At 43.1% G+C, this 144,179-nt stretch overlaps 1 protein-coding gene and 1 pseudogene across 5 annotated transcripts; one reads left to right on the top strand and one right to left on the bottom strand.

Annotated features, from left to right (window-relative positions):
• The first annotated feature begins 8,137 nt into the window (after positions 1 to 8,137).
• LOC122725718 (membrane cofactor protein-like) lies at positions 8,138 to 63,725 on the top strand. 5 transcript variants are annotated; one of them, XM_043962967.1, is made up of 14 exons: positions 8,138 to 8,543; positions 10,010 to 10,198; positions 25,447 to 25,638; positions 30,292 to 30,391; positions 32,031 to 32,116; positions 34,331 to 34,525; positions 40,909 to 41,091; positions 44,708 to 44,755; positions 46,575 to 46,622; positions 51,062 to 51,100; positions 52,591 to 52,626; positions 55,400 to 55,457; positions 55,639 to 55,692; positions 61,810 to 63,725. In XM_043962967.1, the coding sequence occupies exons 1-14, from the start codon at positions 8,312 to 8,314 to the stop codon at positions 61,895 to 61,897; spliced, it is 1,548 nt and encodes a 515-aa protein (XP_043818902.1). In that variant the 5' UTR covers positions 8,138 to 8,311; the 3' UTR covers positions 61,898 to 63,725. The 5 variants fall into 5 exon arrangements, with proteins under 5 accessions (XP_043818902.1, XP_043818904.1, XP_043818903.1 ...); XM_043962969.1 differs by lacking the exon at positions 55,639 to 55,692; XM_043962968.1 differs by lacking the exon at positions 46,575 to 46,622.
• Positions 13,705 to 16,123, bottom strand: LOC122725717 (annotated as a pseudogene).
• Positions 63,726 to 144,179: the final 80,454 nt, after the last annotated feature.

Raw genomic sequence — 144,179 nt, forward strand, 5'->3', positions numbered from 1 at the left:
TAATAAATGTATAGCATTTAGCACAGTGCCTGGCACCACCATATACTATATAAATGTCAGTTATCATTATCACCACCACCACCATCATCACCATCACCGAGGAGCAGAAACAATCCCTACTCCTGAGGAGCCTGCAATCTAGCCCTAGAAGACAAGTGTATATATACAAAAGAGACACTAAGCCTTTTTTGTGAAGACACTAACTTCAAGGAAGATTAGCAGGGTGCCTGAGCTCAATCATGAAAGAAACTAAGGAATGCAGAGACAGAGGTAAGGAAGGAGCACATTTCAGGAAGGGACACTATTATCCTTATCATCACCACTTCCTTCTGGACAGCCTTTAGAGCCATATTTATCTCCCAACATCTTTCGGTTTTTCTTCTGAATCTGGGATTCTCAGTTTTCTTATAAATTATTGGAATGCAGTCCTTGTGAGTGTACTTCTCATTTATTAAAGTTGCTTTCAACCTATTCCTGTTAAGCTTCAAAGCAAATACCACACAACCACACCCATAGCCATACCCACACCCACACCCACACCCACCTGGTCCTATTTTAGAAGATTCAGTGCCAGATTTACCCACCAGCTAAAGAAGGCATTACAAAGAGCCTTAAAAGTATCAAGAATTCACAAAATTTCACATTTTATATAATTCATTAAACGATTTAATCACATAGCAAATGATGATATAGTTAACATAACAAGAAGGTTTAATGGCATACATTAAAATTTTCCAGAAGAAAAGAAATATGCTAAATATATTTCAGTCATTGAATTGTGCTGGCCAGGCTAAAACTGATTGCTGCCCATATGTAACACACACACACACACACACACACACACACACACACACACACTCTCTTTCTCTCTCTCTCTGTTTTACAACAAATATATACACTTGCACTCTTTTCTGAATTTACCAAATAGTGGGCAGAAGTCAGATCATTTTTGAGTCCTAAGTACCAAAGAACTACAAGCCGTCCCTGCTCTTCTGTTATTCAGAACGCTTATCAACTACACAAAGCACTGTGCTAGGCACTGGAGGATTTATTTTTCTTTTTGGACTGGACCTATGAATTTCACTGGTAAAAGACATTCCCTTTACTAATGTGTATCTGCACTTCCTCTGCTACATGCAGTCTTAGAGTTGCCTGGGGCACTGATGTTGCTAGATCTGGTTGAGGGTCACACAGCCTGCATGTGTCAGAAGTGGGACCTGAACCCAGCTTTTTCTGATCCTGAGACTAGGTCTCCATTTACTATGCCCTTCATCTTCCATGCTCACAACCTAGGTGCCACCCTCAAAGCTTCACCCCTATCCAATGTGCTGCCAAGTCCTACGAACCCTATCTTTGTCATGTCTCCTGGCTCCGTCCCTTCCCCCCTCCCAGGTTCAGGCTCTTATCAACTCACTGGACTACTGTGATACCTTTGGTGGCTCTGCCTGCCTCGAGTCTCTCCCCACTCCACTTAGCAGCCAACAAGATCTTCCTAATGTGTAGATATGGCCGTGCCACCCTTTCCCCTCCACTTAAACTCTAATAGCTCCTACTCCCTCCAGGATCAAACATACAATTCTTGTTTAGCCTTTCAAACTCTTCATGGCGTGGCCCCTTCTGACCTACTGAGTCTTCTGCTTTGACTCTTTTTTCCTGTTCTCTACAACTCAGTGATGCTGGCTTCTTACTGTTCCTGCACTTCCTGCCTCTGTCCATTTCCATTTTTCAGTCTACCCCCTCCTCCCATGTAGGTTCATTCATCACTAGAGCAGCCTCCTAACAGACTCTGTACATTACTTGTTGTTCAGTCATTCTTTCATGTCCATATCTTTGTGACCCCATGGACCTTATCCCACCCATACTGTCCATGGAATTTTCCTGGCAAAGAGTCTAGAGTGGGGGCGGCTAGGTGGCGCAGTGGATAAAGCACCGGCCCTGGATTCAGGAGGACCTGAGTTCAAATCCGACCTCAGACACTTGACACTTACTAGCTGTGTGACCCTGGGCAAGTCACTTAACCCCAATTGCCCCACCAAAAAACCAAAAAAAAAAAAAAAAAACCAAAGAGCCTAGAGTGGTTTGTCATTTCCTTCTCCACTGGAGTAGAGGTTAAGTGACTTACCCAGGGTCACCAAGTTAGTAAGTGCCTGAGGCCAGATTTGAACTTCACTCCAGGCCCGGCACTCTCTCCACTGAGCTGTCTGGCTGCCTCCTTACAGCTTCCAAATGAATTTTTCAAAAGCACTGCTTTCCTCATGTCACATTCTATTTGTCACTCCCCTAGTTAAATAGGTCCCTCATCTAAAGACTAAAGCCTGAATACCCAAGTCTGGTATAGAAAGCCATCAATTACTTCATTTCAAAGTTATTTTCCATACCTCAAACCTTACGTCCAAGCCAGGCTGTTTTTCTTAGTCTATCACAAACACACCTTATTCTTTTCCATTATCCTCCCCTGTAGTCACTCTTCCTATGAGCCAGACTGTTTCCTGATGACACTCTGCACAGCCCTTCTTGCATCTGGCTGGGTCATTCCCTGTGCCAGGAACACACTCCCTCCATATCTCTCCTAATGACCTTTCATCCTTTAAGGCCCAGCTCAGGTTTGGCCTGATCCAGGCAACCATTCTTTATTTTTCCTGTATGAAAAAGAGCTGTCCTAAAATTACTCACAGTAGTTTTTAGATGCTTCCTTCTGCCTTAAAGAATTAGTTAGAGATAACTCATGGTTGGTACAGTTTCCGCATTCTAATCCCTATCTAGGTAGGCCTTACTGCTTCTCAGTCCCCATCTTTCTGTAACCTCTTCTTCCATGGTGGCCCCTCTATCCCTCACTTGATCATTAACAAACTTCTCCTAATCTTAGATGTGTCCTTCAAGCCCTCACCCAAAGCCTGCCTTCTGCAGGAGGCCATGGCTGGTGGCCTTCCTCCCTCCAAACCCACCTCAGATTCCTTTAAATGTATCTTGTGTGGGGCGGTGCAGTGGATAGAGCACCAGCCCTGGATTCAGGAGGACCTAAATTCAAATCTGGCCTCAGACACTTAACAATTACTAGCTGTGTGACCCTAGGCAAGTCACTTAACCCCAATTGCCTCACCAAAAAAAAAAAAAATGTGTCTTGTGTGGACCAAATGGTTCACGCATTGTCTCCCCTTTTAGAATGCATGTTCCACGAGGACAGGAATTGGTTTTACTTTTATTTTTTTACTTCCATTAGGGTGCCTGTGGAACATCGTAAGAACTTAATAGATGCTTGCTGACTGACTACTGTGGGGAAAAAAATCCCCTCTTTGTGACCATACACAATCAACGAGATAAGTCAATGTAAAATATGTGCAAAATAAAATTAGTTTATCGCCTGCATATGTCACAAAGTGTAGCCAGACACCGAAAGGCTGAGTGACTTGCCCACAGATAGTCACACCCATTATGCGTCAGTCTCCAAGTCTAAGGGACAGCCCTCTCTATCCATTATGTCATGCCACCTCCTTTCTTTGTCTGTGAAATAGGAGAATACATGTCATGCCTGCCTAATGGTGGGAACAAATGAGATGACACGTGTAGGCACAACTATTAAGGAGAGGCAGTGTGTTACACCGAAATGAGGATAAAAATACTTGTAGTACCTCCCTCACAGGGTAGTGGTGAGAATCAAAGATCATGATGCTGTATACCTTGCCATAAATGCACCACCCGATTTTGAATACTTCCAATCAAGAATTCAGTAATTCCAAATTCCTCTTCTTTGACCATAATCTATTAGCTCTCTACCTCTCCCTCTGCCTTTCCTTACCAAACCCCACTCATCCTCCATATTGTGACCTCCAATCCTTCAACCCTTCAGTTCTCTGCACTCGGCACTCTCTCCCCTTTCCCCTGTCCTTTGTCCTTTCCTCTTGACCCTTGGTGAACCAGTTCAACTCTATGTCCTCTTGAGTCCCCAGCACCTTTACATCACCAAATGTACCCAGCCAAGCCTCAGCCTTGGATCACCTTCACCCTTTACTTTCTTCACTCCCACATACCTGCTGCTGAATGAAGGTGAAGAAAATCACAAAACTGCTCCGGCTGGATCCACTACAAATTGACGTTACACAACCTCACTAGGTAGGCCTTCCTGGCTGCTAAGTAATCCCACCATACCTTCCTTATCAGCTCACTCTCCACAGTGGCTCTTCCAAAGCTATTCATCCTTTCCCAGACTTTCCATGGTTCTCCCTCTGCCCGGCTTCTCTCAGCTGAGAACCTTGCCTCATATTTTATAGGGGAAAAAATTGAAGCCATTCACGCTGAACTCCTTGCTCATATCACTCAGATGCTTTCTGCAACTATTTTCTCCTTCACCCGCCTCACCAAGGCCCACCCTTCCACCTGCACAAAGGATCCTATTCCATCCTGTCTCCTGTCATCCCTCTCTCTCACTTATCTCGATGTCGGCTGGCTTCTTCCCTACTGCATACAAATGGGCCTGTCTCCCCCAAAACAAACCCTCATTTGATTCTTCCATTCCCACTATCATCCTATAACTCATCCGCCTTTCATGGCTAAATTCCTTGAGAAGGCTGTCTAAAATAGGAGGCTTGGGGCAGAGCCAAGATGGCCGAGGAAAGACATTAAACGCACAGAGCTCCTGATACAATCACCCCAAAAACAGCAATAAAAGAACCCCTGGAGCAGAAAAACACACAAAAATACAGGATGAGATTATTCTCCAGCTACAGATAGATTTCAGGGGGCCGTGCTGGACCACGAGAGTAAAATCTAACCCCACGATCGTGCTGACAGACACACCAGACATGCCGCTGGAGGAATTTACCCCAGAGCCTCTGATTCAGCTATAGTACCAGCGTCTTCTAGAAGTGAGTGTGTGGTCGGGTGAGAGGGTTGATTGGCTGGAGGGGGCGGGGAACTGCAGAGGTACCAGCTGGGACTAGGGGAAGAATTCAGCTGTCCCACCCCAGTGGGGAACCAGGAAGAAATCTTAAGCGGCAGGAGGCCCAGGTGGGGGAGGAGCACAGGCTTGTCGAAGCTAAGAACCACACCACAGAAAGCTTTGCTGGTTGATTATTTAGTAAGTAGGCTTGAGGTTATCTCCGGACCAGAGAACAGGCCAGGTGAGAGCAAAACCTGCCCTCCTTCAAACCAAAACACCTGGGACCCTCTGAAGCTGGGAACAGGAGTGGAGCCAAGAAGCAGCCACTGCCCACCCCAGTGGAGAGTTTAAAATCAAGTAAAAGATGAGCAAGCAAAGAAAGTTCAGAACTATAGAAAGCTTCTTCAGCAACAAGGAAGATCAAGGTGCAGCCTCAGATGAGGAAATCAAGCGCAGGGCCCCTACATCCAAGGCTTCCAAGAAAAATATGAACTGGTCTCAGGCCATGGAAACTCTCAAAAGGGACTTTGAAGAGAAAGTAGGAGAGATAGAAGGAAGAAGTAGAGAAAGGGAGGAAGGAATGGAAAGAGAAAGGAGAGAGATGCAGGAGAGTCATGAGAAAAAAGTCAACAGTTTGAAAAGCCAAATGGAAAAGGAGATTAAAAAACTGTCTGCTGAAAATAATTGCCTAAGAATTAGGATTGAACAAATGGAAGCTAGAGACCTTATGAGAAACCAAGACACAGTAAAGCAAATTCAACTGAATGAAAAAATAGAGGGCAATGTAAAATATCTCCATGGAAAAACAGCTGACCTGGAAAATAAATCCAGGAGAGATAATTTGAAAATCATTGGACTACCTGAAAACCATGACTAAAACAAGAGCTTAGACACCATCCTCCAAGAGATTGTGAGGGAAAATTGCCCTGATATTCTAGAAGCAGAAGCTAAAATAGAAATTGAAAGAATCTACCAATCACCTCCTGAAAGAGATCCCAAAAGGAAAACCTCCAGGAATATTATAGCCAAATTCCAGAACTCCCAGGTCAAGGAGAAAATATTGCAAGCTGTTACAATAGGTGGCTCATCTTCCTCTCTCTCTCTCTCTTTCTTTCTTTCTCTCTCTCTCTCTCTCTCTCTCTCTCACACACACACACACACACACACACACACAAATCTCTCTCTCTCTCTCTCTCTCTCTTTTTGGTGAAACATTTGGGGTTAAGTGATTTTCCCAGGGTCACACAGCTAAGTGTCAAGTATCTAAAGCCACATTTAAACTCGGGTCCTCCTGACTCCAGGGCCGGTGATCTATCCACTGCACCACCTTGCTGCCCCTTCTCTCTCTCTCTTCTTAACCTTATATAATCTGGTTTCTGACCTCATCATTCTACCAAAACTGTTTCCTCCAAAGTTACCAGTGATCTCTTAATTGCCAAATCCAATGGCCTTTTCTCAATCCCCATTCTTCTTCATCGCTTTGCATTCTTTTACACTATGGAACACCCTTTTTTCCTTTATACCTTCTTTAGGGTCTAGGGACATCACTTTCTCTTGGTTCTCCTATTTATCATTTTGGTCCTTCTGATTCTTCTTTGCTAGATCCTTATGCAGGTCACACCCTCTAAATGTAGGTGTCCCATATGGTTTTGTCCTGGGTGTCTTCTCTCTCTGTACTACTTCACTTGGTGATCTCATCAGCTCACGTGGATTCTATTATCATTTCCGTACAGATGTCTTTCAAATTTACTTATCTAGCCCTAGCCTCTCTGTTGACCTCCACTCTTGCATCTCCAACTGCCTATTGGCTATCTCAAACTGGATATCTTGAAGACACCATGAAGTTAACATGTCCAAAACTAAACTCATTTCTCTTTTCCCCTAAACCCTTCCCCTCCCCCTGTCCAAACTTTCCTATTACTATTAAGGGCAGCACCATCCTCCCAGGCTAGCAAGTTCCCTGTTATCGCCTACTCACCACTGCTCCTCATCTTTCATGTCTAATCTGTTGCCATGGCCTCTATTTCGTCTTTGCAACATATCTACAATATGCCGACACTACCACCACAGACCCTCATCACCTCAAGCTCGGATATTGTCATGGCTTTGCAGGCAGGTCTACTTGGCTCACAACTCTCTCCACTCCAATCCATCCATTCAGCTGCCAAAGATATTGTTCTGAAGCACAGGTGACCTACCTGGTACTTCCAGGTTACCTGCTCCTTACTAAACACCAGAGGGTAAAGCCTCCAGAATCAAATACGGAATTCTCTGGCAAAGTCCTTTCCATCCTAACTCCTCTTCCACTTACCCCATGCCTCTCTAATCTTCTTCCATCCAGTTAGCCTTCTTGCTGTTCCCCAAACAAGACCCTCCATCTCTGCGTTCCAGGTATTTTTTCTGGCTCCTCCTTATCTCTGCCTCTTGGCTTCCTTCAAGTCCCAACTATATTCCCTATATTCTCCAGGGAACCTTTTCCAAACCCTATTATTTTGGGTGCCTTCCCTCAGTTAATTAAATTGTGAGCTCCTTGAGAGCCTTTTTTGGGGCATCCCCAGAGCTTAGCATATAGTAGGTACTTAATAAATGCTTACTGGCTCTGTGACTATAATTAAATGCCACTTTTAATGATCTTAAAATCCACCCAAGGGATAAAGAACGCAGGTGCTCATCTGTTTTCCTGAGAGACATACACAATTCCACCATAGGTCAGGCCCTTGTTAATTCTAATTTCCCTGTTGTTGCTTTTTCTCCTTTGGGCCAAAGGACATGGGCAGGAGTGGGCAGGAAGCCGCAGGCTGCGGTGACCCAGCCCTTCGGGAAACTCTCCGTAGCCTGGGGACTGTTTGCCCGAGGGTGAAGTGAGGTGGGTTGGGTTGGGGGCAAGAGACGGGAAAATGGAAACAGAAGGGCGGCGAGGGGAGGAAGACTTTGGAGGTTGCCAGAAACAACAAGGCGAAAGCTCGAGGTCCCGCGGCGCCCTGCACGAGCGCGGCCTCCCACCCCGCGCACGAAGCGTCCGCGCGTGGGCGCCTCGGGAGCGCCTGAGAGGCGCCGGTTTCTGCTCCGTCAATTTCAGGCGGGCGGGGCGGGGTAGGGCGGAGGCGTTTTTTAAGAAGCACCCTGAAAAAAACAAAAATAAAAAATAAAAAAATAATAATAATAAAAAGAAGCACCCCGGCCGCTTCAGAGGTTAGCGGAAGTGCCTCTCACCATGCTTCCCGCCCATTTCCGGTCGCCTCTCTTCCTCCCCTCCCCCTCGCTACAGTCCCACTAGGGCGGAGCGGCGCTTACGGTCAATGCTAGGGCGGGGCAGCCTCCTCCAGGAAGCGCGCCCCTCCCCCGCCTCCTCACTAGTACCTGCCCGAGCTCATCGCAGACTTCCCCAGAGCGGGTCCCACCCACAGCCGGCGCCTGGCCCCAGAGTTAACGGTGATGGCCCGGGGAGAGCAGCCGCCGCCGCCGCCGCCGCTCTGGCCTCCGCGCGCGCGCCTCCCACGAGTACCGGTCCGGGGAGCCGGAGTCCGGCGCAGGGCGCGCGCCGCCGCCGCTCTGGCCTCCTTTTGCGGGGTTCTCCGCGAGAAGCGCGCCGCAACCGCGGGGGCGTGGCTCCCTGCCCTGGGACTCCTCGGGGTGCTGCCGCTGCTCGGACTGCCGCTGGTCAGCGGTGAGGAGGGGCCTACGTGGGCAAGGGAGGAAAGGGCTGAGGGATGCGGAGGGACGACCGCGTTCCGCCCCCTTCACCGCACTCGCCGCTTAGCCCCTGGGGGGTGGGGGTAGGGCCTGGCCGCGCTCCCCTCCACCTGTGAATCCCTGGGAGATCCGCGAGCTTTTCTCGTGAATCCCGGTTGGGGGAAGCGCCTCTTAATATCGCTTTCCATGACGTTCACTATTATGCTGTTGATTTATGGGAAAAGGTAGCCGAGCGTTTATTGAACGCCCGCGAGGGAGGAGCGAGCTTGGGCACCCGCGTAGAGGTGCAAAAGAGGGGGACCGGGCTTCTGGGAGGCGCCGACATTATCAGAGGGGAAATCGATTTCAAAACTCCCTCCGCCCCAGTTCTTGTCTTCATTTTCTTTGGCGGGTGGGAGAATCCTTAGAATAACCCAAATAGTCTCACGGACTATCATATATTTATATGGGAGCTAGACACCCACAGGAGGCAGTGGCCAAGAATGCTCGGGTGGGCTGGCCTTAAATTGTCTGAGAAAGTTGGGTTACGGTGACCCATGTCGGGGCTAGGGTTAGGGTCAGCTGTAGGTTAGCGCTAATTCTCCCTGAAGGGTTTTTGAGCAAACAATTGTATTGTGAGAGCAGGGAACACCTACCCATTGGTCTGGGCAATGCATGACTCCTAAATTGGGAGAAAAGCTACTCAAATCCTAATATTGACATAGAATTATTATTATTTTAAAATAAGTTCTAACTTCATTAGTCCCGTGAATCAAAAAAGAAGGGATGAAAAAAAAAGATATTCATAATGGACAACCGTTGTGCATATATCCTTCCTTTCTAAAACTGTTGGGAAATAATCATTTCACCGATGAGTCAGGGTTCTACTCGGGATCTACATTTGTTTTATAGCGATAATTCATATTTGGGCAGAGCAGTTGAAAAGCCAAATCTCGCAGCTATTTCTATTGACTTAAGACTAGAAAAGTAACTTAGAGATTGGTGAATGAGGTTTTGTAATCAAATCTTTGATGAACATCTTGCCTCTCCAAAACATAAGCATTCATGTTAGTTCTTGTGCTGTAATATGACCCAGATCATCTCAAGCCTTGTTTCCTGAAGATAAATGCCAAGGGTGAAAAGAGAAACCTGGTGTCGTGGTCGAAAAGAAGGGGAAGGGAATTGGCATTTATAGTGTCTACTGTGTGCTGTGCTAAGCACTTTGCAAATATTTTCACTTGATGCTTCACAATAACCCTGCTGTTACATAATGCTCATTTTCCAGTTGAGGAAACTGAGGCAAACAAGTGACTTGCCCAGAGTCATACAGCTAGTAAAGTTTCTGAGGCTGGATTTGAAAACAATATTCTTAGAAAGATAATTGATTTTTTAAAAATGAATAACTGTCTCCCTTCATACTGGAATTGTGTATGGTTTGTAATATTTTATCACTTCTTTTAGGTGATTGTGGTACTCTACCATCAATACCTCATGCTCATCCAGAAGAAAACTATGATGCTGATAAAACCTTTGGTGTTGGAACCACCATAGTTTATAGATGTGATACTGATTATGTTAAACTACCTGGAAAATCAGATTCAGTTACTTGCCAGGGTGTGGAATGGTCAAAAATCTCAGAATTTTGTGATCGTAAGTTGTTAATTTATGTTTCTTTTTAAGGTAAATAATTTGCTAGTTAAAAACTAAGTACTGGGGGCAGCTAGGTGGCACAGTGGATAAAGTACTGTCCCTGGACTCTGGAGAACCTGAGTTCAAATGTGACCTCAGACACTCTACACTTACTACCAGTGTGACCCTGGATGAGTCACTTAACCCTCATTGCCCCTCAAAAAAACAAAACAAAAAATAGAGTTGTTAGATGGCCTTGTAGATTGGAGTCTGAGTCTATATTCAGCCTCAGAGGGTTACTGGTCATGTGGCTTTGGGCAAGTTAGGTAAACTTTCTGCGCCACGTTTTCCTCATCTGTAAAATGGAAGGTCCTTCCAGCTCTAAATCTATAGTCCTGTGAATTTTAACACTATAAATATGTGTAATAGCTTATTCCTTTTCCTTCTATCTCCTGTTCTTTGCTCAATTCTCAATCCTTGTTATATTTCCTTTATTTGAAAGCTATGAAGTGGTACTTTGTGGTTTGTGGTTTGGTTTTTTTTTTTGTTTTTTGTTGGGTTTTTTTGGTTTGGGGGAGGTTTTTTGCAGGGCAATGAGGATTAAGTGACTTGCCCAGGGTCACACAGCTCATAAGTGTCAAGTGTCTGAGGTCATATTTGAACTCAGGTCCTTCTGAATCCAGGGCCAGTGCTTTATCCACTGCGCCACCTAGCTGCCCCCATAGTGGTACTTTAAATTGTTTTTGTTTGCATTTCTTTGATCTGTATTAAGGTTGAATTTTTTTCAGGTTATTACTAACAGTGTGCTTTCATTTCCATAGGCTTTTTTTTTTTTTCACTGCATCCTGGACCATCACCAGTCATCTTTTTTTTTTCCTTTTTTTTTTCTTTTTAATGTATAAGGTATTTTATTTTTTCCGTTACATGTAAAGATAGTTCTCAACTTTTGTTTATACAAGCTTTACAATTTCAGATTTTTCTCCCTCCCTCCCCCCTCCCCTAGACAGCAGGTAATCTGATATAGGTTATATCTATATATCTCTATACATATAGATATAGATATACACACACATATATATACACATAATAACATTAATCCTATTTCTGCATTAATCCTGTTACAAGAGAAAAAATCAGAGCAGTGATGCAAAACCTCAAAATAGAAAAAAAACAAACAGCACCCAAAACAAAAGAAATAATATGGTTCAATCAGCATCTATACTCCACAGTTCTTTCTTTCTTTTGTTTTTCTTGGATTTGGAGATCCATAGGCTTTTGACTATGCGAAGTGAACTGAGTATTGCCCTTTACCATTTGTACTGGTTCCTTATTTTAGATGTTAAATTGTCGTATAATTTTTGATAATGCAGTATTCCTAATCTATTGGGGTTTTTTATGTGCCTTTCACATAGGAAGCACTTGATTGTTCCATTGAATTATTGGATTTTTTGTTTATAGTTTTTCCATGCAGTTGAATCATTTTGTCTTCCTGATAATCTCATTTATTTAATAATTTTATATATACCTTTCAGAACTGAAATAAAACATTCCCTTTTTAATTTTTAATGATTATTTTTAAATGTTTACATCTGTAATACAGATGCAATTTTTTATGCTATGAATTGAGACTTAAGTTTTGTTTTTGTCATATTGCTGTCGGGTATTTCCAAAAAATACTTGTTAAATAATCTTTAACCTAGTTTTTATTTTCCACAAATTCTACCAAACATACACACACATATTGTATGTGTGTATGTGTATGTGTGTATATATAGATATATGTAGATATATATATACACATACATAAATATATTTGAATGTGTGTGTTTCTGTTTCTGTGATCTTGATCCCATTCCATTAGGTTTTTTCCCAAAAGAATGAAGTAATTTTGATAACCATCTCCACTCAATTAAAGATTTTATAGGAAGACAGACAAGAGTGAACAGGATGAAGAGGGTATATAGATATGTTACAATTTCCATTGTTTGAGGGAGCACTCACACTCAGTAAGATGTTTTCTTACTCATACCTCACTTAAAATCACTTAGTATGGGGCAGCTAGGTGGCACAGTGGATAAAGCACTCGCCCTGGATTCAGAAGGACCTGAGTTCAAATCCAGCTTCAGACGCTTGACACTTACTAACTGTGTGACCTGGGCAAGTCACTTAACCCTCATTGCCCTGCCCCCCCCCCAATCACTTAGTAAGCAGCCTTCATGAGATTTAAATAGCAAATAACCAAAAAGTAAGCAAACAGAAAAAAATAGATGTCATGAAACCTCTATAGCCCTAGTTTATGTACTTTAGAATTGACCCTTTCCTCACAGGATATTCCATTTTACCCAGTTCTAAATTTGTTAATTATCTGATTTCAAAGATTTCAAAGCACATGCTGGGTTGGAAGCCGCAAGTTACAGAATTACAGAATCTGAATTGGAAGAAAATTTAAAGACCGTATAACCCAAACCATCCTTAAATAAGAATTTCTTCTACGTTGTAGAAGAAGTAATAATACAGCTTTAGTTTAAAGACCTGTATTGGGGCAGGAGTAGAATGACCCATTACATCCTGAGGTATCCCGTTTCACTTTTGATAGTTCTGATTATTAGGAAGTTTTTCCATATATCAAACCCCAATCTGCCTAACTTCTGTCCTGTTGTCCCTAGTTTTGTCTTCCAAAACCAAGGATAACAAGCCTAAGCTCTTTAAAAACATGAAGACAGTGTTTCTGTCTCCTCTAAATCTTGACATTGTCAAACTAAAAATTCTTGGTTCTTTCCACTTGTTCTAATATGACCTAATTTCAGTGCCCTTTACAATCCTGATCCCCCTTCCCTGTATATTTCCCCTCAGTTTCCTCTATGGTTCTTTCTACTTCTAGGTCTACATTCCAGTGATCCTTCCTAAAAGGTGGCACCCTGAACTGTACATGTTTATTCAGGTGTGGTCTGGCAGTGAATTATTTGATGGCCATTCTATACTATTGATTCATTGAACTGTCAGTCTGCTAAAATCTCCAGTCTTTTTCAAACAATCTTTTACTCTAAGCTTCCCTTTTCAATCATGTACTACAGAAGTATGTTTTTTAAAACCAAGTGTGGGAATTGAAATTTAACCGGGGTAAATTTAATCTTATTAAGTTGAGTCCAAAAGTTTAATCATTCAAGATCTTTTTGGATCCTGACTGTCCTTCCACTGTGTAAGTTATTCCTCTTGTAAACTTCATGTCATCTGCGCCTTAGATAAGCATTGTGGGGGTTTTTTGGGGTTTTTTTGTTTTGTTTTTATGGTGCCAATTTTAAATAGATTTTATTCTCCAGTACAAGAATTGCATTTCCACTTGTTTACAGTACTGATAAAGTGCAATGTTGTTCACTTCTCTCCCTCCACACACATTCAAGTATTTAGAATGCCCAGATTTTTGCAGTAGCTTAAATGTTAACTTTTAAACGGCTACTGCCTTGGCTACAAATTCGAGTCCTTCAATTTTTGGAAAGCTGTGTGGAATGCTCTTTCTTCTGATGAGTTTAGTCAACCTCTTCAATGATGGGTCCAGAAGAGGCACCTCCAGATGGGGCTGCTCCACCCCCTGGGAATCCACCAGGCATGGCACTCTGGTACAGCTTAGTGTTAAGGGCTAAAATTCTAGCTATTCTGTCTAAAATATCTAATGAGTGGTCGCCAATAAATTATAAGCTTTAGCAAGAGTTAGGCTTTTAAGCATTTATTAAGGAGAATAAGAATTTGGTAAAGAGAGAGAGAAAGGCCTAGATTCCTATCTATTAAAGGGAGAGCACATTTCTAGCTCCCTTCTCCGCTAGAGTCCCCAGGAAAGAGCGCCAGACAGAGCGCTAGTCTCTTCCTTCTTCCTCCCACTACCCAACATCACTTCCTGATGCCAAAGAAAAGACTCCTGGTCTTGCCCTCAAAGACCTTCGCTTCATGGGCGGAACTCTTCTGCAGTAAGTCTCCAGCAGGTGGCGCCATTCCAATCGTTACATTAGTCATGATGAGGTTGCAGACCTTCTCCAATTCTTTCTGCTGATGCTCAAATTCTTCCTTCTCAGCAGTCTGGTTCTTATCCAGCCGGTTGATTATTTCATTACATTTGTCAAGGATCTTCTGTTTGTCTTCATCACCAATCTTGCCTTGCACTTTCTCATCTTCTATGGTAGCCTTCATGTTGAAAATTTTTGGAAGAAACCTTGTCAGCTTCTCATCCTCAGCCTCTTGGACCATCCGTTCAGTGTCTTCTTTGCTCAGACGACCTTTGTCATTGGTGATGGTGATCTTGTTTTCCTTGCCTGTGCCCTTATCCACAGCAGAAACGTTGAGGATGCCATTTGCATTGATGTCAAATGTTACTTCAATCTGAGGGACACCCCTGGGTGCTGGGGGGATTCCTGTGAGCTCAAACTTACCAGGCAGGTTGCTATCCTTGGTCATCGCTCTCTCGCCTTCATACAGCTGAATAAGCACACCAGGCTGGTTGTAGGAATAGGTAGTAAAGGTCCATGTCTGCTTGGTGGAGAGGGTGACATTATGTTTGATCAGAACTGTCCTAACTCCACCAGCCGTCTCAATTCCAAGGGAAAGAGGAGTGACATCCAACAGCAGCCAGTCCTGCACATTCTCAGATTTATCTCCAGACAAAATGGCAGCCTGGACAGCTGTACCACAGGCAACAGCCTCATCAGGGTTGATTTTCTTGTTCAGCTCCTTGCCATTGAAGAAGTCTTGCAGAAGATTCTGGATTTGGGGGATTCTAGTGGAACCACCCACCAGGATGATGTCATGAATCTGTGACTTACCTAGTTTGGCATCTCTTACGGCCTTTTCCACAGGGTCCAGTGTGCCTCGGGAGAGATCAGTGTTCATCTCTTCAAAACGGGCTCGGTGATTGAGGTATAGAAGTTGATGCCTTGATAGAGGGAATCAGTCTCAATACTGGCCTGGGTACTGGAAGAGAGGGTACGCTTTGCACGTTCACAAGCAGTGCGCAGATGTCTTGTTCTCACTGATGTCCTTCTTATGCTTGCGCTTGAACTCGGCAATGAAATAGTTGACCATGCAGTTGTCACAGTCCTCCCTACCCAAGTGGGTGTCCCCAGCTGTGGACTTGACCTCAAAGATGCCATCTTCCGTGGTAAGAATGGAGACATCAAAAGTACCACCTCCAGGGCAGCTAGGTGACACAGAGGATAAAGCACTGGCCCTGGATTCAGGAGGACCTGAGTTCAAATCCAACCTCAGGCACTTAACACTTATTAGCTGTGTGACCCTGGGCAAGTCACTTAACCCCAATTGCCTCGCCAAAAAAAAAAAAAAAGGTACCACCTCTAAGGTTAAAGATCAGCACATTTCTCTTGGCACCGACCTTTTTGTCCAAGCCATAAGCAATAGCAGCAGCAGCAGTTGGCTCATTGATGATTCTGAGCACCTTTAGACCAGAGATGGTTCTAGCATCTTTGGTGACCTGACGTTGGGAATCGTTGAAATAGGCTGGTACTGTGACCACAGCATTTGTGACAGTCTTCCCAAGGTAAGCTTCTGCAATTTCTTTCACCTTAGTCAAGACCATAGAAGATACTTCTTCAGGATAGAAACTTTTGGTCTCTCCCCTTTGTACTCCACTTGGAGGCCTGCCCACATCATTCAGCACGGTGAAAGGCCAATGCTTCATGTCTGACTGTACAACTACCTCATCAAATCTTCGACCAATCAGACGTTTGGCATCAAAAAACGTGTTGGTGGGATTCATTGCAACTTGATTCTTTGCCATGTCACTGATTAAACGTTCTGTGTCAGTGAAGTCCATGTAGCTTGGGGTGGTCCTGTTTCCTTGGTCATTAGCAATGATCTCCACTTTCCCATGTTGGAAAACTCCCACACAGGAGTAAGTGGTGCCGAGATCAATGCCAACTGTGGGTCCGTTCGACATGGCTGCTGGGGAGTTGGGGGTTGTAGCTGACCGCTGTAGAGGAAAAAGGGCTCCTGCTGTGCTAAGTAGACCCAGATAAGCATTATGTTGATTAAAATGTTAAGCTAGATCGAAGGACAGATCCTTGGAATATTTTACTAGAAACTTCCCACCCCGCCAAGTTGACATCAAGCAGTTAATGACTATTCTCTGGGTCTGGGAGTAAGAAAGTTCAGAATCAACAGAATCTATTTACCATTTCTTCATCTCTTTGCCCATAGGAATAACACGAGAGACTTTTTTCAAGTGCTTGTTAAAAATCTAGGTAAAAGAGGACAGCTAGGTGGCACAGTGGATAAAGCACCAGGTGTTCAAATCCGGCTTCAGACACTTAACACGTACTAGCTGTGTGACCCTGGGAAAGTCACTTAACCCTCATTGCCCCACAAAACAAACAAACAAACAAACAAAAAAAAACTTAGGTAAATTTATATGTATAATATTTGCTTTATCTACCAAGCATGGCACTGAGTTCTTTGGCCTACTCTTCTCCTCAGTGCCTGGGCTAATTCCTTCTTAAATCCACAGTTGATTCTCTTCTCTGCCACTTCCACTGATTCTCTGTTCAGTGCTGGATTCAGTGTCTCCTATTAGACCAGTAGACAAGATGCTATGGACAGTGGGGCTGAGAAATATAATCCACCTCAACCTCTTGTTCTGTGCTCTGGTAGGATGCTGGGGTCATAGTCCACCAATCTGCTTTCTCACTTGGCTTTTTCCATCTCTCTCAGCTCCCTACATGAAACAGAGTAACCCTGTTAAAAAAGAAAATAAGGTTAGTATAGCATAATTTATTTTTTATGAAGCCAGATGGACTCCTCCTGATGACCAAATCCTTTTCTAGGTATTCACTAACTATTCCGAACTTCTGCCAGGAAGTAAAGTCAAACTTGCTGATCTTTAGCTTGCACATGACTCCTTGCATTCTAGGGGGGAGGGCAGTAAGGGTTAAGTGACTTGCCCAAGGTCACACAGCTAGTAAGTGTCAAGTGTCTGAGGCCAGATCTGAACTCAGGTCCTCCTGAATGCAGGGCCAGTGTTTTATCCTCTGCACCACATAGCTGCCCCTAACTCCTTGCATTTTTAAAAATTGAGGCATTTGCCCTTTTCTAGTACTTTGACATTTCTTCTGTTTCCTCCAATATTTCATTGATCACAGTGCCTCTTCAACATTATCTAACAGTACTTTACTTTGAGATACAGGTTTTGTACATATTTTTAAAAACAAAGTTTTATCAGGTTGCTTTTTGTTTTGCACATCTCTACAGAAAAGTGACTACACCGTTCCTTCTTAAATCCTACTTTGACCACTAAAACTCTTCGTTACAACAAAGAAAACATTTGAATAAAACTCCATCTGACAGTACCATATTCCATCTATATTATACTCTATCTCTTCAGAGGAAAGTGGTGTTTCATTATGTTTTCCAGAATTGATATTCATGACTATGCATCAGTTTCACTGCCTTTTAGTGTTGTTGAACATATCTCTTTAAAAAGTTCAGATTAGTGAATGGTTAGATTCCATGTGTAGCCACTTGGTTCTTTAGACAACTCCCTCTTTTGTTTCCCCCAACAACTGAATGATTTCTTGGTCTTTAGAATTTCTTTTTGAGTTTCTCATTCTTTCTGGGTTAACTTCTTTGTAGACTTTTTAGAACATAGAATGCTACCTTTCCTTTCTCTGAAGGAGAAATCTGTTCTCCTAACATCTAGGGGGGAGTGTGCCAGACTTCTTGCTGTCTTTGTCCATCATGAATTCTAAAGATGAATACCATGTTCCTTGCACTTTTATTTCCATGGTTCTGTAGAAGAGCTGTTCCCTTTGGTGGTTTCTGTATTACTTTTGAAGAGTGCAATCATCATTCAGACAGTTTTGATAAAGGAGAGTGGCTTTTGGAGACAGTGGCACTTGATACCTTACAGATGGCTTAGGGTACAGATTAAAAAGCTGGTACAGACTCAGAAAAATTAGTCTGGGGATGTTTAGCATCAGAACAAAGAGTCTTACACACATTTCAGTTGTCTTGAAAGGGTGTGTACGGAGTTGAACCGTAACCAATTGATATCCTCCTCAAGCTTGTTAATGTAACGTTTTAAAGGAAACACAAAGACTTGTTTAAACCATATTACACCTTTACAAAATCTTCAGTTTGCACTGATGAAATTGGAAGGGCAGCTTGCAATTGGCTGGCAAAAAGTTGGTCACATTCCTGATGTCCTTTCAAAAGCTAAAACTTGCCAGTCCTGGAGATAGCCCCACTTACCTACTCCCTTTTCTTTGGTGTCTTGCAGCAGTGGAACATTTTTTATGTAGGGAGCAGAGAGAGAGAGAGAGAAAGCCAAGTCAAAAAGCAGCTTGGTGAAGCATGACCCTGCCAGCTCTCTACTAGAGCATACAGCAAGGGATTAAGGTGGATTGTATTCCACAGCCCCACTGTCCATAGTGTCTTGTCCACTGGGCCAATAGGAGATACTGAATCCAGCATGGAACAGAGAACCAGTGGAAGTGGTATCACCCCTGGCAGCAGAGAAGAGAGCCAACTGTAGATTCAAGAAGGAATTTACTCAGGCACTGAGGAGAGAAAGCAGATTAAAGGAACCTATCTGAACTATCTGCTCAACAGAGATGCTGCTTTTAGATGGTGCAACCTGAAGACACTATAAGAGAAAGGACTTTGAGGCCCTGCAGTACTGGAGGCTTTAGTTACAAAGGCCACATATCTTTACTGCACATATACTTCACTAACAGTATACTCTTGGTTTATCCTCACTCTTAGCTGATGTTTTGTGTATCTGGGGGAGAATGCACCCCAAGTTTGATATGTGGGGAGGTAGAACTGTTGTATAGCTACTTTCTTACTATCCTATCTTAGTAAATGCCTTTTCCTTGAGCTCCCTGTGTCTGTGGGCTAACTATTTAAAGATAAGTGCATTGTTTGGAGCTCATGAGCTACAATTTTAGGAGTGTGAACCCACCAAGTTCCTATGAACCCTAGAGGTAATGGTTTTCTCCTTTTGGAACTCAACACACATCCTTCAAATGCTGGATTTAGAGGAAAGTTCTACCAGAGAGGGCTCTGCATAGTATTATAACTCTGAATGGTAGTTGTTATTAATGGTGACACCAGGTCACACACACAAAAAAAAAAAAGATTGAATTTTATTCAGCACATTCTTTCCAAAGTATTTCAGCATATTCTTTAGGGGAAAAAAAACACAAGAAAGATGAAACAACAATAACAACAACAAAAAACCCCCAAAGTGAAAATAGTATGCTTTATTCTGCATTCAGACTTCATAGTTCTTTTTCTGAATGTGGAGAGCATTTTCCATCATTAGTCTTTTGGCATTGTCTTGGATCATTGTATTGTTGAGAAGACCTAAGTATTACAGTTGATCATCACACAATGTTGTTGATACTGATGCAGTGTACAATGTTCTCTTGGTTCTGCTTATTTCAGTCAGCATCAATTCATATGTCTTTCTAGGTTTTTCTGAAATCTGCCTGCTTATCATTTCTTACAAGCACATATGAGCATTACACTCATATAGCACAACTTGTTCAGCCATTCCCCATTTGATTGGCATTCCCTCAATTTCCAATTCTTTGCCACCACAAAAAGAGCTGCTTTAAATATTTTTGTACACATGGGTCCTTTTCCCCTTTTTGTGATCCCTTTGGGACATACACCTATAAGTGGTATTGCTAGGTCAAAGAGTACAGCATATTCTTTTAAGGAGACAAGAAATGTGTAATACAATTTAGATTTTTAATCAGAATACTTTTCGAGAAATTAAACAATTCTGGTGTTTTATAGGGTGACCTTCAGTTACCCAGGATGCTTATTCATGTGGAATAGCCCATTCCCTGGAAGTGCCAAATAAATGGAAATGATGCTGTTTTAAAAATGTGTTTCAGTACATTATCAGTTTAAAGTGTGCATTATTTTCAATTCAGTATTTCTTGAACAACTACTTCATGCTACTTCATTACTTCATGCTCACATTTCTTGGCTAACCTACTGTGTAAAGTATTATGCATAGGTGGCATAAGAGAATGTAGAAGATAAGTCCCTTGCCCTCCAGGACATTAGTCTTTTTTTTTTTTTTGACTGGGCAATGGGGGTTAAGTGACTTGCCCAGGGTCACACAGCTAGTTAAGTGTCAAGTGTCTGAGGCCAGATTTGAACTCAGGTCCTCCTGAATCCAGGGCCGGTGCTTTATCCACTGCGTCACCTAGCTTCCCCCTAGTACATTAGTCTTTATGAGAGGACCTAACAGCACTTGAAGTAATAATTAAAGAACATTTACAGTGCCATTTATCAACTCCATTAAAATTAGTACAAAGTATCATAATCCATCCAGTAGAGACCTGGACCTCCAGAGGAACTCTTCCCTTTTCCCTTGGTTAATCTACTCACCTTTGATCTGCTTTTGAGCCATCCTGATTACTTAATGAGTGACTAAAAACTCAGTCCCTTTGTATCTGCCTGGCTCCAGACCACTGTTTGACCTCTCATCTAGCCATCCATAAAGAAACTAAGGCCTGTTCAGCTCAAGCTTTTTTTCAAATGCTCTTCCCCTGTGAGAATACTCTCACTTCCCCATGACCCTCCTCCTTGTTCTCTTGTTCTAAGAAAAGTGGTCAGATTGGTGATACCATTGCTACTAGAGTGAATATAACAACCATTTGCCCTATAGAATTCCTCCCAGTTACTGTGACTTCCTTCTGCAGACTAAAACTCCCTTCCCTGGCTCCAGCTTCCTTTATGTGTATGATATTTCCCATTAGAAATAAACTTCTTTCAACTTTATTAATTTCTCCTTTAATTTTCAGGATCTCTAGTTTAGTGTCTAATTGGGGATTTCTAATTTGTTCTTTTTCTAGCTTTTTAAGTTGCATGCCCAATTCATTAATCTCCTCTTTCTCTTTCTTATTCATGTAAGCAGTTAGAGCTATAAATTTTCCCCTAAGCACTGCTTTGGCTGCATCCCATAGATGTTGGTATGTTGTCTCATTATTGTCATTCTCTTGGAGATAGTTATTGATTGTTTCTATGATTTGTTGTTTGACCCATTCATTCTTTAGAATGAAATTATTTAGTTTCCATTTGATTTTCAGTCTACTTTTCCATGGCTCTTTCTTACATGTCATTTTTATTGCATCATAATCTGAGAAGGATGCATTTACTATTTCTGCCTTTCTACATTTGACTATGATGTTTTTGTGCCCTAATACATGGTCAGTTTTTGAAAATGTGCCATGTACTGCTGAGAAGAAGGTATATTCATTTCTTACCCATTCAGTTTTCTCCAGACATCTATCATGTCTAACTTTTCTAGTAATCTATTCACCTCTCACTAATTTCTTATTTATTTTTCAGCTAGATTTCTCTAATTCTGAGAGTGGGAGATTCAGATCCCCCACTAGTATAGTATTACTGTCTAATTTCTCTTATAACTCATTTAACTTCTCCTCTAAGAATTTGGATGCTATACCACTTGGCGCATAGATATTTAATATTGATATTGCTTCGTTATCTATAGTGCCTTTTAGCAAGATGTAGTTTCCTTTCTTATCTCTTTTAATGAGATCTGATTTTCCCTGTGCTTTGTCTGAGATAAGGATTGCTCCCCTGTTTTTTGTTTTTTTACTTTAGCTGAAGCATAATATATTCTGCTCCAGCCTTTTACCTTTACTCTCTGTGTATCTCTCTGCTTCAAATGTGTTTCTTGTAAACAGCATATTGTAGGATTCTGGCTTTTAATCCACTCTGCAATTCGCTTCCATTTTATAGCAGAGTTCATCCCATTCACATTCACAGTTATTATTACTGTCTATTCCCCTCCATTCTATTTACCCTCTTTGTACTTCCCCCCGCTTCTTTCACCCTATTCTTCCTCACCAACGTTTTGCTTCTTACCCCTGCCTCCCGCAATCTGCCCTCCCTTTTTATCACCCCCTCCCTTTTCTTTACCCCTTTCTCTCTTGCTTTCGCCCTCCCTTGTACCAGTCCCCCCTTCCCCTTCCCCTTTTATTTCCCTAAAGAATAAGGTAAGTTTCTTTATCCAAATGAACATATATGTTATTCCCTCTTTGAATCAAATCTAATGAGAGTAGTGTTGAAACAATGTTCACCCCTCCCTTTTTTCCCTCTATTGTAATAGGTTTTTTTTTCACCTCTTCATATGATGTAATTTACCCCATTCCACCTCCCCTTTCCTCTTCTCCCTATAAGCTCCCTTTTAACCCCTTAATTTCCTTTATGTCATCACATCAAAGACAATTTATATTTATATCCTCTGTGTATAATCCCTCTGTCTGCCCAAATACATTTACAAATCTCAAGAGTTAAAAGTATTATTTTCCCATGTAGGGATGTAAACAGTTTAACCTAATTGAGTAACTTTTTTTCCCTGTTTACCTTTTTAAACTTCTCTTGAGTCTTGTATGTTAAGATCGAATTTTCTATTCAGTTCTGGTCTTTTCCTCAGGAAACCTTGAAAGTCCCCAGTGTCATTGAATGTCCATCTTTTCCCCTGAAAGAGAATGCTCAGTTTTGCTGGGTAATAGATTCTTGGTTGCAGTCCAAGCTCCTTTGCCTTCCAGAATATCATATTCCAAGCCTTGCAATCCTTTAATGTTGAAGCTGCAATATTTTGCACCCACACATAAATGATCAGCATTTCTATACATGACCAACAAGTCCAGCAGCAAGAGATAGAAAGAGAAATTCCATTTAAAGTAACGGTAGATAATATAAAATACTTGGGAGTCTACTTGCCAAGATAAACCCAGAAACTCTATGAACACAATTACCAAACACTTTTCACACAAATCAAATCAGATCTAAATAATTGGAAAGATATCAATTGCTCATGGATAGGCAGAGCTAATATAGTAAAAATGACAATTCTACCTAAACTAATTATTCAGGGTCATACCAATCAGACTACCTAAAAACTATTTTATAGAGCTAGAAAAAATAATAACAAAATTCATCTGGAAAAAAAACAAAAAGTCAAGAATATCCAGGGAAATAATGAAAAAAAATGCACAGGAAGGTAGGTTAGCTGTACCAAACCTGGAGCTATACTATAAAGCGGCAGTCATCAAAACTATCTGGTACTGGCTAAGAAATAGAGTGGTAGATCAATGGAATAGGCTAGGCTCAGGAAATGCAGTAGTAAATGACACTAGTAATGTAGTGTTTGATAAACCCAAAGACTCCAGCTTCTGGGATAGGAACTCAGTATTTGACAAAAACTGCTGGGAAAACTGGAAGATAGTATGGCAGAAATTAGGCATAGACCAACATCTTATACCTTATACTAAAATAAGGTCAAAATGGATACATGATTTAGACATAAGAGGTGATACCATAGGTAAATTAGGAGAGAAAGGAATAGTCTACCTTTCAGATCTTTGTAAAGGAGAACAGTTTATGACCAAACAAGAGATAGAGAGTATTATGAAATGCAAAATGGATGGTTTTGATTATATTAAATTAAAAAGTTTTTGTACAAACAGAAGCAATGCATCCAAAATTAGAAGGGAGGCAGAAAGCTGGGAAACAATTTTTATGGCCAGTACTTCTGATAAAGGCCTCATTTCTAAAATATATAGGGAACTAAATCAAATTTATAAGAATCCAAGTCATTTGGGGCAGCAAGGTGGCGCAATGGATAGAGCACCGGCCCTGGAGTCAGGAGTACCTGAGTTCAAATTTAACCTCAGACACTTTACACACTTACTAGCTGTGTGGCCCTGGACAAGTCACTTAACCCCAATTGCCTCACTAAAAAAAAAAAAAAAAGAATCCAAGTCATTCCCCAATTGAGGAATGGTCAAAGGATATGAGCAGGCAGTTTTCTGATAAAGAAATCAAGGCTATCTATTCCCATATGGAAAAATGCTCTAAATCCCTATTGATTAGAGAGATGCAAATTAAAATAACTCTGAGGTACCACCCAACACCTATCAGATTGGCTAAAATGACAAAAAAGGAAAATAATAAATGTTAGAGAAGCTGTGGGAAAATTGGAACACTAATGCATTGTTGGTGGAGCTGTGAACTGATCCAACCATTCTGGAGAGCAATTTGGAATTATGCCCAAAAGGCTATAAAGGTGTGCACACCCTTTGACCGTGCGATACCACTTTGGGGTCTTTTTCCCAAAGAGATCATGGAAAAGGGAAAAGGACCCACATGTACAAAAATATTTATAGCTGCTGTTTATGTGGTGGCAAGGTGCCCATCAATTGGGGAATGACTGGACAAGTTGTAGTATTTGAATGTAATGGAATACTATTGTGCTGTAAGAAACGATGAGCAGGAGGAGTTCAGAGAAACCTGGAGGGTCTTGCATGGGCTGATGATTAGTGAGATGAGCAGAACCAGAAGAACATTGTGCACAGTATCATCAACATTGTGTGTTGATCTACTGTGATGGTCTAGATTCTTCTCACCAATGCAATGGTACAGAAGAGTTCCAGGGAACTCGTGATGAAAGAGGATCTCCAAATCCAGGAAAAAAAAAAAAGAACTGTGGCATATAGAGGCTGATTGAACCATACTATTTCTTTTGTTTTTGGTGCTGTTGTTTTTCTATTTTGAGGTTTTTTTCTCATTGTTCTGATTGTTCTCTTACAGCATGACTAATGCAGAAATATGTTTAATGTTGTGTGTGTGTGTGTGTGTGTGTGTGTGTGTGTGTGTGTGTGTGTGTATAAACCTATATAGGATTGCCTGCTATCTAGGGTAGGGGGGAGGGAGGGAGAAAAATCTGAAATTGGAAAGCTTATATAAACAAAAGTTGAGAACTATCTTTACATGTAACTGGAAAAAATAAAATACTTTTATCAGAAAAAAAGAAAAAGAAATAAACTTCTTTTGTAATTATGTCCCCACTGCCTAGCATATGTGTCTGTTGCATAGTAGGTGCTTAATAAGGCCCTTTTCATTCATTTGATTATCAAGGGCTTCCTGAAAGAAATTAGTTTTAAATGTAGTGAGAGTGATAACAGTTAAAAAAAACACAAAGTAATATCTTCTCTCTGGCATGTACTGTTGAACTATACAAAGATTGTAGAGAAATTTTTGGTATGTGGTATACCAAGACATATTGTGGTGTTTTTTTCTCTGTAAGCTTTTTGAAGAAAACATTTTGATCAGCTATTCAGAATATTTTTTAATTTGCTGGTCTTTTTAACCTTTTGAGTTTTTATGTACCTTTTTGATAACTGTTTCCTTTTTTCTTGTGCTTTTCCCTCATTCATTCACAGGTAGTTGTGAAGCCCCACAACGGTTCTCTACCATGCAGCTGCATTCCGATTTCATAAGTAAAAATTACTTTCCTATTAACAGCTCTGTGACTTTCGTATGTCGGCCAGGACATACTCCCAGTAAATTAGGTCGGATCATCAGTATTTGTCAAGAGAATGGAACGTGGTCGCCTGTCTCAGGGTCTTGTAAAAGTGAGTAATCCTACCAGTACATTGTATCTTAGTCATTATTTTTGGAATTTTCCATTCATTTATGTTGAACTACTGAAAACATATTCTTTCCTATGATGCATTTTTCATACTTAATTGTAGGCAGCCATGTACTTTTAAAATATCCATTGTTTCCAGAGAATCTTTGTACTATTGATTTTTTTCAGTAATAATTTTCATCGATGCCTTTTTTTACATCAGTTATTTCAGAATGTCTTCCCTCCAAATCCTCCACCCCTTGTACTCAGTGATCCATCCCTATGACAAAGAAAAACATTTATTCCAGCACGTTGAATACACCTAACTGTTTGCAATATTTTGCACCCACAGTTTCCTACTTCCTTACAAGAAAAAGGAAATTCCATTTCCTCATCTCCTTTGGTGTATATCTAATGATTAAAATTACTTAACAGTTGACTTATTTTAGTGCACTTTTCTTTTGTTATTTAGTTGTGTATATTTTCCTGTTCAGTTTATGTCATTCTGCATTACTTCATAGAAGTTTTCCCATGTGTCTCTGGTCATCGAATTCTTATGTTTCAAAAATTATATTTTTCAAAAGAATTGCAAACTTGGGAGGGCGGGCAGCTACGTGGTGCAGTGGATTGAACACCGGCTCTAGAAACAGGAGGACCTGAGTTCAAATCTGTCCTCAGATACTTGACACTTACTAGCTGTGTGACCCTGGGCAAGTCACTTAACCCTCATTGCACTGCAAAAAAAAAAAAAAAAAAGGAATTGCAAACTTAACCATATGAAAGACCTTGCCAAAACATTAAAAAGAAATGCAAATTGGTGCAACTCTAAGGGCTGTGTGATGAGACAGGTACCTTAGTAACATTCTGAAGAACGATTCAGAATTAATTAAAGTCTAAATCTTTGAGCCAGAGACGCTACAACTAGGAAAAGAACAAAACTCAGCCATTGACTAATCAGTGGGAACTCACATTGTTTCTAATTTTTTTGCTACCACAAATTTACTATGAATATTTTCAAGTTGGAGCAAAATAAGGTACTTGGTCATTCAGTATTTCTCTCTAGCAGGCAGCTGTTCAATGAGGTTAGGCATTAAGGGACCTCAACTTGATTCAGCTGAGCAAAGCTCCTCTGTCTGAGATGCCCAGCATCAACCAAGCATCAGAGCTCCCTGAAGTGTCATGAACAGCCTGAGCTTTTAGTTCCGTAAGTTAATCAAGTCTTGGATGAGGTTTCAGTACTTCATAAGGTGCAAAACTTTCCTAAGTGGGAGATGAGTTAGGCATATATCTCATATATCATATACCACAATGAGCCCAAAATACATGTGCAACCTGGATATTAAAGATTAGACCATAAAAAAAAATTAGAAAAGAATTAGATAAGGTACCTTTTGAAGCTGTGTCTAGAGGGAGAATTCTTTAGCCAAACAGGGCAAAAAGAGATGATCACAAAAGATAAAATAAGTAATTTTAGTTTACGTGAAATTGAAAAAATTTTGCATAATCAGTGCAATTAAGAAAAGAAGGGAAGCTTTTGATTGAGGAAAAATCTTTTTATATCATAAGGTCTGATATCCAAAAAAGGAACTCACACAAATGTTAAAGCCATTTTCTAATAGATCAGCGGTTAAAAGATAGGAACATAAAGTTCTCAAAAGAATCTCAAACTGTTAACCATTTCAAAACAACTCAGATTTCACTTCATACTCAGCAAATTGGCAAAGATGAATAAAGATGGACACAGTCATTATTGGAAGGACTGTAACCAGATAATTGTGTTGCTTAGGCATCTACCCTGAGGCAGTGGGTGGCTCAATAGATAAAGCACTGGACCTGAAGTTAGTTGGGAAGACCTGAATTCAAATCCTACCTCAGACACTTCCTAGCTGTGTGACTCCGGGTGAGTCACTTAACCTCTGTTTGCTTGACAAAAATGGATCCATTGGAAAAGGAAATGGCAAACCACTCTAGTATCTTTGCCAAGAACACCCCAAATGGGGTCGTTAAGGGTCAGACACAACTGAAACGACTGAACAAGGCCATCTATCCAAAAGTGGTAAAAGAAATATAGCTCTTATTCATCAAAATAGTCATAAAATACCCTTTTGTGATAAAAAAGTTTTATGGTGATTAGGGAGTGAATAAACAAAATGTGGTATGTAGATGCAATGGAATATTATTGTACTGTTAAAAAACAATATGAAGAGTTCAATGAGGTATGGAAAGATTTATATGAATCTATGTAGAGTGAAATAGGTACAGCCAGGAAAATAATATCTAGTACTATGGCAGTGTAAAGGGAAAAGCTAAAAAATGAGACTGAATGCCATGTAATTATGATGACTAAAATTAGCCCCAGATGGCAAATGAGAAAATGTACACTCTCCTTTTCTTACAGAGATAAGGAACTCTGGGTGTGAAAAACTATGCATACTATCAGAAAAGGTTAGAGTTGGTTAGTTTAATTAAATTTTTTCCCTCTTAACATTTGTTATAAAGGTTGGCTCCATGGTTAAAGGAAGGGTGAGGGATTTATTTGAAATTGAAGGTTGTATAAAAATTACTCAAAAGTTAAAGTTTTTATAATAAAACTATATTCCATTAAAAAAGAACACTTTATATCTTTTTACCTTATTTGGGGAGGAATAGCTCTTGGTCTTATATGTTTTATGTTCATTCCTTATATATCTTGGTTAATAGATTTTTATCAGAGATATTTGATGCAGACCTTTTTTGAAATTGAGAGTTTTCATTTCTGTCCTAAGTATTGATTTTGTTTGTGCAAAATCTTTTTGGTTTTATGCAGGCAATACCATCTGTATTCTCTGTTGACTGCTTTGTTCAGTAAGAATTCTGCCAGCAGCCAGCCCCCTTCCCTTCTCTATTTTGTTATGACATGGGCTTTCATATTTGGTTTGCACATCCATTGGGAGTTAACTTTGGTATATAGTGTAAGACTATTGTAAATAATCTGTTTTCTGCCATAATACTTTTCAGTTTTCCCTGTGTTTCTTATTTAAATTTTTTAAAAATTTTATTTAATTTTAATTTTTTTCCAATTACATGTAAAGACTTTTTGAATTCCAAATTTTTCTCCCACCTTTCCTTCCCTACCACCTCCTGAAGCCAGCAAGCAATCTGATATAGGTTATACATTATAATCATGTTAAACTTTAGTCATGTAAGAAAAGAATCAGAACAAAAAGAAAAAAAACACAAGAAAGAATAAACAACAACAAAAGTGGAAATAGTATGCTTCAATCTGCATTCAGACTCCATAGTTCTTTTTCTGAACGTGGAGAGCATTTTCCACCATAAGTTTTTGGCATTGTCTTGGATCATTGTATTGCTGAGAAGAGCTAAGTCTGTCACAGTTGATCATCACACAATGTTGTTAATACTGTGTACAATGTTCTCTCGGTTCTGCTCATTTCACTCAGCATCAGTTCATGTAAGTTCTTCCAGGTTTCTCTGAAATCTGCCTGCTCATTGTTTCTTACCGCACAATAGTATTCCATTACATTCATGTACCACAACTTGTTTCTTCTAGCCATTCTCCAATTGATGGGCATCCCCTTAATTTCCAATTCTTTGCCATTTCTCTCCATTTCTTGATGGATTTTTTTCTTTGTAATTATAAACCTCATATATGACCTGTAATAAGATCTATAAGAGATGAATCAATAAAAAATTCTGGTGAACTGAGGATTTGGTTTGTATTTGGGCACAGAACTCATGTTTGTTTTTCAGTCTTTGACTCTTGCTAGAAAACAATCAAGGAGCACATAAACTCCTTAAGAGCAGGGGCTGGTGAGTTTTTGTCTCTATATTCTCAGCACCTAGCACATAGTAGGCATTTAATCGATGTTTGTTGGTTGGTTAGTTGGTGCTCTATTCAGTGCACTCAGCAAGTGGTATCATTAATATTCTTCAGTTAATTTGTTTGGGCCAGAAAGCCTGAAGATATTTTCTTCCCGCCCCCTTTATTTTTTTTCTTGACTAGGTAAAAAGAGGCCTTTCTTTGCCTCCTGTCTTACCTAGCCTTAATCACTGAATGGGTATTGCCTCAGGCAAACTGAGACCTGTGAAAGGCCTTAGCTTAACAGGCCAAGGTTTCCTACTGCATTTGACCATCTCCAGTCTTCCTTTGCCACTGGACCCAGATGGTTCTAAGGAGAGAGTAAGGCTGATGACTTTGCACAGCCTTCCCTCATTAAATCGAATTCAGTTCAAGTCATGACATCACCAACCTGATGTCATGGGTCCTCTTTGGGGAAAGGAAGGACAAACAACAACAATCTTAATTTGAGGTACTGAATTTGGCGGTAACAAACCTGTAATTGAACCATGTCTCGGACGCTTAGTAGGTGGGTAAGCACAGACAAATTACCTAGCCTTTTTGGACCACAGTTTCCTAATCTTTAAAATAGAGATAATACCTGTTGTACCTTCCTGATTGAATTACTCTGAGGCTCAGATTAGGTGTTTTATAGATATCTTGTTAGGTAAGATATATCTATAAGACACCTAATTTAAGCTATATCAATATCTATATCACTATATGGCTATCAATATCCTATCTATATTCATATGTATGTACCACTTTTAAAACTTTACAGTGCTATGTAAATAAATGTTAACTTTTTTTTTAAACCAGGAAAATCATGCCCAAATCCAGAAGCATTACCGAATGGTCAGATTGAAGTGCCAGAGGATATTCTGTTTGGTTCACAAATTGAATATTTTTGTGATGAAGGGTAAGTTGTTTCTTAAGGAAGTGGAGTGTGAGTTAACTCATTTAGTTTAACAATCATTAGTCTTGTTTAACTCAAGCACCAACCCAAGAAGTATGCCTGAAGGTGTTTACAAAGAAGTTTGCTACTTTTTTTTAGAAAACACACTCTTCACATTACTGAAGGAGACTGATAGGGTGAGACCTCCACAATGCTCACCTTCCTCCTTTTTCTCTGCTGGAAATGCCCACAATGAGCCATGAGCAGGGAGTTCTGTGAGTGGCTTAAAGCCTGAGTGGTCATCATTTGTTTGATTGTGATCCACCAGAATATTAGACTGCTTCAGGGTAGTGGCACTATGGTCCTGTGAATGCTAAATGTACAAGAACTGCTTGTTTTCTTTTGTTGGCATTTTTTTGTTTGTTTGTTTTTTGGCCAGGCAGTTGGGGTTAAGTGACTTGCCCAGGGTCACACAGCTAGTAAGTGTTAAGTGTCTGAGGTCGGATTTGAACTCAGGTCCTCCTGACTCCAGGGCCAGTGCTCTATCCACTGCACCACCTCGCTGCCCCTGCTTGTTTTCTTTTAAGGATAGTTCCAAAGCAAACGTTGGAAAGAATTGAGTACTAATTGTAGTACAATTAATTGTAATTCAGTACATTTTATTCAACAAATAATTATTAAAAGTCTACTATGAGGGAGCAGCTTGGTGGTACACTGGATAAAGCACTGGCCCTGGATTCAGGAGGACCAGAGTTCAAATCCTGCCTCAGACACTTGACACTTATTAGCTGTGTGACCTTGGGCAAGTTACTTAACCCTCATTGCCCCACCAAAAAAAGAAAAGCTTACTATGCACATCTCATACAAGACTTTGGAGATAAAAAGATGAAAGTGGATTCCTCATGGAACTTAATTTTTTCCCTACATTAGTAATATGGGAAATTAATGGGAGTATGAAAATAGATAATACTATAAAGGTATTTTTATTAACTGTCCTTCTTCTAGATACCTTTTACCTAATCTGAGTTAATAGATACTTTTCACACAGTAGCTATTAAATAAATATATGCTGTAGTGTATATATACTCATATAAGATGTGGTCCCTATCCTCAAGTAGCTGACGATCTATTTGGAGGTACGTTACAGGCATATAAAAAAGTTAATTATCTGAATAAGATTGGTATGATAGTAATATATAAAATAAACATTTATGCCAATAGGCACTACAATTTCTAGAGATTGCTCTTGGTTGAGATTGCAAGGAAAGATTTCGTAAATGAGATGACTAGCCCTGGAATAATGTGTAAAATTAGGTAGGCAGATAGAATGGGGAAATGTATTCAAATTGGAGTAAATAATATAAGCTAAGCACAGGCATTTTAAAAATAAGGTATGGAGACACTGAGAAAAAACTGTCTAGGAAGGTCAGATTCATGTCGAGTGTGTTTACTTTTTGCTTTTTAAGGATTGGGTATTGGGGCACAATAGGTAGCTTTATTTGATCAAATCCCAGCAATTTCAGTTGCCACTTTGATGATGTATTTCTTGAACTTTTATCAAAGCTTTGATGTAACTGTAGTTTTAGCAAGATGGAGGGATGTACCAACCTCCTAGCTTATCCTAGAAGTCATATTGTCCTATAACATTTCCTCTTATCTTCAGCTATGAATTAATAGGTGACGCTAAAAGAATGTGTGAGGTTCATGAAAATAAAGTTCTGTGGAGTGGTGAAGTTCCATTTTGCAAAAGTAAGTAAATGATGGATTTATATGTTTAAAGATTTTTGAGATGTGTATTTGTAAATTGTATGGCTTTCCTGTTTTAATCTATTATTCAAAATGTAAATTGAAATGTTATTCATCTTCAAATGGTCTTGACATAGCATGGTAGTGCAGTAATCCCCAATTTATGAATTGGTTTTGTTTCTAACATTCATTTATGAACAGGGTTCTCATTCAGCTCACCAAAACATATTTAATCATTGTGTTAGTGACTTATACTAATAAAACCAGCCTGAATTCTAGGTCTTAAAAGTTCACAGGAAAGGGAGTATCATTTCTTGGGGAAAAGACAAGGCCAAAGCAAACTATAGAAATAGACCACTTAAAAAAATTTTTAAAGGGGCAGCTAGATGGCGCACTGGGTAGAGCACTGGCCCTGGATTCAGGAGGACCTGAGTTCAAATCCATCCTCAGACACTTGACACTTAATAGCTGTGTGACCCTGGGTAAGTCACTTAACCTTCGTTGCCCCGCAAAACAAAAACAATTTTAAAAAAAGGAAAGAAATAGACCACTTTTCCTTTGTACATCTTCCCATCTCCTAGAGCCCTTCATTCTGCCCAGAGACGCTGATACTCTGTATTCAGGCCCACCATCCAAAATATTCCCTACTCTCAAATTACCTACTTGCTCTTCTCCCCCATTTCTGCACTTAGGTATCCTATTCCTTTTCATGTTGCCATCTCAGCTAGGAACAACAGTTGGAACTAATTTACACTATTTCGGTTCAATAATGCAAATATTTATTACGTGCTAGCAGTGTAAAACATACTATCCTAAGCACCAGGGATATCAAGGGAAAGAATAATTCTGTCCTCAGAAACCTTTGAATTGGGGTAGCATTTAAGAGGAAGGTGGGATGTGACTTTAAATAACCATAAGATGTGTTGAAGAGTGAGATAGCACTAACAGCTAGTGGAATCAGGAGAGATTTGTGTACTAACAACATTAAATCTCTTAATTGGTGAGATTTCAGGAATTTTTGACATAGTGAAATGAGAAAATGTTTAAAAAGATCTTTTTGAACAGGGATATGAGGATTCTAGCCAGGCTTTGTTCCCTTCAGTTTATTCATGTCTTTAGACAGCAAATATTTATTAAATATCTGTTATGTGCAAAATCAGAAGCACTGAAATAAAGATAAAACTACCTTCTAGGATTTTACGTTGTATGTTTGATAGCACATGAACCCAGAAAAGTAAATATAATTTGAAGAAGGGGAGGGTAAACTAACAACTCTGGGATCAGGAAAGGATTCCCAAAGGTGGTAGCACCTGAGCTGAACCTTAAAGGAATAGAAAGAATCTAAGGGGTGTTTATGTATTGGGATAGGGAGGGGTGTGATGAGTGAGAGCTGAGGAGGGGATTTCACGCACAAGAGATAGATTATTCAGAAGCACACCAAGGTTGGGCAACAGATAAAAGGCAAGGAGGATCAGACCTAGATTATTGGCCATATGAGTGCAGAAGAGAACGAATGTCAGAGAAGTGGAAGCAAAATCGTTAAGACTTTGCAGAGTCATTGGATACAAGGGGAGGAGGTTGGGAGAAGGATGAGTTAAAGGTAAATTACAGGCTTGCTAACCTGGGTAATTGGGAGGATGCTTGTGCCCACCACAAGAATAGGGAAGCTTCATAACTCCTTTTCTTCCTCTTTCTGGAGCCACACTCTTCAAAGACTTGCCTCCCCTTCCCCCCCCCCCCATTTCACTAAGCCTGTATAGTTTTGTGTTTCTTGGAAAGTACATTCACTCTGCATAGCTGTATGTAAATAAAGTATCCTAATGCCTAACAAACATGACTGTAGGCCTTCTCTCCCATATTCTCTTCTGTTAGCTAGATCCTTTTTCATCTTTTACTTATGCAGCAAAATGGTGCTTATAATGCTCCCACCATCTCCCTCTTTGCTCCTGCCAAGCAGATTCCGGTAATGATGATAAAACAGGCTTGATGTCCTAGGGGGTCCATGGGCAGGGGCTGCTCTTGGCCTTTTCTTTCTCTCAGCCTACCCCTTCACCTCCTTCACATAAGCGCTTCAAGGCTAATCCTGACTGGGCCAGTACAACCTTAAGTTGAGTTTCAACTAAATGGTTATGGTTTTCTGCCCTCTGGACAGAATGTTCTGGTTCAGCAAGTGAATAAAAGAAAATTCTTACATATCCTTTTTTTCTTTCCCATAAGTGATTACTTGTGGACCGCCTCCAGAGATCCCAAATGGAAAGCACAGTGGTGCCCACAAGGATATCTTTAACTATGCTGAGACGGTGACTTACAGCTGTGATTCAAGTGGTCGAGATGGATTTTCACTCATTGGAGAAGCCACCATTTTTTGTAAACAAAATAAAGAATGGAGTAATTCGCCCCCTCAATGTAAAGGTGATTGATGGATTTCTTTAGAGTTTTTTTTTCCTTCTTGAGCTAGAAAAAGTTAAAGACTCCTTTGAAAATAATCATAATGGGTTTAGCAGTATGTATGGGTAGAAATGATGCCCATGTGTCATAGTTCTTTTTAAATCTTCCTTTAACTTAACTCAGTATTGCAGGTACAGAGTTAAAAACTGATTCTTTTTTTTTTTTGGAAATGTTATATCTTCCTCAGGTTGGAGATGATTTGTGAAATGTGTGTTTTGGGGGGGGGGGTCTATAACAAAATCGTGTAGATATTCAAGGTATTTGATTAGGATTCTGTTTTGAGAAAGTCTGTACCAATATTTTTGCATAAAAATTCAATACTAATTGTGAGAATATTATCACTACAAACAGAATGAAAATGTTCACTTACTATCCCTACATAGCAGGTTTACATTTGTGTTATTTGTCATCATTGTATATGGTGAGTGAAGTTTGCTGATTCAGCTTTAAAGAAATTTATTCATTACCCAAAGAACCAGAGCTAGTATTAAGATACATGTCTAGGGGGCAGCTAGGTGGTACAGTGGATAATGCCTTGGATTCAGGAGGGCCTGAGTTCAAATCCGGCCTCAGACACTTGATACTTCCTAGCTGTGTGACCCTGGACAAGTCATTTAACTCTTATTTCCCGGGGTGGGGGGGGGGGTTAGAGATACTTGTCTACTCTTTGGTGGTAGGTGCCAAAGTCACTTAGATCAGGCTAAGAGGTTTAAGCTCTAGACATGGTTAAGTTTAAGAAAGGAACATCCTTTTCTAAAAACATTTTTAAAATTACTTTAAATGTAATGATTTTTAAAGAGCCAAAATTAAACAATACTATTAGCAAGTTCTAAGGTAATGATGTTACATATAAAGTAAGCTTTTATTAGCTAATAATAATATAAAATTTCTAAGGAAAATAACATCCAATGTGCCTTTAGGTCCCTTTTTTTTATTGTTACAAGACATCATTTTCATCTGATTTCAGTTTTATTTCTAGACAGTATAAATAACTCTTTGCTAACCTTCCCTGAATCCTTAAAGTCATACCCTATCTATTACTTATCTTTAACTATGAGAAAGGTGTAACATCAAAAGCCTTTGTAGGTTTTTACAAGTGTAAACTTGTAAAAGTTGACTTGACAAAATTGTTTTATGTTTAGGAGCTAATCCATCCCCCCTAGCCCCATTCCTTTTTTTTGGGGGGGGGGAGTAAGGCAATTGGGGTTAAGTGACTTGCCCAGGGTCACACAGCTAGTAAGTGTCAAGTGTCTGAGGCCAGATTTGAACTCAAGTCTTCCTGAATCCAGGGCTGGTGCTCTATCCACTGTGCCACGTAGCTGCCCCACCATGCCTTTTTTAAAAAAACATACTGACATTAACAAGTATGTTACTTTTTTTAAAATAGTCTTTTTTTAAATGTACTTTATTCTCCCACCATGGAGTTGCAAACTGGTCCAATTCTGAACAGCAATTTGGAATTATGACCAAAGGGCTATAAATCTGCGCTTACCCTTTGACCCAGAAATGGCACTACTAAGCCTGTTTCCCAAAGGGTTCAAATAAAAAAGGAAAAGGACATATAGGTACAAAAATATTTATAGCAGCTCTTTTTGTGGTGACAAAGAATTGGAAATCAAAAGGATGCCCATCCATTGAGGAATGACTGAACAAGTTGTGATATAATTGTGATGAAGTACTATTGTGCTATAAGGAGTGATGAGCAAGAAGGTTTCAGAAAACCTGGGAAGAAGATATATGAACTGATACAAAATGAAGTAAGCAGAACCAGAAGACCATTGTACATAGTAACAGCACTATTGTACAATAATCAACTGTGAATGACTTAGCTGTTCTGATCAGTATAGTAATCCCAGATAATTACAAAGGACTTGTGATGAAAAATGCTATCCACCTCCAGAGAGAGAACTGGAGTCTGATGCAAATTGAAGCATAATTTTTTCACTTTAAAATTTTTTCTTTGTTCTTTTCTCTTTTCTTTTTTGCAACATGGCTGATATGGAAATGCGTTTTACATAATTCCACTTGTATAACAGATATCACATTTCTTGCCCTCTCAATGGGTGGGGGAGGTTTAGGAGGAAGGAAGAAAATTTGGACCTCAAAATTTTTTTTAATTTTAAAAATAATAAATTTATTTTTAAAAAAAACCTATTTCCCCACCATACATACAGGCAGAAAATTAGTAGGCTTGAGTTCCCACTGTGACCTGATCCATAACTTTATTCCCTCCCTTCCCAAACTTGCATGAGATGTATTGTGAGAGTTTATGGGCAAGTCTCTTGAGTGAGCGGACTAGGTTAGAGGACTGGTTAGGCATCAGGGTAGGTGTAGTGCTTCCTCTCATGGAATATATTAAAAACAGTATTGTTAGATCAGGATAACTGGGGAATTTGGAAGATAATTACAACCAGTGCAGATGTTTATTTTTGTGGTAGGAACAAGAGTGGAGTGCAGAATATCGTTTGTGGTAGAGTAGAGACCTTTTTTTTCACCTACAGCCTCTTGCCCAGCATATCTAGTCTCCAACAGTCTTCATGTCAGACCATTGACTCAGAGATATTCCCTCTTGTCCCAATGATAAAAGAGCTAGGGACATTATGGTAACTAGAATTGAGATTTTTTTTTTTTGCACTTCTGTGTGTGATTTAATTTTTAAATCTTTCCCATCCAGTTCTACTATCAGATAATTATTTTGGAAAATATTACACAGTACCGTGATGTAGAATTGAATCTGTTTCACAAGATTGCCCTATACATCTAGTAAAAAAAATCACCCTTTTCCCAAAACTACTATACTTTGTAGTTGAGAAGGTAGTATACATTATGCTCTTCATTTGTGAGGAGCCAAATTCATTTGGCTCACCTTGGCTTCTAAAAAGCAGTAAATTATAGTATACAGGTAATTAATGCTCTAATCTTTAAAAGACTTTTCAAAAACTAGTTTTCCACTCCATCTTCAATCCTAGGTTCTAGAATTTAGAGCTAAAAGCAACCTTATCACCTGGTTTAGCCCTTAATTTTTACAGATAAGGAAACCAAAAGCCAGGAGTGAAGTGATGATAATCAAATTCTTAATTCATTGCTCCTTCTTACTCTGCTATCTCCTTGGCAGTGAAGATATATTTGGGAAATTGCCTGTGGAACCTCACAACTGAAGTACATGTTCTCTATCCTCAAGCAGCCTGACATGGAAGAAAGAACACCTGATTTTGAGCTCAAGAACCTTTATTTAAATTCCGGGTGACCTTGGGCAAGCTTCTTGCCCTCTGAAGATGGCTCTTCTCTGGTTCTTTATCTGTAAAGCAGTCTTTAATTAATTGCTCTCCAAAGGTTCCTTCTAGCTGGAAATCCTCTGATCCTGGTATTTCCTTAGGATGCAGGATATGCTTACATTTTATATGAAAACCCCTTCATGGCCCATGTGCATGTTTCTCAGAAAAATTTATTTTTATTTGACCTTTATTACTTTTCTCTTTTTTAAAAGAAATCTATCAAATTTTTCCTTTTCGGGGCAGCTAGATGGCACAGTGGATAGAGCACCAGCCCTGGAGTCAGGAGTACCTGCATTCAAATCCAGCCTCAGACACTTAATACTTACTAGCTGTGTGACCCTGGGCAAGTCACTTAACCCCAATTGCCTCACAAAAAAAAAAAATTTCCTTTTCTTTTTAGCAAGTGGCTCCTTTTGCAGATGATTTTCCTCAGTCTCCCCCAGGATTCTTTACATTTTACGAACTGCCTTTGATTCAAGATCTTTCAAAAAGCAATTTGTAGGGGCAGCTAGGTGGCACAATGGATAGAGCACCCGCTCTGGATTCAGGAGGACCTGGGTTCAAATCTGGACTTTGACCCTTGACACTTACTAGCTGTGTGATCCTGGGCAAGTCACTTAACCCCAATTGCCTCACCAAAAAAAAGGCAATTTGTAGTTTCTTTCACAGACTACTCCATTTTGACACTTAAAATATAGAGAAAAATTAAAGTTTTAAAACAAATTCCATGATTTCATTAGAAAATTTTATTCTTTTAATTACTGATAGGGATTTATCATAAATTATGTAAATGGTTTTATTGATGCATCAACTCACCATGAGAAAAAAAATTTCATGAGCCAACCTAAATCCAACTTGGTATACATTTTACTGAACACTTAAGATAAATGAATAGGAAAAGTTAACTATAAGATGGCATTTACCTGGGGCAGCTAGATGGCGCAGTGGTTAAGCACCGGCCCTGGATTCAGGAGTACCTGAGTTCAAATCTGGCCTCAGACACTTGACACTTACTAGCTGTGTGACCCTGGGCAAGTCACTTAACCCCCATTGCCTGAAAAAAAAAAAAGATGGCATTTACCCTTGCCAATCAAACTATCAAAGAATTCTTTTTATAGAGCTAGAAAAAAATAGCAAAATTCATCTGGAAGAATAAAAGGTCAAAAATACCAAGGGAATCAATGGAGAAAAAAGTAAAGGAAGAGAACTTAATAGCACCAGATGTCAAATTATACTACAAAACAGTAATCATCAAAATAATATAGTACTGGATGAGAAATAGACATAAAAAACACATGAGTAAATAATCACAGTAACCTAGTGTTTGATAAACCCCAACATCCAAGCTATTGCGTCAAGAACTTGCTATCTGACAAAAAAAACTTGAAGGCAGTCCAGAAACTAGGCATAGACCATCATCTTACACCATATGCCAAGACAAGCTCAAAATGGTAAATGATTTAGATATAAAAGGCAAGATAAGAAAATTACTTGTCAGATCTGTGGATAAGGGAAGAGTTTGTGATCAAACAAGAGATGGAGAGGATCGTGGGAAGTAAAATGGATAATTTCATCAAAAGATTTTTTTGCACAAATAAAACCAATGTAGCTAAAATTAGAATGGCAGGAAACCCTGTGGGGGCGGGGGGATTGGGGAGGTGTACTGCAAGTTTCTCTGGCAAAGGTTTCATTTCTCAAATATATAGGAAACTAAAGAGCCATTCCCCAATTGACAATAGATCAACAGATGTGATCAGACAACTTTCAAAAGAAGAAATCAACACTTTTGATAGTTATTTGGAAAAAAAAATGTTCTAAATTGCTCCTGATTAGAGAAATGCAAATTAAAACTGTGAACCCATCAGATTGACTAACATGACAGAAAAGAAAGGAAATGACATGCTGGAGTGGATGTGGAAAAATAGGGACACTAATGCACTGTTGGTGGAGTTAATGTACTGATCCAGCCATTCTGGAAAACAAGTTGGAACTATAAAGCTTTTTGGGCTATAAAGCTGTATATTTACTTTAACCTAACAATACTGCCACTATGTCTATATCCTAAAGAGGTAAAAGGAAAAGACCCATATGTTAAAAAATATTTATAGTAGCTCTTTTTGTGTTGGCAAAGAACTGGAAATTGAAAGGACGCCCATCAATTGAGGAATGGATGAAGAAGTTGTGGCATGTGATTGTGATGGAATACTTTTGTGCTATAAGAATTGACAAACAGGATGGTTTCAGAAAAATCTTGGAAAATTTAAATGAACCCTTGCCAAAGGAAATGAGCAGAACATTTTATGCAGTAACAGCAAAGTTGTAACGAGAATGAACTGTGAATGACTTTGCTGTTCTAATCAGCTTGATGTTCCATGACAATATCAAAGGATTCATGATGTTAAATGTTCTCTATCTCCAGAAAGAGAATGGTTGAACTCTGAGTGCAGATTGAAGCATATGTTTTTTCACTTTACTTTTTGTTTGTTTTTCTTTTGCAACATGGCTAAGATGGAAATATGTTTTGGATGACTTCACCTGTATAATTAGTTTTCTATTTCTTGCCTTCCCAATGGGTGAGGGAGGGGCTAGGAAGGAAGGAGAGCATTCAGAACTGAAAATACAATTTTTTTTTAAAAGATGACATTTGCTCCTGAAATGATAATTTATTACATGATGGAATTCAAGACCTTGAAGGTAGCCATGGATGTCACATAATCTAAACCCTTATTTTACAGATGAGAAAACCAGGCCCCACTGAGGGGATGGCATATGTCCAAGCCCACATAAGTCTTAAAAGTGAAGGCATTTGATCCTTAGTAGCCTTAGTGATCCAGTGATTATTTTACTGGACCTTGAGTTCTTTGAAATGTGATATATCTGAAATCAAAATGTCATTTACTTTATATTTTAATTATGTTCATCATTTATTTCAATGGGTATTTTTTGTTGTTGTGAATAGTTTCCTATTTCTGCGTTTTGTGTCCTGGAGGTACCATTACACACACCAGCTACTAATCGACCCCTCCTTCTTCAAAGCAAACTTTTCCAAAACTTTCCCATTTTCTTTTGTAGAAGTCATATGTAAAACTCCACAAGTTGACAATGCAGTCCAGATATCAGGATTTGGATCCATTCATACTTATAAGGACACAATTGCTTTCAGTTGTAAAGATGGTTATACCTTACAGAATAACGACAAAATTACCTGTGAAGCCGATAATAATTGGAGCCCTGAACTTCCGGTTTGCAAGAAAGGTACAGAAATTTGTCTTTCGCTTCTTTCACTTTGCTACTTCTAGTATGAGTAACAATGCATTGTGATTCTAAGGAAGTCATTTCATGTGTGCACCTTGTACTGATTTGCTGTGGTGTATATATTCACCAGTGTATCCTGCTCGAATTGTCAATATTTTTCAAGACTCACCTCAATTGGGGCTTATTATTTGAGGACCTTTTCTCATTTTCTTCATTTTAGTGTTCACCTTCACTTCCTCAAGAATAAGACTTGCCATTTCCATTTGCATTTATATATTTTGTGCTTATTTTGTGCATGGAAACAGATGCTTCATACATAGTTTAGACTTGAACCTAGACTTTTCTGGCTTTCAGACCAGATCTCTATCGACCACAGTGATTCTTGGGCCTTACCTGTCTCATAAACCCTATTTTTTCTGTGCCCTACTGCTCACTCCCATATTCCTATCCACCTCCCTTATTCTGCCCACCACTTCAGTGTCCCGTACAAGATATACCCACTCCTTCCACTCTGCTTTCGGAGTGCCAGCAGCTCTGTAGGAACAAAATTTGCTTTCATCTTAAACCTGTTTTTTCTTTCACATTCCTTCCATATTCTTTCATTTTACTGAACCCTGGTTCCCTTCTGGTGACACAGGGAACCTGTCCACCCTTTCCAGCACTGATTGTACCTTCACTCTCCCTCTCAGTGGTCATGGTTGGGAGACTTGAGATTCCCCTTGCTCCTTCTGGCCTCTTCTATGCCATCCCTTTATTTGCCACCATCACTTAAGTAACCTCTCCTCACTCCATATCTTCTACCTAATTAAGATTCTGATAGCTGTTTTCTACCACCTTCTAGAACATTCTTATTCTTTCCTCCCTAAGTTCAGTCCTGGGCTCACATTCTTTGCACCTCGCAGCTCCTGCCCTCATTCTAGGGGACTTCAGCATACCTCTTGATACACCTTCAAATGCCCTCCTCACCACTTTCTTCAACTTACTCTTTTCCCATGACCTGATTCTCTGCCCCACCTCAACTACATACAGAGATAGTCATAGCCTTGATCTTTTTTTTTTTTCTGGTGAGGCAATTGGGGTTAAGTGACTTGCTCAGGGTCACATAGCTAGTAAGTGTCAAGAATCTGAGACCAGATTTGAACTCAGGTCCTCCTGACTCCAGGGCCAGTGCTCTATCCACTGCGCCACCTAGCTGCCCTTCACTCCTAAGAGCAGGCAGTGTTTGGGAATGCCTTCTTGAACCCCAATCAGTTGTCATTTCACCTCTCCCTCTTCCTGCAGCCCCAAACTTTGTTCTTTGTTCACACCATGACTTCCAGTCCCTCCACCTCTTGGTTCTTTCCTAGGACATCACCCAAGTGTTGTCTTGCCTCCTGTGCCCGACTTGACCCATTGAGGAACTAATGCCTTGCTATACTGTCCTCTCGAGGCCCTCGCCTCTTTTCCCCTTTGTAGTCTTTCTCTGACAAGCCTCAGCTTTGGATTACTCCTATCATTTGTTGTCTTGTGCTCCTGAATGAAGCTGGAGAAAAATCACAAAAGCATGCTAACTGGGTCCACTACAGATTTATGTTACATTATCTCAACGGGGCCCTCACTACTGTAATGTATTCTTTTTATACCTCCCTAATCAGTTCACATCCTGCTCATCACAGCAGCTTTTTCAGACCTTTTCATCCCTCCTCAGACTTGCATTACTTTCCCTTCTCTCACTCTCTAATCTGAGAACATTGCCTCTTATTTTACTGAAAATAACTGAAGCCATTTGCCAAGAGCGCCTTCATCCCTTATGCTTCATCTTTTATCACTCAGATGTAATCTGCTGCCATCTCATCCTTCACTCCTGTCTCCCATAAAGAGTTGGTTCTTTTCCTTGCCAAGACTAGCCCTTTTCCATGCAGAAACGATCCCATTCCATCCCTTTGTGGCGATTGGCCCTTCTGCCATTCCAGCTCATTCAGTAATTTTCAATTTCGCCCTGTCTTATGGTTGTTACCCTAATGTCTTGAAACATTCTCCTGTCTCCCCCTTCCTCCAAAATCTTTATCTGATTTGTTCATCCTTTATCCCATATATTTTCTCCCTTTTGTGGTTAACTACCTGGCACGGCCATCAACAATTGGTGTCATTTTCACTTCCTTTCCTCTCATTTCTGACCTACTCACTCACCTGAAACTGCTCTGTAAAGTTACCCATGATCTCTTACTTGACAGATCTAATAGTCCTTTCTCAGACCTCACCCTTTTTGACTTATCTTTCAGCCTTTTTATGATGTTTCTTTTCTCTAGGTTTCCATGACATCAGTCTCTCCTGACTTTCTTCCTGTCTGTCTGTCTACTCAGTCTCCTTTGCTGTCTGTGTCTTCATCCAGAGCATGCTTACGAACTGTGGATGTTTCTCAAAGTTCTGTTCTGGGTCCTCTTCTCCCTCTGCTCATTCATTTGGTCATCTTGTCTCATCAGATCCTATGAATGCAATTGTCTTTTTTCTGATGATTTCCAAATTCAGTTATCCAGCTTTAACCTCTCTCCTGACCTTCAGTTTCTCATCTCCAACTGCCTATTGGACATTTTGAAATGGACATTGCATAGATATCTTAAGCCCCACATGTCCAAAACTGCACTCATCTTTCCACCCCAAACCTCCCTTCTTCCTAGCTTTCCTATCACTGTCAAAGGCACCACCAAGTTCACCAAGCTTGCAATCTAAGTATCATCCTTGACTCCTTACTTATTTCTTATTCCCTCATGTGCAATATGTTACCAAGTTGTGTCAGTTATATCTTTACAACATCTCGTATATGATACAGTAATTCCTCTAACACTGTGACTACCCTAGTACCCCCATTACCTTATGCCTAGACTTGCAGTAGCCTCCTGGTTGGTCTCCCTGCCTCAAACCTCTATCCACTTTAGTCCATCCTCCAATCAGTTGTCAAATTGATCTTCCTAAAATGCAGGTGTAAGCATATTGTTCTCCCCCTCCCCTTCTAACCATTAACTAATTAATGGCTCCCTGTCGCCTGCAGGAGCCAATATAAAATCCTCTGATGTTCAAAACACTCCATAACCTGGGCGTCTTCTATTTTTCTGGGTTTCTTAAATGTACTTCCCTTTGTGATCCAGTGATACCTCCTTGCTGTTCCTTGCACAAGACAAGGCATTTTTACTGACTGTCCCCTGTACCTGACGTGTCTTCATCTCCTGGCCTCCCTGGCTTCTGTAAAGGCTGAGCCAAAATTCTGTCTACAAGAAGACTTTCTTTCCCTAAATGCTAGTCTCTTCCCTCTGTTGATTATCTAATTTGTTTTAAGTTTGTATGTGTATATCTTTTTTTGTACGTCTCTCCCATTCAACTGTGAGCAGAGTCCCCGAGGGCAGGGTCTTGTCTTTTTATCTGCCTTTTTTGCCTTTCATTGTCTTCTCAGCTTTTAACACAGTGCCTGGCCCATAGCACATGCTTATTAAGTAGTTGTTGACTGAGTGACAATAAAGAGAAGTTATAGGAATTTTTATTTAAGGAAATGAAAAGGCAAAACTGTAACTTTGTATTAAGAGCAGTGATTCTTAAACTTTTTGACATAATCTAGTTTCTTTTTTTTTTTTTTAATTTCTAGTACCTGTTCCTTCTCCCAGTGAAGAACCACCTGTCTCAAGTAGTCCAGGTTCGGTGATTCCTCGTGTAGTATATATTGTTAAAAAATCTTATTGTTCTTTGGGTTATCATTCATCCACAATCTTCATTGAACCCTAAATTCAGTGGTGATACAAATGAAATAATATGTGCAGTGCAAAGGGAAGGGAAACAGGTTGTGGTTCAGTTCCTCCCCTATGTCTATTTCTAGTGGTATTTCATGACTCTTGCTAGCTAATCTTCAGTAAGGTAACACAGCAGTGCCTTAGGGTTTTTTTCATTTTTCAGAGTTCAGTGCATTTGTTGTATTCTGAATTTTTAGAGGTGCTTTGACCAATGCAATATTCCTAGCACTCACCTGATACTCTGTCCTGATCTTGTTTAGAATCTTCACATGCCCTCCTGTTGCTCGGAGAATGAATGGAGGTAGCGGTCCACCTCTGCAGATGGCACCTAGATCTTTCATTAGTCATAAAATCATAGCAGGAAGGGACCTTAGAGGCCATTTAGTTCAATCCCCTCATCTCACAGATGAGGAAAATGAGGCCCAAGGAAGGTATTATCGCACAGGGAATGGGGATTAAACTCCCATTGAAGGCAAAAGCTTCACAAAATCTTACAAAATAAATATATAAAATTTTCAAATCCCCTTTCTCTCCCCCCATTCTCCCCCCTCCCCGACCAGCAGCACTCATTAAAATACTTAGGTAGGGGGCAGCCCTGGATTCAGGAGGACATGAGTTCAAATCCAGCCCCAGACACTTGATACTTACGCTGTGTGATCCTGGGCAAGTCACTTAACCCTAATTGCCGGCTCCCCCCCCCCAAAATACTTAGGTAGCATTTATAAGTCCTGTAAGTGCTGTCCCATTCCCAGCATTCATTGTGTCAAGAGGAAACAGGCATTGTTTTTCACCTCTTCCAGATTTATTTCTTCCTTGTTGGAAGCCTTTGATTTGTAGTTACAGTGGAAAGTATATGGTAATTGACAAAGTGGGAGAAATGTTGTTTTCTAGAAGTAAATTAAAAAGGACTTCAGTTGTCAGCAGTTTTGATCAGGCCTTCTAGCCTCTGTCCAAAGGGAAATGTATTTCTAGTTTTGAGGATCAAATGTGATAACACATCAGTATTTTGCAAGCCTTTAAAAAGGTTATATAAGTGTTAGTTCCTGTCAACAGTGATAAAGATATGCCTTGAATTTTCTCATAAGAAAGAGTTCTAAAATATCTGGGCTAGGAATTAATCGTATGTACTGGTAAGTACCATAATTGAAAGAATCTTTGGTCTAGGATTCCCATATAATATGGGCATGGTAATACCCAAATAGGATATGGGTACAGATTCTGTGGATTTCTGTGGGATATAATATAATAAAAGGGATCACCTAAAAAAAAGGATAGCCTACATTTTATGAAGATTAATTTTTTTATTGACGGTCACTTTTACTTTGGCAACTCATCTTTTCTCTTGTGTCCATTGTGAATAGATGTTTAGTAATGTGTTTTACCCTATCTTATAACCCAGTGGGTATTTAATTTTATTTTTACAGTTTTTCATAGGAGTTGAGCACCCATTTACTTTATAGAAGTTTGTAAAGTTTCCGTAGTAATGAGTAGAGTTTACAGCTTATTAAATAGAAAAGAATATTAATTGGTTAATAATAATCCAAGTTTATCAGGCAAAGAGAAATTGGAGTTTTTGTTTCTAAAGATTACAAATACAAAACTTTAGCATTATACCAATGAAGCTAGAGCGATGGTTTCTGAGGTGTTTGTTTCTGCGTTGTTTTTTTGTTTTGTTTTGTTCTGTTTTTTAAATTCAATCAGCCTTTCTGTTTGGGGTTTTTCTAGGAACTACTATTACTTTCCAACCAGAGCCACCTGTCTCAAGTCAACCAGGTTCAGTAATATCTCATTCAGCGTTTTTTATACAAATTTGAGTTGTTTGTAATGCTGTTTACCCACCATCTTGTATGTCCCCAAGCATTAGGATGCTATCAATGATACTAGGCATCAGTAAAGAGGGAGGTGGAAAAGCATGTGGACTTCTGTGTCTCCCTTTGATGACTGCCTGAGTGGCTCTTTCTGGCTATTCTCTGGAGAAGTGACAGCTGCCGTGCTGATCTCGGGCTTTCCATTCTTCAGGGTGCATGTAATTTGGTGTATTTTCTCACTTAACAAACACTCATTAAATACCTACTGTGATCAAAGTTCTGTACAAGGTTAAAACAGTTCTGAGGTGACCTGGGAAATTCCCCATTTCCCTGTTTTAAGTGAACCACAGAATAGACTTAATTTTTTAATTAATATCTGTTGTCTTTATATCCCTGACCCACATTTCCCAATGAATCCCTTCCAGAGAGGAGTCCTCTAAAAGGGGGTAGGGGGAAACAGTTCAGCCAAACTAACCTGTACATTGCTTCTTCCATACCATTGTACAGAAGAAGTTACTTTCTCACATCTCTGCACTGGGACATGCTCAGTCACTGTAATATCTCAGCATTTATAGCATCATAGATTTTGAATTGGAAGGGACTCAGAAGTCATCTATCCGTCCCATACACCAAAGGAAAGCCCACTATAACATACCTAGCAATTGCTTGTCCAGCCTCTGCTGGAAGACCTACCAAGAGGGGGAGCCCATCTACCTCTAGTCAGGGCATTCCTCTTTTGTTTTTTGTTTGGTTGTTTGGTTTTTTGCAGGGCAATGGGGGTTAAGTGACTTGCCCAGGGTCACACAGCTAGTAAGTGTCAAGTGTCTAAGGCTGGATTTGAACTCAGATCCTCCTGAATCCAGGGCCGGTGCTTTATCCACTGTGCCACCTAGCCACCCAGGGCATTCCCCTTTTGGACAGCTCTGATCATTAGGAAGCTTCCATGACAGCAAGTCTGACTTGGCCTCTTGACAGTGTAGAGCTCTTTGCTTATTGGGCTTCCCAGTGGGATCAAAATAGAACAGGTCTGATCTATCTCACAAAGGTAGCCTTTGAAGGGATCAGTGACAGACAACACATCCCTCTGGATTCTTCTCTTTCCCAGGCTAACTGTCACCAGGTTCTTCATCTCAAGGCCCTTCATCACTCTGGATGCCCTCTTGGATCCTCTAGCTTGTCAGTGTCCTTCATAAAATGTGGTACCCAGTATTCCTGATACAGTCTAATGAATGGCAGAGTGCAGTGGAACTGTCACCTCCAAATCCTGAAAGCCCTGCTTTTCTTAGTGCAGCCTAAGATCACATTAGCTTTTTTGTCTGCTCCATCATACCATCAATTCATTAAGCTTGTACTCCAATGAAAGCTTCAGATGTTTTCAGAATAACTGTTATCTATCTATGGCTTACCAGTATTATATTTATGTAGTGGATTTTTTTTACCTGAGTGCAAAATTTTGCATTTATCCTATTTGAAATTCCTCCTACTAGATTTAGCTCAGCATTATAGCCTATCAACATTTTTTTTGAATCCTGATTCTCATTCTTTTTTTTTGGTATCTCTCAGATTTCTGTCATCTACAAGTTTGAGCATACCATCTCTGCCTCCATCCAAGGCAGTAATTGAAGTGTTAAAAAGTATAGATGCCTGGAGTATGCCACTGGAGACATCCCGTTATACTGACATTGAAACAACAGTTACCCTCTGAATTCAGTCACTTCAGAATCTGTCTGACTGTATTATTTAATGCATATCTTTCCATCTTCTCCACGAGAATAGTATGAGATATTTTTCAAGTTCTGTTAAAATATGGTAAACTCTATTCACAGCATTCCTCTCAAGTGTACTAGCTTAGTAATCCTATCAAAAAGGAAAATGAGATTGGTTTAATTAAGACCTGTTCTTGATGAAGCTGTGCCTGGCTCCTTCATTACTTCCTTCTTTAGATGTTTACCAACCATCTCTTAATGATCTGTTGTAGTATTATCCCAGAAATCAAAGTCAAGCTGTAGTTCACAGACTCTTATCTTCCCTCTTGTGAAGAATTGGGACAATATTTACCCTTCTTCAATATTGTGGTTTCTCCCATTTTCCATATCTTTCAAGTTTCACTGACAGTGACCTGACATTCACATATCTGCCAGTTCTTTCTGGACTCAAGAATATAGGCTATCTGGGTCAAGTAACTTGAATTCATTGAGGTCACTTTCTAGTTCCTTAACTTGATGATTAACTCTCTGGTAGTGATTTTTGTTCTCTCATTTCCAATGTGATAGTCATCCTCTTTTTTTTTTTTTTTTTTTTTTTTTTGCGGGGATGGGGGGGGTGGGCAATGGGGCTAAGTGATTTGCCCAGGGTCACACAGCTAGTAAGTGTCAAGTGTCTGAGGCCAGATTTGAACTCAGGTCCTCCTGAATCCAGGGCCGGTGCTCTATCCACTGCGCCACCTAGCTGGCCCTAATAGTCATCCTCTTTTTGTTGAAAAAATAGAAAACCAAATAAGGATTGGGCATCTTGCCTTCTCTTTGTTGACAGTTTTCATTACCCCATTACACCAAGGAAAGGTCCTCTCCCTCTCCCTCTTTCTCTTTTTCTCTTTCTTTGGTTCTGGGAAGGCAGTTGGGATTAAGTGACTTGCCCATGGTCATACAGCTAGTAAGTGTCCGAGGCTGGATTTGAACTCAGGTTGTCCACTGAGCCACTTAGCTGCCTCAAAGGTCCTATTCTTTGATCCTCTTTTTGTCTCCCTAAATACCAAAGCAAAAGGGGAAAAACTACAAGAACTAGGAAAACATAGAAACAAAAGGTTTAATTGAGGAATGGCTGGACTTTGAATAGAGTAAATGATTATTGTTTATCACTAATAAATAATAAAAGGGACATTTTCAGAAAAAACTGAGAAGACTAGTATGAGCTGATACAGAGCAAAATTAGTAGAATCAGGACATTTTATGCAATAACCACAAAACTATGAGGAAAAACAATTTTGTAAGACTTAAGAGCTCTGATCAATATAATAACCAGTTGTGACTCCAGCAGCAAGTCTGCTATCTACTTTCTAAAAAGAAAGGTGATAGACTCAACTTTTAGATGAAGACATATTTTTTTTAAGTTTTATTTATATCGGAAACAGTTACAGATTTTTCCCAGGTTATGAGAGATCTCTTGTAAGAAAACCGTTAAGTAAGCCTAATAATATAAAGGCCTCATCAGAAAGTACATGCAGCATTTCATATATGTAGTATGCCTCTCACTTCTCTGTTTTAAAAAATTAACAGAAAATCTTTTTTTTTTCTTCTTCCCATGCCCCAATCATTCAAAAAGAAACATGTCATAACAAATGTACACAACCAAGCAAAACAAATTTTCTCTATGGCTTTTTATGAATATCTGTCTCATTCTGCACCCTAAATCAGTCACCTCTCTATAATTGATAGCACGGTGTGTTTTTCAGTTAGTCCTCTGGAGTAGTGAATGGTTAATGTAGGGATCATAGGCAGCTTTCAGAGTGTTTTGGATTTTGACACTGCTGTTATTGTATAAATTGTTCTTCTGGTTCTGCTTAATTTTGGGTTCTGCATCAATTAACATAGTCATTTCCATGTATTGACATATATTTTTAACATGGTCAGTGAGTGGATTGCTGTTTTGCTTTACTATGATTGTTAAAAGTTTGTTTTTTTTATTTTTCTTTACCCAGCTTGGAGGGGATTTAAATGGGAGAAGTATACTAGTGATTGTGTTGCCAAAAAAGAAAAAAAGGGTCATTGAGTCATTTTTTTAAATGCACAGAGATCAATATTAACCGAGTTATTTAAATTCTTTTAAAATACTCCTTAAAGGAATAACTGTATCTATGAAGGAATTAAGTATTCTTTGGAATTATTGACCCCCATATGTATTTTGTAATTGAGACTTTTCCCTTTTATATTTCCCTTCTGGATCTTATTTATCACTATATGGAAATTCTATTAATTTCTGTGAATTTATTTGTAACTTTATACTTGACTGAAACAATCAATTGTTATAGTTTATTTATTGATTCTTAAGCAAATCATGTCATCAGAGAATAGGGATAGTTTAGTTAACTCTGCCTCTAATATCTTTTTTTTTTCCTTACTGCTGTTGTTAATATTTCTGGAACTGTGTCAAATCACAGAGATTTTATTCCTATATTTATTTATTGGGAAAGCTTCTAGCATTTTCCACTGCATCTAATGTCAGCATTGACTTATAAAATTTCAATGATTAAAACAAAACTTTAACAGCTGATAAAATCTTTATAAAGGAAAATAGAAATTGCAAGAGTTTTCCTTTTAAGAGATCAAAGATAAAACAATAGTGATAAGAATTTCTGTAATTGTTTCAATTTTTGACAAAATATACTTTCTTTTTTGTCTTTTCCAGGGCCTTCTCTTCCTCCCAGTAAGGAACCGGCAGGCCCAGGTTCAGTAACTCCTCGTATAATATTAATAATGCAGACAGGCAAAGTTACTAGCTATAGCCCAAAATATTCTGTCAAGAAGAGGAAAATGTTAAAGGCTAGAATCTTCTTTTATTCTTCCTCTGTTTTCATTTCTGTGTAGTGGTTCTTGGTGGTTATTCCTTGGTAAAGTGTTGCTTCTATTGCAAGAGTTCTTAACCTTTTTTGTGTTATGGTCACTTGTGGCTTCCCACAGTGTCTGGCCCATAATCAATGTTTAATAAATCCTTTTTATTGACTGATTGGTAGGCAAGTGAAGTCTGTGGACCTTAGAAAAATACATTTGCTTTAAGTAAGATACATAGAGTTACAAAGGAAACTAGCTATTGAGATACAGTTAACAAAATATTTTTTTAAAAGTTCACAGACACCAGGTTAAAAACACTCCTTTACTTGGGTGAGGTGCACTGTAAGCCTAGAGCTTTTCTGAAAGAGACTGGACCTTTAGTTACTTTTAACTTGAAGTGATTTTCCATCATCCAAGCAGTACCTCTGATACTGATGTCATCCCTTATTTAATGTATGCACAGAGTTCTTTTTTGTGCTATTTTAGAAATAGTGGACAAGAAAAAATAATGGGAAAATTCACAAAACTAAGTTATGTGATTCTTGACTAATGGCACTCTGGTTTTTCAGGGACTTATTTTCCCTTCTGTCACACTCTTTGGTTTCATTCTCTCCAGATCTCGGTTTAAAGTCCTAATAATTCTTCATGTAAAGGTCATTCCCTCATCTTTAGTTAGTGAAGGAGAAAGATGTTAGATTTAAATGTGATTCTGGCCTTCCTTCTCGGGGTGCAGTAAAATTTGAGCCTTGTAATGGTATATGGTTACCTGAGGCACAATCTACTCATTTGTGCTTTTGTAAGTTGAATTGTATATAAACGATCTTGAATTTTTACGGGGCCATGTTTAGATTCCCAAGTGTGATGGCAGTGCACATGCTCTGCCATTTTGTGAGCATTTTTAGAATCTGCGGGATAAGGACTTTGCCTGGTTCTAGATGTTAGGCAAACATTGTATTTAAGTGAACTTCAGTAAACAATTTCATGGCCACATACTATGAAGTTCTTAAACTTAATTATAATTGGGACACATTTTTTATTTCTATCAAAAACCAAGCCTGAACCAGATAATGGAGGAAATCATAGAAATGGGCATTGCAGTAACATAGCAAAGCATTCATTTATTTTTCTTCTACTTTAATCGTCATGATTAACATTTACTAAGCACCTACAAAAAACTAGGTTGCTGCTGTTTTCTGTATCACATGCTCTGCCATAAGCTTGAAAGTTCATTAAAAGAGTTCAGTGAGTTCAGTGAACTAGGAGCTTTAGGAGTAGTTCTAAACGCTAATTATAACTTGATTAACCATTTTTAGTGTTCTAGCTCATATGGTAACAGAGATGAAAAATGCACAGTATTTCATACTGACTTATTTTACTTTTTCTTAGCTCCTGGCATCATTGCATTGATAGCTATTGCTTCAGGTAAGTAGTACAAAATCTTAATGATCTTGTTTTAAAGTGAAGCCTGCATGGTGTAATGTAAAAAAGAATTACTTGTTTCATTTTGTTACTGTTCACAGTTATCATATGGTCTTGTAGATTAATGGTCTCTAAACATTTTTATTAGATTTATATATCTGTGAATATTGAGTTTGTATTCCCCAATGTAGTTATGCTTATTTATATGTTAATGTTATACACATTATAAGCTACACACAAAGTTGAAATTAAGTATCAAATTAAAAATGGAATAATATTTTAAACATTTTATTTTAAAAGTCATTAATGATTTTTAAAAGCTTTGCTTTCTTTAAAATTATTAGCATAAAAATGCTAGTGAGAACAGTGTTATTAATGATTTAAAGATATGGCTCTGAGTTCAGCTTATTTTCATCCTTTATTTTAATGGATATCATAGCTGAAAAAGATACTGCCCAAAGGCATGTCAAATTGTCAAGGTAGCAGTTATTTATCAAGTACTTCCTATGTGCCAGACCCTCAGCTAAGCACTTGGAATACAAATACAAGCAAAAAGAAAGACAGTCCTGCCCTTGAAGAGGTTACATTCTAACAGGTGAAGATAGTACCTAAAAGAAAGCTGAAAAGAGGCAGTAAGGCACATGGTGGAGAAAGAAGTTAAGAGTGAAATGAAGGAGTGACCCTGACAGGTCTGGGCACTTTGCTCAAAATGGAAGTAATTGGAGAAACTGACCAATCAAAGGAAGGTACCACAGTGCTCTGCTAGGATGAAAAGGCTGCTGAGGGCTGAGTGCCCTTCCACTATGCGAAGGCTGGGGAAAAAAGTCTAGAACCTGATATATAGATGCAGATGAAAGAAATGCATATTGACTAGCTTGCTGAATTGTGCTACTTCTTTGTTCTCATCCACCAAATATCCAGAGGTTTATGATGATTAAAAATATGACACAGTGGTTGTGTCAGACCAAAGACCCAAAATGGTGATGGGGGCACAACTTATGTACCCTTCTAACTGTAACTGGACCATCACATAGCAATCAAACCTAATTGGTCAACAGCAATAAAATCCACTTGGTTGACATGATTGAAAGTGTGCTATATTAAAATAAAGTCTTGGGATACTTGATTTAGGTTACTCAAATCTTGGTCAGAAAGATATCAGAGAAAAAATGTAGACCCCACCCAAGCTTACAATAGTTTCCACCTAGCTGTGATTTGGTGCAGGATAAATTTTGTTAGTAAAGTCCTTCAGAAAAAAACTAAAGGACTTAGAAGGGGCAGCAGGCACTGAACCTTCCCAAGAGTTCAGTTATTAATAATTATTTCTCACAGTTTTTTGTTGACATTCATTTTACATCTTCTTTGATGTCAGTTATTCTTGCAAACTAAATAAAAGGTTTTGCATTTTTATTCCACTTTTATAAGATTTTTAAACAGGATAGAAAATTCTCTTTCCAGGTCATGTCCATATTTGAGAATTTTTTGTGATACATATTGTTTTAAGAAAAAAGAAACTGAGGTTTATGCTTTTAAAAATTGTGATGGCTTGGGGGCAGCTAGATGGCGCAGTGGATAAAACACTGGTCCTGGATTCAGGAGGAACTGAGTTCAAATCTGGCTTCAGATATTTGACACTTACTAGCTGTGTGACCTGGGGCAAGTCACTTAACCCTCATTGACCTGTGAAAAAGAAAAAAAAACAAAAAATTGTGATGGCTTAAAATATTATTTTAAAAATTTTTTTAAATTGTGATAGCTTCATACTATCGCTAGCTAATATCTTGAAGTTCAGCATACACTTAGGATGAAGTAGATTAATAACGATAGGATAATAACTTAAGATTTCAAATAATTTTAGTCTCAGTTTTTTAATTGACTATCCCATTTCATCACATCATTATGTTTAGCTTCCCTTGTGGCTTATGAAGTTTGTGGCAGGAATAAAAGTGTAACTTCTGGAATAGAAGTATAACTTGTGCTATTGTTTGCCTGAGCTCACGTTATTATTCGATCTACGGTTCCTTTGAAAAAATCTTTTAAAAATACTTGCCCATTTTGTGAAGATTAGTTGGTTAAAGCTAGATAACATAATCCATAAATCCTCTTAATTGGGCATTTTCTCAACAATATGCATCATAGTAAGTGAATAAAGAGGTGTGACACCACACCTCTGAGTGGTGGAATTTTCACTCTTCTTCAGGACACCTTGTGTTCCTTGATGCATAACAATGACATACAGATTTACTTGAGGACACTAGTGTCAATCTATAAATTTCTTACTTATTTTTAGGTAAAAAAATTTTGAAAAAAGTTCTAATATTTTCTTCCTGTACTTCTAATGGGTCATATTAAATACACTCCACTTTGGAAACCACCAACCTAGAGTGAAATAAACAAATCTTTAACACTAAATTACATGATCCTACTTTGTCATAGTGATCTTGAAGGACTCTGTACTTATAACCATTCAGTCTTTTAAAAAGTAATTTCCCCCTAACGTTGAATTAAGTGTAAGTTTCCCTTCAATATTCTCTGATAGCCTTATAAATTCTGCTAGAAATCTATTCTTACTAATTTTTAGAATGCCTGACAGGCCAAGAGTAATTTATACACTGAGGAAAAACTGGATGAATAATGTATTACCTAGTAACTGGTGTGAATTTCTAGTATATGTGCGTATCCATATGTTCACAATGCCCAGGTCTATTATTAAATCACTTAAGAAGCTTGCTGTTTTTCAACATTCCATGATGTTTGAATGGTTTTATTTTTATAGTTGCTGTGGTTGTGGGCATCATCGTCGCTGGTTTTCAACATTTCAAAAAGAAAAAAGGGTAAGTCAAAGCATCTTTTAAAATGAACCATTTTTTTACAGTTCCATCCAGAATTTTTTCTTTTTCATTGTCTTGGACAAGGAGTAATTTTTCTTTTTCCAGTATATTAATGTCAATGATAGACTTAGCAATTTTGCTTTAAGAGCCAGCTCAAACTTATTTTAAATGGGTTTTTTTATAGTTACTGTGCTTATGATCAACATCATCAATTATCGCCAGTCCAACAAGAAAAAGGGTGAGTCAAAGCATCTTTTCAAATGGACCGTTTTTTATAATTCCATCCAGAATTTTTTCTTTTGCTTTGACTAGGATTTTTTCCAGTATATTAATGTTAATAATAGACTTAGCGAATTTGCTTTGTTTTTAAGAGCTAGCTCAAACTATTTTATCAGGGAAAAGGCACAGGTAAAATTGGGGGGGCAGCAAGGTGGCACAGTGGATAAAGCACTGGCACTGGATTCAGGAGAACCTGAGTTCAAATCCAGCCTCAGACACTTGACACTTACTAGCTGTGTGACTCTGGGCAAGTCACTTAACCCTCATTGCCCCGCAAAATAAAACCCAAACAAACAAAACAACAACAAAAGAGGCAAAATGTTTGGCTTTCAAAGGAAGAAAAACAAAGGGAAAGGAAAAAGGTAATTTACTCTCATAAGATGGTGGCTTCCAAACTCAAATCAAAGTGCCAATTTAGGATCTACTGAAGGGTGCTGAAAGAGCCCCTCCCAAAGTACTCAGCTTAGTTTGTATGATCAGAGCCACAAATGGAACCAGTAGGAGCATGAGTGGCCAGTGCCCCTGTGCTGGTGCAAGTGGGCCACCAGCTGGAGCAGAATCATTGATGCTTCAGAAGTCTTTTTATTGAGAGGAGGGAGTACATAAAGCTACAAATCTATATTACTCTCATTTTGCTTTCTTTTAACTATATGATGAATTCAGCACATTATTTTCAAAGCCACTCTCTTTGTTTCCTGTTGACTCTCCTGTTTTCTTATGTGCATTTTTAAAAAATACTTAAATGACCCTTTTTTTCCTCCCCATTTTGGTAACCTAAATGCGAGTTCCTCTCTCCTTTCCCGTACTGAATTTAAAAAAAGAAAACAAAACAAATTGGCCATATCTGAGGATGCATGTCTTAATCTGCAACTTGACTTTAACACCTTGTACCATTTAACCATTAGTCCTCTGGAATCATGGTTGCTCATATTAGTCTGAGTTCTTAAGTATTAGTTATTTTTTGTTATTATTATCTAAATTGTTCTCTGGGTTCTGCTCACTTCACTCTGAAGTCTAAGATATCTTCCTGAATCAAACCCCTTTGTCTTTTGTTACAGGGTAGTACTATTCCATTATATCTATATACCAGAATTTGTTTTAACTATTCCCAAACAGTTGGGTCCCCGCTTAGTTTCTAGTTGTTTGTTGCTACAGAAAGAGCTGTTAATAAACATTTCTGTACATATGGGTCCTTTCCCTCTTTCTTTGATCTCTTTGAAGGTATGGGCCTAGAATTTCTATTTCTAGGTCAAAGGGGCCACAGTTAGTGATCTTTTGAATATAGTTACAAATGGCTAGATTAATTCACAGTTTGGTGGCTTAGAAATCTTAGGAGCTCCTAGGGGTGGCAGGTTGATGTAGTCTTGCCTGTAACAAGTGGTACCATCTAGTGTCATAAATATTGTACTTTTTTCAGATTATCATGATAGTAAACTGTGAATATACATAAGCAGAAAGAACAGTGTACAATTCTAAAGTTTTGTGTATAACTGAATTGAAAAAAAGAGATACCACAATGAAATAAATATCCCAGTGTCATAGCAAGTTAGTGCCCATGATTTCTGTTATGCTGTTAAAGGAAGATATTTGTATCCCTTTGCCTTCTTTTGTAATCTTGCTCAAGAATTAACTAGTAGGGGGGCAGCTAGATGGCGCAGTGGTTAAAGCGCTGGCCCTGGATTCAGGAGTACCTGAGTTCAAATGCAGCCTCAGACACTTAACACTTACTAGCTGTGTGACCCTGGGCAAGTCACTTAACACCCATTGCCCCGCAAAAAAAAAAAAAAAAAGAATTAACTAGTAAAGTTATTTTAGGTTTTCTGACCAAGACAAAAAGCAGTTCTTTGTAACTAAATATTAAAATTGTGCAGAAAATCATGGTCTTCAAAACAAAGCCTGTTTCATATTTCAAAATGGGCTCAGCAACCAAGAATAACAGTGATAATACTAATAATATCAATGATAATACCAAACTTTTATATAGTATTTTTATGTTTGTAAGCCACTTTTAATATATATGTTATTATTTAAATCTCACAACCACCCTGTGTGATATAGATATAAGAAGTTTTCTTCTGGAAATTTTGACAGTTGTACCATTGGTATGTTGATGACAAATTCCATGCTTGCCCCTTATACAGCTTGGGGGACTAATTCTTATCTATTGTTAAGGGCTAAAATTCTAGCTAGTCTGTCTAAAATATCTAATGAGTGGTCGCCAATAAATTATAACCTTTAGCAAGAGTTAGACTTTTAAGCATTTATTAAGGAGAATAAGAATTTGGTAAAGAGAGAGAAAGGCCTAGATTCCTATCTATTAAAGGGAGAGCACATTTCTAGCTCTGCTCTCCACCAGAGTCCTCAGGAAAGAGCCCCAGAGTCAGCGCCAGTCTCTTCCTTCCTCCTCCCACTAGCCCGCGTCACTTCCTGACTCCTGGTCTTGCCCTCAAAGACCTTCGCTTCATGGGTAGAACTCTTCTACAGTAAGTCTCCAGCAGGTGGCGTCATTCCAATCGTTACACTATCTGTAGAAGCAATATGATCATCCCATCTGAGAAATTTATTTTAGAATTGACCTTTATAAGGACTATATGCAGTTTTTTCAAGTTCTGTTTGTTTTCTTAAATTCTCCTTAATTTGGAGGAATTGCAACTTAATTAGTTGCTGTTAAAAATGATGTGGTTAAATTTAATTGTAGCAGTTGACAGAGTCAAGACTACAAGACCTAGCAAATCAATAACATATTTGTTGGTATTTTTAAAATGCAAAAAAGCTTGAAGAAGCAAGTATGCAATTTACTGAATAAGAAAGCAAGAAGATGTAAATGAAATACATTGCAGGAGACTTTGAAAGTAATTGTTAGGGTAAAAGAAAGATAGATGTGCTTTGGCCTTATTACTTTGTCTTCTGATTGATTCTACCTATAGAAACATCACCACTTTCATAACTTTGACATCATTTTCAACTCAAACCTAATGAGTTCAAATGTTATCAGATTTCTGTATGTGTTGTTGGATATAGATGAAGTGTTGTACTTTTTTCAAAAGGCATTCTAAAGAGATGGATTACTTTATTTGTTCATTTTGCCTTTTGAGAATTTGTTGAGCTTTCTCTTTTCTTTTGACAATACAAATAAAAATCTGCTTTTTCCTTTCAAAATCTTTTCTTCCTCATTAAAAAAGATTGTTCATTGTAGCCGGACAGAAGAGTATACATTTATTAATGGTGAATGTTAATGGATAAAGAAAGCTTTTGATAGGTTTTCTTTTTTATTTTGCATTTCTATGTTACTAGCGAGGTGGTTGTTTTTTTCTTAAATTGAACCTATGATTTTGTTAGGCAAATGAATGAACTTATAATTATATAGTTTTTGCTATATTTCTTATAATTTCTTACTTTCTACATTTTAAATTTCAAACTGTCTATCCTTAAATAAGTGTTCATGGAAAAGCTCATTTTACTGTCATAGTAGCCAGACTGGGATTTGTAGGAGACAAAAATGAGTTTAGTTGAGTTGGAAAAGACTGAAAAAGAATGCAGGTTAATTTGAACTTATTTTCTGCTTGCCTCTTCGGTTCTTCAATAGGCAAAGCACCATAATGTATCCATTATTTTTATACTTCATTCTGATTTATCTATATAAACATGTAGAAGGAAACACCATCACAATAGTGCAAAAATTATTTGATTGGTTTGGTGATGCATTCTTGACTTAAATTCAAGTCTGCTGTTTCTAGAATTCACACTTTGGAAACTTGTGAAATGATGAATTATTTAATTTAATTTATTAAATGCAAACGTTGTCATAGTTAATCTGCCCATGGATAATCAGTAGGCATACTTAAAGCTGAATTAAATGTATTGGAAAAACTTCTTGCCATGAAATTGAACAGTATGAAAGCATGTCTCCTCTATAGACATACTTAATAACCTGCCAAAAACTTGGAGCATTAGATCTCAGTACTGTTTCTTTTGATAGGATTTTTTAGTAGATGAAATAATTTCAGATCATATAACTGTGTGCTCTACAACCCTCATACATAGGTCATCACTTGGGCAGAAGTTTGGAATTTCTCCATTTGGTTAGAGGGTCTTTAATCTTGTTCACATTAATTTAATATTTTTTTAGTAAAACCACAAAGCAAAAACAAACCCAAATTAACTTTGCATTACCTCATATCTCCTATAGAATTGATTTTGGTTGTTTTTCCTATCCTTGCTTCTTCCTTTTCATTCTTTGGTATGATTGAGCATTCATATTTTATTCAATCAGACCTTTTCCTTCCTCTGTTCAGCACATACATAACTGATGAAATCCACAAAGAATAAACATTTTTAAACTCTCTTGCTCCTAAAGAAGACACCTTAATGAAAGAAAGGTTTACTTGAATCATTAAAAGGTATCTGTAACTCATATTATGTCTTTGTTACACTCAACTTGAAAAGTGTTCAGAAATTTTCATTGAGAACTAACCAAAGCCGTGACATGTTTGCAGGAGATAGAAAGAAAAAAAAAATGTGCCCTGTTTTCTTTGCTAAACTACCAAAGTCTTCTGGCACTGAACTTTTCTTGATTTTAAAACATGCTTTCTAGAAACGTTTTCTAAAGAAGTTACAAAACACTATAGACTATTGCTTTGAAGGAAAGGGCCAAAAAAATTAACTTCCACAATGCCTCTTTTATCCTGAGTATTCTGCTTATGTGGAATGCTTATTCTTCTTATATATAATGCTCATGCTTATTCAGCCTTCCTACACATGTTCAAATCCAGAACTGAAAAATCCCATGTCAGTATCTGCTTCCAAGCCTATTAATCTGCTTAGCAATCTCTCTTCCTAGGCAATTCGTTAATTGACAGCATTTATTAAGCACCTACTGTGTGTGAAGCGCGCTGTGCTAGATGATAGGGAGATAGGATGAAAAAAGAGTTCCTGCACTCAGAAAGCTCATGTTTTACTGTTTATTTTACACAAAGCTTAATTATCTTAATTTCTCTGGAAACCTGTAATTCCAACACAAGTTATCAGAATGAAACAGAAGTGGAAGTGGTTGTAATGAATAGGGGTGGGGATTGGGGAAAAGTCTGGACAGAAGCAGGTTTTACTGATAGTTGCGGGGTGGGGTAAAGGATAGGACACTGAACTATCCTTCCTCTTCCTCAAAAATCTTCCACCTGCTCCTCAACTAGACTATCTATATAGCAGCCTGGGGTTCATAGGAGACAAGAGCCCCTCTCCCCCAATCTGAGGGCATTGCTGAAGCAGGAGACACTAGAATAGCACCACAGCCTGGGGGCATATGTAAAACATTTTTAACGTCAATCTTTATGAAGTAGATTACATCTTTTCTTGCCTTAGAAATTCAATATAAATAATTTATTTACCAGGAAGTCTGAACCTGAACTTGAAAGTTCACCTCCAAGGAAGAAAATTATAATTTTTGTCAGATATATTTGGTGGGTACTCCTGTGCTGTTGTCAGGAATATCGCACCTTCCAAGAAAAATTTGGTAAATAAATGGTTTCTATCCAACTTACTATGAAAGTAACATTTGTAATATATGCCAGAAAGATTGCCGTTAAAATGGTTTGTGTTTTATAGTAATTGTTATTTAAAATGTTAGGCATTATTAGCTGCAAAATTCACTTATCCAGAATGTTTTGTTCTCCCATCAGTGCTAGATAAATGGACGTACCTCGATCAGAATGAATCATGTTTCTGAAAGCTTCAGTTCAGTCACAGATTTCTGAATTGCATTGTTTTATCCAGCTGTCCCTCTTAATTGTTTTCTTATTGCAACTCGGTTCAACACATGTGAGCTGGTTACCAATTTTGTGTATAATATTGCATTATTATTTATGGTGAGAAGAGAATTGTTCAGAGCCAGAATTATTTTTTAAGAGATTTGCTTCTTTGGTGGTTGGGATTGGGAATCTCTAAAAAGAATTAGGAATTATTTAGAAATAGTTTCTTTTCTCTATGTAACCATTTAAAAATACCTTTATAAAAGTTCAACTTATTATTATGATGTAATCTTTTTTGACAGTGATACTCTTTTTCTTATTTTGCCTTACAGGAAAAATGCAGAGATTCCTGTTTCTGCCAATTACAAAGCTTGCAGGAAAGAAGGGGATCATTCTGAGGAAAACAAGTGTGTGGTTTAATATAACCACCAGTCTGGCCTGTACTTTAGTTGAAATGTTAAGCACTTTCCAAGTTACTTTCAATGTAGCTCCTTTGCCACTTGAAAATGCAGCTGTTACGTTGGAATTTTGATGTTTTAGTATGAAGCTTATTAGCACCCTTATATACACCGTTACACCATCTTTTGGTGTGTTGTGAAACTGGTGTCTGGTGCTTTAAATGGAAGTGAAGATAATAATGCTCACAACCTTGTGAATTTGCCCAGGTCACCACAGCATGTTGTGTAGAATGCCAGGAGGATGGCAAGATAACTACTTTAAGAAAAACAATTGTTGCAGATGCATTTATACGAATGACAGTTTTGAAATCTGCAACATTTTCACTGGATAATTAAAGAAATTAAGTGACTTTGAAAATTGGGAAGGTTGGTCATGATCCACAAAGCTTTTGTAAGGCCCGTTCTTGGCGACCAGTGGTACTTTATCCTGTTTGGAATGACTTCTTTTGGAAACCAGTAAACAAACTCAAAGTTAGGAAGTTGTGCACATGGCTGTGAAGTTGCCATTTTTTTCACCAGTCAGTGGAAAATAGGTTTAATTTTAAACAAGATACCAAAAAAAAAGATTATTTCTGTGGAAGTTAAGGGACATTGGTTTTCAGCACAAGGTACATCTTTTTTTCAGAGAGAATTCTAGAGTAGAGAAAAACGTTTAGCTCTGGCTTGGTTCAGATATGGCAAGTGTGCTTGTGGTTTGAATGTACCCATGTTTAAAGCATGAAAATAAAGCCCAAGAGGCAGCACAGAGAGGGGGCACAGCATGACACGTGCTCAGCTGTGTGATCTCAACTAACCTGCTATTGCCAGTGGTATCAAACTCCAGTAGAAACTTAGGAAACCACCAATTAATATCATCCACGTGGCATTCTATTTTTGTTTGGTTTTTCCCAATTCTAATCTGGTTTGGGTAACACAAAGGAGTTTTTTCGGCAGCCCTCAGGCCCAAGTATGACAGCTCTGCTCTAGGCCGGAGCATGACCCCGATAGAGAGGTAGATAAAATAGGGGCTAGATAGATAACCTTTTACTGTCGCCAAATTGTTCGTGACCCCATTTGAGGGCGTGACCCAGTTGAAGCAGCTTTATTCTAGGCTGTTCTCTAAAATTCAGGCTATAAGTGAAGTGTTGCCAGTATGTATCAGTAAGGGGAAGATCTCCACACCAGGAGTGCCCCACATTTCAAATACCACCCCCTCAGTGTAGTCAGTTTTAATATCAGGGAATATGTTCAAGTAATGACTTAAAGCCTTAGAATATATATACTCTCTAGGGGCATACCCTCAACTGAGATGCCTTCTTGCCCCTTAGTGCTTTTTTAAAAAAAAAGATCTTTTTTTAAGACTTCAGCTGGGCCAACCAAACTAAAAATACAGTTTCTAAAGGTATCTGGAGAAGGGAGTCTGTAAACTTGAGAAAACTACAGATCCTTTATCACCTGCCTTATTCTTCTTAACTAGAAAGCCTGGTAGACAGCTTCACTCCCAACCGAATGAAGAGTATTTGGCTATCGAATGTCTGGTCAGAAAAAGCTAAGACTTTGTGTTATGTTTCTCCGTGTGTGTGTGTGTGTGTGTGTGAGTTTGAAATGTATACATTTGAATTTGATGATTTAAAAATTTGGGTGTGGGGCAGAGTGTAACTGTTGCCCATTTGTGTGGGGGCGGGGGAAGGGGGCTATGGCCAACCCCCATGTCATAATCCCATAGATGAGACTCCTTTGGGGTTGTATTGGTCTGTGAGAAGTACTTTGTAAGTCTTCTAGGGAACAAATACACCAAATTCCCACTCTTCGGTCAGTCTACTGACCCTATCCTTTTTCTCTTTTTGGATTCCAAGGCAGTAAATAAAACCAACTCCCAAATTTACATAAAATAAAAACTTTTCACCACTGATTGATTAGCTTTGAGCTCCTACTCCATGGAAGAGGATGGAGTGGGAAACTTCTCCTTTCTCTCTGACCCCAAACTTAAAGGTAAAGGCCCAGAAGAACATCAGTTGCAGCCTATATAATACAGTAACAAAGAATACAGTCTACAAATATGTAAGCAGTGTCTCATCTGTGAAAAAGGTCACAGCCAGAGGCATAGCAGATAAGATGCTCAAAATATTAGAACACAGTTGGCTTAAGCTCTCCCAGATGTCAGTAACAAACTTGGTGGAAGGACATTTTACTCCTTTCTCCTGAGGAAACATCATTAGCTGATCATCTCTCCTCAGAGTAGAACAGTTGTGTGGACATGGGAATCACAGTTAAGTCAGTTCCCTCGAAGTCTCTCTCAACTCCAGGCCTCTCTCAGGTACATTTTTCTGTGACAGTTGACTGTCCCAAATCTCTTCAGAAATGCATTTCAGCTCTTGGTGCCTCTCAAAGACGATCATTTATTTGTCTGACTCGATTCTTTGTATTTTTAAAGGCACAGTAACTTGCCTGTGTAAGAGGGGCCATGTAAATAGTTACAGACGTACACAGACTTCCAAGAAATGAGTGGGGACACAGGATTCAATATACCTCACCAATCTGGACCAGTGCAAAGTGGAGTTTCCCTTTGAATTGCTAATTTTTTGCATTAAAAATCTATAATGAAGTTCTATTTTGAAGGACAATTGGTAACTTCATCTAGGCTAGGAAATAGTGTTTTATGCCAATAAGCACAACTTAGTTGTATGTAAAGGAGTGGTTCGGTCTGTCTTGTAGTCTTATTTGTGCTATTTATGAAGAAAACTAAAGACTACGAGTCCAGAGTTTGTGAGGTCAAGAACTGATTTTGTCCTTTTTCACATTCAGGTTTTTAGAAATGCCTCTATTTACAACTAGATAGATGAATCTCAAAGCAGACTTTTCTACAAAATAAACTTATTTCTGTGGAGGTTTCATGAAACCTAATTTTCTATTTTTTGATTGTAAGTAGTATATTATGCAGACACTTATTAAATTCTCTATTGTATGTAATATATTTATATCTTTGTGCTTCTTTAAAACTAATTTAAGATTCAGTGTACTTTTTCTTTTACACATGTACTTTCAAATAGCTAGGAAAATTAATTTTCTATGAACATTAGCTATTCATCAACTCATGTCTTCTCTGGTCAGAATTTGTGGGGAAAGGAAGGTCAACATCCTAAAGATGCCCTTGAAGGGTGGTGAAGAGATGGCGAACCAGGATGTGTGAGATGGTTCTAAAGCTAAATAAAAATCACATTATATTGTTGTCTGGATAGACTGGGGGGGGCGGGGTCTGTATTGCATGGATCTTGGTGGACTTTCTCCAGAATCAGGATATGTAGGATTACTGAAAATAAACCAGGATTAGCCGTGACTTCTGGTTCACAAAGAATAAGGGATGAGCTATGCAAGGCTCAAAGTCCAGACAACCCAAGGCTGCTCTCAAAGCGGATATACCCTCACTAACTCCTCAGAATTCCTATAGTTCCATTGTCCTCCTCTAAGATTGGCTCACTGACTGACTGATTTCTTTGCATGTCTTCAGTGGGGCTAACACTTTTGATGCAGTCTTCCAGATTTATGTCTTTAAGCCTTTTAAAACTTCAGAGAAACTATTCGATAATTGAATATTTATGTTATCATAGCATTTTACTTTAAAAATCATCTTTTCCATAAAATTGGTAAAACCCTGCATACCTTAATATTGCTTGTCAGTGTCTTTTACTCTACTTTTGCAAAAGCAACCACTGACAACTGGTCAATCAAGTTAAAAGGGCCATAATTATTAAACTATATGAAATGAACACTTCCAGTCATTTTCAAGCAAAGGTTAGAAACCCACTTGTCAGATTTGGGGGGAGTTTTGTTTAGGTCCTGGTTCTTCTAGGTTAGGAATTCTTAACCCCAGGGTCCACAGACCTGGATGATTTCAGGAAAGTCCATAACCTTGGCTGTGGGAAGAAATTACATCTGTATCTTGAGATTTTGATTGGTTTCCTTTGCAATTTTAGTGTATTTTATTTTACACATTTAAAGAACTTCAGCAGGGCAGCTAGGTGGTGCAGTGGATAAAGCACTGGCCTTGGATTCAGGAGAACCTGAGTTCAAATCTGGCCTCAGACACTTGACACTTACTAGCTGTGTGACCCTGGGCAAGTCACTTAACCCTCACTGCTTCACCAAAAATAACTTCAGAAAAGGGGTCCAGGACACTACAAAAGGTAACCACTTCACCTCCCCTTCCCTCTCCCTCTCAGTACCCTCATCTCTACTGCCTCTAAGAATGTCTTTCCACACAGGGGTCTGTGAAAATCTTACTATTCTTCTGGCCCTCTAGTGGCAATGCCACAACACAACATGACAGTGAGTGTTTCTATGTGAGTGACTTTATAGGGTCAGCTCCCAAGACTGCCAGGAAAGGGAGGAAGAGATTAAGAGGGGAATTGGCCTTAGATCAAACTAACAGCTTGATAAGAGAGTGCTCATCCAAGATTTTGGAGTTCCATGGCAGCTTCCAGGAGGATCCCAAGTTAAGAGCTGAAAAGCACCTTAGCCTCATTTTATAGGTGAAGAAACAGGACCAGAGAGATTTAAATGACTCACCCAGTCACACAGTGTCCAAGGCAGGATTTGAATCCAGGTCTTCCCAATTCCAAGTCCAGTGCTCTTATCCACTACACCCCCTAGCTGTATATAGCACGGTGAGAACAGAGCTTACTTCCCCAGTTTTGTTTGTCCTATCTCTTATGCCTTCTTATTCTCAATCTTACGGAATTGAATGGGAAGGAGGTGAAAAATAGACAAGACAAGCAATGGAGAAAAACATTTATTAGTGTATTAAACCTTATTATAGATTTCATCATTTTATAGCACCTTGAAATTACAAAGAAAAGGCAAAACGTATGACTCTGGAATCAAATCACATTGATTTCATGTGTCCAGAGAACACAGAGAATCCATTAGGCTCTTACCTCTGAGTTTTAGAAGCTTCAATGAAGTTGCAGTTGGTTAGTAAGAACCGTGGTCTCTTTTCCCCCATGATTCAAGAAGCAAGTGCTAAGACTAACCAACCAGCCTTGTATAGGTATCCAGGACTGCTGCTTTTCCCCCTACATCATAACCGATTTCAAATGGTGCTAGACAAAAACAGACTCTGAACACCAAGAGAAATCGGTCAGCCTGTGTAAGAGAGAGGTCCAGTAGGGTTTGTGGAATTCTGCTGTATTACAACAATGGCGGACATCTTTGCATATACAAATAACCTCAAGTTATCAGGCAAGTAAGAGAACAGGGGAGCTACACCTATCCTCATTATTCCAGAAAAACACATCACCACTCAATTGAAGACTAAAATCATGGCATTCATTAACCAAGAGGCATTTATTTTTATGAAACTATTGGGACCCTACCACAGCTGGGCAGGACTATTAACTAACATTCCATAAAAGTATTATCATCATATTAATAAAATGCTGTCATACATCCTCACAACAACCCTGTGAGGTAGGCAGGTGGTGAAAATAATCTCCATTTTGAAGAAAAGAAAACTGAGGCTCAGAGACTGGACTATTTCAAACTCACACAGCTAGTAACTGGTTGAGATTAGAACCTCGGGTCTTGAGATTCCGTCCAGAGTTTTTTCAACTGCGCTATGCAAAATTGGCCTCAGTTTCTTTATAGCATCATCCCTGAAGCTAACACCTCCAACGTGATCCTACCCCTTAATGTTGATTTTTATGAAATCATCATCCCGTGGAGGGGGTCTTTTCCCAGTTCAAAAGGCAAATCTAAAAAGCAGACGAGCCACTGAAACTTCTTGGTATGTCCTTCCCTTGCGGCAATTCTTACTCCTAAAACACTGATTTCAAATGGTGCTAGATACAGAGATGGAAAAATCTAAGCCACCATGTGAAACCAGCTTCCAGAAGAAGAGGAACATCCTGAAGATGGGGAAGCCTCAAGTGTCTGTTCTGAGACGGAAGGTCTTCTTGCTCTTCCACTGCTGATGAAAGGTGCAATTATTATCATGGCACAGAAGGAGACAGAGTTACACAATGGTGACTGAAAGAAGACAGAAATCACCTTCTTACTTTCTAAGAGGTGGCAACACAAACCTTTTTCTGGATTAATTACGATCAGGCTAAAAGAGACCAGGTGAATTGTTACTGCAGATATAAACGGGAGTTAAAAGCTCTTCTTTGAAAAGTACTATTAGCTCATACGACCAGGACATTTTCCCACCTATGCCATCATTTTGCATCCTTTCATGAAAGGAGATTTAGTACCCACCAGTGGTTTCTTCTCCAGCCTATGTAGAATTACTAAAATTTCAGTTGAGGGGCCCATCCCATATATAACATACATGGGGGAATTTTCCTAATTTGCCTATAAATGGACCTCCCAAAAGATCTTTCTAAATCAGGTCATATGCCATGCATTCATTCTCCCCACACTTCCCCTTTCTACCTAGATCAGGGGTTCTTAACCTGTGGTCCATGAACTCCAAAAAAAAAAGTTTTTTTGGATAACTATTTCAATAGAATTTGTTCCCTTTATAATCCTATTTATTTTATGTTAGGTATTTAAAAACATGATTCTGAAAAAGGGTCTATAAACTTGACCCAACCACCAAGAGTCCATGACACAGAAATGATTAAGCTTTGACCAAAATGACCTTTTCTGTCCTCTCAAATTGCCACTCTAAGAAAACAGACACACGCAGGCTTATTCAGAGTGACTTTCCTGACACCAAATCAAAAGGCAACAGAAGAGAAGGCAAAATTATAACGTTTCTTTGCTAATTCTCATTAGGCCTAAGGGTCTCAGGCGCTTTTTTGTCACTGCTGGGAAATACCATCTTACACTTTGGAAACAATCTGTTGATTAGAATCTCACCTCTGCAAAAGCTTTTTGTTTTGAGAAGGCATTGCTTCCATGCAGCCTGAATCTCTCTACTAATCTCCTAATTGGCAGGCAACAACAACAACAAAAAAAAACTCTTCCCGGTGGCATGCAAGATTAAACATGCTCCCTTCAAAGACGTGGGGATCACGGAGGCCGAAGAGCCTGAGTTCCCTGCTGTGCCCACTCTTGAAGCACTGCTGTCACTAACCCCTTCGATGCTGCCATCCTATCACAAGGTTGTCACTGACTCCGGCCCTTCCCAGAACACAGACTCTCTCATCGCCTTAAATGTAACAGATTTACTTACGTGCCTACTGCACTGCAAAGGCACTAAGGCCCTGGGGAGACACAAAGACCTAAACAGCTTCTGACGTCAAGGACTTTGCATCTTACTCTAATGGTCCAGCTTTTTTCCGGTTGCCTTAGAATATGGTTAAGCAAGAGTTGAGCTGGGCTGGGACGGGGCATTCCAGGGATTAACCAAACCAACCAACCTGGCAACATACCGATCAAGGGGATGGTGGGGCTCTCCCAAATCATATTCCTAGGTGATGTCAACCAAAATGATAAGAAGCTAAGTGGGCGGCAGCTAGGTGGCGCAGTGGATAAAGCACCGGCCCTGGATTCAGGACTCCCTGAGTTCAAATCTGGCCTCAGACACTTGACATTTAACTAGCTGTGTGACCCTGGGCAAGTCACTTAACCCTCATTGCCCTGCCCCCCCCCCAAAAAAAAAAAAGAAAAGAAAAGCTAAGTGGGCAGGAATAGGAAGGAGAGAGGTTTTATCTGGGTTGTCTTTAAGGACGTGTCAGGGTTGGGACAAAGAGTATAGGTTTGGAGATCTTGACCAGACTAAAATTTGGAGTGACAGTAGTACATCCCAACAGCACCAGATCCCCTAGCTGTATATATAATCGGTGAGGTCTAGTGTCTCTGCTGATGATCTGGCCTTCGAGTTCTCTGGGAGAGTAGGGATCGGGCTTTCCACTGTTCCTATGCCTCCTTACCGTGCCAAGCACAGTGATAGGCACACATCCATGATAAATACCTGGTTAAGAAGAAAATGGAGAAGTTGTGGGAAGTGTGGGGAAGGAGGAAAGGGAGGTAGAGGAACCCTTATACATTCATGCAAAAGCAAGTACACGGTGCAGCCGAGTCCTGGATGTGTCTGGCTAGCCAGCCACTTCAGGAAGCTCTGAGTGCCCATAGTGGGGTCATTGTCCCTGAGCCTAAACAGATTCATCACAGAGGCTCTCACCAAGGCAGCAGCTTTTCCTTCCTGTTCTTGCCTCTGATGCTGAGTCACAGCAGCTGATGCAAAAACAAACAAACAAACAAACAAAACAAAACAAAACTACAAAACTCCTGCTTCTGGCTAGTTTATCAGGAGGCCAGGCAGGAAGCCCTGCTTCTCGCCATTGACAGAGAGGCTTCTGGTGTTCCTGGTTGTGAAGAGGAAGGGTAAAATGAGGGGCCTTTGGGTCACAAAGGGACCACATGTGGTGGGGGCATCTCCCAGGCACAGAAACTGCAGGGCCAACCTCTGCTTTCCAGCAGACCTTGGCTCCGGGCCCTGTTGTCAATCCAGAACACATGGCGGCCATTTGCCCCCACCTTCTCCTTCCAAAGAAGAGGAGGCACTCACAGCTAGCTTGCTATATGCACTGTGACTCAATGGGAAACAAAGCATTTTGCACCAACCTTTCTATGGCCTTCCCATTCTGTAGGAAGTGCTGACTGTCAGAGCCTCCACTGGTGTGCAAGGAGCCCTAGGCTGGTCATCCGGTGATGGTGTTTCTAGGCCACAATTCACAAAGGATAGAAGGAACTGTAGGTCAGATCAGTAAAGGGAGATCCCACACGTGTGAAATTACTATGTGAGGATCCCTAAATCCAGTCGTTTGGGGTTTCCCTAAAGGCAGTAAAGGGGAAGGCCTAGGCTTCTGGGACAGTAGCTCCTAAATGAGTTTTCTTTGTTTTTTCCCCCCAGAATAGTGAACAAACTGTCAGAGCGCCATGGCAGGCCCTAAGTTACTATCAGATGCAAATATGGGGGACAGGGAAGTAACTCCGGAATTCTTAATTGTCCGAGTTGCTCCCTAGGGGCCTACTATCCTCGTGATGATGTGAGGTGGACTCTCCTAGGGGGCTGGCTTGGCTCTGACAGACCCCTTCTTGGGGCGTCATTTCCAGACGAGAATGGGCACATGGGTGAGCACGCACCAGTTCACCGTAGCTGCCTCTTGGGCTCCCCCAACAGTTCTGTTCTCCATAGCTGAGGTCCAAGTTCTCAGACACACACCAGAGTCCCCAATGCCCTCTTTGGGGTAAGACTATTTCGGTCTGGGGAAGGTGGAATCAAAAGTGAAACTGCAGCTATGGGTGAGATCTAACAGTCGAGGAGTGGGGGTGAGGTCAAAAGAAGCACGGAGGGAGGAGACTAACCAGTCCTCCGTGTGCTTATGGTCCTCCATGGCCACCGAGGGGGCTGTGCACCCTTCCCTTCTCTCCTCCCTCCTCCCCTGCCCCCACCAGCTGCCAAGGGAGGACCAGCAGGCTCCATCTCCTACCGGGCCCTCCACTGCTGGGGACCTGCTCACCAGATCTGGGGGGAACTGCTTGCAGGAGCCATGTCTCTGCCTCCCTTTCACCCTTACGTTCTCGGGAGTCGGCCAGGTGTCCCTGTCCCCAGCACAGCTTCAACGTCTTCGGGGCCACTCCAGAACCCTGTGTCTCGAAGGAAAGGGCATCCTGACAGGTCAGACGTTCTCCCCATTGTCTCCCTAATGCAATCCTCTCCTGCCCACCTTCTTTCTTGTACGGGGAGGTACTGGGCATGTTAACTAACCTCAGTCTGGCAGTTCTGCCCAGCGCCTGGGCACACACCTGGCAGACAGCACACGAAGTTGGGCACGCCCAGTGACGCTGTTCCACCTTCCTCTTTGGGTGGGGGGGAAGCAGGGACGGGGCTGGGCCAGTCGTGGGGTGGGTTCTGAGCCCAGCGCCAACTTTCAAGCGCGCCCTCTCGCCTGCTTCCCCTAAAGCATGATATGGCTAGTAGTTGGACCCAGGCTGCCCACCAGCCACACTCTGTTATCAGGACCTGTCTCTGCCAGTCTTAAGACCAGAAACAGTGAGTGGGGGAGGGAGGGGTGGAGGAGGAAGTTTCACAGTCTGGTGCATTCCCATGGGGGGGGGAGAGAAGAGGGAGGGAAGAGAGAGGAAAGGGAGGGAGGAAGAGGGAGGGAGAGGGGAGAGACAGAGGAAGGGGGAGGGAGGAAAGAAGGGAGAGGGGGAAGATGGGGAAGGGAAGGAAGGAGAAAAAAAGGGGAGGGAAGGAGGGATGGAGGGAGGGAGAGAGAGGGGGAGAGAGAGAGAAGAAGGAGGAGGAGGAGGAGGAGGAGGAAGGTAAGAAGGAAGAGAAGGAGAAGGGGAGGGGGAGGGGGAGGGGGGAGAGACAGACACCCACCTCCCTTTACTGAACTTTGATGTCTCCCCTTTCATTTCATTTCCCCTCCTGTCAGGAATGACGCTAGCTGGTGGGGGAGGGGCCCAGGTAGCAAGTCGACTAGGCTCTGCCAGGCTCTATCCCAGGCCTGGCACTCTCCCTCCAGCCGTTACCCAACATGCACTTCTGCCTCTTGTCGGGGAGACCTCGCCCTCTTGTTTTCAAAGTTTTATAACAGTATTGTTTGTTGTTGAGCAGATTAAATTCTTTAGAGGTTGGGGGGCGGGGGGCTAGAGAAGAGCCAAAAGATTAAATGAGCTCCTTTCTGAACATAGAGTTCACCTGTCTTGGAAAGGGACCAATGACCAGGAACACGTGCCCTCTCTCTTTCTCTCTCTACCCTCCACCTTCATGCCCTCCTTCACTTCCTGCCCTGGGGAAGCCCTCTGAGTCTGACAAGGACATGCCTGGTCGCATGATCGAGGGTTGGGGCTTTAAGGGTCAATAAGCCAGGGGTCAAGACAAAAATGAAAGCAATCAAACAGAAGAACAGCAATGGAAAAACTGACCAGTCCCTCCCCCACCCCTCCCAGACCAGCTGAGGATCACTAAACTCCGGGTAAATGCCCCAAGCCCTCCTGTCACCAGGAGGTGCTTCTTCATCTTCCCCAAAGGTTTGCCAACTCAGTCCTGGACCCCCGGTGTCCTATGGGGAGTTCCCAGGGGCTCAGTCTAGGCAGATGTTTTGTTTCTGAAATAAGCTCTGGCTTATAGTTAAACCTTTTTTTTTTTTAAGTTTAAGTGACCCAAGACATTTTCATAAAAATGTGCCCTGATGCACATTAATCACCGTAACGTAACATGCCAGATATGATGGATAAGTTATAGTGGATTATGGATTGTGCCTCGTTCTCTATACACAAACACGAGAGGAAGCAAGGACTAGTGGACAGAACACCGGCCTCAGTCAGGAAGACCAGGGTTCAACTCTTGCCTCTGACACATGCTGGTGGGACGCCTGGCATGTGGCTTAACTCCTCAATGCCTCAAGCATCTCCCTAAGACTAGGAGCTTCCCAACAGTTGCTGGTTTGTCTTGATGGAGAAAGTGTCTTCACTTGGAGTTCTCCATGACACCAAATGACATCACTGCCCCCAAACTCATCCACATATCTGTCTACACACACCCCCTAACCCCATCCAAGGAGCTAGACCCACTTACACGTACCTGTTAGAGGAAGTTCACATGGACATGCCGTGGGGGGGGGGGGGGTCTATGAATGGAGCAGGGGAAAAATGAAGAATAAGAAAAGACAGATTGTGGGAAGAACTTGAGCCTTTTGCATCCAAACTGCTGCATTCCCGGTCCAGCTCTGCTATCCCGCCAGCTACAAATGTCCTGAGCCTACATCTCCCCATTTTTAAAGTGAGTGGGAACGAAAACACTTTGGGAAACTTTAAAATCTAACAGAACTGTGAGCTCTCCTCATCACTGCCCACTAAAGCTTTGCTGACCCCTTTCCTACGTTTTCCAGCCCAGGAGGGAAAGGCAGTGAGGTCTACCCCACTGCCCACCCACCCCCGCTTCACAGGTGACGGAATGCAATGGAGAAGCCTTTAGTAGGCCTTGGCAATGTGTCATGCATTATTCTAAATACAAAAAAGAAAAGTCGGTCCCAGCTTTCAAGGTGGCAGATTTTCCTCTTCTATTAAAAATGTATACTTTACCCTTAGCCCAAGTTATTTTTTCAGGCTCTGGACCCTCCAGTTCATCTCAAAGAAACATGAGCACTTCCTGTTCCCCAGGGGAGCCCCCCCCAATCCCTAATACTCATCCACCACTACCCAAGCCATTTCCCAGCAGGTGAGTGGGCCATTTCCCAGGAGAAGTCTACCTTCTCCACAGGGAGGGCCGTGAGGCAGGCAGGGGATGCAAACAATTCTACCTCTGTCCCTTCCCCCGCCAACCTTCTAAAAGCATCTCTGGATAACGGTGCCAGGTGCACGCCTTCCACTCGGTCAGGCCACAGCGCTCCCTCCTACAGACCCATCAGAATCCCTGGCTGTGGGGCAGGTAGGTGGGCAGTGCCCAGGCCTGTGGCTACAGGTCCCACCCAGCCTGAGGCTCCTCCCTGGAAGGGATTGGTGGGAACATGCCCTCTTGGGTCTTTTTCTTTCTTTCTTTTTCTTTTTTTTTTAACCTCATTAAAAAAAAACCCACCTATTTCTGGGGCAAGTTCCAGGAGCCCACACAGTCAGGTTACGGGGTGGGTTGCCAGGACAAAGCTATTTACTCTAGTATGGCACGACTCAAGGCTCTTGGCTCAGCAGCTCCAGCAGGGAGCAAAGAGAGGGCCAGAAGCAGAAACGGGGTGAGTACTGATACCCCAGTACTACAGCAATCAGAAAGCGTGGCAGTCATAGAAATACACCAAAGCCAAAAATGCTCTTTTGAAAGGTGGCTTATATGCAACAATCTACCTCCACAAATCCCATTAAGAAGTTCCTTCTTGGGGTAGCTAGGTGGCGCAGTGGATAAAGCACCAGCCCTGGAGTCAGGAGGACCTGAGTTCCAATCTGACCTCAGACACTTAACACTTACTAGCTGTGTGACCCTGGGCAAGTCACTTAACCCCAATTGCCTCACTAAAAAAAAAAAAAAGAAGAAGAAGAAGTTCCTTCTAGAAAACCCTGAGCCACTGTCTGTTGGTCTAGTTTCTCCTGATCTGATCAGGAAGTTCTACCTGATTATCTAACCAAAATCTACCACACTGTGACCTTTTCCCTATATACATCCATGTCAAAAAGAGCTGCTTGTCATCCCTCACAGAGTATTCCTTCAGAGACTGAAAGGCTGCTGCTTAGCAGATAAATAAGATGTTTCAAGAGGCAGAGTGGTCCCCAAGAAGATGAAGCCCCACTTCCCCTTCTAACCCTCTCCAGCCTCACAGAGTCATTGGACACTGCTAAGGGTCTCCTGTGTGAAAAAAGGGAGTTGTTTTAACCTAACTTCTTATCTATCTCCCTCACTCCCCCCCCTTCTTCTTTTCTCTCTCTCTCTCTCTCTCTCTCTCTCTCTCTCTCTCTCTCTCTCTCTCTCTCTCTCTCTCTCTCTCTCTCCCCCCTCCTTTTCTTCCTCCTCCTCCTCTTCTATCTTTCCTCTCTCCTCTCTCCTCCTAGGCCCAAAAAGCAGGGATTCTGTCACTCAGAATCCATCTTTAAATGAGCCCCAAACCAGAATTGTTAAATAATTCCTCCAATGCTTCAGGGATCTACGATTTAATTGGCATGGTTGCACCCTCCAAGGAAGCAGATGGCAACCTTTCCACACCTAAGCAGACATAGTCTATTTGCTTCTGTAGCCAAAAGATTTCATTACCTAGTGACCAACCTTCTGGTTGATGAGCCTCTCAGCACTTATCCAGGCTGATCCTTGGAAGGCAGCCATGTAGGCCTTCACTGGGCCGAATTAGATATAATGTTTTGATACTTGGATGGATCTCTGAACTCAGTGGTCTAACTCCCTCACCAGGGGCAGATTCATAACCGCTCCAAGCCTCTTTACCCTGTGTCATTCCCATTCTGTCTCTCCAAGTCTATTCAAGGAAGACCCAGCCAATGAACTGGAGACAACCTTTAGATAATCTTCAGTAGATCTGTGATCTCATCATTGTGGTTACTTCCCCTAACTACGCACGGTGCCTCTTTCTCTTATCCCTGTCATCCTCATAAATCTCCCTCACTTTTACCCTCCCAAGGAAGAAGATCGTCACCATTTCTTTGCTAAGAAGAAAGAGACTGGGGGCAGCTAAGTGGCACAGTAGATAAAGTACCAGCCATGGATTCAGGAGGACCTGAGTTCAAATCCAGCTTCAGACACTTGACACTTACTAGCTATGTGACTCTGGGCAAATCACTTAACCCTTATTGCCCCACAAAAAAAAAAAAGAAAAAGAGTCCAAGAAGAGGGAGTGGTCAGCAGTGTCCAAAAGCTTCAGAGATGCCAGTAAAGATGATCACTGATCATAAGCCATCAGATTTAACAGTTAAGAGATTACTGGTAAAGTTGGAGAGAGCAATTTCAGTTGAGTGTTGGGGTCAGAATGCAGGAACTAAGTGGAAGAAGAGGTGATGGAGGCAAATGTAGATGACTTTTCCTAGGAGTTCAGCCACAAAAGGGAGGAGAGACATAGAATAATGGCTTGAGGTGGTGGAAGGGTCAAGGGACGATTTCTTACCAGTGGGATAGCCATTGGTAAGTTTGTAGACAGCAAGAAAGGATCCAGTAGATAGGCAGAGATCAGAGATTAAAGAGAGGTTGAGAAAGAGGCAGCGTGCATAGTTAGGGGACTTGCAGTTTCTACTGTCCCCCCTCTCTAATCCATTCTCCACACAATTGCCAAAATCAGTTCTCTAAACCCCAAATCTGATCACATGACCCCCCACCCGGCTCAGAAACCTCCAGGAACTTCCTGCTTTCCCTGTGATGAAATACAAATTCTTCCGCATGGCATTTGACGTCCTACACCATATGACTCCCATCTACCCTTCCAGGATTAGTAAACCTTATTCTCCTTTACACCCTCTTGGTTCAAGTCAATTGGTGCTTCCATCTGCATCTGCATGCCTTTGCAGCTTTCCCCTCTTGATTTCCACCTGTTAGAAAACCTATCTTCCTTTGAAGTTCAGTTCGGGGGCCCTTTTCTATAGGACACCTTCCCCGATCTTTTTTTTTTTTTTTTTTTTTGCAGGGCAATGAGGGTTAAGTGACTTGCCCAGGGTCACACAGCTAGTTAAGTGTCAAGTGTCTGAGGCCGGATTTGAACTCAGGTACTCCTGAATCCAGGGCCAGTGCTCTATCCACTGCGCCACCTAGCTGCCCCTTCCCTGATCTTTTTAATACTTGATGCTCTCTTCTCCCTCCATTCTGAATGACAATATAAATTTCTGCCTTTTTTTTTTGGTGAGGCAATTGGAGTTAAGTGACTTGCCCAGGGTCACTTAGCTAGTAAGTGTCAAGTGTCTGAGGCCAGATTTGAACTCAGGTCCTCCCGACTCCAGGGCCAATGCTCTATTCACTGTGCCACCTAGCTGCCCCTAAATGTCTGCCTTTATAAGGCATATCCCACGCCCACCTCACTAGAAAGTTAGTTTCTTAAAAATGGGGGATATTTTTTTCATTTTGCTTTTGAATCCCCAGCACACACTGGTGCTCTCACATACAGCAGGTGCCTAACAGATGTTTGGTGGGTCAGATCAGATAGGGACCATTTTTCATTTTTTTAAATTCCCAGTACCTATCAGGGCTCTTGCATATAGTAGGTGCCTAATAAATGCTTGTTGGACTGGATCAGAAATCTTCCTCAGGGGTAGCTTACCTTCGATGGACACCAATGGAGACAGCAGGCTGCCCACTGGTTATGTCCCACTCTCAACATGACTGACCCGCCTTCCCTGGTTATGCATCTTCCTGACAACATTCTGTATGTCACTTCTCTTGCACAACTCATGTTTGGTAATGCATTGCAGCCAACTCATGTCACCCACCATCACTTCTCCATCGCCCTTTGGGTGACCCACAACTTTCATTCTACAGAGACTTGGCGTTCCATGACTCATGGCCACATGGCATCCTTGGAAGACTTGTTAAGAGAGGCCTTTGTTTCAGACCCATCAAGCCTATAAACCCATTCAAACCTATAAACAAGAGTAAACATTCTCTTAAAGAATAAATCAATCAAGGCAAATGCCTTCCCCATCTTTATGGAAACACTATTGACCTGAACGAAGCATATTTAAATTAATGCCAGTTTTAGTAATAAAAGTGGTCAGGAGGCTACACGGATCATTTGTAAACCTAAGCATGGGACCTAACTGTTTGAAACTAATAGGTATTTATGTTAGGTGACAGAGGGGACAGAGTGATGGAAGACCTGAGATCAAATCCTGCCTTGGATACTTAATAGCCATGGGGCCAGTCACACCTCTCTGGGCCTCAGTAATATCTATAAAATATGAGGATTGGACTCAAAGACAGCCCCCTACCAAGGTTCCTTACAAGATCTAAATCTATGATTCTATGTGTGTATTCCTAAAAACCTCAGAAAATCGAAATCTGTCAGAGGCCTGAAAACTTCAGGGACAGTGCCTCCTATAGCAATGTAATGTGAGTATACTGTTCCTTCTTCGGGGAAAATAAAAGTATAAGAAAATAGCACCTTCAGTATCTTATTGCTTGCACCTTCTCAATAGGTGGGGGAGGGAAAGAATTTGGAACTCAAAATTAAAACATGAATGTAAAAAATTAAATTAAAAAAGAAAATATTCCCTTCAGGTAGTTTAATAAACTGAATCACTCTCAAAGATAGGATTGTGATATGGAAGGTGGTGGTGCATTCATTCCCTGCTCCAACCCCCAATCCCCACCCCCATGAGTGTTTCCACTTCCTGTGACACATTAGCCAGTTCCTTGGGCTAAGGTCAGATGTTTGCGGGCTAACTACGATAACCCACAAGTTGGAAGTATGTGAGAGGAGATTCACAACATCACTTACCTTACTTAAGGGGAAGAAGCATATCTCAAAGGACCCAGCTGCCACGTTTTAAATAGGCACTTAATAAATAAACACCCAATTGAACTGAATCCTTTTCTAATGGGAGCAACTTGGGCTAACTCCGTGTCTTCAGGAGCACCAGGACCAAGTGCCTTCTCTCATTGGTTAAGATTCTACAATGGGAAGAAATTCAGCCAATCCCCTCAGTATCAAATTTGCAAAAGCTCAATGCATCTTAACTTTGCCTCATGCCAACTGTGCAACTTAGTTGAGTAGGGAAAAGGCAAAACCAATTACGGGGAAACAATATTACAACCTGGCTCCCCCAGCCAAGAAATAAAAACTCCAGTTCTAACCTGCCCAGATGGTCAGAGAAGCACAGAATATCTGAGCTGGAAGAAGCTAATTTAGTCCAATCCCTCATCCTGCACACGAGAAAACCAAAGTCTAAGGGGCAGAAAGGGCCTTGTCCGAGCTCATGCAACTAGCTGGTGGCCAAAATGATCACAAGAATACATACAGTTCTCCTGACGCCTGCCCAGTCTGTACAACCCCTTCCAGCTACATTGAGCTTAGAAGAGAAACTCACAGGTTATTAATAACTTTAATAATAATTACCTGGTAAATGTTTCCCTTAAGGCTGACGGATGCTTTCCAGAGAAACTTACTTCAGAAATGCAAACGATCAGGGATTTAAACAGTTCATTCCAATCCAATAATAATTCAGTTGCTAGTAGGACTGTGCTGGTACTAGAGAAAAGAACACAGAATGAAAAAGGATGGCCCACCTCACCTCCCTCCTCCCCATCGTACGCACATCATCATCATCATCTTCAAAGTAGATATTTAAGGTTTTCAGAGTATTTTACATGTTACCTCATATATGCCTATCTCATGTGTACGTAATTCCATATATGTATAGAGAGAAACACACATTATTATTACTACAGAAATGTGAGTCATTACTATTGAGCACTGCTTTGGTGGCAGCTGGAGACATGACTTTTAAAACACGGCCTTCACTCTTCAGAGAAGCTCTTGCAGGCTGGGCCCCCCAACCCACAGGGGCTCCTGCTTATGCAACCTCCAAGGTGGCAGGGCAGTGACAGAGGTACACCACAAGGGGGCCACACTATCCTACCTTCGGAGACACCACCTGGGAAAGAGGCATGAATGGCCCTTTCCAGCCTTCTCCTGAATAGTTAAACAAACAAACAAACAAAATGGCTCTGGTGGCTGTTGGTTTTTTCATTCCCCCCCCCACACACACACAATGTGTTTATGTTACTGCAGGAGGTACTACATTACCCAGGGGATGTCATGGAGAGCAGTGTGTGGCCTCTCTTAATTTAATTAAACAAACACTTTCCAATTCTGAGGTGCTGTGATTTTACAATTTCAGGAAGACCTGAATTCAAATCCTACCTTAGACGCTTACTAGCTGTGTGACCCTGGGCAAGTCTTTTCACAGCCTCAGTTTCCTTATCTATAAAATGTGGATAACAATGGCACCTATCTCATAGGGTTTTTGTGAGGACTGAAGGAGATGATGCAAAAAGTACTTTACAAACCTCAGAATACTAAATAAATGCTAGTTGTTATTATTACTATTTATTGAGCATCTAAATGGTGCCAGGAGTTATATGCAAGAAGCATGAAATAAGGTCTTCATCCTGAGGAGTTTATGAATAATGAGACTCCTAAGACACTGAAGCAATTAGAGAACAATGTGAGGGACACAGTGGACTTGAAGCCTGAAAGATCTGGGTTCCAGTCCTGCCTACTCCACATTCTGGGCAAATTCCTTCCTCTCTCAGGGTTCTAGGTCAGCTGGTGTCAAACCCTTCAATGGAAATGGGGACCATTAAACTTTTCAGCAAGCTGCATAATGACTTAGTTTTAAAATGTAATGTTTATATTTTACTGTATTTTCTATTTATTTTGCTAAATATTCCCCAATGGCATTTTAATCAGTCTCCCTCAAACCTGGAGAATACTGTGGTCAGTCCCATGTCTGTTGCCTCTGCTCTAGGCCTTTCTCTTAAGAGAGGACAGGAGGACTTTGCCCACTTGAGAGTTCTCTGTACCAACAAGACCATCCCTTGTTCTATGAAAAGCTACACAGAATCACTCAATGGTGTGAATGTAGAGGCTCCTCTACTCAGGGCTACTGGGGAGCAAACTTGGATTTGAATCCCAGCCCCTAATACTTACTCCTTAATGACCACTTCCAGTGGTCTTTGGTCTCCCTGGGCCTCAGTTTCCTCGTCTGTTAAATGGGAGGGGAGAAAGTAGCTAGCTAATTTCTAAGGTCCCTTACATCTCATGAACTAGTAACCTGCCCCCCTAGTTCCAGGGACTTGGCCAACCCCATTCTAGGCCCCTTTCCCCACTACATCCTGGAAGATTCTGTACAAGGATGCTTCCAGCCATCCCATTCCCAACCCCCAGGTTGGGACTATCTTTACCCCAGCCCAGAAAGCTGGAAGGCTTTACTCAGGAGCAGGGGGGATCCTGAGGGTTCCTCAGTCTGGTGGCCCCTAATTCCTCCTCATCTGGGAGCCCTTCCTTTTGGCCAGCCCAAATTTCACATGCTATGATCCAGGTCCATTTCCCCTTGTTCTATATTTCAGATAAGTCATGCCTTTCTCCATAAAAAGTTCCCATGGCTGCCCTGCCCCTCAACTGCCCCTGTGACCCCTTCCCTAGCTACACAGCCAATCTCTGACGTCAGTCTTCCTGGCCCGACTGGGCAGCCAGTTTGTCAGGGACAGGGATCCCAGGAATGAAACAATTGAAGGCTCAACTCAAGTTCAGCCTTACCTGTCTCTGCCTGGAAGGAAAGAAATCCTGAGCTTGGGGAGCAACCCATACCTCGAACCACCCACACAGGATACCTCCCACCCCCAATCACCAATGATACCACTGCCAAACCTTGACCTGATACCCCCCACAAGATAGAAGTCAGAGTATGGGCACATTCCTCCCCATGCTACCTACCCACCCCCACCTGCTTGAATGATAATCCCTTGGCACCTGTGTCCTCTCCTATCAGGATAATCAATCCACAGCCATCCGGGTCAGGCAGAGCCAAGCTGGGAGCCTGTGGCCTGCAGGTGCATTCTTCACCAATGACTTGGCAAAGGCCGAACCCAAATGTTTCTCTGCCCCAACAAGTGCAAAGTTCTTACTGGCCATGCGGATGACGCCGGGGAGGGGTGGAGGCTGCGGCTGGGGCGTTAGGGGTGGGGCCTTGAAACCCTACGGAGGCAGCCCTCCCTGTGTGACCTTGAGTAAGTCATTTCACCCCTCTAGGCCATAATATTCCTGCCTGGGAAATGAAAAGAATCAGCCCCACCCTTCCTGTGGCAAATAATAAGTCCCAGCCCTGCAGCCTCCTGGGGTAGTGCAAAGAACCCTGAGGACTACAGTCAGAGGACGTTGGTCCAAACCCTAGTTGTGCGTCATCTTGGGCAGGTCAATTCACTTCTCTGGACCTCAATTTCCTCATGTGAAAATGAGAGGCCTGGACCCTTCCAGTCTTAAATCTGTAATCCCATGACCTTGGGACCAGATGGGTCCTACAGCCCTCTGTGGGGCAAAAGCAAAGACTGTGCTCTGAGTATTTTGGAAGACAGATGGGGGGTCAGGGCATCACCATGGCAGCCCCCCTCCCCCACTGGCCCAGGCCAGCGAGGCTCTAAATGGCCACTCCCCTGTGCCTCAGCCACCCCTGGCCTCCTCTCTCACTCTCTTCTCCTCGGTCATGCTCCTTTGTCCTTGGGACCTGACTCACAGCTAAATGTCCTTCAGGTGACAGCCTTCTTTCCCCTGGGCAATGTCTCAACCCTTAGAAGCTGGGAAGTTTTCCCCAGATTGCAATCTGGCCTGAGATTTCCTTTTCTCCAGCCTATGCCAGGTCTACATGTCCTTATTTTGAGGTTTCTTGGCCTCCGTTCCCCTGTCTTTCCTCTCCAGGCCTCACAGTCCCCACCCCCATTTCAGAGTTTCATGCCTCATTTATGGGCCCTATATATACCCATCCTTGTTGCTTCAGAAACATAAATTGTCCCTCCCTCTCCCTCTTCCCTTCCCTCTCCGTGTCTATCTCTGTCTCTTTGTCTGTCTCTGTCTCTATTCTTTCTCTTTCTGGCAGCGGGGGCCACACTGTTGGCACTGGGCACGCTCACCCTATACCCTCTCCTCCTGACTGTGCTGGGCCAGCCCAGAGACAGCCCAGTCCCCCACATTCACCTACTCTATCTTCCTGCTGGGCATTTGCCCTCCATGTTACCATCAGCTCTGCACAAGCCCTAAGGCCAGAGACCACATCATTCCTAAGGACCCTCTTGCACAACCCTTAAAGGAGGAAACTGAACCAGGCCCAAACCTCATTGCAGCATACACCCAAAGCCCAAGAAAAGAAAAGTGAAATTAAGGGACTTCCCCATGGTCACCTGTCTGCAAATAGCAAGAAGTGGCCTCTGCATCACCTGGCCAGAGGGAGCACGAAGCAGACAGAGGGTGCCCCGTGGCTGCCGCTGCTGCTGAACCGAGGCTCAGTCTTGCCGTAGTGGCCTCTGCCCTGGCCAGAGCCAAGATGCCAGCATTTCCCAATACCATCCTGCCTGTGGTTGCCCAAAACAGTGACTAAGCCTCAAGATGGGGCTGACCAATGAAGTCCCCACTATGCACAGACGGTCCTTCCTCCTCCGAGCCAAGTCCCAGGCTCACACGCCATCCTCCTCCCTCTTAACTAACTAGCAACTTGGCGACCCCAGAGAAAACCCAAATAATGTCTCCAAGGCTCTGGGGTCTTTGGGGTGAAAAGGGCAAGGAGAGAGTTCCTGATTTTTCTGGGGTCAGCCCTAGTTAATGCTGACTCTTCCCTCCAAGAAGAATGCAATATAAGAAAGCCCAGGACTCTGGGATTCCCTAACAAAGGTGGGGCAAGGAGAAGTCATCAGGTTGGAGGTGCAGGGGAATGAAGATGAAGTGACGTGATGGGGAGCACGATAGAGGAAAAGAAATAGGAAGCACCAGAGAGATATCAGTAGCTCCAGCTGAGATAACGGCATCCCCCTCCTTGCATTCTAACTCTGCCCTATCCACAGCTGCCCACTGAGCTAAACTAGACACCCAAAAAAGCTCAATTCCCCATGGGAAGCTTCAGACACCTCTGGCTTCAGCCCCACCCCCAGCTCCCTGGTTCCTACCTAGCCAAGGGCAGGCCCCACTGGAGACATCCTCAGGGGCTTGGTTGGCTTCTACATTTGCATGTTCCTGGCTAAATTATTCACAGAATTTCATTCCAGAAAGCCCCAACCACCTAAATCTAGGAGGAACTCTATCTGCCAAGTCCTTTGTCTCTCTGTACATTGGGTGGAGGGGGACAGAGGACTAAAAAGAAGGGTTCCTGACACATTCCTAATCCTCCTCCTGGGAGGATCTCAAAGCCCCACACAGAGCTCAGACCCCACAAAGACTAAGGTCTCAGGCAGGCTACGTCAGAGGGTAAAATGTTCCAAGGCAGAGACAAGGTTGGGCCAGATCAGCCTGACAGAAGCTAGGGAGTGCTTGGGGGTGGGGGTGGGGATGCATCAGATCAAGGGCTAGGGTATCTTCTCACATTATCCAAATGCACAATCAAAATACAAGGCCTGATTATTTTCTTGACGCAGACGGATTTGGTGTGGCTAATTAAAACAGGTCCTATTGGCCAAGAACATTGCAGTGATTTATTAGCGGGGTAGAGATTTCCTGGTGACGTGGCCAGTGCTTAAAAGGGCTGCTTTCTCAACTGTCACCATAACATGACCAATAAACCCCCCTCTCCTCCCGTCGTCCCACCCCTCCCCAGCTCTGCCAATTGTCATTATTTTTATTGTTGTTGCTATTATTGTTACTGGTATTACTTCTGTGTCAACTGCTCGGAAATGTTTTGTAATCGGCCTGCTGGACAAGGCTCAAATCTTTTTTAAAAGAGAGGGCAGTCAGGGTGACTCAGTTAGTAACCCAGCAATTTGGGATGGAAACCCAGGGCCCGGTCACCCATTTCCATAGTATGAACTACAGACCACAGCCCCCAAGCTGAGTGGCAGATGGGGACAAAGGTCATTCTTTTTTAAGGCAGAAAACCAGCCCAAAAAAGCATCTGAGGAGGATGCTCTGTGCCCCTGACACAGCATCCCTTACTTCCCGTCTCTCCGAGTGGGCTCCAAGGACCACCGAACTGTCAGAACTAGGCCAACTTCCTAAAGTTTGGGGGAAAGGGATGGGCTGGGGCAAAGTTTCCATTGAGTTACTCAGGAGAATTCAGAATGCTCCAGTTCCCTTCCTAGTCCCTCCTCCAACCATAGTTACAAATGGACACACCCAGCAACCACTCCTAGATCTCCCCACCCTGCCAATTCCCATGGTAAGAGACTGCAGTGGGTCTTTCCCCTCCCTCAAACTCCCTTAGGTCTATCCCACCACCAGCAGCCTGGACAGCCCTTCCACAAAAGCATGGGTAAAGAAAGGAGGACAATTATTTATCATAGTGTCACAGGGTCACAGATCTTCTCATTTAAGACCCGAGATTCCAACCAGTCCAACCTCCTCATTTCACAGATGAGATAACTGGGTCTGAGCAGGATCTTTTTCAAAATCAGACACATCAGGGGCAGGATCTGAACCCAGGTCATCTGATGCCAGAGCTAGGCCAATTTTTTTTACCCTTGGCATTTTTTAAAACTACTAACTCTCGCTTCTCCCTCACCTTCATTTCTTACTGACAGTGTGCGTGCGTGGGGGGGGGGTGATTTTGTTTTTTTCTCTACTGCACCATATTGTCCTCCCCTTTTGAAATCTCCTCCCCTGCATACCACTTGGGTATTCCCCACCAAATGAGCTAACCAGTCAAGATGCGGTAAGGGGGGAAAACAGTGACAGCAGGCTTCACTCATTTAGGAGGAATGCAAGGGGTGAAGGCCCACTTAGTCTGAACAGGGCTAGTTTTCTAATAATCAGCCCAGTGACCCACCGGTCAACTCATGTCACATGAGTCCCTGGGCTAAGCAACTCGGAGCCTATGAGCACGGGGCCAGTCGGGCAGGGGAGTGAGGAAGGGGAGCAGCGGAAGACAGCAGCAGACTGCCCACCCCATCAAAACCTGGAGCAGGACATGCTTGTCCAAGCGTCCAACTTCCTTCTGTGGGCAGCTCTCTGTTCTCTGTTCTAGAAAAACTAGTTTCAGAAACTCAAAAACGAGTCGAGGGAGACCGGGACAGTGTCTGACAGGGCTTTTGTAGAAGGCTATTCTGATCTCCAACACAAATGCTTCTCTCTACTCTTACCCCTCTGTGTTTCTCCTAAGGGTAGGCACAGAATGAAAAATGGAAGAGAGAAGAAGGAAAGCCAGAGGACCCAGTTGGTCAAACTATGAGGAGGCAAGTCAGAAGACTCCCTGGGCAAACAGGAAACGGACAAACTGGAAGCTGAGATCCTGCATGAAGTACAGCAGGGTCTTTGTTCACATCATGGGCATGCCAGCTCTCTCTCCAGCTGTCTTCTGACCCCCAGCACTTTTCACAATGTGCTGGGCCCCCAAGATCAGAGCCTCAGAGAGATGCTATCTCACTGGCTTTGTAGGTGAACACTGATCACAGACAGACAAAGACATGAGGTGCCTGCAGGGTATTTTCTCTCCTGTTTGAGCCAAAAGAAACAAACCCATTCACTCCCAAGGGGAACCACTGATTCCCTTACTACATCAGCATCTGCAGGAAGGGAGGTTGTGTGACAGAAGACGCAAGGTCTCTTAGTTATGTACATCCAACCAAGATGAAGGCGGCAGCTCTCTCTTAGGGACCCATGAGGGTCCCACAGGGCTCCCTTTGGGATGGAGAGAGGGGCAGCCACATCAGATAAGAACAGCTTAACATCAAGCCACATACACATGGAAGGTTCCTGGCAAGGCTACAGCGAGATACTGGAACCTGGCAAGAAGCCAAGATGGGGGGACCCAAGCCCAATTAACCTGGATTAACAACCAAACTCTCAAACCCAGAACTGAAGGCAGTCAGGATGGACAGGATCTTCAAGACCATGGCGGACAACACTCTCCCTTGAGCTGGGTGATGGGCATCTACTCTAAAGGAAGAAGCTTCTGAAAGCTGAAGGAATGAACTGGGGATCAGAGGTCAAGACCATGTATTTAACCCTCTGATAGCCAATCTTGCCCACCCCAGGGCTGGAGAGGATGAAAAGAATGATGAAGGCATCCAAGCTGGCTGGTACCACCTAAAGGCTGGTATGGACCAGCCTGAGTTCTGAAGGCCCAAAAGAAGCTGGCAAACCCAGGGACCAGAGTTGGCCTAAACCACAAAGGGCCCAGAGGATGAAATCAAATGAGATCATGTGTGTAAAATGCACTGTAAACTTTAAAACACTAGGGGCAGCTAGGTGGCACAGTGGATAGAGCACCAGCCCTGGAGTCAGGAGTACCTGAGTTCAAATCCGGCTTCAGACACTTGACACTTACTAGCTGTGTGACCCTGGGCAAGTCACTTAACCCCAACTGCCTCACTAAAAAATAAAAAAAAACCTTTAAAACACTAGACAAATGTTAGTAAAAGAAACCAACCCAGTCCCTCCTTGGCTGTGACGGCTTCACCTTACCAATGGAGGCTCTCCAACAATGTTGATCGGCATCCATCATGGAGGTGGGGAGGTTCTGATGGGCCCTCTAAGAGGAACAGGTCCCGTAACCCTGCAAGGAGGGAAAAGGAGAGAAGTGAGCTCAGGCTTGTATAGACGGACTGTTCACAACCACTGAGGACCAGGAGCAGAGGGGCAGAGCAATAGGACTGGAAACCTAATTCTTACAGCCTCAGCTGCCCGAGGGGGCTGCTTTCCCACCCAAAGCACAGTCCAGCTTATAGGGCATGGCAGAGACAGTGTGTGTGGAAGGGGGCTAGAGAAAGGAGGGTGCTTCCTTCTAGCTAAATAAAACCTGATCTGGCAATCACCCTCACTTCCCAAGCATAAGAAGCCTGCTCATGCCACAAACGAACTACCCCCATCTGATGACTCCAGGAAGCCATAGGGGAAAAATGGAGGGCCTCAGCTGCCTAGGGAAAAGTTTGGGCAGGATTCAGGGGCAGTGGGCAGCCCATCCTCACCTGTACCCCTGGGATCACTGGGTTGATGGACAAAAGGAACGAGAAATAAAACTCTGTCCAACATAACCAGCTCTAGAAAGATCTAGAATCCTCGTGCCTGGCACACATAGATGCTTAATAAATATTGGATGGACAATACACAGAAAAAAACAGTGCGTGGGGACCCTTTACATCGAGTGGATTCTTGCTCCAAATTTGGACAAAGAAGGAAAACGGAAACCCGAGGCTGGTTTCCCAGTAAACTGACCATTAGCCTAGCCCTGGTCTCCTCTCCAACAGAAGCCAGTGAAAATAAAGCATAGACAGGCACAGGCAGGGACGCTGATGGGCCTCCCCAGGTGCTGGTTTGTCCCACCCCGACTCTGATAGAAGGTGATATGGGTGACTCCTAGAAAGGCCCACTGCCCAAGATGGAGGTCTGCAAGATACCCCCCTCCTGCCCCCTGGCTTGAGGATAGGTCAATGGGGCTACAGGAAAATTCCTCAGAGGATTTCTAGCCCAAGGAACACTCCTGACATTTGGAGGAGGGAATGCAAAGATCTAGGGGAAAAAATACTGCTTGGCACTTCTAAACCCCAAGGGCTGGCATTTTCTCATCTGAGGTATACACTGGCCTATTGTGCTGCCTGACCCTGAGACTCTGGGTCCGGCCCCTTCCTCAGTCTGACCCCAGACAAGCTAATTTTCATGTCTATGGAGCATCAGACATGAGGCTGAAATCTCCCTCCCAGGGCTCATGACGAACTGAGTCATCTTCCAAGGGGAAAAAAAGAAAACCAGCAGCCCTCACCAGTGCGCCCCACTCCCTTCCCACAATTGCCAACAGCTGTTTGTCAACTTCTGCTCCTGAAGCCCCAGAAATGAAGGGAGGGGCCCCGGCCTCCCTCCATCCACAGGGCTTGATGTGTTCAGGAACCAGGCGGTCATTATTGACACTTAGGGAGGGGAGAGTTCAGAGGGAACACTGAGCTGGCTCCCAATGGGACTTCCACAGAACTAATCCTCCCTACTCCTCCAAGTCCTTCTTTTGTGAACCCTCCACTTGCTCCCTTGTACCCTGATGCCGCTTCAACCATCTGACACCGAAACCCAAGCATGCATAGACACGAGGCCTAAGGGGCTCACAGGGCCTTCCTCACAACAACCCTGTGAGATACACAGCTTATGACCATTTTACACGTGAGGAATACTCACTGAGGCAGTTAGTATTGGAGTCAGGACTTAAACACTGGGCTGCTGACTGTACCTAATGCTCTTTCCACTACACCTGGTGATAAAGACATCTGGGATGGGCTTGGGGTGTGTGCCTTCAGCTTCAAAGGGGCTCAAGGCAAGTGGGTCCCCTCTCAGAGTCTATTTCCCATCTGCGGGACTGAGTCCCACGCACAAATTCTCATCTCCTCTGTCTACCAAGGATGCTCGCAGAACTCCACTTCCTGGCCTCCAAAGCTCTACCATATAGAATCAGGTAATACATCAGTGAGAGGTGATATGGCCTAGCAGATGATGCTGGACCAGCGGTCAAGAGACCCGGTTTGGGGGCAGCTAGGTGGCGTAGTGGATAGAGCACTGGCCCTGGAATCAGGAGTACCTGAGTTCAAATCCGGCCTCAGACACTTAACACTAGCTGTGTGACCCTGGGCAAGTCACTTAACCCCAATTGTCTCGCTTAAAAAAAAAAAAAAAGAGAGAGAGACCCGGTTTTGAATCCTGTCTCAAGCACTTACTAGCTGCCTAACTGTGGACAAGTCACTTCAGGTCTCTGTGCCTCAATTTCCTCATCTATAAAATGGGCATTACAGGGTTGTTGAGAGGATCCAGTGAGACAATATATGCAAAGTACTTTGGAAATCTTAAAACTAAAGTGCCAACAATGACTTATACAGCTATTTCCTTTCACCAAAATTTTCTATAGTGGCACAGTGAATAGAGCACTGGCCCTGGAGTTCAAATCCAGCCTCAGATACTTATTAGCTATGTGACCCTGGGCAAGTCATTTAACCCCAATGATGTCCCCACTCCCCAATTTTTTTTCTATAGTCTTAGTTTCTCAATATTATCTGAGAAGGTGAGCCCAACACAAATATTCATTGGACCCCTCCGGCATTGAGTTCTATACCCTGAGGCCCATGCTGTGGGACATATTTAGGAGTGACCAGTAAGGAACAGGGCTGGAAAGAGGGCTGGACTCGTCAAGAATCTAGAATGCCCTAGACATGATCTTACAGGTAATCAGGAACCAGTCTAAATGTTGGAGCACGGCAGAGACATATCTTCTGCCTTTTAGATGACCTAACTTCTTCCCTACTTACTAGACGTGCAGCCTGGCATGTCACTCCCTGGACCTCACCTTCCCCATCTGAAAAATGAGGAGGAGTTGGACTGGGTGGGCCTGAAGGTCTCTTTCAATGTTAAATTTACGATCCTAGATGATGAGATAGGGATAGGAAAGCATGAGCTATGATAAAGGGAGGTTAGACAGGACTTGGTCACTAAGAAGCCTGAAGAGGGATGACAAGATTTCAAGCCGAGCTGACTGGGAGGCCACTGGGGCCATCATTAGGAATGTAAGAGCAGGGGAAGGGAGAGATGCCCAGTTCCATTTCAGCAGGGTTGAATTTGTGGCAGCAGTGGGACGCCCAAGTGACCCAGAGGTCCACCACTTTTTTTTTTTTAAACAAGACTCTGGATTATGCTGATATAAGGAATGCTTTGTGAGGAAACCCCCTCTACAAATGCAGGTCAGCCCCTTCTCTGCCATTTATAGTCTTAAGAAGTTGCTCAGGGCACTGACTTTTCCAGGGTCACACAGTCAGAACCTGAGGCCCTGAGCCCGCATCTTGTTAACTCTCCATTACATCATGCTACCTACCTCCGGCAGGTATTTACCAAAAGATAACTGGAATTTGGAAAAAAAAAACCCATAAAATGCTGAGGTTGAAGATGAAGACTTGAGAGCTAGAAGTGTGGAGAATCTAAGGGAGACAGATTGTCGGGGCGGGGGGGGCACGTAGTGACAGAAGAGAAAGCAGATAAAGAGAGAACCTTAGGAAATAATGCCTGGACTAAGAGGCCTGGGAGAGCGAAGAGACGCCACCGCAGGAGGCAGAGTCCTTGGGATCAGAGAGGTAGGAGGAGAACCAGGAGACAACTGTGCCACGTTGGGGGGGGGGGGGAGGAGAGAATTTCAGGAGGGAGGGGCTGGCAAAGCATCAAATGTCACAGAAAGCTTAAGTCAGATAAGGACTGAAAAAGGCCACTGGATTTGGCCGGTCTCTGGTGACCTTTGAGAGAGCATTTTAAGTAGAGTGGTAGGGCTAAAATCTAAATTGCAAAGGATTAAGGGGTGAGTGGGTAGTGAAGTGGACCAGCTAGTGTGGACAGATCTTTCTAAAAACTTGGCACTGAAAGCAACATAAAAGATAGGCCAATGGCAAAAGAGGGTTGTGGGGTTGAGGAAAAGTGCTTCTTTTTGTTTTCTTTCTTCCTTCTTTCTTTCTTTCTTTCTTCTTTCCTTCCTCTTTTTTTTTTTTTAAAGGATGGAGGCATCCTGAAAATGTAGGCAGAGGAGATGGGAAAGGAGTCACTGGACAGCGAGAGAATGAATAGGTAAGAGAGGAAAGAAATAATGGGTGGAGTTCGGTCCTGGAAGAGGTAGAAGGGAATGGGCAGCCTCATGAAAACAGTGGAAAGAAAATAGAATTCAGAGTCAGAAGACTTAGATTTAAGTCCTGATTCTGCCATTTACCAGCTATGTGACCTTGGAAAGCTAATTAATCTTTTTTGGGGCCTTGGTCTCATCTGCACAACAGGGATAACGAGTCTCTGCCCCATCTACCTCTGGGGCAGGATCAAATGAAGCCATGTGGGTCAAGTGCTTTTTGATCCTAAGGCACAATACCCATGTCATGAAGGATGCAGGTGGGAAGAAGGAGGGGCAGTTTTTCCTCTGGGCTAAGAAGGAAAAGGCCCCAAATGCATCTCCCCTTACTGCTGTTCCTGTTTTCTGTGTCCCAGCCAAGCATTAGTACTTAGCATTCAGACAGCACTCGGAGGTTTGGGATGGGCTTTACAACACGCTATTATTCTCCCCAATTACAGATGAGGAAACTAAGGCACAGATGTTTGGTGACTTGCCAAGGGTTCACACAGCTGGTAGAGTCCAAGGCAGGACTTGAAGAGACCAAAGTCTATCCACAAAGTGATCCTTCCTTTGTCAAACCTCATGGTACTCTGTGTGCCTTTTCTAACTTGCAGAATTATCCGGGTGGATGTTCTATATTACAGACAAGGTGGCCGGTGGAAGGAGACAAGAAGAGCTGGGTTCAACTCTTGCCTGACACAAACTGGCAGTGTGATCCTGGACAAGTCACTGAACTTCCCGGGGCTCCGGGCAGCTCTCCAAAGCAGGCACTGATGTGCACTCCTGAGTAAAAGGAGCCTCCTCACAGAGAGTTCCCTATGTTGATGAAATGCATCCTATCCCCTCCTACACCATCATTTACCAACTAGACTGTAAACTCCCCCAGGTGGAAGGCAACGCGTTCTATCCTCCCCCATGCCTTGCACTTGGCAGGTGGTTTAATAAATGCTGGTCAGATGAACGAATAAAACAGGACAGGGCGAGTGAAGACTGAGCATTTTGAGATACTGATGTTCCCTCTGGAGACAGAGCCTCAAGGGAAACTGAGCCCCACCTTGATCATCACCCCTAGTTTAATACTCCCAAGAAGTGGTCCTCCCATCTGGGTGGCTCCTGCCTCCACTGACACAAGTTCTGACCCCTAGGAGATGGTCTCCCAAGTTTCCTGCGGCTAACCATCACCCGGGGAACGCCCTTCCGGTGATGAGCATCTCTGCATTCAGACAGCAGACGCACCATCCGATGATGGGCTCCGTCAGAGCTGAGGCTCTAGTGGGGACCCAGGATCTGATCCACTCCATGAGGAGTCTGGGGAGGAGGAGCAAGGGTGGGGGAGGGATCAGCGAGTGGCCACAATACCAAAAGAGACCACCTGGGGGCCAGCCCTCCAAGCTTTGAGCCAAGGTGCAGGGAGAGAGATGGCCCCCTGGAGGCTCTCTGGGGACAAAGGATGGCAAATTCCAGGGACTATGGAAGGATGGGGAGAAGACGTAGCAAACAATGGGTGATCTCAGGAGGGGGTCCCCAGGAGAAGAATCAACCCATCAATCCTCTGTTCTAGCTTCTTCTTCCCCACATCCAAAGGACTCCCAATCTTCCATTACGTAGACACAGGGTAGTATGAGGATGCAGAGAAAACCAAGGGGTCTCTGGGTAAGGTTGTGGTAGGGGAAAAGCTCCATGCGGAGTCAGACCACCCAAGTCTGATTCCCGGTTCTGGTATTTACTCCTACCTACGTAACCAAAGAAGACTCTCAACTTCCCTGGGCCTCAGTTTCCACGTCTGTAAAATGAGGGGGTGACCTTCACAGTCCCTTCCAGCCCTAGAGCTAAGAGTCGGTGATTCTTGATGTACAAAAACCATCAGAGAAACCAGCAAACAGTCACACATTGTGGCTGCTGGTGACAGCTCTGAACCTTCCCCTGTCATGCGCTACGTCACTTGCCCCAAAGGTCTTCATGACCCCACCCCTAACTGCTTTTGGCCTTTTTCTGATGAGGGGATGGACAATTACAGTCTGCGTCTCCAATTACTCTGCTGGGGAGGGCCCTAGCCAACACAGAAGTCCCAGGCAGGGTCCCGGGACCAACAATAAACATGTTTTTCTAAGTCTGGGTCTTTTGGGTAAGGGGGGCCACAACAAAACCTTCCCGGCTCTGTCTGCGAGAACCTCCCATCACTGCCGCAGCCTCTACTACGTTCTCTGCTGCTGCTGCAGCTCTCCACGCTCTCTACCCCCTCCCCCCCACCGGCCCCCGCCCGTTCTGCGCAATTGGCGCAGCAGGACCGGAGAAGCCCACTGGGCAGGGACTGATGGAAACGCCCAAAATGGGGACCACGGGAAAGAATCCACATTCAAGTCCACCATGGACTGAGAGGCAAACCATGAAGGACAAGGGCTATGACCTAAATGAGCCAGACAACTCTGTGTCATCCCATCCAACCCCCACCTTAAAAAACAAAACAAAACAAAACAAAACAAAAAAACTTCCATGTTTAGCCATCATACCTTTTCCTTTGCAAAGATGCCCCAAAATGAGTTGAGTTACAGGAGGCTGAGAGGCATCGCTTCATCTCCAGGGCAGATGTTCCCAGGAAACCACCGTGATAAAGACCGAAGGCAGGGACTGAGTAGAGTCTGTACATCCATCCGGGCTCGCTGACTGCGCAACCCTTCAGGGGCTGGTTAGCAACATTGTTCATTAATTTCTCCCCCAGCCGGGACCTTTCTTCTGCCCTTTCTGGACCCCAAGGGGGTAGGGGTGGGGGGGCATGCTAGAGGACCAGAGACAACACATAACATGGTTACATAAGAAATGGGGTGGCATGCGTCCTCGGCCAAAGAACCAGGGGGCGGTACGGTGCTAGGGTGGGGGAGAAAGTGGAAAGTCAGGGCACCGAGCTGATGCCATGACACACTGGGGGGGGGGGGCGTAGAGGAGAGCTGGTCTCCAGGGGCCTATTCCTCATCTGAACATCTGGCAAACTTGGGACCTCCTTTTAAATGAAGGCTGGAGATCCCTGTATACACTTCCTTTGCAGGTCTTCCCCCCAAAGCCAACAGATGCTGCCCTAGTTTCTCTCTCCAAATCCTCTTCCCCTTAGATGGGAAGATGCAGGTCAGAAAGCTCTTTCTTCTATCAGCTCTTAAAGAAAGCCCACCCAAGTGGGCAACTGTATGGGCTACCATCCCGGGGTCATTCCTCATTCACATCCTCCTCTCCCTACCTACCCAAGGACTGATCTGAGGAAACCAGGTCCTCTCAGCCCAGAGGTTGACCCACGGCTGGCCCCTGAGGTCCTCTGGCTATCTCTGGACGTCAATGCAAATCTCGGGTCCCCGGAGAGCAGTCTGGAGGTAGCAGGAATCCCTGGGAGTCAGCAGTCGCAGCCCTACCTTGCCCACGCATTTCCAGGGGAGTTGGGAATTATTTTGCTGCAACACCAAGGTGCGGCCAGTGACAGCTGGAAACTCCCTCTTTTGAAATCAAATAAGCCCAGGCAGCTTTTCTTCTGAAGCTGTCAACTCTTCCGCCACCCCTCGTGCCTCAAACAAACTCTTCTCCCCCTTCCAAAAAAACCCCATTTTTAAAAAAAGTTTATACAGCTGCGCATTCTTCTTATACTTAGGGAGCAAATGCAATCAAGCCTGCCCCATCAGCCCCCCAGATGCCCAGAAGCTTCCACCCCAAAGCACCCGGGCACTGTTGCACGCACACACACACCCCTGAAGAGCTCTGAGAGATCAGAACTGCTCAGTTCCCCCCTCCACACTCCAAACATCATCACCACCCTACCCCCCTTTTTTTCTCCAGTGAAATGGAAATTCAGATTTGATACCCAGTCCTCGGCCAATCCAAAAGAGCTTTTCACCTGCCATCACCCTTCTCACCAATGGGAGGATGTGTCTGGAGCCTGAGCCCTCCCCTGGCCAATGAAGGGCCAGCCCTGCCACTTAGTTAATGATGCAGCAGTACAGGGAAGGCCATCACATGGGAACTGGAGAGATGCCAACATGGAGACACAGAGAACGCAAGGTAAACAACTTTGCAATGCCAGAAGGATGACATTTAATCTCTAAATGCCGGCTTCCCCTTCTCGGCTCATCCTTAACCCTCTCAGCCAGGCTCGGCAGGCTCAGGGAGCCATGGTCCCCTGCCCCCCTCAGATGGACCCATGACTGCGTCATCACTCACCACTTTGTTCCCCCAACTACGCAGTGACAAACCTTCCACAGCCTTAGCCCCCACCCCGGGCACCCAGGTTCCACCCCACTTCCCAACTCCACCCAAATCCTGATGATCCCCACCATGGCCAAACCTTGTGAGAGGGAGCCCCTGAGTAAGTTGTCCCTAACCCTGTTCTTTCCCCAACCCCCCCCCCAACATTTCTACATCATAACTCTGTTGACTGACAGACAGACAGACACCAAAACAGCCTGGGTCATCTGTCCGTCCTAAAGAATGGGACCTCCTTCTTGGTTAAAGGTGTAGATAGAGGTAAGAGCACAGGAGGTAGGTCTGTTCCCTTCCTCATGGCCCATGTCAGCTTGGACTAACTAACACTAAGGAGAATGAAAATTAAAGTGGAAAAATCCCCCCCAGGAAAGGAAAACAGCCCAAAGTGAGAGAAAAGAGGGTCTAGGAGGGAAAACACCCCCATCCACAGAAGACTCGCCCCCGATCCCAGAATATACGTACGTGGGGGAAGAAGGGGGTACACAACACCAAGTCTGGGAGCCCGTCACAACTGCCTGTCGCCTCCTGCGCAGTCCCGGCTCTCCATCCAATCTGCCGTATGGTGTCGCAGGACAGAACGTTCCAGAATTTTGTCCCTGGTGAAGCCTGCCACCATCGCCCCGCAACCTCTGCCCCCCCCAGCCTCCTTCCCCACAGAGCCACCCGTGCCACCTTGCATGTCATCTTCTCTGCCTGAGCTCCCAGGGGCTGCGATGTCCCCAATACATCTCTGAAAGCTTCGCAAGTGGGTTGGCAGAACCTAGTACCCAGTGTTGATATTACTTCTCTCTCTCTCTTTCTCTCTCTCTCTCTCTCTCTGCTGCTGCTGCAGCAGCAGCAGCAGGGCTGTTGCTAACAGACCTATCGACGGAGCGCTCTCTCTCTCTCTCTCTCTCTCTCTCTCTCTCTCTCTCTCTCTCTCTCTCTCTCTCTCTCTCTCTCTCCCTCTCTCTCTCTCTCTGAGCTGTGTGACGCAGATCTAAATTCTCCAGTCTGCTCCCTGTGTTGCAATAGCAGAATTGCAGTTTTCCCCTGGAGAGCCGGGGGGAGGGGGGGGCAGTGCCAAGGCTGGTCAAACAAGACCAAAAAAAAAGTTGGGCCTATACTTTGCCTCCTTGGCCACACTTTTTGGGTGGCCCATCACCACCCCACCACCTTGGATGCTTGGGGGCTCTGAGACCCTTGTCTCAGCAGGCTCATCTCTTCCCCTGAGGCCCTCTGCAGAGCCTTGCTTAACTCTGAGTGATGGTCCCCTGAGCTCGGCCAAATGGCATATCATCTCATCTTTTGAAGTCCCTAAAACACGAGGAGTTGCCACCCAATGACCACCACCTTATTAACTATTTCTGCTATGGAGGGGTCAGGGATAATGCCTGGGGCTTTTCCCTAAATAAACCCAGGTTCCTCTCCACCCCACCCTGGATTTCTCAGGGTTAGGTTAGGCCTGGCAGAGTGAGAACCAAGAACCCCACCTGATTATCTGATGTCTGAGATTACCCCCACCCCCCACCATGGGGGCTTCTGCCGGGGATCCGGGAAGCCAGGTTGGACTGCAGCCTGAGGAAGCCAAAATGAAACAGACTCACCCCCTCTGTCCTTCCAGGATCAGGTGCCAAGTTCCAGAGGTGTGGACACCAACCATAGCTGGGAGGACTTCAGGGGCCTGCGTCCCCCAGGGAATTCAACTGCTGAGTCATATGTTCCTGAGAAAAGTTCTTCGGAAGGCCTGAGGGGCAGCAAAGCATCAGAACAAGCAGGTTCAAGTTAGAATTAAGCTTCTGTTGGGTTCTCCTCTCTGCGAGCAGCAGCTATGAAAAATGAGCAGAAAGCAACTGCCCCCCCTCCCACTCCAGAACTTCCCTGACATTTCCCCACCCCCAATAAAAAAGAGCATCACACTGATTAACATGCTTAATCAAGCACATTAACCCCTGCTTACCTGAATATCCCCCAAACCCAGGCCTGGATAATGCCACAGTCTTGTAATAATTTCTAGCCTGCCGGCCCCCATCTTGGTATAAGAAAGTAACCCTTTCTACAGGGGCAGCTAAACAGTTTGACTTTTTTTGCCCCGTAGGCCAAAGTGCTAAGCTGAAGTCATGAGAATCTCCTGCGGACCGATAAGCTGGTCCCAGTAATTGCCAATAAGCCCCCCTTGGAGTCTGTGCTTAACTCCCTATTACAAAATGGCTTCGGAGATACTGTACGGAATCAGGGAAAGTGTACGGAGGAGGAGATGGAGGGGGGAGGGCAGGGAGTAGTTCTGTTCCTAGGGAAGAGTGTCCCTCTACTGTAGCTATTTGAGAGCCAAAGGGACAGAAAGACCAGCTGTTGCCCCCAATGCGCCCCATGCCCGATTCCAGTCACAGCCTTCTCCTGGCAACTACTCCAACCTAAGCAATCATCCCTTTGGGGGGGGGGGGGGTTAGGAGCACAGGAATCTCACTCTAGCAGAAACAAGGACCACATGGAAATTAATCTCAGCCCCACAGGGTTCCAGGAGAAGCCCAGGTACTCTGTGCCAGGTCCTCAGTGGGGGGGGGGAATGCTCCAAATTAGCACCTTCTGGGCTCCAGGGTAGAGGTGGCCAAATAAAGGAGTCACCTACCGGTCTGACGACCAAAGTGAGTGAGGCCTTGATGGTGGCAAAACCAGTCTCCCCCCTCCCCAAGTGGTCGCCTGCCCATTTAAATCCCATCTGCTTCTGCTTCCTCCGCCATGGAAGGAAAACATGCCTGAGTTCACATCAGGACATTCCTGATTTATCCAAGAGCCTAGGATCAAATAAACAAAAGACTTTTAGCTCTGCCAGGGAGCCTCCTGTTTTAGGCGGGATGGGGAGGGGAGGGGGCGTCAGGGAGAGGAAGGGCCAGCTACCAAACTGTAGCCATCCCCCCTTTCCAACCTCAGGGATGTGGCAGCCTTATCGCCATGGTGATGGGTATGTCATAGGTGGGAGGAAGTAATGGGAAAAGACCAAGAGAGAGAAAAGGCCAATGGCTCGCAAGAGACAGGGATGGGGCAGGGCAGGGCACGGTGGAGGGAGCCGCAGACGCAGAAGCAAAGAGATGCAGGCAGACAGACCCCGGCACATCTCAAGATGTCAGGAGGAAGCAGGCACATTTACAAATTAGCAGAAAGAAAAATTCTCAGAGACATTAACTCAGGTCCCCAGACTATCAAAGCAGCTGTGACTTGCAAGGTGTTATATTAAAGAGTATGGGAGGTTTGGGTTTTCTGCTTGTTTTTTTATCTAAACATGCACACTCAGTGGCAGAGGGACGAGCCGGCTAACCCTAGCAGCAACCTCTGACAACTCCAAGGCCTTGCATTTTAAACTGGAAAGGAGCATCGTTTTACAGATGAGGAAACTGGGAATCCGAGAGTATTGTACCATAGGCAAGTCACTTAACTTCTCAGGACCCTCAGGCTATTCTCTAAGGTTCTGTAGCCTTGAAGAAACTGCTGCTCTGCTCAGGTCTTTCTATCCAGAGGGACTATGCTTAATAAATACTGGTTGATTGTTTGGGAGAGGGAGTCTCCACACTGGAAGTTGCTTATACCAAGGAAATCACAGGTTCCAACCAAAACTACATACAAACACGGCGCTTTCCCCATGCCCTCCCTGCTTCCCCTGGCAATTTTTGGTTAAGATAAAAAATGTTCATGCCATGTTCCACTTCCCAAATTTGGGTTTCTCTTACATTAATCTCACTTTTTTTTTTTTTTTTTGCTTGGAACTGACATTGAGGGGGGAGAGAAACAACAACGAATGGGATGACCAGGAAACAGAAATGAATTTAGTTCCAAAAACATGGGAGGATGTTTACTTAGCAAGCACACTCAAGCCCACAAGGAAGCAGTTTTACAGGGTGCTGTGTACACTGTTTGATTTCAGGGGGGTAGCGATAACCACAGTGTGAAGGGGAAGGTACTTGGCTCCTTCCATTCGTCCTAGGAGGGCTGGTAAGACCCGGGTCAGGCTAACTTGAAAAAGGCTGGGCTTGAGCTCAAGTTGATGAGGTCACCGGCTCCTCTCGGCTTCTCTGCATCGAGCGGCCCAGGGAACTAAACAAACTTTTCAGACATTGCAAGCACTCAATGGCCTCTGACTGATCTGGGTCAAAACTTGGAAGTGCCAAAGACAAGGGATATTTTTAAGGGTATTAGCTGAACTTTTACCCACCCCCACTCTGGGTTTGGATTGCAGGCTGCATGTAATTGTAACTCCAGTTATGGTAGCCATCGGGTTTGGAAAACAAAGTGATCCCAGGTGGAAGAGGCTGTTTCCCCAAAGCTGATGCAGCGGTGGAGAATATGGACAAAATGCTAAGTAATGGTGGCTGGCAAGCCAGGGTGGCTAAAGGAGTCTCAACCCATGAGGCAACAGGCTCTGGAGCAGGAGTGTTTAACTGTTCTGTCGCAGAGATCTCTGGGAGTCTGGAGGAATCAATGGGTACCTTCTCGGAGTAATATTTTTAGGGTAAATGAACAAAATGCTAAATTTCAGTTAGAAGTTTGTGAAAGCAAAAATGTAAATATTTCCTATTCAAATTCATGGGCCCTGCCTGAAATCAGTCCATGAACCCCTGGGAGAACCAGGTTAAAAATCACTGCTCTTGACCTTCTATGGTAAGGAGGGCTCATAGATGTAGAGATGGAAAGGGCCTTAGTGATCAAGTCCAACCTCCGTACTTTACAGATGAAGAAACGAGACTCAGGGAGGATAAAAATGGCCTGCCTAGAGTCACACAGTTAGCGGAGTGCCTGAAATAGGGTTCAAATCCAGGGCTTCCTGACTCCAAGGACAACACCCCATCCCCTAAAACACTGTATCACATTGCCTCAGTCACTGATCATTTCTCAACACCAAGGAAATGAGATCAAAGGATTTTATATGAAATACTCTGCAAACCTTCAGCCTCTATATAAACCATTATAAAGATGTATATGTATGTGTGTGTGTGTGTATACGTTTGTTCGTTCATTCATTCATTCATTCAATCATACATTCATTCATTCTGGAAGCTAGGCGGCTCAGTGAATAGAGCACCAGGCCCGAGTTCAAATCCAGACTCAGACACTTACTAGCTGTGTGACCCTGGGCAAGTCACTTCACCCTGTTTGCCTCAATTTCCTCATTTATAAAATAAATGGGAGAAAGAAATGGCAAACCCCTCTGGTATCTTTGCCATGAAAACTCCATGGACAACACTGGCATGCAACAGTCTATAGGATCACAAAGAGGAAGAGTTGAACATGACTAAGAACTAATTATTATTATTACCACATACAAGCCTAGTATTTGCAGAAAATACATGGGGAAAGTATCAGACATGGCTCCTGGTTATCCAACAAGGAACTTATATTCTAGCTGGGAAGACAAGAGACTGACTGATACTATGATAGATCTTTGATTTAATTCATGTGGATGTTCCATCATAAGCCCTTTAAAATATAGGCATTTTCCCAATTTACAAACAAGTAGTCCAAAATTTCTCTACTGAGGCAGTTATTTGGAACTTGGGACATATTTTCCCAAAGAAACAATGTTACAAGTGAAAGCTAGGTCCCTGGCTAGTGCCCAAAAGCATATTTAACCTGGCTGGCGCAAGGGTACATGTCAACTGACAAAATAATAGAAAAAAAGTCCATTGAAAAGTTTGTGACTCAGTAAAGGAGAAAAAAATTGAATCACTAAAAATTTATCGATTAAATAGATTAGTAGAAAGTGACGACATTAATTCCCAATAGATTAGCAAAAGATATGAACAAAAAATTTTCAAAATAATTACAAACTTAATAACTACATGAAAAATCCCTTCCAATAATAAGAGAAATGGAAACTAAAACAATTCTGAGTTTTCACCTCACAGAAAAACTGGCAAAGTTGACAAGTCAAAGAAGAAACAGTCAATGTTGTGGGGCCTATGGGGAAGTTAGTTTTGCTTAACTAAAAACTGGAGCTATGGCTTGGTCCAATCATTCTGGAATACGATTTGGAATTATGCTAGAAAAGTGACTAAACTGTTCATACCCTTTGGCCCAGTGTTCCCACAGTTTGATATACACCCCAAGGAGATCAAAAAAAGTTCCTATATATACCAAAATATTAACAGCTGACCTTTTCGTGACTGCATAAAAAAACCCCAAAACCTAAAACCAGGAATAAAGTAAATGCCCGTTAATTTGAGAATGGCTGAACAAACTGTGGTATATGAATGAAATTATATTATCGTCATATAAGAAATTGAAAAGGAAAATGAGTGAGACTTGTATTAACTGATGTGGACTAAGGTAAGGAGAACCAGGAAAACAATATAAATGATGATTATAATAATGTAAACAAAAGATTCCAATAAAACAAAGCCAAACACTGTCATTATAAAGATCAATCAGGATCCTAGATAAGACAAGAAAACTGTGCCTCTCATCTTGCATTTCAGAGTGGGGGACTGTTGACATGCAATAGTATATAAAGTGTCAGGCTGCTGTGTTAATTTTGTCCAACTTTTTCTTTGTCACATGGGAAGGGCCACTAGGGAGAGGAACATATTTAGTAATTACAACACAAAAATAGCTAGCATTTATATTGTGCTTTAAGGTTTGCAGAGTGTTTTTGTATATGATACCTCAATTTTTTAAAAAAAGATGATCAATATATAATAGACAATCTTTTTCTATGTAGATTCTGAAGATTTGTAAGCACTTTCAAGGACTTTAAAAGTCAATGGTAATGGTTTTAGTTATATCATATTTCACTTCAAAATGTAACCTTTTTCCTCTCTTAGATACAGGCATAGGCAAAGATGAAAGAAGATGGTGATGGTCAGTGTTAGGGGGAGCTGGGGAAAGAAAGGCACACTAATACATTGTTGGTGGAACTATAAATTGCTATAGCCATACGGCAAGGCAATCTGGAATTATACTAATAAAATAACTAAAACATCCAAATCCTCTGACCCAGAGTTCCTACTGCCAGGCATATACCCCAAGGATGCAAAAAAAAAAAAAAAAAAGGTTCCACATACACCAAAATATTTATAGCAACACTTTTTGTGGTAGCAAAGAACTAGAAACAAAGCAGATGCCCATTGATTGGGGAATGACTAAACAAATTGTGGCATATGAATGTAATGGAATATTCCTGTGCTGTAAGAAACAACAAATAGAGAAGGGTGGAAAGACTTATATGAACTGATGTAAAATAAAATAAGCAGAGGCGGGTAAATGATACACAAAATGATTAAAACAACATAAATGGAAAGAACAACAAAATCACAACTAAATATTGGAAAAAAATTCATAAAGACCAAACCGGGCCCCAAAGAAGCAATATCAGAAGATACCTCTCTCCTCCCCCACTGTGTCCTATTCCTTTGCAGAGATGGGTATGGAACACTGTATTTAAAGTCAGACTTTTTTTTTTTTTGGACATGTAGACTGGTCAGTTTTGCTAAGTGCGCTCGCTCTCTCGCTCTCTCTCTCTCTCCCTCCCCCTCCCTCCTTCCCTCCCTCCCTTTTTTATTCCTTCATTATAATGCATGACTCTCTGAAGGGGGAGGGATGATACAGGCCGAAATGTAGATGATATAAAAAAGACATCAATTTAAAAGAGGGTGAGGGTGGGATTTGGGTCACAGGAAGACTCCCCTATCACTGTCCAGAATACCACCATCCACTCAGTCACTCAAGCTCAAAGCCTCTATGTCATCCTCAACTTCTCATTCCACTCACCCAAAATATCCAATCTGTTTCCAAATCTTGTTCCAACCTTCACAACCTCTCCCCGTTTGTCCCCTTCTCTCCATCCACAGAATCACAACGCATGTGCAAGTCCTCATCGTGTCTCACCTGGTTCCCAGCTCTTCTCAGTTCTGTCCATCTACCACTCAGCGGACAGTGATTTTCCTAAAACTTAGGTCTGACCATGTCACCCCCCACCATAAACTCCAGTGGCTCTTTATTACATTCAGAACCAAATATAAAATCCTCCTCTACTTGGTATTTAAAGCTCTGCATACCCTGGGCCCTCCCTATTGGTCCAGTCTTTCTTATACTTTATTCCCTACCCAAGCACTCTACTGTGAGTCCCGCTGGCCTACTCACTCATCCTTGAACATGACACCATCTCCATCTCAGCATCTTGATACAAGCTGTCCCCCATGTTTCAGCACCTCCACCTTCTAGCTTCCCTGGTGTCCTTGAGGTCTCAGCCCAGATCCCACCTTTCACAGGAGGCCTTCCCCTTTGAGATAACCTTCAATCTATTCTATGGTATTTATCTCATTTATATTTAATATCTACATATTGTCTCCCCCCAATAGAACGTGAGCGCCGTGAGGCCAGGAACTGTTTTTGCCTTTCACCAGAGGTTGGCACCATGCCTGCTGAGCACTTAATTAATGCCTGTTGACTGACTAGGGAGCTTTCACTGGGCCTAAGTGTTCTTGAGATCCTCTGATTCATCTCCTTAAGACGTCAAAGGATTTGTAATAGGGCATTTGACCGGGATTCTGATGGGAAAAAAGAAAAATTTTTCAGTGGTAAAAAACAGGTAGAGAAGGGAGAGGTAAGGAGTCAATTGATCCACGAATGATGAAAGACAAAGGAGACGGACAATAAATTAACCACCTACTATGTTCCAGAGACACTGTGCCAAGAACAGGGTATTCAAAGAAAGGTATTAGACAGTCTCTGCTCCTGAAGAGCTCATACTGTAATGGGGGAGACAACATCCAAATAACGATGTACAAATAATACAATACCTGTATAATTTCCTTAAGAATGAAGAAAAAAGAAAGAATAGCTGGGCCTGGGTCAGGCAGGTCTCCAGGATGGCTGCAAGTTTATACCTTAGTCCAAGAAAGTCTGGTTGTTGTCTGGGGAAGTTGGGGAAAAGAGAGGAGACAAGGGAAAGCAACAAACAGCTTGTCATTTGTAAGGATGGAATGCTCAGTAAGGTGTTTGAAAAGTTAGGAATGCTTGCCATTAATTAAATGACAAGGATACAATAAAGTGCTTAGGGTGTGGTGTGGATTGGAACATTGTAAGAAACTTCATGGAGGAGACAGGATTTGCACTGGGTTTCACTGAATGGAGGGTGACATGACTAAGCACTACTAGGTAGGGCAGAGGAGAATGGCATTCCAGGTGGGGTGGCGTGAGCAAAGAGGCTTGGAGGTGAAAATGAGGAGGGCATGTGTAACTGACAGCCTCAATGGAGTAGTGGGGTCATGTTGGGGGGAAGTGGTAAATAATGTGGGGGAGGTAAAGTGAGAACAGAATGTGGAGGATGCCTGCTCACTATACTGGATGCTGACTAAGGAAGGGATATAGTCCTTGCCCCCTATAGAATGTGGTGCCACCCAATGTGCTAGAGGCCATCTTCATGTCTTGTTACCTACTGGTTATCCCCTCTCTATTTCTATGTGACCAGACCCTTCTTGTTTCCAATTATCCATTTTTCTGATGACAACCTTTATACTTCTTCATATTCATAATTCCTTGGTTGGAACAAGCTGTAGCCTTATCACTTCCACTATATATCACTTCAAAGTCCTTTGTCCTCTGGGGGAACCCTAATGTTCCATGACTTGAAACTATACAAGATCCCCATAAGATTAATGGCTTTAAAAAGGATGGGCTTGGGGGGGTAGCTAGGTGGTGCAGTGCACAGAGCACCGGCCCTGGATTCAGGAGTACCTGAGTTCAAATGTGACCTCAGACACTTGACACTTACTAGCTGTGTAACTCTGGGCAAGTCGCTTAACCCTCATTGCCTCGCCAAAAAAAAAAAAAAAAGGATGGACTTGCAGAGAAACCTGGGGAGACTGGTACGAACTGATGCAGAGTGAAGTAACTAGAAACAGGAGAAATATGACAAAAATAACACCGTAAAGACAAACAACTTTAAAAGATTTAAGAACTCTTATCGATGCAATGATCAACCATGATTCTGAGGGATTAAATGTAATTCTGCAGAAGGAATCCTATTTTTTAAACATGGCCAGATTAGTTTTGCTTAACTGTGCTTATCTGTTAGAAGGGTTTTGTCTTTTTTTTTAATGGGGTGGTGGTGACGAAATAAATGCTCTTCAATTGACAATAAATACACAAAGATGGGCCTTTGTTTCAGGGAGAAGCTTGGGGGTCATTAAAAGAACTATACAGTTTCCCAATGGCAATTCAGTCCACTGTCTTCCTGTTCAATTCTGGGCCCAGTTCATTGTCTATCTGTAGTATCTAACATACATGTCCCAGAGGAATAGCTCTATGAGTTATACATCTGATTATACATCTGGACAAGCAGTTCTCAAACTTTTTGGCCTCAGGACCCCTTCATATTCTTTAAAAATTATGGAGCTTATGTTAATGTTTTATGTTTACTGATCATCTTAGTATTATGAAAATAGTTTTGACCCCTGAAAGGGTCTCAAGGATCCCCGGGATCCATAGACTACACTTTGAGAACTGATCGTTGGAACTGCTGACACGACTTCATCTACTTTTTTTTTTTTTCCCTATGTGGTGGACAGGTTGGGTCAGACCCTTTTGAGTGATCCTAGACATCATTTGGGAGGCTCCACCACTTTCCTAGGTTTGATACCACCAAGTTCAATTGAAAGACTTCATCATTTATAGGGAATTTACAATTTGACATCTGTGCTAGAGATCCTTCATGAGAGTGGGGAACGGTTTTGGGGAACATGTCCTGATTAATATTAAAAACCAAAGGACTGAACAAAATCATCTTTGTTGTTCTGTCTTCTAAAGAGTCTGGTATAATTCTGACAAATGTACTCGTTGGAATATACCCTTTTAGACGGCATTTTGCTCTAGTTAATCAAAGGCTTTTTTAAAAATTGCCATCAAACAATAAGCACCAAGGGATCTTACATACTTTAATTTTAATTCTTTATATCTTTCAATCAACTGTGTAATTGCAAAAATGTGTTCTCCCATAGAATATTCTTTGCAAAAACCTGCCTGTTTCCTTTTCATATCTTCAACAAGGATATCCTTAAGACACGTGTAGATTTTTTTCATTAAATATTTGTATTGATGGGAAAATAAGCAATAGACATTGGGAGTCATTGATATCTTCTTGGTTTCCTTGATTTTTATTTGTTTTTTTATTTTTTTAATAATGAGATCCTCTACACCTTTAGGAGAACTCAGGCTCAAAACCTCACTCTCATCCTTAACCCTTCACTTCCACTAACCCCACATATCCAATACATTGTAAAGTCATATTGTTTTGACCTACACAAAATGACCAAATAGGTCCTCTTCTATCCACTCACACAGAAGAGGATGCAGACCCTCACTCTCTCACTCCTAGATGCTTGCAATTACCTTCTGGTTGATTTCTCTGACTCAACTGAAATCCACCTTCTACTTGGTCAAATCAACAAGCATTTATTAAGCACTTAATATGTTCTGGACCTCCTGGAAATACAAAGAAAGATGAAAACAGACCCTGCCCTCTAGAAGCTCACAATCTAATAAGGAAGACAACATGCAAACAAAACAAGATCTACACAGGATTACTTGGGAGGCATTCTCAGAAACTAGACACTAGCATCAAAAAGCACGGGTATGGGGCAGCTGGGTGGAGCAGTGGATAGAGCACCGGCCCTGAAGTTAGGAGGCCCTGAGTTCAAACCCGGCCTCAGATACTTGCCACTTATTAGCTGTGTGACCTTGGGCAAGTCACTTAACCCCAAATGCCCCCCCCCCGAAGCATAGGTATGACTCAGTAAACTCCAGTGGCTTCTTGTTACCTCCAGGATCAACTTTAAAGGGTTTGGCTTTACAGTCTTTCACAATGTGAGCCCTTCCTGCTTCTCACTCCTTATATTCCTCCTCACATAATCAACGTTCCAGTGAAATGAGCCTCGTTCTTTGCCCATGACAAGCCATCCCACCATTCCATGCCTTTCAATGACTGTCCCCTCTGCCCAGAATTCTCTCTCTCCTCATCTCCCTTTCCTGGATTCTTTTAAGACTCAGCTCAAGTCCCACCTTCTGCAGGATCCTGTCCCCCTACCCCTACACTGCTAGTGCCTTTCCTTTGAAACATCTCCATATCTAATACATACCGTTATTGCAGGGTGTCTCTCCCACTGGAATGGGAGCATTCTGGGGGCAGGGGCCACGGGTTTTGCTTTGGTTTTTTGCCTGTCTTTGCATCTCCAGTACCTAGCACAGTGCCTGTCTTCTGGCTGACTGAGTCCGAAACCAGCCTTCTGGGGCAGCTAGGTGGCGCAGTGGATAGAGCACCGGCCCTGGAGTCAAGAGGACCTGAGTTCAAATTTGGCCTCAGACACTTAACACTTACTAGTTGTGTGACCCTGGGCAAGTCACTTAACCCCAACTGCCTCGCCACAAAAAAAAAAAAAAACACACACACACACAAAAAACCAGCCTTCTATCTCTTATGCTGCCTTGTTGCCTCACATCAAGCCGGCAGACTAAAGAATCTGCAGATTTCATGAGGACAACATTCCAGAAGACAATCTTATTATTAACAACAGTAACAGCTAACATTTATATGGAGCTTTGGACATAGGCAAAATGCTATAAAAATGCCATCTCATTTGGTCCTCACAATACCCTCTGAAGCAGGTGTTATTATTATCCCCATTTTACAAACAAGGAAACTCACGTGGAGACATAAGTTGGCTTGCTGAGTCTCATATAACTATTAAGTTTCTGATGCAGGATTTGAACTCAGGTCTTTTGGACTCTTAAGTACAGTACTCTAATTTTCTATGTCATTTAGCTGCTGGAAAAGGAATACTAATAAATTTAATCAACTACAATAAGATTGAGGTTGGTGAAAGAGATTAATCTTTGATGATTTAGGACTGAGATGCATATCTTGTCTGTTTTTCAGAAGATCCAAGTCAGCGACATGCAGGTGTTGCTTTTTCTCATCATCAAAGGATCAAGAAAAAGAGACCCTGGCAACTTAGAACAAGTCACCAAGCTAAAGATGATCTCAGGGAGAACACATTCTCCAAGGTCAGGTTGTGGCCCTAGGAGCCAAGGGGGAAAGAGAAGGACAAGGGCTGAGGACAGCCTGTGCTGGCAAACGACTCTTGGCAAAGAAAGACCCCAACCACGACAAAGAGACTAGACCACTGAGGCAACAGGGCTCAGCAGCAAACAGCATGAGGCCAGCAGGCTGTACCGAACAAGTGCAGACCTCTTAACTGCAGGGTTTGGGAGGTAAGGCTGTCCTACCCAAGGAGGGCAAACACTAACCTTCTCAGCTGGGAAGCGGAAGTTAGCACAGTTGGATAGGTCACTTTTCAGCACAAAAAACCCAGGCAAACGCGGGACATGAGGCACTACAGGCTGGGATGGGTCCCTGAGATACAGCTGCTAGGGAAGAGCAGCGTAGAAAAAGTGGAGGAAGGGGTAGTGACTTCACAGTGAGTTAATTTTAAAATGATACATAAACTAAAAGATGACAGTACAGATCTCAGGACAGCATCAACCAGACAGAAGAGTGCATGTGGTAACAGTCATTTATTTTTTAAACCCACTGACTTAGAATGTCAGCACTAGAATGGCCTTCTAAGGGAACTCATTGCCTTTCTCTCATTTTCAATCTTTCCTTATCTGCTGACTCCTTCCTAGATGTCTATGAATTTGCCCAGGCCTCCCTGCTATCCTGAGAAAACCTTCACTTGACTCTACCACCTCTCAAGCTATCATGCATGCTCTGATGCTTTTTTTCCTTCTATAGCCAAACTACCACGAAAAATCATCTAGATCCCTGGTATTTATTATCACTCGCTAAAAAAAAAAAAAGGAGAGAGAGAGAGAGAGAGAGAAGAGAAGAGAAGAGAAGAGAAGAGAAGAGAAGAGAAGAGAAGAGAAGAGAAGAGAAGAGAAGAGAAGAGAAGAGAAGAGAAGAGAAGAGAAGAGAAGAGAAGAGAAGAGAAGAGAAGAGAAGAGAAGAGAAGGAAACGCAAAGGAAAGGAAGCAGAAAGGAAGCGGAAAGGGAAAGGGAAAAGGAAAGGGGCAGGGGTGGGAATGGGGCAGGGCGGGGTGGGGAGGGGAGGGAAGGGAAGGGAGGAGGAAGGGGGGAGGTAGGAAGGAAGGAAGGAAGGAAGGAAGGAAGGAAGGAAGGAAGGAAGGAAGGAAGGAAGGAAGGAAGGAAGGAAGGAAGGAAGGAAGGAAGGAAGGAAGGAAGGAAGGAAGGAAGGAAGGAAGGAAAGAAGAAAGAAAGAAAGAAAGAAAGAAAGAAAGAAAGAAAGAAAGAAAGAAAGAAAGAAAGAAAGAAAGAAAGAAAGAAAGAAAGAAAGAAAGAAAGAAAGAAAGAAAGAAAGAAAGAAAGAAAGAAAGAAAGAAAGACAAGAACAAAAAAATAAAGCCTTCTACCCTTCAGGCACTCTATAGTCCAGCCAAACTGAACCAACTCCTTGCTGTCACTTACAAAAGGACATTCCGTCTCCAGTCTCTGTAGTTCCGCACAGGCTGTTCTCCCCATGTCTAGAATACATTCTCTCTTCACCTCTGGCCTCTTAGATCCCTAGGGTTTTCAAAGCTTAGATCATACGAGCTCGGCCTTCCCTGATGTCTCAAGCCTCTACTGCTTTCCATTATCTTGCATTTACTTAGCAGAATCTTATCATGAGAGACAGTCTCTCATAATGGACAGAGAGGGGGGCAGCTAGGTGGCACAGTGGATAAAGCACTGGCCTTGGATTCAGGAGGACCTGAGTTCAAATCCAACCTCAGACACTTGACATTTAACTAGCTGTGTGACCCTGGGCAAGTCACTTAACCCTCACTGCCCTGCAAAAACAAAAACATAATGGACAGAGAGCTGGTTCCTAGTCAGAAAGTCCTGGGTTCTAGTTCTGTTTCTACCCTATACTGGTTGTGTGATTCCCATGATTTTACTTAGCCTTTCAGTGCCTTAGGCCAGAGGTATAAAACACCTGGCTCCAGAGCAGAGATTAAACCACATTAAAATGGAATTTGGAAATATTTAACAAACTTAAAAAAAACCATAGAAACCATAAAACGCAGGTGACATTTTAAGCTAAGTCAAGAGGAGGCCAGCTGGGATCCTTCTGTAACAATTAGTGGCCCCTGATTTCTATTTCAGTTTGACACCACTGCCTTAGGCAACTCTCTAAGGCCCCAAATCACAGAGAAGGGGCTGATCTGTACTGCTGGAGGAATGTCCCCATCTAGAGCTCCCCACACCAATTAACTCACAGGTCTTTCTCAAAAACAACAACAACTTAGCTCCTTGAGAACAAGGATTGTTCTATTTCTGTCTTCAGAACCCTGAAACGTAGGACACGACATGTTTAATAAATGATTACTGATAGACTGGCTTTCCATCCCACTACTCAGTTGAAAGGGTTCTCTGCGGGGCGGCTAGGTGGCACAGTGGATAAAGCACCTCAGACACTTAACACTTACTAGCTGTGTGACCCTGGGCAAGTCACTTAACCCCAATTGCCTCACTAAAAAAAAAAAAAATCTTATTGGTTTCCTACTGCTTTAAGGAGAAAATACAAACTCCTCAGCCTGGTATTTAAAGTCTTCCACAATCTGTCTCCAACCTCCTTTTTAAAAAAATTCTATGTTCCTATATTCCATGTTCCAACCAAAGGAGCCCACTAGCTGTTCCCCAAACTCAATATTATCATCTCCCACCTTCATGCCTTTGCATGTACAGAATGCACTTCCTCCTTATCCACTTCACAGAACCCCTCCCTAGCTCTCTTCAGGACTCAGTCTTCTAGGCTCTCCTGATCTCTCCGACTTCTAGAACCCCCCCCTCAAATTATTTGATGTTTGTCTGTGTAAATGATGTATTTCCCCATTCTCTGCATCTTTGAGGGCAGAGATACTGCTTTTTGTTTTTGTGTTCTTATCCCCACTTGCTTGCACAGTACTTTGTATTTCATAATAGCTAACATTTATATAGTGCTTACTATCTACCAGGTACTTTGTTAAGCACTTTACAATTATTATCTCATCTGATGAAAAGAAATATAATAAACATCTGTTGAAGTGAATTTATATCATCTGTAGTTGAACTGAGAAGCAAGTGGATACAGTTGGACTTCAAAATCAGGGTACAGTGAGCTAAGTTGACTCGCCTAGGGTCTCATAACTAGTAATTATCTGAGGTAGATTCAAACTCAGCTTTTTTTGACTATGTGACCTCTCAGGTAGCTTCAAGCTCGAAATCTATGAACCTATTATCCAGGCCAGTGGTATCAAGCTCAAATAAAAAGGGATCCCCATGAGGGGCATCCTGACTTAGAAAACCACAAATTAGCATTGTCTAAGCTTTATATGTGTATGTGTGTGCATATACATATAAAATTTATTTTGTTAACTATTTCTCAATTACATTTAAATCTGGTGCAGGCTGGGGCTGTAGGCTTCGAGTCTGACAATTCTCATCTAGTCTACTACCTTCCCCTTTTCTGAATTGGAAAACTGAAGCCCAAAGACACTGAAATGTCAAGGACATTAATAAGCTGAAGAGAATCCTGAAGAAGACAACCAGGATGGCAAAGGCCCTTGCGATGATGCCCCATAAAAACAAACTGAAGGAAGCAAGGACGTGAAGCCTGGAGAAGGGAAGACCTAAGGGAGGAAGGAATTCCAGCTACTCAGGTATCTCACTAGCTGTCATGTGCATGAGGCCTAGCCTTGAAGGGCAGAACCAAGAACCAGTGGAAGGTAGAGAGAACCAGATTGAAGATGTGATAAAGTGGAATGGGCACAGGTGCCTAGTAAACTTCAAGGAAAGACTGGTTTAGCCACTTCTTATGGTGGTTGTAAATGAGTTCTTGGTCAGGTTCCAGTCAGAGTAGATGGCCTCAGAGTTCCCTTTAAATGCTGAGAATCTATGATTCTATGACTTGCCCAAGGTCACACAGTAAACTAAGCAAGGACAAGCAATGCTTTCTCCTCCCCCCTGCCCCAATAGGAAACCTCACTGGGATGACCTATCCTCTACCTCCCTCTTCATGAAAAGAAGTTTCCCCAGGGTGGCCTGGCTGGCAGTCTCTAAGTTATTCCATCTGTTGCCTCAGGCTAATGAGAGAAGAGAGGAGAGGAAAGGGGAGGAAGGAAGGATCTCTGATGTCAGAATTCAAAGCTTCAAAGTGCCTTGCCCCAACTGGGTCCCATCACCTCCCTGGGAAAGCAGCAGAGGCCAAAATATCCCTCTCTTCTGAGGCCATGGATCATTAAGTGTGTGCTCCCACCCCAGATGGCTTACTGCTCAAGCCTCAAGCAAAACCCCGGCTGGCGTTGGGTCCAGCACCTGCTGCCCTGCTGATGGGCGGGAGTGAGATGAACAAGCCACTCTCCAGAGCTGCCTGGCCCAAGGGCTCTGGGGCTATGAGGGACATCAGCAGGACAGAGTCTTCTTGGAAGCAGGGAGTAATTCAATGTGGTTCTTGGCCCGCTGCTCTCTCAACTCTGGGCTCCTCAACAGCAACCAAAATAATTTCTGAGGGATGGGAGCATTACTGCGCCACGTGAGCTGGATCTGCCCCCTCCCCACGCACAGACACCCACAACCCCCAGCCAGACAAGGGAAGGAATGTCAGCCAGGTGTGGCAGTGGTGTCCTGGAGAGAGGCCCACCAGTAATTTAAGTATATATAACTCTGCTGACTGCAGCTCTAGTCTGTAATTTACCAAGGGCTCCTCCTGGTGCCCACTCCTCTCCCTTTCCTCAAAGAAAAAGGTCCCTCACACCATCCACAGTGAGCCCAAGAATCAGAGATGTGTCTCTCAGGGTTTATAAGGGGCAGCTAGGTGGTGTAGTGGCCAGGCTTGGAGTCAGGAAGACCTGAGTTCAACTCCAGCTTCATACATATACTAGCTACGTGACCTTGGGCAAATCATTTAACCTCTGCCTCAGTTTCCTCATCTGTAAAATGGGGGTGGGGGGGTAATCACAACATCTGCCTCCCAGGGCTGTTGTAAGGATCAAATGAGATAATAATTGTAAAGAGTTTAATTAGCATAGTGCCTGGCACATAGTAGTTGCTCAGAAAATGTTTACTGACTGACTGACTGACATTTACTCATGGATTATCTCAGGTACTTTATTTTTCAGATCCACACTGTCTCCTCCTCATCGCAAAGGCACTGAGAGGAAAGATGAAAGAAAGACAAAGAAATGCCTCTCCTTTCCATTCTCACAGCTCACACCCTGGTTCTTGTTTTTGTTTTTTTTGGTGAGGCAAATGGGGTTGAGTGACTTACCCAGGGTCACACAGCTAGTAAGTGTTAAGTGTCTGAGGCCAGATTTGAACTCAGGTCCTCCTGAATTAAGGGCCAGCACTTTATCCACTGTGCCACCTAGCTGCCCGACACCCTGGTTCTTGGCCTCCATCCTGCTTGGCCTACAATCACCTCCTAACTGAACTTCCTGACACCAGTTTCTCCCTTCTCCAGGCTGTCCTTCAGAATACTGTCTGCCTAACTTTCCTAAAGCATGCGTAGGCCTGATTGATGGTTACCCTTAATGGTGAACAAGCTCTGGCCAGCTGGGAAGGCTGTCAATATAATCCTAGTAACAGATTCTGCAGTCCTAGGATCATCATCCTGGTTTAACGAAGGCAGACCCATCACCAGTTAATCAATCAATATTTATTAGACACATGCCATGTGCTGAGTGCTGGGAATACAAAAAAACAAAAGACAGTCCCTGCCCTCAAGGAGCTTAGAGTCTAATAGTGGAGACAACAAACAAATATATATACAAAGAAAGCTACACACAAGAGAAATAAGAAATAATTAAGAGGGGCAGCTAGGTGGCACAGTGGATAGAGCACCAGCCCTGGAGTCAGGAGGACCTGAGTTCAAATCCTGCCTCAGACACTTAACACTTACTAGCTGTGTGACCCTGGGCAAGTCACTTAACCCCAACTGCCTCATTAAAAAAAAAAAAAGGAAGAAAGAAAGAAATAATTAAGAGAGGGAAGGCCCTAGAATAAAGAGGGATTGGGGAAGGATCCTGTAGAAGGTAAGATTTTAGTTGGGATTTAAGGGAAGCCTGGGACGCCAGAAGACTGAGATGAGGAAGGAGAGTGATAGAGGCATGGCGGACAGCCAGAGAAAATGCCTATTTGTCAGGGAGTGAGGTGTAAAAAGATAGGACAGGTAGGAGGCTAGGTTATGAAGAGTATCATCAAGTTGACCTTTCAATGGTGAACTTTTTGGCCTCTGTGACTCACAAAAACATGTCACACCCCACCATGATTAACATCTGTGACTCAATATGACAGTGTTGTTGTTGGTTTTTTTAATTAGGTGTGTGATTTCATCAGAAAAAAAGCTCCAACGTAGAGAGACACCTTCCCTGCATTTTACAATCCTAGAGAACTGCCTATGGTGCTGAGAAATCTCCTTGGATCAGAGACAGTATGTGACAAAGGGAAGACTGGAACGTGGTCCCTCCTCACTCCAAGGACAGCTGTCTCCCTACTATACCATGCTGCTCCAGAATAAAACAGGAAACCTCTTAGTCTGGCTCCAGCTTCCCTGACCCGATAGGTAAATTAGGAGAGGAAGGAATAGTCTACCTCTCAGATCTATGGAGAGGAGAAGAATTTATGACCAAACAAGAGATAGAGAATATTATGAAATGCAAAATGGATGATTTTGATTACATTAAATTAAAAAGGTTTTGTACAAACAGAAGCAATGCAGGCAAAATCAGAAGAGAAGCAGAATGCTGGGAAACAATTTTTACAGCCAGTGTTTCTGATAAAGGCCTCATTTCTAAAATACAGAGAGAACTCAGTCAAATTTATAAGAATGGAAGCCATTCCCCAATTGACAAATGGTCAAAGGATATGAACAGGCAGTTTTCAGATGAAGGAATCAAAGCTATCTATTGCCATATGAAAAAATGCTCTAAATCACTATTGATTAGAGAGATGCAAATTACAACAAGTCTGAGGTACCACCTCACACCTAACAAACTGGCTAATATGACAGAAAGGGAAAATAAATGTTGGAAAAGCTGTGGAAAAATTGGAACACTAATACATCATCCCCCTTTCCATACCCTGTACTCCAGTCAGAGGGATGCCTTGTAGAGCTCTCTTCTCATCTTGCCTTCTCCCACTCTTACTGTCTCCATGACCCTAAGGCAGTTAATGAACCTCTTTGGATTTCAGTTTCCTCACCTGCAAAAATAAGGGGTTTGGAATGGATAGCGCTTCTCTTGTAGCGCTACATCTAGCCTCCTGCATTCCTGCTCGCTCTCGCACTCGCGCTCGCGCTCTCTCTCTCTCTCTCTCTCTCTCTCTCTCTCTCTCTCTCTCTCTCTCTCTCTCTCTCTCTCTCTCACGCTCTCTCGCGCTCTTCCCCCTCTTTCACCTCTCCAATCCCTGAATGACCCAGCTAGGTTACAGAGGAGGGCTCGTCTTGTCTACAGCAGAGAATGGGATGAGATGACCTTTGGAGGGGCATTTTCCATGTGATTTCCATGAAAACCTGCTCCCTCTGATGGAGAGAGGTGGACCCAGGCCTCTTGTTCCAAGTGTCCTTTAGGGAGCAGAGCCACCCTGTTATGCTTTTGCTCTGAAAATCATTCTGGGAAAAGTTTTGTCCAAACATCATGCAAATCAGATGCCTGCTAAGAGTTCCCATCTATCAAAAACCAGGTGTGGATCAGAGGTGGCCACCCCAAGATAGCAGGACTGTCCAGTTGATGGAGATGGCCACCGTACTTCCTATCCCTATCCTGAAGTGTCATCTCTGCTCCCAAACACTAAAGCTTTATCCCACAATGTGATGAATTTTGGAATGGAGGGGACTGGGTGGAGAAATGGGGAGGGATAGAGCCACGAGGCAGCCAGCTCCCTAATACTTCCCCAGTCCCCCAATCTGACAGCTCACTCTCCTGAAGTCCAAGACACCCAGATCGACTGTCTCCCAGAGCGTCAGTACTAAGAATAGAGTGTGTGGGGGAGCACGGGCAGGCTGAGGTGCACACTGACAGCACAGTTGGAGGTAGTCCGGGCCGCGGTGCTTCCTGGGAGCCAGAGAGCCCAGAAATAGCCTCATGCCACACGGTGCTTCCCGTCACTGTGAGTCACCAGAATGCCGGAGAGGAGAGAGTGGAAGGGCAGGAGAAGGGGCGCTGATGGGCGCTGGGGGCGGCACAACGGCCCTCCCTTTGGACATACCTCTTCCCACCTGCATCCCCTTCCTTCCACAGCCACAGCACACACTCCTTCCTGCTCCACTCCCCCTCCCAGTCCTACTCCTCATATCAAGTGACCCAAGCCTGACATGATCCACCAGATGGAGAAGCTCACAAAATTTAAAATGAGAAGGGACTTTGTAGGTCATCTCACCCAATGTCCCCATAAGGAGGAAAAATCCCAGCCAGCCTACCACCAGGCAATCTACTCAATCTCTGTCTGAATACCTGCAATGGGGTACAACAGGGAGGGGCATGGAGGGGACTCATGAGACCTGGGTTCTGGTCTGGTGGATAAGGTGGGACGAGAGGACAGGTACTGGTGAATGTTGAAAGGGTGCCATGCCTCCACTTGGTAGGACAGTGGTACCGTGGCTTCTTAAAAGTTCATTAGATTGTAAGCTCCTTGAGGCCAGGGGTTGCCTTTTGCCTCTTTTTGCTTAGCACAGTGCCTGACACATAGGAGGCACTTAATAAATATTTACTGGATTGAATAGAAAAGCTCTGGTGGTAGAGGCCCAAGTCTAGCTGGTCTACCAAGCTGAACGGGCTCAGCATAGGGGGTCTGGCAAGGCCCGTGTCCTTCTGACTCCTATCTATCCACTGGGCCACCTGGCATAAGAACCATCATGGAGGACATGTGTGAAAGGTTGGCTAGTCAGGGAGGAAGAGTGGGAGGTAACAGCAGGCTAGCCTAAATGCTGCCTTGGTATCAGGAACTATTACAAGCCTCAGAGGAAGGATTCAAAGATGCTGGCTAGCTCCTCTATGAAAGATTTATGGAAAGCCAGAGAGAATGCTGACACAGGATGAGACAGCATGCAGGGTTTGGGATAGACACAGATGGAAAGGCTATTCAGAAATATACCGCACACATGTATTCCATCTTGCTATAGGTCTGACTCCTGGAGATGAAGAAGGGCTCAGGTCTTATCTAAATTTTGCATCTACTCCCAGTAAACACAATAAGCGTTTAATAAATGTTGAATTGCTGGCTAAAGAAGACTGGGCTGGCTTTATTTGTGCTCGGGGGTAGAACACAGACCAGGGGGTAGAAGCTTCAGAGAGGGATGTCAGCTTAATATTGAGGAAAAAAACAACTCCTAAAATTTGAGGCACTGAGTCAAATTAACAATTCTAACATTTATTAAGCTCTTACCATATACAAATCATTGTCCCAACTCAAAATATTCATTAAGCTCCTACCATATACAAATCACTAGGCTAGGGATTGGAGATAAAAAAGACAAAAATAAAACCGTCTCTGACTTCAAGAAATTTTGATTCTATCAGAGGATACAATATGAATACCGCCACACAAATAATAGTGGTAGTAGTAGTGGTAGTAATATAACTAACATTTATGTATCACTTTATAATTTGCAAAGTGCTTTATATTTTATCATCTCATTTGATCTTCACACCAACGCTTTCAGGGAGGAGACAGAGATGAGGAAGGAATGCTTTATGAAAGAAAGCAGACAGGTGGGGACGAGATGGATGTTGGTTTCAGAGAATAGCTAATAGTCTGGCTTGGCTAAATGTGAAGAGCATGAAAAATGGAATGATATGAAATAAGGCCAGACCCAAATTGTGCAGGGCCCTGAATGCCAGGCTGAGGAGTTTAATTAGGATTTCACTGAAGGTTCCTGAGAGGGGAAGTAACCGTCAGACATAGGTCTTAGGAAGATTATGGTGACAGATGTGTGGAGGATGGATTGGAGAGGAAAGACTCCAGAACAGAGGTGTCAAACATGCAGCCCACCAGCTGCATCCAAGTGGGCCCAAACCAAATTAAAATGTATTTGGGAACTAATAAATTAAAATGTAATAAAACAAAGAGAACATTAAACTTTATGAGGAAGTCGGCAAATGGCCTGTGGGGATCCTCATGTATGGATTAGTGTCCCCACCCCCATTTCTATTTAAGTTTAATACCCCTGCTCTAGCAATAAGGAGACCAACTGGCTATTATCAAGAGTCCAACAAGAGTCCAGCAGCTATGTGGTTGGAAGGAAGGAGATAGATATGGATAAGAGATCGTAGAATTGACAAGACATGGCAAATAACTGGAAATTATGGGGATGGTGATGAGAGAAGAGTTAAGTATAACTCCAAGGTTACGAACCTGGGCTACTGGGAAAATGGCAGGAACAGGGCAATTGGGAGAAGGGTAAAATTTAAAGACAGTATGGAAAAAAAACTAAAGGCACAAAACTGGGCTCAGTTCTTGACTTAGGCATTTAATCGGTGTGTGATAATGTCCAGTTCACATAGCAACTCAGCACCTTAATTTCATCATCTTTAAAATGGGGATAATAATAGTGGGTCCATATCTCATAGGGTTGTTTATTTTTTTTAAAGGCCGCTTTGTCCCTCTTAAAGTATTATGTGAATATAATGTTGTTGCTATTGTTATTGTTGTTGTTACTTAGGAGTAAAGAAAACATTGTTTTGGACACTGAGTTTTAAGGTATGAGCAGACCAACAAGGAGGAGATATCTAAAAAGGAAACAATTTAAAACTTAAATCTGGGAGAGAAATTAGATATATAGATTTGGAAATCATCTCTGTAGTGAAGATAATTGAACCCAAGGGAAATAATGAAGTCAGCAAGAGGCCCAGAACAGAGCCTTGTGGGTACACTCATCATTAGGAAGCTGAGCAGGCAGGATGACTCAGCAGAGCAGGCCGAGAAGAAGCGGTCAGACAGGTAGGAGAGAAACCAGGACAGAGCCATGTGGGGAAAGCAAAGGGATCTAGGAGGAAAGGGTGGCCCACAGTGTCTGAAGCTGCAGAGACATCAGGGGGAGGATGAAGAGATTTAAACGGCTAAGAAATCACCGGTGACATCAGAGGGAAGAATCTCAATAGAATGGAGGGGTCAGAAGCCAGATGCCAGGAATAAACAGAAGTGGTGACTGTGGGCAATTCTTCCTAAGAATAATAAGGGGAGAGAGATGCCATGAGAGCTTAAGAAGAGGGCAGGGTAAACTGAAAGTTGGTTGGTAGGGTTTTGGGGGGTTTGGTGTTTTTTTTTTTTTTTGCTTTTTTCAGTCCTTAGCCCCCTTTTAATAATGTAAACCACTGGGCTGGGTTTTTCAAAAGTAGAATGGGGTGCAAAGGGATTCGATCACCAAGCATTTATTAAGCACCTACAAAGCATCAGGCATTGTGCTAGGAGCTGGAGAGTACTGCCACAAAACTGACAGTCCCTGCCCTGGAAGAGTTGACATTCTATTCCAGGACACAACATATTGCAGTTAAGTAAATACAAGGAGGCATACATACAAAAATATATAGAGTGATGGGAAGGGCACTAAATAATTGGGAGAATCAGAAAAAAAACCTTTTGCAGGAAATGGCTCTTGAGTCGAGCCTTGAAGAGAGTGAGGGATGAGAGAGAGTATTGCAGTTATGGATTGTTGCTTATGGGGAAAGTGCAGATGGGCTTGGTTTGGCTGGAGCTCTGGGTGTATGAGGAGTAGGGACATGCATGCACCCTATAAAGGCTCCCTACCCACACAGCTACCATGACCTCTTACCTGGACTACTGCAGTAGCCTCCCAGTTTGTCTCCCTACCTCAAATCTCTCCCATCGATCTTCTACATGGCTGCCAAAATGATCTTCCTAAATTACAGGCTTGTCCATGACACTCCCTACTCAATAAATCCCAGCGGCTTCCTACTGCCTCTAGGATAAGATAGAGACTCCCTATGTTTGGCTTTTAAAGTCCTTTGCCACCTGGCCCCAAGTGAGCTTTCCAGTTTCCTGACACATTACTCCCTTTCCCATACTCTGCGGTTCAGCCAAGCTGGCCTTCTTGTTCCTCACACATGGAACTCCATGGCCGGTATTCATGTCTTTGCACTGGCCACACCCCATGCCAGAGATGCATTTCCCTCCTCATGGAATCTCTCGTGCCTCTTAAGATTTAGCCCGAGCTCCATGAAGTCTTTTCTGATCCCCCTCCCTCCCTAAGGAGCTTGTATTTACTGTGTTTTTATTCTATGTATCCTTATGCATGCACGTGTTGCCTCCCAACAAAATGGAAAGATGGAGAGTAGAAGCTGATCCATTTTTAGAATGTGGATCCAAAGCCTCTAACAATGCCCGGAATAGCCCATAATAAATGCTTGGTCTATTCACTGACACGTAGGATTGGGGTCAGAGGGTGAAAGATTTTCATGCCAAACAAGATTTTGTATTTTTTCCAGACGTAATAGGGAGCCCATGATGCTTTTTCAGGAGGGAAGTGACATGGTCACTTGTGTGCTTCAGGAACCATGAATCTGGCAGCAAGATGGAGGGCAGATTGGAGAAGAGGAGAATGGGGCACGGCAAACCAATTCCGTGCAATAGTCCAGCAGAGAGGGAATGAAGTCTGAACTAGGGAGGTGGTCATGGAAGGGAAGAGATCTAAGAGATGCTGGGGTGGCAGAACAAGATTTGACAAGTGATTGGATAAGAGAGGAGTAGTGAGTTCCCCACCTTGTGAAGTTGAGTGAAGGTTGAACGACCGCCTGTCAGAGACATTATAGAAGAGATTCCTGTTTGGGTCTGGTTGAACCAGGTAATCTTCCAACTTGGAGACACTGTGATCTATCCCCACCCTGTCACTAACTGATATTACCTTGGGCAAGTCACTTCTGATCTCTGGGCCTTAGGTGCCTCATCTGTCAAATGAGGCACCTTTTCCCTTGCACCTTCCTTCCAGAGAACAATGGGAGGGAAGGGAAGCTCTGCCCACTCTCCCACTCTAGGACTCGGTTATGGTTAAACAAGTTATATTTGCTCACCCATGGCTTCCTAAACACAGGTCAGTGACTGGACCCCTGGGATTGGACATTCCCAGCCCAAGAGATAGCAGCAACAACTGGGACATTGGGGGAGCATCAACAATTCTTAAAGAAGGATATGAAAGAAGCAGACATATGCTAGCCCACATGGCCGAGAGGGGAGCATATTCATTCATTCAAAATAGGATTCATTAAATAGCCACAATGTGCCAGGCAGTGTGCTAGGGGACAGGACTTCACGTTTTAAAAAAGAAACCAGCCCTACACTCAAAGAGTTCATGAATAATGCTAGTGAACCCCAATTTCCCCTGTGGGTGGGAATGAAGGTGGAAATCTTAACTTCCTAGGTAGTGTGAGCTCCACATTTATCCTTCTAGTAGAAAAGGAAGGTTTCTTAGGAACGACCAGTTTGGGAGGGCTACCTCAAGAGTAACCCTGAGTTCAAGTGAGGATATCTGACCTCTTAGAAAGAATTCCTGAGTCCTGTGAGTCGTGAGTTCTAGAGTTAGAAAAAGCTTGGGGGGCAGCTAGGTGGCACAGTGGATAAAGCACCGGCCCTGGATTCAGGAGAACCTGAGTTCAAATCCAGCCTCAGACACTTGACACTTACTAGCTGTGTGACCCTGGGCAAGTCACTTAACCTTCATTGCCCCAACAAAAAGAAAAAGAAAAAAAGAAAAAGCTTGACTCCATGGGACCTATAGTTGGAACTGCAGTAAGGGGCTTAAAGTCACAACATTAGGGGATCTCAGAAAACCTGTACTCTGCTCCCTCTATATTACCAAGAGTTATGAAGACAGCGCAGTTCCAAAGGAAAAGAATAAACTGGCTATCTGTCCAACCTCAAAAATGTATCTGTTTTTTGGGGGAGGAGGCCAAATCATACTAGAGCAATATGAGTCTCAGAAGAGCTGTGTAGGACCCCATGGGGGAGCAATATTTCACTGGATCATCAGGGTGTGGCCCACTGACAAATCCAAGTTCACTTGTTGTTGTGTTTTTTTTCCCCAAGGGGAGCTTATAATGGACCACTGTGTTTTACATGCTCTGTATCTGATTATGGTCTCCTATGATCCTTTGTGACCTCAATTTTTGGTGGGCTGAAATAAAACCTGTCTTCTACCCCAAAATAACCTAAGACGACACAATACAACACATAAACCATAGCCAATCGCTTCTCAGGTCCCTTACAGTTCTGAAAATTTTTATGATTCTCCTTTGTTATGGTTTCTAATGACAAGGAACTTACTACCTAATAAGGCATTCCCTTCCACTGTGAGATAACATTATGAGAACATTCTTGAAATATGCTATCTCATAACTTCCTGGAGCAGGAGCAGAGTCAATCTAAATTTTCACATGATAGCCCTTCAAGCATTTGAAGATAACTACAATGGGCAAGTCATTTCATCCTGTTTGCCTCGATTTCCTCATCTGTAAAATGAGCTGGAGAGGGGGCAGGTAGGTGGCACAATGGATAAGGCACTAGCCTTGGATTCAGGAGGACCTGAGTTCATACCCAGTCTCAGACACTTACTAGCTGTGTGACCCTGGGCAAGTCACTTAAACCCCATTGCCCTGCAAAAAAAAAAAAAAAAAAAAGAGCTGGAGAAGGAAATAAAAAGCCACTCCAGGATCTTTGCCAAGAAAACCCCAAGTGGGATCACAAAGAGTGAGACAAGACTGAGAATGACTGATCAAGAAAAATCATGATTCCTTGCCTTTCCCCTAAGCTTCTGAACTTAACATTCCCACTTCCATTTTTCTTCACACAGGTTTCCATCAAACCAGCCACCCTCCTGTGAACACGTGAGCTAATCAATGCCTTTTTCAGAATGTGACACCCGGAAGAGAAGACAATACTCCAAGAATATGCTGACTAATGCAGAGTACAATGGTACTACAATCTCCCTTGAAACCTAGTGCCTTTACCTCCCTGGGGTCTACCCTCCATGAAACCCACCCTTCTCTTCCTCACCACTATCTTCCTATGTGGAGCCAGCTGTCCCAGAACCTCCCTTCCTTAACTTACCATGGAATCTCCTTCAGGCTCCTCAGTCTCAAAAGAAAATGCTGGAAGCATCCTTTCTGTTGTCTGGACGGAGAAGCTGTGGCCCTAAGAAGGAGAGGGGACTTGGTTTAATTCATGGCAGAGCCTGAATTGAAACCTGAACCCCATGGTCTCTGATAAACCACCCTCAGTATCTGAATCTTCCCAGTCAGTGCTGACAGTGATCTGGGCATTGGCCAATACTGATTTCTCCTTATGGTACTTATTATCCATATCATGCAACTGGGCACTTGATTATATACCGCCTTGCACTGTTCTTTGATAGTTTGCATGTTAGGCATCTCATCTTTCCAACTAGTCCATAAATTCCCCAGGGACAAGGGCCTTATTTCATCCTATTCCTGTATTATTCCTTGTACCTGGAACTTGTTCAATAAATGCCCAGAATCAAAGAATGTTAGAGCTGGACAGAGACTTGAAGGATCATCTAGTATAACCTGCCTAATTTTGCAAATCAAGAAACTAGGCTGAGGGCCTGAGGTTACAGAGCTAGTAACTGTCAGAGCCAGGACTAGGGCCCAAATATCCTGACTATACTTTCCATTAGAAGGGACTGTCCCATTATCACCTATTAAAATACCAATAGGAGGGGGATAGGTGCATGGAGGCCTAACTCACAGTAGCCCCTCCCAATCCAAGTACAAGCCAAATTTGCCTCTTTCACTGGACCACAGGCATCTATATAAATGGAAAGTACTGACATCTCTCCTCTAAGGTATCCCTCCCCCTACTATCAGAGACACACATACTTTTCCTTAACCCTACATTTGTCTATAGTGCTGTTACCCAGCTCAATACACATTTATTTATTTATCAATACACATCTATTAAGTGACTGCTATGTGCGAGGCACTGTGGACAGTGAGTGTTTAATAAATATGCCTAACAATGATTCCAGGGGCAGGTAGGTGATGCAGTGGATAGAGGACCAGGTCCTGGAGTCAGGAAGATATGAGTTCAAATGTGACCTCAGGCACTTATGAGCTATGTCACCCTGGGCAAGCCCTATCTGCCTCTGTTCCTCATTTGTAAAAATAAGCTGCAGAAGGAAATGGCAAACCACTCCGGTATCTTTACCAAGAAAACCCCCAAACGGGGTCAGGAAGAATCAGACATGATTGAAATGACTGAGTAACAACAACAATAAACAATGACTCCCCCACTCCATCTAAGGCATGCCCCTCCACAGATACCCCTAGATGCTCACCTGACCCTGTTCCTACTCAAGGGCTGAGACAGAAGATAGAGTCCAAGACCCTTACACTACACTACACACACACACACACACACACACACACACACAAGCACATGGCTGTCAAAAGTTCTTGACTGCCCATTAGACATCTGCATTTGAGCTAAGAAAATCCAGTGAGATAGGATTCTGCTGAACTTTCCCAGTGAGCCTGAGAGAGGTGGCTGGAGAAAGAGAGAGAAAGTCATCTCCCAAACTTTCATCAGGACCACAGGCTGTTCTGCAATTCTCTTGGCTACTCTCGATGTCAATGAAAAAACAAGAAAGAGAAACGCCCAAGTGTAGCTTGTTGCCTAATTCTCTGGGGTTTTTATACATGGACTCCGTCCATCCGGTGCTCCGGGGGGGCACTGAGAAACAGGAAATTGCAACCGTGCATGGGAAGGATGGGTCATCGTTTGGAGGCCTGGACCAAAGTCCTCAGTAGTCTGTTCCAGGAGCTGGCTCTAATGTGGTTAGTTAACAAAGCTTTAAGGAGAGGCTCTTCTTCAGGGCCAGCATGGGGCCTGACCCAGAGTAGGTGCTCTAGAAATGTGCACCCATCACCCCAATGAGAAGTTCTAGAGTTAGAAGGAAGACAAGGCAATAGGAGGAAAACCAAAGAGTGAGAACATAGAGGAAGAGACAGAGATCACCCCTAACCAGAGGGAATTTGAGTAGGATCACAGAATTTTAGAGAGAAAGGGGAATACAGAGATCACCTAATCCAGCCACCTTGATTTATCGATGAGGAAACTGAGACCCAGAAAGGTTAACTGGCTTGCTTAAATTCATATAGGGAATATGTATCACAGCTGGAATTCAAACTCAGGCCCTTTTGGGGATAAAAAGGTTTTTTAGAAAGCGTGCTTTTGATCAAGGAAATGACCATCCAAGAGAGAAGCTATTAGCTTCGGGGGGACCAAGCACATATGACTGACTGAAACAACATGGGAAGAAGTATGGAGCAATCTTTCAACACATACAAGATAGAACAGGACACCTATTTCCTGGGGCTCAGGCTTTTTGTTTTTTGCTGGGGTTTTTTTCCCCTGTCATAAAATACCCAAATGAGGGAGATGGATGACTTCCAGATTCCTGAATATAAACCAAAGATATTAGTGAATTCACTTGATTACAAAAAAATTAATAAATAAGCTCACACAAGCATTTTCTCTAGGGATGGGGAGACTTTTTAAGGTTTGTTGTTATTGTTGTTGTTGAAGTATGTCTGACCTTCTGTGACCCCCATACACCATACTGTCCATGGAGTTTTCTTGGCAGAAATCCTGAGTGGTTTACCATTTCCTTCTTCAGCTCATTTGACAGATGAGACAAACTGAGGAAACAGAGGGTGAAGTGACTTGCCCAGGGTCACACAGCTAGTATCTGAAGCCAGATTTTAACTTAGGTCTTGCTGCCTCCAAGCCCAGCACCCTCTATCCACTGAGCCACCCAGCTGCGCCTCTAAAGAAATATGGGGACTAAATAAATGAATTAATAATAGCTCACGTTTCCAAAACACTTTTCTCACAAAAACCTAGTGAGACAAGGGGGCGCTGATATTATTCCCCCCACTTCACAGAATAGGAAACTGAGATTCTCCAGATTCTCCAGCTCGGAAGCAGCAGAGCCAAGATTTAAACCCAATTCCTCTGCCTCTAAACCCCGCACAGAAATCCCTTCTGCTGATTCATAGCCGGGACTGGATCAGCGCCAGCTGGCTCCTTGCATGGAGCCGTTTCCCTGGAGCCTGGTAGGTGCCTTGTACAGCGCCTGCTCAGCAGAAGGGCTCCCGGCAGAGGGATGTCAGGGTCCTGTCGTCCCCCAAGTGGCTCCGGCTGTTACGAGACTACGGGGAGGGAAGAGGAGAGGAGGGGGAAGAGAGTAAAGGTCCCTGGCTGGTCGGTGCTCTCTCCTTGTCGAAGGCCAGAATCACCTCTCCTTGGAAGTCAGGCTGCTCACCGAACTTCCGCTCCAGCTTGGCATACCGGCCTGCCATCCCTTACCCCACTCTGCCCCAGCAGGCTGTGTCGATTTCTCCCTCTGTGCTTTTACAAAACCATCCTCTGCCGCCATCCCTCCCACCCTCCGTGCCAACCTGCCAAACGAGGATGCCCTCACCCTCTTGTCTGGCAGACCAGCCCTCTTCCCTTAAAAAACTCTGCCTCAGAAAGGCTGTCCCTGATTAACCCTTTATAGCTCTGAGGCCTCTGCTCTACCGAGCACATAAGGATACGTGCATTCTGGGCCAAATATAAACGTGGGTATATGCCTGTGTGTTTTCACACTTCCTCACTCCAAACACATTTCTGCCTTTTTTCTCGTGTGTTTGCCCTACCTCCTCAACAGTCAGTCAGTACTGTGTGCCCGGCACTGTGCTGAGCACTGAGGATTCAAAATGAAGCAAAAGACAGGAGGCTCCATGGGGTGGGCATTGCCCTTTCCTTAACTCCGCATTTGCCTGAGGTGATGACTATTGAACTCTGTATATACTGGGGGCTTAATAAATGCCACCTAACGATGACACCTCCATCCCACCCCACAGATGAAAGTCCCTTCAAGGCACAGGGCACAGAACATCAGCACCAGGAGGCTGCGACTGAGGCTTGTGAGATCACACACTCAGAGTTGGAAAGGACCTTTAGAGGTCATCAAGTCCAACCCCATTTTACAGACGAGGACACTGAGGGTCAGAGAAGTTAAATCACTTTCCTGGGGTCACTTAGGTAGCTGAATGACATAGTGAATAGAGTCAGAAAGACACCGACTAGCTCTGTGACCCTGGGCAAGTCATTTAATTTATTTTAATCTGTTTCCTCATTTGTAAAATGAGTGTAATAATAGCACTTATTTCTCAGGGTTGTTATATAATCAAATGAGACAACTTATGTAAAGTCAAACCTTAAAGTACTCTCTAAATGCTAGTTATGATAATAAGTTACTATTCATTAATCATAATTAACATCATATTATATGTAATATATCTTTTGTATAACAAAATATATACAATTACATATAACATAATACCTACTGATATATGTCATAATCAGCAAAATTATGTTATCATTAATTGTAATGTATTCTTATAAATGGCAATTAATTATATAATTATAATATAATATTTAATTATAAATTACCAATATTATTTTTATTGTCCAGGATTTCATTGCTAATAAATATCTCAAGCAGGATTTGAACCTAGGTCTTCCTGCTGTCAAGTCCAATGCTTTTCTTAGGTCAAACATCAGTGGCCAGCGCTGGCTTGCTACACATTCTCACTGACCCCAATCTGTATCATCTTGCTGGCTGCAGTGGAGTGGGGTGCCAAGACCAGAGGGACTGCGGAGAGGGGGCTCTTGCCCCTGCCTAAGCTTCCCACACCAGGCATGGAGAGGACACAGCTTGAGGCTACAGCTAAAATGGCCACCGGCGGCTGGCGGCGTGTGTCAGCCTGAACACACATGTCAGTACGGGGGTGGGTGGCACTGGCATCCACTTCCCTTCTGCCTCCCTAGTCCCTCCCCCAGCCTCGAGCCCCTGCTCTCTTGCCTTGGGAACGCACTTGTCCTTGGTGAAGAGAACAAATAAAAGCCCATGGCCTATTTCCAGCAGCTTTTACTGTTTCTCACTTTAAAAGGGGGGGGGTCAGGGGGGGGCAGGGGGGAGGCGGGGAAAGAAAGAAAGAAAACCAGGATGGAAAGAAAATAAGTGGCACGGACGCTCAGATTCGCAGCCCAGGGCTGTGGTTACCTGGCAACCCAGGAAGGTGTGTCAGAGTGAGGACGACGCAAAAAGACAAGTGCCAGGGCTGGGAACAGTTGGGGCTGGACCAGGGGAAGGTCACAACATGCACATCTGGTTCCGTGAGGCGCTGAAGGGAGTGTGGGGGAGGGGGATGGCCGCAGCTGGGATGCTGCTGACCCCCAAGCTCCTGGCTCCCAGACTGGCCACCTGCCAAGGGCATCCTGACCAGTCTCTCCCCCCTATCTCCCCACTCGGAAAGTCACAGCCAGAATCTTCTCCCCCAAAAAAGGGCACCTGCCCCATCACTATCCTGACCAAAAACCATCTTTGGTTCCCACTGTCTACAGGATAAATGAATGGAATTAATGAATGAAAAGGCATTAATGAGTCAAACCACCACCAGGTAATAAGAAGCGTCCCCCAAGTGCCGGGCACTACACTAAATGCTGAGGATAGAGGGGGAAGAATGAAAGAGACTGACCTCCAGAAGCTCACATTGGGATGGAGACAGACAACAGAGAGACACACACACAGAGACAAGGGTAATACCCTTTACAGCAGTAATAGTCATATTGATCTAATCACTATTCCCAGAACAAGAAGTGGGGGGACAGGAAGGGGGTACCCAGGCTGCTGCAGGGCACAGGACAAGGTGCCAAGGGAGGCCTCTCCTCCTGATGCAAGGATGGGTGGGACATGAAGCATGGCTAGACACTGGCCAAATAGGGCAGGTCAGCTCAGCCCCAGGGCAGAGTAGATCAGATGAACTCCCATAGAGGGACATGGTCTCTGGAGATGAGATCCACCCCTTTTTGGGACTCTCTCTATTCTGGTCCAGATCACATTTCCAGCCCAAACATGGGTCTCCTCACTGTCCCCTCCACAGCCACACACATTCCTGTCTCTACCCCTGCTCAGGGCATTCCCCTCTCCCAAGTCCCCTTTCTACCATGACCCATCACCCTAATGTCAAGGTAATGTTCATTCACGCATCCATTCAATAAACATAGTACTTGGGACTAGAGAGGGGCCCTTGCTAAGCCTCCTTATTTTATTAGTCCTACCACTTTACAGAAAAGGAAACTAAGGCAAACAGGAGTTAAGTGACTTTCCCACTGTCACACAGACAGGAGGTAAAAGAACCAGAATTTGAATCCAGGTCTTTTGATTCCAAAGCAGTGCTGTTTCTATGATACCACATGCTTCTTTTTTGACCGCCTATTATGCAAGGTAACACAAACACAAATAAGACTTAGCCCCCAACCTCACAGAGCTTCTAGTTTAGCAAAGGAAATAAAGATGCAAGCTGACAAGCATTTATTAAGCGCTTGTTGCATGCAGGAAGAACACTGAGCTAGGGGCTATGCAGGAGGAAATATGAAGTTTAGATAGGATAGAGTTCTTGTTCTCATGGAGTTCCCAGTCCAGTAAGCTAGGTGGTACAGTGGATAGAATGCTGGACCTGGACTCGGGAAGACGAGTTCAAATCTGACCTCAGAAGCTAACTAGCTAGACAAGTCACTTAGCTTGTTTGCCTCTGTTTCATCTTCTGAAAAATTTACCTCCCAAGGATGTTGTGAGCCTAAAAGGAGATAATATTTGCCAAGTGCTTTGCAAACCTTAAAGGGCTAAAATGCTAGCCAGTGAGGCACATCCCCAAATGATAAAGGCACAAAGTGGACGATAAGTACGTAAGAGCCGTGAAAGCACTACGGTGAGGGAGGCTTCTCTGGGTTTCTACCAAGGGCCAGTTTGCTCCTCCTCGTGCCCCACAGAGAGCACTCATGCTCACTAGGAGGAAGGAGGATAGATAGAGTATGTTTGGAGAGTTGGGGCTGCGTGGGGATGGCAACGGAAGACTCATTTCTCATTTCTACTTGAAAACAAGCTCTTGCGGTAGGGAGCCAGGTAAATGTCACCCAAAGTAGCTCCCCCACATTCTAGGAAGGTGAGAGAAGAAGAAACACAACATCACTTCCCAGTCAGCAAAGTCAGAGGGAAGCCTCCAAAGACCAACAACTTGACCCTTAAGCTGTCTGTCCCCTTGCCCTTCCTCACCTCTGCCTCTCAGAATCCCTACCTTCACTGGCTCAAGGACAACCTCCTTTCCAGTGCCTTTCCTGCTCCCCCCACACTCCAGTTAGTAACACCACCCTCCCCAAGGACTAGTATCTCCATTTTAAGGAAGAATACACTAATAGCTTAACCACAGTCACAAAGGGAACAAAGGTGGGAGGCAAAATTCAAACCCAGGTCTCTCCTGGCTACAAACAAACCAAGCATTCATTCCCCTATGCTAGGCTACTCCTAAGGAGAATTTTTGCTGGATGGGAAAGAGATGTGCATGGTTTGAGGCGTCATCTGCGTCCCACTGCTGCCTGTGCTGGACAATCAGTTCCTGGAAAATTGAGAACTAACTGTCCTAGGGCTGCCTGGGTTTTAAGCACCATTCTCTCCCTGGAACTGCGGGGAGGGTCAGTGCGGAGGACTCGTGGGCGGCTGCCACTCCTGCTTCCACCACCATCTCTTCTCCTCAGCAACCCACTCGAATGCTAAGAGAACAAAAACCTGGAACAGCAACAGCCGTGACATTTGGGCACGTTTCCTCTCTCTCCATCTTTCCCTTTCTCTCTTCTCTCTCTTTTTCTCACACTGTGATAGACAGATAGAAAGATAGATGGAAATGTAGATAGGAGGGAAGGAAGGGAGAGAGGGAGGGAAGGAGGGAGAAAAAGGATGGATGGATACATGCATATATACATACATATACACATACATGGACAGATACATATAGATACATGGACAGACAGATGGATAGATACATACCTACATGGACATACATGGATGGATAAATAACATGGAAAGACAAATACACACATGCATGAATAGACAGTGGATACATGTGTGCATGCGTGTATGTACACATGTGTGTATGCAAGCATACATGGACATACATATGTATGTGAATGAATGGGTAAATGAAAATGTATGCATGCATACATATAAAGATGGATAGATGCATAGACATATAGGGACATATGTGGATGCATATGTACCTACATGGATGAATGAATAGATGGACAAACAGATACTCAGACAAAATGATAAATGAAGATGGATAGATAGATGACAGATAGATAGATAGATTTTTTTAAGTATATTGGTAAGTTTACAGCTTATAGAAACCCTAGCTCTAGGAAGCACTGGAAAGAGACTTAAAAAAAATTTTTTTTTTGGCTAACTACATCCCAGTGTGCCTAGCTGCTGTTTATCTCCAGGAAAGTGCCCGAGCACAATCCCAGGCGGAATGTAAATGAAGGATCCAAGTAGACGGAACACGAACCCTGAGCAAGGGGAGCCAATCCAATCAAAGCACACCCCCGCCCCTGCAGGAGCCTGGGCAGACAGAACAAGGCAGGAGATCAGAAATGGAGCCTGAACGGAGGCAGCTCCAGAGCGAGCATTAATCAGCAGGATGGACGTGCGCCTGGGCCTGCCAAAGGACAGGCACAATGGCACTGCCCCAGCAAACGGAACAAGGAAGGCCAACCTGCCTTTCCTCCTCTGCTCGGTCCTGCTGGGAGGTAGAATCGAGGCTCCCTCACAACCCAGACTGCTGCTTCCCAAACTGGTTTTTCCCTTAGCAAAAGTCACAGGGGTGCCAGGCCTGCCTGGCACATAGCAGGCACTTGATAAATGTTTGCTGAGTGGCACAGAGTTGGAGAGACGGATGGGGAGGGGGAGGTTTCTGACGGCCTCAATGCCTCTAGCCCCTCCCCCATCCTTTCCATTCGTTATAAAGGTGCCAAAACAACTTCCCTCAAGCCTGGGTCTGGCCACAGCACTACCCCTCAAGAAGCTTCACCAGCTCCCTACTACCTCCAGGGTGAAAGGCAAACTCCTTTCGCATTTTTTCTTTAGTCACTTTTCACTCACATCTGACTCTATGTGACTCCATTTCGGGTTTTCTTGGCAGAGACACTGGAATGGTTCGCCATTTCCTCCTCTGGCTCACTGTACAGATGAGGACACTGGGGCCACCAAGATTAAGCAACTTGCCCAGGGTCACCCAGCTGTCTGTGTGTCACACACAGCGTCTGAAGCCAGATTTGAACTCAGAAGATGAGTCTCCTTGACTCCAGGCTCAGCGCTCTAGCCACCATGCCACCTTGCTGCCTCTTTGGCATTTAATACCCTTCAGAAGCTGGCTCCGGCCTACCTTTCAGAACTCACATTCCTTCAAGTGCACTAGGTTCCAGCCATGCCAGCCTACTGCCTGTCTCCCATGTACAAAATTCTACGTCATGGTTCCATAAGTGTCTGCTGTCTGTCCCCCAACCTCCTCTCTTAGAATTCCTAAATTCCTTCAGGATCCATCTCCTAATAGATAACATTTATAGAACGTATGGGCCAGGCATCTCATTTGATCCTTACAACCACCCTGGGAGGTAGGGGTTTTTATTATTCCCGTTTTACATATGAGAAAACCAAGTCAGGGAGTGGTTAAATGACTCACCTAGGTCACAAGCTAATGACCTGGAGATTTGAACTCAGACCTTCTTCTGGCTCCAAACCTGGGGCTCAATCCACTGTACCTTCTACCACTATACCAAACAGAGAGATACATACATACATACATACATGATAGAAAGACAAGTACGGACACATATATATGCTAATGCTACATGACAGACATATGACACATATATATTTATGCACATATATGGCAAATAGATATAGATATATGGCGTACATAATACACACAACACACTAACAAAATAAGTACAACATAAATACCAAGTGCTTTAGATTCTCATGCACTTCCCTCTCTGGTTCTCCTTCTACCTACCTGATCATTGCTTTCCTGGTTCATCATCATGGGCCCTCCCACTCCCAAACTGTGGATATCCCACAAAGCTCTGTCATCGGCCCTCTTCTTTCCTCGCTCTATATTCTCTCACTCAGAGACCTCATCAGTCCCTATGGGTTTAATTCTCATCTCTAAGAAGGAGACTTCCAAATATGTATATAGCTCTGATCCCTTGCCTGAGCTCCAATCACACGCCTCCAAATGCTTGCGGGATCTTTCAAATTAGATATGTTACAGGCATCTCAAACTCAACAAGTCTAAAACTCACCTTCTCATCACTCCCCCAAACCCACCCCTTGGGCAAGCTTCCTCATTCTTGTCAAGGATGACACCATCCTTTCAGTCTTCCAGGTCCATGACCTCAAACCTTTTGAGAACCACCATCAAATCCAACTCCCCCACTTTACACCTGAGGCCCTGGGTGAGGAAATGACTTCTCAAGGTCACACAGCTAATACACATTAGCAGAACCTTCTTGAAGGCATCTAGAGAAGATGCATAGTCCTTCCATATTCACAGGGGTTAGATCCCTAGTCAACAAGTTCAGATATTTAAAGCTTATAAAGAAAATGAGTTTAGAAAAATACAAGGAAAATGAACATTTTGTTCAGTCTCATTGCTAAGTACGGTCCAACAGCCAACGCCAATAGGATGTGGTAATTTTGTTATCTCTGTTCTTGGGATCTAAATGGCATAATTGCATTTATAATCTCTATCCTGCCACACTCTAGAAACTAGAGAGCAGCTGAATCTCTCTTTACCAAACCAGCCATCTTTGCCATTAACATTAAAGGGCTCATTTCCCAACTAGCACGTTGATGTTTGAAGTTTTCTATCTCCCTCTCCTTGAGAAGACTTTCCAACATGGGGACTGCCTGCCGGAGGGTGAACCAGGGCAAACATCTGAAGGCTAAAGGGGATGGCCAAGGTGGGAAATAACAATCGGGTGCTGGCCAAGGAAAAAAAAAGCTTCAGAAGCTACTCGGTTGGGTTGGGTCAAGTCTTAATAATCAGATATTGGAAGGGAGCCTGACTCTGAGGCGAGGGGGACAGTCTACCCTACGAGTTCTTTTTGTCCTTCCTGCCAGAGCTGAAATGAATGCCTGGCTGTGGATGTGCAGGTTCACCCGAGGGACTGAGTGGCAGCTGCCTGGGCCTGCAGGCAGGCTCTGATGCTGGCTGGAACAGGAGGGGGCAGCTGGGATGACTACGTGCAACTTTCCGAATGGGATGATTACATTTACACAGATGGATTCATTTAAATATTTACCATACCTCGGAGAAAGCTCTGGAACTCTGCTACTCTGCTTGTAAACCAGGAACAGCTTGGAACCCGGGTCCCTGAGCCACCAACACTGGAAATTGCTATCAGTATTCTTTACGTGAATGGAACCCTGGAATCTTAGAGCTGGAAGAGATCTCAGAGATGAGGGAAACCGTGAATGGCAACCCTAAAAATATAGAGGCTTGATTCTCAACCATCAAGATTGCTCAAAAAAATCAAGAGACAGCACCAAATGTGTGCCCGATGCTAGGGAACCATAAATATTATGTAATAACATCACCCCCCCCCCATCTTTACAGTGCTTATAGGTTTGCAAAACACTCTCCCTAAAACAACTTGGCGAGGATAAGTACTAATATTCCCACTTTACAGACAAAGAAACAGAAGTGACTTGCCTGGGGTATGAGCTTCTAAGTGCCTGTGAACCCTTAGGAATCCCAACTCCACTAAGCTACAACATGGTCCCTGCCTTTCTGAAGGTCACAGTCTCTACCATAAGAAGGGCACGAGGAGCAGCTAGGTGGCACAGTGGATAAAGCACCAACCCTGGATTCAGAAGTAACTGAGTTCAAATCTGACCTCAGATACTTGACACTTACTAACTGTGTGACCCTGGGCAAGTCACTTAACCCTGCAAAAAAAAGGGGGGGAGGGAAAAAAAAGAAGGGCACGAGACATATACTCAACTAATGAGCATAATTTTGTTGTGGTGGTGGTGGTGGTGGTTTCAGTTGTGTCTGATTATTTGGGACCCCATTTGGGGTTTTCTTGGCAGAGATACTGGAGTCATTTGCCATTTCCTTCTCCAGTTTGTTTTACAGATGAGGAAACTGAGGCAAACAGGGTTCTGTGACTTGCCCAGGGTCACACAGCTAGAAAGTGTCTAAAGCCAGAAGACAAGTCTTCTTGACTCCAAGCCTGGAACACTATCTACTGCGCCACCAGCAATAATAGGAAGAACCAAAAGTCTTAGTGCAATAGACAGTTAGGACAGCCCATAAATTAAGTACACTGGAGAAATATAAAACAGAGTGTGCTGTGTGAGATCCTGGGAGAGTGGAACAAGCCTTGGGTCAGGAACCACAGGACCTGGGTTCAAATTCCACCTTCGGGGCAGCTAGGTGGCGCAGTGGATAGAGCACCGGCCCTGGATTCAGGAGGACCTGAGTTCAAATCCAGCCTCAGACACTTGACACTTACTAGCTGTGTGACCCTGGGCAAGTCACTTAACCCTCATTGCCTCAATCAATCAATCAATCAATCAATCAATTCATTCCACCTTCAATGCTTACTACCTACATGTCCTTGGGCAAGTCACTGAACTTCCCTCTCCTCATCTGCAAAATGGACATCTGGACCAGATGACCTCAAGGAACCGTTCCAGCCCTAAGTCAAGTCACCTGCAGCTTGAGGACACCAATGCCTCATGGGTAAGACAGGCATAACAACACTCACAGCTCCCTCACAGGGCAAGATGAGGAAGCCCAGAGAAAGGCCATATAAATGGGATCCCTCGAAGTCAATCCAAAAAGAGTGGGCCCCCAAAGAAGCTGCCTTTCCCACTGACAAATCTGGTTCACATCAAACTTTAGCGTCGCCTAGAATCAGTGTTATTCTTAAATATATACTTTTTTTTTTTTTGCTTTGGTTTGGTTTCCCACCCCTACCTCCACCCCCAGGAATCAAAGTAGCACAACAGAGAAAGTACTGGGTCTGGAGTCAGGAAGATCTGAGTTCAAATCCTGCCTCAGACACTTACTGCACTGGGCAAGTCATTTAACTGCTCTCAGCTTCGGTTTCTTCTTCTGTAAAATGGGTATTATAGTAGCACCTACCTCCCAGGGCTACTGTGGGGATCAAATGAGATAATAACTGTAAAGCGCTTAGTAGTGTCTGGCACATAGTAGGTGCTTAGTCAATCCTTCCTTCCTTCTTGTCTTTGTTTTCTTCCTTCTTGCCATTGTAAAGGTGCGGCCCATATTCAGAGGTTGTTGATAGTCCAATCAATATGATATAGGAGTACTTTTTCCTTTGCAGCACATTTCTTTTCCTAATTGTGTTTGGTTTCAGCTCATAAATCTTTAGTTTAGACTCACCTTAAAATCTATTTGTACCCTGTGGACCCACACCAGCTGGGCCTGGAAGAGAGACAGGCAGGGACCGTGCTGGGTTGAGGGGACTAGCATCAGGGGGCAGTGTGCTGCAGCAGGAAGAATCCTGTATTGGAATTGGAAGACCCCAGGTTCGAATGTCGTCCCTGCCACAATTGGGCAGGTCACGCCACCTCTCTGGGATTTGGTCTCCCTATCTGGAAAATGAGGGTACAGACTCAAGGACCTTTGAGGTTCCTTTCCACTTTAAATCTATGATGGTACAATTAAAATCTGCTCTGTGTCACCTGGACTAATAAATGCTTGTTTCTCTATTACCACCACCACCACCCCCTTCCTCCTCTTCTAAGTCATCTGGGCTAAGCTGCTCTCCCTCTCTTACTAGGAATCTCCTCTTATAACCTGCCCTTGAAACCCCAAGACAGCACAAAGCCTTCCTGGCCTGTGGGAGCTGCAAAAATGGGAAGAAACGGGGGCAGCTAGATGGCGCAGTGGTAAAGCACCGGCCCTGGATTCAGGAGTACCTGAGTTCAAATCCGGCCTCAGACACTTGACACTTACTAGCTGTGTGACCCTGGGCAAGTCACTTAACCCTCATTGCCCTGCAAAAAAAAAAAAAAAAAAAAGGGAAGAAACTCGAAGCTGTCTCTGGAACTTACAAGCCTGTCGCTGAGAGGCTCTCTCACTTATATCCCCTTTCCTCCACCTGGTTCAAGTCCCTCTCAGCGGGACTGTTAACAAGAGTTTCGTCAGCATTCTCATGGCTTCTCATCTCTTCCCCAACACAACCTCAGCATAGCTACCAAAATAATCTCCCTATGTTACGCACTTGCTCAAAAATCTTCAGAGGCTCCCTGTTGCCTCTGGAGGAAGCTAGGTGGTCCACTGGATAGAGTGGCCGGCCTGAAGTCTGGAAGACTTTAGTTCAAATCCAGCCTCTGACATTTACTAGCTGTGTGACCCTGGGCGAGTCACTTCACCCTGTTTGCCTCAGTTTCCTCATCTGCAAAATTAGCTGGAAAAGGAAATGGCGAACTACTCCAGTATCTTTACCAAGAAAACCCTAAATGGGGTCACAAAGAGTCAGACGGAGTCAGACAACTGAATAACAATAACAAAATTGCCTCTACAACACTTTTCCAAGGTGCTGGTGACTTCCTCCCAAAATTCTCCTGTATATATTTGGCTTATACATATATATGCCTATTTATGTACATGTTGCCTAGCCCAACTAGACTGCAAACTCCTGAAAAGCAGCAGGGGCTTTGTCTTTGAACTCAGCGCAGTGTCTGACACACAGCAGGCAATTAATAAAGGCTTGCTGACTGAATAAAATACAAACTTATCTCACCATTTAAAACCCTTCACAATCTGCTTCTAGCCTACCATCACAGGCTTATAAATAACATCCCTTTATTTGCTTTACATTTCAGCCAAACTAGCTTGTTTCATTTCCCACCCCTATGCCTTTGCATAGGCTATGCCCTATGCCAAGAACACACTCCCTCTATGCATCTGCCTCTTAGAAATCAAAAAATTTCCATCCAGGTTCATCTCAGGAGCCACATCCTATGGGAAATCTTCCCTGATTCCCTTAGGTCTTAGTGCTATCCCCCTCCTCAAATCATCTTTGCTTATTCATATGTTTGTATGTTGCATCATTCAGTATAGCCCCCTTCTCCTGGAAGGGAGAGCTGTTTTTCTTTTTTTTTGTGCTTCATTCCCCATCACCTACCACAATGACTTTGCATATAGCAGGTGCTTAAATAGCTGCTTGTTGAATTGAATCCTACAAATTAACAATCCTCCCATGTCCAGGAAAATTTCAAGTACCTTCCTTGGGAGACATCTCATTTCTCTCGTCTGGCCTGGCCTGAGAGCAGTCTGGCCAGTAAAAAAACAGCAGTGGGTGTGGGACAAAGGTTTCTAAGCACAAGGGGCTGGTGAGTTCTTCCAGAAAGAAGTTGTCCACTTTTTTTCTGGGGACTAGTATCATGTTCCCCTGGACCCTGGATGCAGTTCAGTTGCATAACCACGGATTAGGTACCTAACCATGCATGATGCACTAAGGTAGGGGATGGGGATTAACAAAGACTCCCTCAAGGAGTTTACAATCTAACAGTGGGAGAAAGATCTGCAAAGAAATTATTTCAAGGGGAAAATTAGATAAGCACCAAGAAGAAGGCCAGGAAAGGCACTGGGAGAGATCTGAGAGATACCAGGTAGAGATATCAGTCTACCAGTTAGGGGGCAGGACTCGACAGAATACTCCATGAAGGAGGGGGCATCTGAGCAGGGCTTAAAGTGAGGGATTTCACCAGACAGAGAAAGGAGAAGGAAAATCCATTCGAGGCATGAGAGAAGGCACAAGAAATATGATAAAGCAGCAAGAGAACAAGGGACGAAGAGTAGGCTGGTTTGACTGGAGCGCTGAATACAAGGATTAGTGAGAAACAAAGATCCATGAAAATGTTCTTGAGCCTGCCACTCACCGCTGATCTCCCATCTCCCAGATCCCCATCCGATCCCTCCTAGGAGAAGTCCTGATCCTTCTGGTCCATCCCCACCCCAGATCACAGGCCCAGCCAAGGAGCTGAGAGATGTTGTGTGGCTCTCTCTTTCAAGTCTTGAGGCGATTAGGAATGGTAGCAGACAGAATTAAAGCACGCAGACATGTGTTTGAATCCTGCTTTATAAACTCACACCCCTGGGAAAGTCGATGAACCTCTCCCGTCCTCCGTTGCCTCATGTGTAAAATGACAGACTTGGATTCAGCTGCCTTCTTTCTGAGGTTGTCTCTAATTCTCCCTAAATAGATCTCATCTGTCCATAGTTATTTACATGTTGTTTTCACTGTCAGAGTAGGAGCTCTCTGAGGGCAGGAACCGTGTTTTTGCCTTTCTTTGCATCCCAAGGGCTTAGAACAGTTCCTCGCACATAATTATACTTATATTAAACAATTAATAAATGTGTGTTGATGGTTAATATGGAGATGACTGCATACGTACAATCTATATCAAATTACTTGCCTTCTCAAGGAGGAGGGAGAGAATTTTGAAACTCAAATTTGGGTTTTTTTTTATAATTTTTTTAAGTGAGGCAATTGGGGTTAAGTGACTTGCCCAAGGTCACACAGCTAGTAAGTGTCAAGTGTCTGAGGCCGAATTTGAACTCAGGTACTCTTGACTCCAGGGCCGGTGCTCTATCCACTGCGCCACCTAGCTGCCCCCGAAACTCAAATTTTTTTTAAATGTTAAAAAAAATTTGTTTACATGTAACTGAAAAATAAAATTAAATGTAAAAAATAAAATGGATACATGTCGACTCCCCCACTGGCCTCTAAGGTTCTTTCCAACTCCAATGTGTGACTCTGTCTCTGCTCATTGGTCCCACTTTTCCCTCTCTTCCATTCATTCCGATCATCCTAAAACTTTCTCTTCCATGCTGGGAGGGTCGCAAAAAGGGGGTCCCCTATATATGGTAGGTACCCTGTCCTCTGATCCCATCACAGAGTTGGACAAACACACAAAGAATGTATAGGTCACTTTCATGACAAAGAAGTGACTGCATCCCAGACACTTCCCAACAGGGGTGCATTTTGGGGTCCAAGGGCCTCATCCAAGCTAAGCCTTAGGGCTGAAAGGTTTCTGGGGCCTGAGACACTAAAAGATCCTGAGCCGCCGCATATTTGCCCAGGCAGAAGCGGCGCTGACCAAGACCTGGGCTATAAATCTCATCCACCCAGGGCTAGGTTTGGCTCGCTGAGGCCAGCCCCCCACTGGCGACATATTAGCTAAATTTAGCACTGCTCCCAGCCACCCAAACAGTTGAGCTTTTTGTGTCCATTTCAAGTTCACCTGAGGACAGGCCTTTGGGCAGAGTGGTTCTCAATGAGAACCAGGACAACCCCATGTGACCTTCTCCCTCTCCCACCAAGGCCAAGGAGCAAAGGCAAGAAAAGGATGGGGGGAGGACCAAGAAGGATGTCAGCCAAGATGAGCAGTGTCCAAGGTCAGATCCCTTATGGGGCCCTGGGAATGGCTGATGAGCCCCATGATAGCACCGGGTCAAGGTGGAAGGGGACAATGGAAACCAAGAGACTGTCCCCATCACAAGGCACTAGAGGTCAAGTCTCACCTTCCTTCCCTCAAACAGACAAGAATGAGGCTGCAGCCCCACTATATGGGAAGATGAGAGAGGGGGCAAAGAATAACAGAAAAGGGAACAGAGAATGCGGGATATGAAGTGCCTCTGAGAACTCTGTGAACTCATGAAGTTATATGATTCTAGATACAAATAAGCATTCTCAAGCCTTATAGCATGGTGGTGACAATGGCTTCCATGTTAGGGATTCTTTTTTTTTTTTAAGGCAATCAGGGTTAAGGGACTTGCCCAAGGTCATACAGCCAGTGTCTGAGGTCATATTTGAACTCAGGTCCTCCTGACTCCAGGGCCAGTGCTCTATCCACTGAGCCACCTAGCTACCCCTATACTAGGGATTCTTAACCTTTTTGCATGTCATGGACTGTCTATGGACCATAGTCTATAGACAAAGCTTATGGACCCCTTTTCTGAATCATGTTTTTTAAATGTATAAAATTAAATACGCAAATTATAAAGGAATTCAATTATATTAAAATGCAATTATAAAAAAATAAAGACTAAGTCCATGGACATCAACATAAGAATCTCCAAGCGAGGGGGCCCTATGATGCTAGGAAGGCTTAGCAACAGACTATGTAACTGTTAATAGAGGAGCGGCCTAGCAAGGTATGGACAGGGTTGCCATCAACAGCATTGGCAACTGGCTGATGAAATTTTTGATTGAATACCTTATCAAACTGTTCACTGAGGCAGACAGGGGCTACAGTCTACAACACAAGAACAAGCAGGTATCACTTTTGTTTTTCCAGGACCCCTGCAGCAGCCGGATAGCCAAGTGGTTTCCTGATTGGCTATGGGGTAGAGATGGATTTTATAATCCATCTAATACCCAGGCAACCAGAAGCTGACCCTCCAGGGAGTTCTGAGGCTGAGCAGAGCCTTTCACTCTGGCCTGGGAATGCACAAGGCAAGGCAGAGTCTGCATTCAGACACACCGGGGGTACTCTCTAGGGCTGTAGGCAGGACAGACCCTAGGGAGAAGAGGATTTATTTATAAAGCTCATAGTCCCCACCATTGCTCACACTTTCCCTCTGAGATTACTTCCAACTTAACTCTGTGTCCATAGAATATTTTGTTCAGGGGCAGCTAGGTGGCAGCCCCGGATTCAGGAGGACCTGAGTTCAAATCCGGCCTCAGACCCGTGACACTTACTAGCTGTGTGACCCTGGGCGAGTCACTTAACCCTCACTGCCTCACCAAAAAAAGAATATTTTGTTCACATGTAGTTGTTTACAAGTTCTCTCTCTTTAGACTGTAAGCTCCTTGAGAGCAGGGCCCATGTTTTTTGCCTTTCTTTGTACCTCCTCTGCTTCACACATAGTAAGCACTAAATAAATGCTTGTTGCCTTGACTTGGCTTGTTGACTTAAAGCTTGATGACCACCACTTGGTCGCTGGAAATATAATTATTTTGTTAGCAGAGGATTTTTTTATTCTCTGTATAACTTGTGAATTTGCCCTCTTGCCCCTGCTGAAACTCAGCCTGGGTTTGGTAAGAGAAAGGTAGCTGGAGCTAAAAGCATCTGAAAGGGTAGCAGTGGCTTATGGTTTCAGAACTTGGGACCAGAGTCAGCTTTGGTTCAGAACCGATCAACACATCTGACATGTGAGGCAGCAGGGAGGTGGCCCAGTCAGGAGGGACCTGCCTTGGGCTCAGACCAGGCATCAGAAGCAGTGAGCCTCAGCACCCCTCCCCGGGGTGGGATACAGAAAAGGTAGTAATAGAACCCCTGTAAGTCTCAGTAAGAGGAAGCCTGTCTGTCATAAAGACAGGAGCATCAAGGGTGGTCCCTCTTAAATGCCAGTACCTTCCCTCTACTGATTATCTCCTGGAGCCACTAGGTGGCAAAGTACATAGCGCACTGGCCCTGGAGTCACGAGGACCTGAGTTCAAATCTCACCTCTGGCATTTACTATCTGTGTGACCTTGAGCAAGTCACTTAACCCCAATTGCCCTAAACATCCAGGGCCATCTCCAGTTATCCTGATGTATATCTTGCCACTGGACCCAGATGGCTCTGGAGGAGAGAGTGAGGCTGGTGACCTTGTACATACCTCCCTCGCTTAAATCCAATTTACTGCAAGTTATGACATCTCCTCCTGATGTCATGAGTCCTCTTTGGGGAATGAAGGACAAACAACAACTACCTCACTTAAACTGAATTCAGTGAAAGTCAAGACATCACCCCAAGGTCATGGTCCTCTTCAAGAATGAAGGACAAACGGGGCAGCTAGGTGGCACAGTGGATAGAGCACTGGCCCTGGAGTCAGGAGTACCTGAGTTCAAATCCGGCCTCAGACACTTAACACTTACTAGCTGTGTGACCCTGGGCAAGTCACTTAACTCCAATTGCCTCACTTAAAAAAAAAAAAAAGAATGAAGGACAAACAGCAACAACAACAAATAGCTGGTTTATTCTGTATGGAACTCATTTGTACATAGTTGTTTGCATGTTGCCTTTCCCATTAGACTATAAGCTCCTAGAGCTTTTGTTGTATGGTGCTTAGCATACAGTAGGTGCTTGATAAATGCTTACTGACTGATTGATGGAAACCAGGCCAAAGATATTCGATTTGGCCTAAAAGAGGCTGTGTCATTATAGAAGAGAGCACTAGAATAAGGAGTCAGGAGAGCTGGATTCTAATCCAGCCATCAACATTAAGTTTCTATGAGACTTTGGACAAGTTACTTCTCTGGGACTAAGGTTTCGGCACTTTCAGCAACGTGAGGTAGTAGGCTATGTGATAGAGGGGATCCATGTTCATGTATGGGTGAGACCAAATGGCCCCTGAGGCCCCTTCCAATTCTGAGACCCTGTGATTCTTTTTGCAGGGCAATGAGGGTT

Source organism: Dromiciops gliroides, chromosome 4 (assembly GCF_019393635.1).
Source record: "Dromiciops gliroides isolate mDroGli1 chromosome 4, mDroGli1.pri, whole genome shotgun sequence".
In the NCBI taxonomy this organism is placed as follows: Eukaryota; Metazoa; Chordata; class Mammalia; order Microbiotheria; family Microbiotheriidae; genus Dromiciops; species Dromiciops gliroides.

Coding starts and splice junctions, on each gene's coding strand:
- LOC122725718 (XM_043962967.1), top strand. CDS start 8,312: ATGGCCCGGGGAGAGCAGCCGCCGCCGCCGCCGCCGCTCTGGCCTCCG. Junction 10,199..25,446: donor AATCTCAGAATTTTGTGATC/GTAAGTTGTTAA, acceptor ATTCATTCACAG/GTAGTTGTGAAGCCCCACAA. Junction 51,101..52,590: donor TAAGGAACCGGCAGGCCCAG/GTTCAGTAACTC, acceptor ACTTTTTCTTAG/CTCCTGGCATCATTGCATTG.